This window comes from Monodelphis domestica, chromosome 8 (genome assembly GCF_027887165.1).
Source record: "Monodelphis domestica isolate mMonDom1 chromosome 8, mMonDom1.pri, whole genome shotgun sequence".
Classification (NCBI taxonomy): Eukaryota; Metazoa; Chordata; class Mammalia; order Didelphimorphia; family Didelphidae; genus Monodelphis; species Monodelphis domestica.
Window position 1 is genome coordinate 73,574,843 of NC_077234.1, and position 122,621 is coordinate 73,697,463.

The 122,621-nt window shown below is 41.0% G+C and overlaps 2 protein-coding genes and 1 long non-coding RNA gene across 5 annotated transcripts; 1 reads left to right on the forward strand and 2 right to left on the reverse strand.

Annotated features, from left to right (window-relative positions):
* Positions 1-2,356: 2,356 nt before the first annotated feature.
* Positions 2,357-7,640, reverse strand: RPL37A (ribosomal protein L37a). The gene is made up of 4 exons (XM_001367811.5): positions 7,518-7,640; positions 5,446-5,574; positions 4,715-4,797; positions 2,357-2,492 (listed from the first exon to the last, which is right to left on the reverse strand). Exons 1-4 carry the CDS (start codon positions 7,518-7,520, stop codon positions 2,429-2,431), a joined length of 279 nt encoding a protein of 92 aa, XP_001367848.2. The 5' UTR covers positions 7,521-7,640; the 3' UTR covers positions 2,357-2,428.
* On the forward strand, positions 7,630-39,858 carry LOC103105750 (uncharacterized). Its single transcript, XR_001624316.2, has 4 exons — positions 7,630-7,928; positions 12,009-12,188; positions 18,593-18,811; positions 39,121-39,858. It is a non-coding gene; the product is annotated as an uncharacterized LOC103105750 (long non-coding RNA).
* On the reverse strand, positions 21,218-96,473 carry SMARCAL1 (SWI/SNF related, matrix associated, actin dependent regulator of chromatin, subfamily a like 1). Of its 3 annotated transcripts, none has more exons than XM_007501766.3 (17): positions 96,317-96,473; positions 91,603-92,482; positions 91,072-91,122; positions 89,269-89,538; positions 87,745-87,795; positions 71,542-71,725; positions 66,349-66,499; positions 63,668-63,826; positions 58,721-58,786; positions 46,595-46,735; positions 39,857-40,075; positions 34,395-34,465; positions 31,654-31,756; positions 31,116-31,298; positions 29,319-29,419; positions 25,315-25,411; positions 21,218-21,560 (listed from the first exon to the last, which is right to left on the reverse strand). In XM_007501766.3, exons 2-17 carry the CDS (start codon positions 92,429-92,431, stop codon positions 21,339-21,341), a joined length of 2,898 nt encoding a protein of 965 aa, XP_007501828.2. In that variant the 5' UTR covers positions 92,432-92,482; positions 96,317-96,473; the 3' UTR covers positions 21,218-21,338. The 3 variants fall into 3 exon arrangements, with proteins under 3 accessions (XP_007501828.2, XP_007501830.2, XP_001367889.2); XM_007501768.3 differs by having other exon boundaries at positions 91,603-92,479; positions 96,376-96,472; XM_001367852.4 differs by having other exon boundaries at positions 91,603-92,479; positions 96,317-96,464.
* Between the last annotated feature and the right edge of the window lie 26,148 nt (positions 96,474-122,621).

Below are 122,621 nucleotides of genomic sequence, written 5' to 3' on the forward strand. Positions count from 1 at the left end.
GGTGTTTCCACTCCCATAGTTTATCCTTTGCTTATGAATGGTGTTTTTTTTCTCCTGGATCCCTGTAAGTTGTTCAGGGACATTACACCGCCACTAATGGAGACGTCCATTACATTTGATTATACCACAGTATATTAGTTTCTGTGTACAATGTTCTCCTGGTTCTGCTCCTCTCGCTCTGCATCACTTCCTGGAGGTTGTTCCAGTCTCCATGGAACTTCTCCACTTTATTATTCCTTTTAGCACAATAGTACTCCATCACCAACATATACCACAGTTTGGCCAGTACTCTTTTTAACAATTTTAAAAATAGAGCTGTTTATATTTTATTCTGGAGAAAACAAGAAGCACCCAAAACTAGTTGATGATTACAAGATCTGATACAGATTTAAGAAAAATCACTTCAGCAATAGCATATAAGATGGGCTAGAGTAGTGATTCCCAGGATTACTTACACTCAAGCCAGGTACTTTCCTTCCTCTTTGGGATGTTTATGCCTTTGGACTTTCTGACTGAGTGGTTTTTCCCAGAATCTCCATTTCAGAGTGGACGCCCAGGCCAGCCATGTCCCCATTTCCAGGGATACTCTGGACTCTCAGTGCCCCTGAGAAAGTAGCCTCCCCACCATTTATGTGTTGTCTTCAGTCACAAGAATGTAAACTCCTTGAGGGCAGGGCCTACATTTCTGCTTGTGTTGTATTCTCAAGAATTAGTAGCATCTAGGTACTTATACTTAAATATTGACAATTTGGCAAGAATCTCAAGGCAGAGAAACCAGCTAGGAGGCTATCAGAAAAATCCAGATGTGACCAGGGCCTGAATTAAGTGGAGAAAAGATTGGATTCAAGAGATGTCTTAGTAGAAATAACAAAAATTTGGCAATTTTTTGGCAACATGGCATGAGGGTGATTAAGTTCAGGATAAACCAAGGTTACAAACCGAGTCTGGAAAGATAATGGTGCTTTCAACAGTGGTAGATTAATTTGGAAGAGGATTTGAGGGAAAATAGAAATTGTTTTGTAACTTGTCAAACTAAAGATATCTCCAGGGCCTCCATAATATATAATTGTATGTTTGACTAGTCTCAGCACTGTAAAACAGATGTATATCAAAGTCATATTCAGGGAGAGAAAGTCAAACCCATGAGAACTGTTACCAAAAGTATACAGTCCTACAATAGGTGTGATTATGGGCAATGAGTGACAAAAGTGACTGAGGGGTAGTCAAGCAGCTAGGAGAAACAGAAGAAAGCATTTGCAAGATCATAGATTTTTCTATTTCAACCTCCTCAAGGAATTGAAGCCTAAGTGACTTGCCCAGGGTCACAAAGGCAGAAGCATCACCCAATTAACATTTAAACTGAGATCCTGACTCCAAATTCAGGATTCTATTAAACTGTTAGAAATCAAGTGGAATCAGGAAGATAGGGTGCAGGTAAAGGGGTGATGGCAGGGTTGACCCTAAAAGATGCAGAATTGAGAAGGCATTGAATTATCAGTTGCTAACCACAAAGAAAGCTGATTTATTCTTTGTTAGTTCCCAAATATTGATCTTGGATCTAAACTTTTGGTTTTTCTTACTCCAAGTGCTGTTTTCTTTCTGACTTTCCAGGAATAGCAATGATTATTATATTTATATAGAATCTATTATGCACCAGGCACTATGCTAAGTACTTTACCATTATTGTCTTACTTGATCCTTATAACCCCAGGACTTACGTGCCATTATAATCCTCATTTTGGAGATGAGGAAACTGAGGCAGATGGAAGTTAAGTGACTTGCCTAGTAGCTAGTAAATATTTAAACTCAAGTTTTCCTGACCCAGGCTATATACTGGATCACCAATATTCTACTAACCTGCTTCTCAAAAGTTACCTTCCATCTTAGAATACCATGTATTGGTTCCAAGGCAGAACAGTGTGGTAAGGGACAGTAGTAGTAGGCAATGGGGGTTAAGTGACTTGCCAAGGGTCACACTGCTAGGAAGTGTCTCAGGCCACACATGAATCTAGGACCCCCCCCCCCCATCTCCAGGCCTGGTTCTCTATCCCCTAAGCCATCGACCCCTAGATGAATGATTCCATGAACCAGACTCAGAACTGAAGCCTGAATCGTTAATAGCACGTTTACAGAGCTTAAGATCTGTTAAACACTTTACAAATATCATTTTAGTTTGTGTAGAACTCTGTGATGCACATTACATATTATGGTTTTCTGAATAGCTTAGTCCTTTCCCTCCAATCAAACCATGTTATCTTCACCATCTCAACCCCAGCTTTTAATTAAATACCTCCTCTGTACTAACCACCAAACCAATTGTGAATCCATTTAAAGAATTGACTATTAAGAACCAAAGTGATTTTTATTACATAAATTAACCCATTTATTGATGGACTTTTGGGCTACAGTAATTTGTTAAGTAAAAGCTTTACTGGTCTTTCAATTCCTTCAGTCTTCTGATGGCAGATTTGACTGTGACTGCAGAGGTGGTACTGGAAAGAAAAGTAACAAAGTCAGATTTTCCAACATAAAAACAGCTATATTAACACAAGAAAAGATGCTAGGAAATCTCAACTAGAAAACTAAGTAGCAAATAGAAAAAAAAAATCTGCCTTAGCAAGTCTCTCTTAATCTCTTCTAGGATCTCCTAGTGGGATAATGCAAATTACACCCAGAAATCATCCCTGAAACTTACTTCTATTCAACATAAAAAATTTTAACTATACCACATATGCTGTATTGCTTCTGATATTCCCCCCCCCCTTTTTTCTGATGGTTTTAAGATACCAGCAGACAACAAATGAGAAAACAGGTATAAGTTAAAAGTGAGACACTGTGGTACATATTGGTAATGAATACTATTGTGCTATATAAGAAATAAACTGGAGAATTTCAGAAAGCTGTAAAGATCTGCATGAACTGACGCAGTGGGAAATAAGCAGAACCAGGAGAAATGTGTACACAACAATAGCAATATTGTATGGTAATCAACTGTGAAAACTTGGCTACTCTCAGCAACAAGATGATTCAGGACAATTCTGATGGACTTATGATAGGGAATGCTCTCCAGTTCCAGAAAAAGAACTGAAGTTGGATGGATGTGGGTTAAAGCATATTCTTTCACATCAGTGTATTACGATTTTATTTTGGGGTTTTGGTTCTGTATGAGCATGTTCTTACAACAATGACCAATATGGAAGGGTTTTGCATAATAAAAATAAAAATTTTTAAATGAAACACTGACTGTCTGGGATTATACTGAAATAATGCTATGGAGGGAAAAAAAAAAGCCTGCTACTGTTGTTTTCATTTCAGCTCAATCACAGCACTTTATTTACATCTTGACTCCTCTATAGTGAACAGGGCAAAATTGTATTGCTGTGTTGAGTATATCTGAGTGCAAGGAAAAATGAACCAAATGAGACAGGCACATTCCCAAAAGAGCTTCAAAAAACTTTCTAGTGTTCACCAGTCTCATTTACATTTCAATGCTTCCTAATTTTGGCACAATTTAAAATTATCCCGGGCATCTGATTTATAAGACCAGAATACAGTTAAGTGGCAAATCAGAATAGAGCCTAAGAAAGGTAGGTCTGCATACAGAAGAGGAAGAAGCAGAATTGTTAGTGCATGACATTAGCAATCTTTTATTTAAAAGTCAAAAGAAGTCTACAATTAAGGAAGACATTTTTCATACACTATCAGTCTTTTATATATGTCATTAACTTTTAGTCCACAGCTTAGAAAGTTGTGGCACACAAAGTTGGCAAGAAACATGTGTTAAATGTTTCTGAAAATGTTTTATAAATTTACCTTTACAGTTACTGATTCATGCTCTGAGGACAATGGTCATATTGATCCCTAAGCTACCAAAACTTACATGTAATGGTAAACAAGCATTTCCAACAAAAAAGGGTCAGAATTATGTTTTTGCAATTTAAATGGCATGTCTTACATATCTAGGGATGCAATTCCATATAAATACCTTATTCCCATGGATGAGCTAACTAGTATCCCTAGTATGGGTTTCCCCATTGTGTAACCAGCAGAGGGAGCACCTGCCTCCCAAAAATCAATCATAAAATTATAGTCAATTCTAAATCTTTTAGGAGTTCAATTTAAAGGTTAATAGAACAACCAGCAAAATATATTCTGTATGTGGTAAACATTGATTCATTGGGGGTCTGATTTCAACTGAATTTTGAAGTTATTTTGGAGTCCTTTGGCCTTAAAATAGCCAAGACAATAACAGAATTGAGCTTCCCTGACCAACAAAGGGGACTTTAAAAGTTTATCTGGGGCGAATTGTTCACTGTCATGTTGCTAATGTGTCAAAGCCTAGAGATATGACAACAATTTTGAAATGAGTACTAGATTCTGAACCTTTGCCAACTCTTCTATAGCTTTCCCATCTAGGACACAGCACAATTACCTCTTCAATTCACAATGTTGGCACCCTTCTTAGGATATCAGGGTCTTTCTTTTTGAGGGCCCAGAGAGGAGTGTCAGTGTGTATGTATTTTTAGTGGTGAAAGAGAGCAATTTCAAAACTCCCAACTGATTGAACTATGGATTGGCCATGGAACTATGGTATAATGGTATAAATGATTTTTGTGGGTTATCAAAACTAGACTAACCTCACTAGCACATCAGCCCACTGCAGAATCATTTACTTACTATCTATCTATCCATCCCAGATGGGCAAATGACTTACTTGTAGGTCCATGCACCACCAGCTACTGTTTTCATACATGATCCACAATGCCAGATACCCACAGCACGTCTCTTCATTTTGGTCTGGAAAAAAGAAATTAATTTCTCACCAGAACTAACCAAAAGCCATGCTTTCTTCAACCTTTACACAACAAAAGCTTCTCTCCCTCTTCAAGATGATGGGTTTAACTATTTCAGCCCTCTAAAATTAAGTAACTCATCTATTTAACCTTCTAGTAAATAAGATTTTTTTTTAAAATTATGACTTCTGTGCAAAAGTTATTTCAGTCTTTATAGCCTCATTCCTAACAAATCTTAAAACAGTAACCTCTCCCATTTTACAGGATACAACCTAGGCTTAGAGTGTCTAAGTGACCTTGTCCAAGGCCAGAGCTGAAAAACCAGCATACTTTCTTGTACACTGCCTCCCTCTTTGTATCTGGTATCTAAAAGATCTCTCAGAGCACCAGGCCTGGAGTCAGGAGGACCCAGGTTCAAATATGGCTTCACTGATACTTCCTAGCTATGTGACCCCGGGCAAGTCACTTAATTCCAATTGTCCAACCCTCACTACTCTTCTATCTTGGAATCTCTACCTAGTATTGACTCTAAGATAGAATGCAAGGATTTTTTTTTTTTAAATAAGGTTTAGGAATTAAAAAGAAGGAGAGGGTTGAAAACAATACTTCGGGAATTTTAAGGATAAGACCATTCTTTCCCTATCTTACTCACCTTGCCACAGAAGGAGCAGGTATACTTGGCGTGCTGGCTAATTTCAATTTTCTTCACCATTTTTCTGAGGGATGCACCATAACGTGTTCCATATTTACCAACAATTCCGACCTTCTTGGTACGTTTTGCCTATGATGATCCAATTCCAAAAAAAAAAACATTTAAGGACTTAATTTGAAAGATGTGGGATATAAAAATGAAATTTCTCATTCTTAAGAAGACACAATAATCTCTTGTAATCTAGTGCTGAGAACCATGTGGTAAAAACTGAATACAGTAGGTTTCTAGGTGTCACACAGCAGAAGAAAGGTCAAACCTAGACTCCAGCACTTAACAGGTGTGTAACCCTGGACAAGTCACTTCATTTCAATCTGCTTCAATCTCATAAAATGGGAATAATATTTACAGTTCAGGTTGTTTTAAGGATCAAGTGAGGAATTTGTATTAGGCTTTATCAAACCATTTAGCACTGTAACAAAATGCTACTTTTTTATTTCAATAGCAACTAGCATAAAACACATAAATAAATACAAATAGTGGAAAGCTATAATGGAAAAGCAGCTAGATGGCACAGCAGGATAGAGCACGACTCATCTTCCTGAGTTCAAATCTGGCTTCATACAACTATTAGGTGACCTCAATTTCCTCATCTGTCAAATGAACTGGAGATGAAAATGGCAAAGCACCCCAGTATCTTTGCCATAAGAACCTCCCAAAGGGGGTTAGGAAGAACAGGGATACATCTGAAAACAACTCAAAGTAAAGGAAAAGGAGTCAGTCCTGGCTGATCATTACTGGGATGTGGCCCTGGGGGGCAAGTCATGTGACCTCTCAGGTTCCCCAAATAACTCTACTACAAAGTTGAAAAGAAGAGTTCCAGTAGCTAATCAATCAACATTTATTAATAGTCAAGTACTGATGAGGTTACAAAGACAGTCCCCTGCCCTAAAGGGGCTTACAATCACAAGTGAAATCAAAAGCCACTCACTTCCACAAGGGTTCTTGAGAGAATCCAATGTAATGTACTTTGCCCACCTTAAAGAATTAAGTAAATGTCACATGGGCATAATGAGTATGATTTTACTTGCTCTCAAGGAACCTGGAAAAAACGAAGTCTGCCACAATTCTAAGGAATCCAGCAAGATTATGTCTAAAGAGGTCCAACTGCTAATAATTCCTTTAAAAATTTATATAATCCCCCTTCTATTTATATTAGTGTATACAATTTATAGAAGCTTCTAATCATTTATATAATTCTTTCTGGTTTAACCAAGGCCCAAAGCAGTTCCAGTTAGTTATCTGCAGTTTATCCTGTATATGTTTGTAGTTGATAGCATGTTATACCCCTCCATTAGTCTGAGCTGCTTAAAAACTGGGATTTTTGTCTTGTTTTTGTATAACCCCAGCAGCTAGCTAGCCTCTGTACATCTCCATTTACCGATAATAGAACTCATTTGATCCTAACAACTCTAAGGGGCTTGTGTTATTGTCACCTCCATTTTAGCAATGAGGAAACTGAGGCAGAGAATGAAGGGCCTTGTAGAATTCCACTTGGGCCACCTAAACTCAGTAGACTCCAGAAAAATACTTCTGGATCGGCTTAACTTAGAGCACACGAGGAGTAGTTAGAGAGACCCACGCTCGTCCCCAAGGGTAGGCGGAGAAAAGGGTTCCTGGGTCGGGCTCTCCTCCTCAACACCCGCACCTTCCTCCCCAGGTCTCACAGGGCCCACGGCCTCCCCGAAAACTCCTATGGGATACCGGACGCCCTGCAAGCCCTTCAGGAGACCCAAACCCTCCGTGAATCCCTACGCTCCAGCGGGGGCGCAGGCACAGTCACAGGCCCCAGGTCTTTCCCAGCTCCATAGGCCCCGCGCGCCCTCCCCGGGAGCGGCCCCTGTACCGATCCCGGGGCAAAGGGCCCCGCTGCGGCGCAGGACCGAGTTGGAGTAAAAACAGTAAAACAGAAGCCGGAGAAAGAGAACGAAGGTACGCTGGGTCAGAAGTGGGCCAGGTTTGGGGTGGATGGCGGTGGATAGAGAATGGTCTAGGCCAGGAGGCGCACAGCTTACCATGTTGCCAGCTGCAGGTCCGGGACTCGGAGAGGAAAGAAGGTAGTGCGCGTGCGCGCTTTCAGGGCCAGAAACCGGAAGTGAATGTTGTGGAGGCGGAACTAGCTAGGAACAGAACTCTATGGTTGGGCGGTAAAGTCTAATGATGAGTTCTACTGGATGCTCGTACCAGAAACCAAGAGTGTTTGGAATACAGTCACAGAATGCTAGATCTGGACTAGAGATCATTGGAACATGGGATTTAAAAGTAGGAAGAAACTAAATAGTCACAGAATATTAGATCTGGAATAGATTTTAGAAGAACTTAGTAAACAGCTAGGTAGCTCAGTGGTTAAAAGAGTCCCAGGACTGGAGTAGAGAGGACAAGGGTTCAAATTTGACCCCAAACACTTCGCAGCTCCGTGACCCTGGGTGAGCCACTTAATTTCAGTTGTCTAGTCCTTAGCGATCTTTTGCCTTAAAAATGATACATTAGAGTAAGACATGGGGTAACAAAATATGAAATAATAATAATGAACATTTAGGTAGCTAAAATCCAGCTCTGGGGCTCCATTGAACTATAGAGAGTTTTTAGTCTCTCTCAAGTTTAATTGGACCTTGTTGAAACATCCCATCATTTTTAGTTCTACCTTCTGAAGCAAATAGTGAGTTACACATCTTTGGAGGACTCAAGCATAGTCTGGATGGATAATATTTACCAGGGATGTTGTAGAGAGTAATCTTTTTCACATATAGGCTGTGAAGTCCTTTTCAACTGAACTTCTGTAATTCTTTAATTCTACTCACAGAACACTCTCTGTGTTGGTTTCATTCACTCTTATATGTTCAATTTACTGTCTCTATATGTAGATGATTCACAAATCCAGCCTTATACCATATTCCCCAACTCTTCAAATATCACCAAATGCCCAATATTTCCAATTGGATATCTTGTTGGCATTTAAACTTAAAATGTCTAAAATGAAAGTGAAAGATTTTCCTCCTAAATTTGTCTCTCCTTGAAGCTTATCTTTTCAGTCACTTGGAACTGAAGCATCAACATAATTTTTGAATCTTCTTCTCCTGTCACTCCTTATATTCAATTCGTATGACTCTTATTCTGTAAGAGCTCCTACAATTCATCTTCTCCACTCACACCATCACTCTGCTTAGGTCAAACCCTCCTAATCTCTCAGTTTGGTTATCGTAATAGATTCTTTTTTTTATTTTTTTTTAATTTTTTTTTAGAACCCTTACCTTCCGTCTTGGAGTCAATACTGTGTATTGGCTCCAAGGCAGAAGAGTGGTAAGGGCTAGGCAATGGGGGTCAAGTGACTTGCCCAGGGTCACACAGCTAGGAAGTGGCTGAGGCCAGATTTGAACCTAGGACCTCCCATCTCTAGGCCTGGCTCTCAATCCACTGAGCTACCCAGCTGCCCCCGTAATAGATTCTAATTAGTGTCTGTAACTCTCTAATCCATCCTTCACACTACTGTCAAAATAACTTTTCAAATAATAATCATTAACACTTACATAGTACTTTAAAGTTTACAAATGCTTCCCATATGTTCATTCACTTGATAAACTGGTTGTATCCTTTTACCTCCTCCCAGAGCTGTAATGAATAAAATTTAGGGGAGAGGGGGAGACTGAGGCAGGTAGAAATTAGTTACTCTCTGCAAGGAGTACTAATTTTTTTAGAGGTTTATTAAAGGTTAAAGATTAAGAATATACAAGTAAGAAACATGTGCCTAGGCCAGAGGCCTAGACAAAATAACCTCACATCATGGAAGAGACGCCTCTGCTCCAAAACGGAAGTCCAAAAAAAAAGCCTTTGCTTAAATATCTTCTCGATCTCGGCCCAGGTGAGATTACAAGGCATTCTGGGGAAGTGGAGCAAAGGCTCATGGGGATTGTAGTCCTGTATTCGAGTCTATTTTTTACATCCCCCCGTGTGATCATTTGTGGAAAAATTAATTTTTCCCCAAAAGGATCATAAAAACATAATAAACTTAAAAGATTACAATAGTGTGAGGATAAGAGAAAAAAGAATAAAACCAATAATTTCTGAACACATTGACAAAAAGCCGTTAGGGGGCAGTCCCCTTTGGCATAAAAGTATACATACAAATAAATGTTCAATCAACCACACCCAAAGTTCAATTTTTTGCAACTTGTGGTCTGGAGGTTTCTTCATGGTGTCTTCTCCAACAGTTCAGTTCTGGATTCAGAGAGGTAGCATCTTCTTTACCTAAAATTCTTCTCAAAAGGAATTTAAACTTTGAAATTTAAATAATGATTTTTTTTTTTACATTCCCCCGTGTTGTGGGTGATTGAAAGATTCAGAATCAGTTAGGGATGCATGGCTGAGGTATATGAATCAATTGGCAAGAGATATTAAAAGGACATCAGAAAATACAAGGCTTTCTCACAAAAAATGAGATCCATTTCCTCTTTGTATCTGGCCATGATCACTGTGAGTAGAAGGCAAATGAATTGAACAAGGTTAACAATTTTTCATCTTTAAAAATACAGTAGTACAAATATGTAGATATCAAAATCCCCAAAATTCTCAATAGCCCAATTAATTACAATAGCAAACAAACACACTTTCATATTTCACATAAGTTGCTGTATGACATTTTTTAAAACCTATGAATTGATGGACATTTGTCACAATTTTTACAAACATCGCAATCTTTCAACCTTGGTAATAAACATATTTTTTTTTTTAAACAAAGTAAAACTCATCTAGGGTTAAGAACATAATCAAGAAATCTATATATCATTCTGGTAGAAGTAAAATAGTGAGCTGAAGAGCATAAATAAAGGGGTGCTCCTTTTGGAGGCTTTTCCCAAGGGTACAAATGCCCTGAAATTAACTGCCCAACTTCCATTCACATGTGGGAAGGTTGGGGGTTTATAAAATACATTTCACTTCAGCTACTAGAATGGGCCTTACCTCGTGGTAGGGGCAGGCAAAAATAACCAGATTGTTAAAATTCCAAAAATCACATTTAAAAACCCTTAAAATCAAATCATTTGAGGTATTTAGCACATTAAAATTCCAAAGGTTGTTAATACAATTATAACCAGTTCTGAAGTCCATCTATCCTCAGCAAAATAAAAAAAAGCTGTTTTTTCATATATGGGCTTATTCACAATAATATTTGTTCAACAGTTATAGGGGAAAAACAACAGAATTTCAAAACTCAGTACATTCAAAATAAATTCAATCAACCTTCAGATGACAGAATAATATTCAATCCAGTAATATATGAACTTAAAATCACAAAGTTAAACCTTAAACAAAAAAATGCAATAGAATACAGAGATTTTTTAATAAACCATTGGAGTCTGAAATGCCTTAGAATGTAGCCTTTAGTCTCTTCAAAGTTCCTTGGGTTTTTTTTTTTGTTTGTTTGTTTTTATTTATCCATTTAAATGTCTATTGTCCGAAGGTAGAGTAGTAAAGGCTAGGCTAAGGGGTTCAAGGGATCCGTCCAGGGCCCCATAGCTGGGAAGCATCGGAGGCCAGATTTTAGCTAGAGACCTCCCGTCTCTGGGCCTGGCTTCCAGTTCGCTGGGCCACCCATTTTCCTCCCCAAAGTTAAAGTTGAATCTTTGGGCTGAGTCTGCTCCCAGACAGGCAGGCAAAATCAATGAAATTGCCAGAAGAGTCAAAAATCCTTTTAAACAGCCCATTGCTTTTTAGGTTTCTGTTTGAAAAGTCTGTTTCTTCTCTCTAGTCTTTTCTCTCTTTCCCCTCTCTGATCCCGCAGTGGCCAATACCCCCAGCCACGTGGAGGCTTAGCCTAAGGGAAAATCTCCTTTCCCTCTGGTCTCTCCCCTCCGCCCACGTGGCCAATACTGTTACCAGCTGGTCGCAATGAGTCCTGAGCGATCTGCTCCAAGGATCTGGGTGATGAGCCGGCTGGGTCGGGCTCCTGGGTCTGGGGCACAGAAATAGGCAGGCAGCGGGCGGTGAGAGGCCAGGAGCAGGAGCGGCTGCAGGGGTGGGCAAGGCCAGGACCAGGTACCAGGTGAGGATGATCAGGGCTGCAGGCTGCAGGCAGGAAGCGGCGGGGCCGCTTTCTAGGTACTAGCTATTAAAACTGAATTTAAGATCAGAAAAGAAATCAGAAGACTGAAAGTTCTTTTTCCCGTAGTGGTTAGCCAAACTGTAATGAATAAAATTTAGGGGAGAGGGGGAGACTGAGGCAGGTAGAAATTAGTTACTCTCTGCAAGGAGTACTAATTTTTTTAGAGGTTTATTAAAGGTTAAAGATTAAGAATATACAAGTAAGAAACATGTGCCTAGGCCAGAGGCCTAGACAAAATAACCTCACATCATGGAAGAGACGCCTCTGCTCCAAAACGGAAGTCCAAAAAAAAAGCCTTTGCTTAAATATCTTCTCGATCTCGGCCCAGGTGAGATTACAAGGCATTCTGGGGAAGTGGAGCAAAGGCTCATGGGGATTGTAGTCCTGTATTCGAGTCTATTTTTTACAGAGCCTGGTCCTAGAGTCCAAGAGACCTAGGAATTACAGTGCCCCTCAGATCATCAGTCCTATTTCCAACCCACACCCTAAAACCAATATCAAGGCAAGAAAAGCAACCCTTGTAGAAAAGAAATCTACCTTTCCTGTCACCATCAACAGCAAATACTGACCAGCTGCAACCATTGTGCAGGTGAGCCTAAGAACTGCTATTGCAGTGTCACCTAGATTAGTAGTATCAAATTCAAATAGAAATAGGGGACACTAATTTGTATGTAAAGATCCTTGTGGGCTACATATTGTTATAACTTTAAATGTGGTATTGTCTATGTTTATCACATTTTAATTTATTTTGTTAACTATTTCCCATTAATTTTTTTTGACACTTACCTTCTGTCTTAGAATTGATATTATGTATAGTTTCCAAGGCAGAAGAGCTATAAGGGCTGGGTGATGGAGGGTTTAGTTACTTGCCCAGGGTCACTCAACTAAGAAGTGTCTGAAGCCAGATTGGAACTGATGAAGATGAGTCTTATTGACTCCAGACCTGGTACTTGTACTCCTCTGTGCCACAAAGCTGTACCTTGCACATAGTAAGTGTTTAATAAATATTTGTTAAATTCCAATACCCTTCCCCATACACACAGGACTAAGAACATAGAAGTGCTCAGAAGATACTTGTTGACAAACTAAAAATACCTGTTGGTTGACCATTGTAAGGAGCCATTCCAAGGCTCCTCAAAGATGCCCTCAATAGCTTCAGCTGTAGATTCAAACTTTCTTCTCTTGCTGTATATTTATCCAAAGGACAACAAAGAGCAGATCATTTGTACTCAGTCAAAAAACCTCTAGAAACATGAAGATAGTTGTTGATTTTCACGCCCCTTCCCCCCTTTCTCCTTAGCATTGAGCCTTTCTTTATTCCACTCTTCCTTTGGTAGAATTATCTTGGTTCCTCTATCAATCCATAAACATTTCCTGAGTGTTTCCTATGTGCCAGGTACTGTTCTGAATACTGAGGATACAGAGAAGAAGCAAGAACATTTCTTGTCAGGGCAAGTGACTCAGTGGATTGAGAGCCAGACCTAGAGAAGGGTTCAAATAGAGCCTCAAATACTTTCTAGTTGTGTGACCCTGGATAAGTCATTTGACTCCAATTGCCTACCCCTTAGTGTCCTGCCTTGGAACCAATATTTAGTATCAGTTCTAAGGCAGAAGGTAAGGTTTTAATAAAAAGAAAAGAGAACCATCTTTGTCTTTATGGAACTTATGGAGAAGATAACATATCCATAAATGACTACATACAAAAATAAAGTAGAATGGAAGGTACCTTTTGATGATAGGGAACAAGCTTCTAAGGGTGGAGGGGAAAAGGGAGCCTGGGAAAGGCTATTTATTTTTTTTATCTTAGAGGTAATAGGGAGCCATTAGAGTTTATATGGAGCAGTTAGGTGGCAGAGTGAATAGAGCACTAGGCTTGGAATTAGGAAAACACATATTGATTAGTTCAAATCCAGCTTCAGATACTAGCAGTGTCAACCTTGGCAAGTCATTTAACCCCATTTGCCTTGGTTTCTTCATCTAAAATGAACTGGAGGAGGAAATGGTAAAGTCCTCCGGTGTCTCTGCCAAGAAAACCCCAAAATGGAGTCACAAATGTCCACACAAGTAGACATGACTGAAATGACCAAAGAGCAATAATAGAGTTTGTACCACAGGAGGATGACAGCCAGACTTACACTTCAGGAAAATAGCCCAAATCAATAAATATCAGCGTCTCCCATTGTGGAATGGACCATAGAGAATGTAGAGAGGAGTAAAATGTAAGAAACCTGGCAAAAAAGGAAGGGCCTAGGAGAGTTTTAAATGTCAAACAGCGGAGTTTATCTCTGATCTTAGAAGTGAATATGGAGCCATTAGAGTTTTTACACTAGGAGCTGACACAGCCAGACATCCCCTTTAGGAAATATCCCAAGTAAAAAGATATCAGTGTCCCTTGTTGTTTGCCATTTGTTCCCAGGAAGGATATGTGAGATGAGACCTCTATTGTGGGTACTGCCTGCTTTGCACACCAGAAGATCTGGGAAGCTGCAGCCTAGGAGGGATTGGAGAAACAAAGGGGCAACAGGACGCTTGCTTCTTTGCAGGACCAAAAAGTCTGTTCCTTAGAGATTTCTTTGAGAATGAGGAATGATTCTTGGCTCAGTCCAATCCAGTGCAAGCAAAATTACAGGATCATAGATCTATAGCTGGAAGGGAACTCGGTGACCATTTAGTCTAATCAGCTCCTTTTAAAGGCTCAGAGAGGTTCTGACTTGACCAAGGTTAAACAAATAATAATCATTAGAGGCAGGATTTGAACCAGGTCCTCTGACTCCAAAATCAATTCTCTTTCTACTGTGGCATTCTCAAGAAACCAGTGAAAGCAGTACTGCCCATGGGTCAACAGAGAGATCATCACACCCTAGTTTTCTATCATTGGCTCATTCATTTATTTTTTTTTAAACCCTTACCTTCCTTCCATCTTGGAATCAATACTGTGTATTGGTTCCAAAGCAGAAGAGTGGTAAGGGTTAGGCAATGGGGGTCAAGTGACTTGCCCAGGGTCACACAGATGGGAAGTATCCGAGGCCATATTTGAACCCAGGACCTCCCATCTTGAGGCCTTGCTTTCAATCTACTGAGCTACTCAGCTGCCCCCTTGGTTCATTCATTTAGAATTGGAAGGAACTCCTCATCGCTATTTTATAGATGAGGAAACAGGACAAAAGGTGATCTGCCCCCAAGTAACACAAGCATTAGGTGATAGACCTAGGATTTTCACTAACTCCCTTATTCAGCTCTCTTTCCATTATACTACATTGCCTTTAAGTCAATACCCAGCTTTTGCTCAGGGGAGACTGATTGGAAGAAGGTAAAACAAATAAGAGAATAAAATTGAAGGGCAGACAGAGAGAGACAGAGATGGAGATAGAGATAGACAGAGACAGAAAGATGGAGAGAGAGAGACAGAAAGAGACAGAGAGACAGAGACAGAGAGAAAGAGACAGAGACAAAGATAGAGACAGACAGAAAGATGGAGAGAGAGAGAGAGAGAGAGAGAGAGAGAGAGAGAGAGAGAGAGAGAGAGAGAGAGAGAGAGAGAGAGATGAACAGAGAAACAGGCAGCTAGACACAGAAAGAGACAGACAGAGGCCAAGAGAAAAGTAGAGGAAAAGAGATATAGAGGATAGAGTAAAATAGAGAGACAGAGATTGAGAATCAGAAAATGAGAGAGCTCTTGAGCTCCAGCATTAGAATGACAGAAAATGAGGCACTTTATACACGAGACATATTTCACATATGAGTAATTTTGTCAAAGTTGAACAATCCCTTTAAACAGCAGACTGGAGGAAGTGGGAATGGCACTTTGATGAAATCAGCTCTAAGGGTCTTTAGAGAATTCTGCCTCTCATAAAATCTCAATTTATCTTCTCTACACACAGATAAATCTTGAATCCCATTAAAGAGCTGTCAGGTATACACTTTATCTATAATGCGTCCCCATAAAAACCTCTGTATAATCTCTGCTGAGTCACCTAGACTCTTCAAGAACACTCAAAATTCACTTTCCTTTTATAAAAATAAATAAATTAATTTTAAAACGGCCCACAGAGAGAAGTTCTTTTAGCTGTCGAGTCAAAGGAGTTCTCCAGCGGCAAACAGAACATTTTACCCTTGAAAGTATTCACAGCTGCCACCATCATCCCAAATTCACATCCTGCTTGGAGAGAGGAAACAGTTTATATCAGACAGTCATACAGAGCCTCAATAATCAGGTTCTCTCCACTGTGTCTTCTTCTCTTCTGGTTTGAAGAGCACTTGAGCTTCATTAAAACTCCAAGTAGCCCCCTGCTTCCATGAGACTGGCAGAAGAAAGGAAGCCAGAGATTTGAAACTCCAAAGCTCAATAGTTTAAAAAAAAATTTCAATAGCCAAGAAAAAAAGTCAAGTTCCACTAAAGATCATCCTTTCTTGTTTTCCCCAAGCTCTAGTGACTTATCTGAGAGTGTATATGGCTCAAAGGTAAACTACCCACAAGACTTCCCATTTAAAAACTGGCTGAAATTCCTGGCTTTATTGTACTTTATTACCTTTCTTGCTCTATTCACATTCTGGCCAAACTTGCCTCCTTCCCATGGCCTGAATGTGGCACTCCTGCCTCCGTTCCTGGAATTCATGCCTTCTTCATCTCTAGGGAATCCTTGGAATTTCTAGCTTTTTTCAAGGCTCAGGTCCTGATCAGGTCCTAAAGATAACCCCTTACCACTGAGTGTTTGAAAGGGCCCAAGATTTGTAGAGGGGCATAGTATCCTGCTAACTGACTAATGTAAGGGGGCAGATCTATTCTGCACTGATTATGCCAATTGTAGGTTGGCATAACCTCTAAGAGAAGACTGAGAAACCAAAGAAAGAGCGCCCCATGCCAACTTGGTTATTAATAGGTTTATGTTTATTAGGGTTAAGTATATTCTTTGGGGGAGTTTATTCACAAGAGGCCAATTCTTGGTGGTGGTAGGACAAAATAACATGATATGGTGGTGGCTAGGTGTCTCAATGGATAGAGACAGACCTAAAGATGGGAGATCTTGGGTTCAAATCTGGTCTCAGACACTTCTTAGCTGTGTGACCCTGGGCAAGTCACTTAAACCCCCTTTCCTAGCCCTTACCACTCTTCTGCCTTGGAACCAATACACAGTGTTGAATTTAAGATTGAACTGCAGGCAAGGGTTGGATCCTGCACCAAGCATATGCCAGGTCAGATATAGAAACTGATGAAAGAAGGAATGGTGCCAGAGATGACCCAGGATCATGTGCCAGTCTTCCTGTGGGATATTGGGAAATTCTTCTTCTGTTTACATTTACTCAAGGTAGTTTGCACTCTCTGTGGAATCACTGGCCACATTCTCCCTCTGGCTACCACCATGCTTCCCTCCTCATCAAGTTATTTTATGATGTCTATATTCTTCTATTTCCATGTTGAAGAAGCAGCTTGGAACAGAACACAGAGGGCTGGTTTTGAAGTCAGGACCTTGATTCAAATCCTGCCTCTGACACACACTGGCTTTATGGCCCTGGGACAGTCACTTAACATGTCAGTGCCCCTGACACCTCTCTCAGGCTATAAAATTGAAGAATGTGTGCAGACTTGAATGGGTAATGAGCTTTATCTAACTCTGCATTCCCTATATCAATGAAATCACTAATCTGGTTTAAAAAATGACACATTCATCACCTCCAGGATCATATATCTATTTTGTTTTAATTCCTTCACGCCTTGTCTCCTTCTTACCAATCCAGTCTTCTTTAAAAAGCATTTTTTTTTAACCAAAAAGTTGATGTTGAATTAAAAAAAAGTTTTAAATCCTTACCTTCTTCTTTAGTGTCAGTTCTAAGAAATGAGCGGTAAGGGCTAGGTAGTGAGGGTTAAGTGAATTGCTGAGGATCACAGAGCAAGGAAGTATCTGAGGCCAGATTTGAATCCAGGTTTTCCTGACTTCAATCCTGGCACTCTATGTTACATAGCTGCCCCTCCAATCCAGTTCTTTTTTTTTTTTTAATGTTTTAAATTGTAATTTTTTTGGGGGTTAATATATATGTATTATCATGCAAAACATATTTCCATCAATCCAGGCTTTTTTACAATTAATTTCTGTCCTGATACTCTATGATTCAATGATTCAATACTCAAAATTCAATTCGGGCTGTTTCTCCAACTGGCACTTTCTCTCTGGACTCCATGTATTTGCATCCACTGTCTCCTCAACCCCTGCCAACTTGGGTTTTTTTTAAGACTCAGCTCAAATCCCACTTTCTGCAGGTTCTCCTCACTTCCTACCCCCTGCCCCCAGAGCCTTCTCTTTGAGATTATCTTCCATTTACGCCATATTTATCTTCTGTGTAAAATTTGTCTCCCTCATTATATGACCTCCTCGCGGGCAAAGATTATGGTTTTTTACTTTCCTTGAATGTCCAGAACTTGACACATAAAAACCCTTTAAAAATGTTGACAGGGACAGCTATGTAGATTAGTGGATAGAATACTAGGTCTAAAATTAGGAGGTCCTAGGTTCACACCTGGCCTCAGACACTTCCTAGCTGCGTGACCCTGGGCAAGTCACTTAACCCTGTTTGCCTAGACTCTGCCCTTCTGCATTATAGTTGTTAATAGGACAGAAAGCAAGGATTTTATTTAAAAAATGAAAAAGATTGGCTAAAATGACAGCAAGGGAAAGTAAAAAATGTTGGAGAAGATGTGGTAAAATTGGGACATTCATGCATTGCTGGTGGAGTTGTGAATTGATCCATCCATTCTGGAAGGCAATTTGGAACTATGCCCAAAGGGCACTAAAAGACTATCTGCCCTTTGATCCAGCCATACCACTGATGGGTTTATACCCCAAAGAGATCATAGGGGAAAAGACTTTGTACAAAAATATTTATAACTGAGCTCTTTGTGGTGGCAAAAAATTGGAAAATGAGGGGATCTCCTTTGACTGGGGAATGGCTGAACACATTGTGGTATCTGATGGTGATGGAATAATATTGTGCTGAAAGGAATAATGAACTGGAGGAATTCCATGTGAACTGGAACGACCTCCAGGAACTGATGCAGAGTGAAAGGAGCAGAACCAGGAGAACATTGTACACAGAGACTGATACACTGGGGTACAATCGAATGTAATGGACTTCTCTACTAGCAGCAATGCAATGATCCACATCCAGAGAAAGAACTGTGGGAGTAGAAACACAGAAGAAAAACAACTGTTTGATCACGTGAGTCAATGGGGATATGATTGGGGATGTAGACTCTAAATGATCACCCTGGTGCAAATATTAATTATATGAAAATAGGTCTTGATCAATGACACAAGTAAAACCCAGTGGAATTGCTCATTGGCTACAGGAGAGGGGTGGGAGATGGGGAGGGAAAGAACATGATTCATGTGACCATGGTCAAATATTCTAAATTAATTAGTTAAATTGAAAATTTCAAATTAGTTATTAGCTCAGTTCCCACCAGTTCCCTCTTTTATTGGCGTCACCATCCAGTGAGCAGAATTTGGCCAACTGTGGTAAATACAAAGGATTCCTATTTCTTAGCTTGGGAATCCTAGTAAGAAGGAAGAGATGAGAAAGACAACTAAAGTATGGTGGCAAGATGACAGTTGGAATCAAGTTAGGGAGCTTTGATTCCCAGAGAGGCACTTCCTATCTCTTGGCCCCAGTTTCCTCCACTGAAAATTTGGAGGAAGTATATCCCATAATTTTAAAGTAAAAAATGGAATTGGGTTTATTATTATTATTTGCTCTATCATTTTGCAATTTGCTCCTTTGTTCTGAGGGAATACAAATTTTCACCAAGCAAAGATTTTAAAGAACTTGAAGGCTCTAATGCTTAGTTCACCAGGGCAGCCAGAGGTTTGGAAATTGGCTCTTGATGCTTAATGTTTGACTGTGACCTAGAAAAAGGCTCATATGGAGCCAAGAAGGAAGTAAAAGCAGCTACTCCAAGCACTATGAAATCAATTCTAATTGGATCACCTGTGGTCACCTAAAGGAGACCTTCTGAACCCAGTTCCAGAGGCAGGAGCTGGATAAGGTCACATTTGGAACAAGAAGGGATTTGGCTTTAGAGACCCCAGTCAGGAAAGGGGGCAGACCAGCTCCTGGAGTTTTAAGAGTTTTAACCTTTAGAAAGCTTAAGACCTAATAAAACAACAAAAGTGGTTTTTAGAAATCATAGTTCAAAGTTTCAGAGCCCCCATCCCCACTCCAGTTTTGCCAAGGGCCCTGAACTAAACAAGTTACAAAAGTTAAAATGGAAGCCATACTATGAACATGAAAACACAGGGGTGAGGGGGAATTGATAGGGAGCAGGGACAGAAATGATCTGTCAGTGATTAATACTCAGCTCCAGAAAAGGGAGAAGCAATTGATAAATTCCCCTGAGTGCTAATATTTTATTTTTCTCCCCCAAATTGGTTCTTTTAACTTCCACCTTTTTTCTTTTTCTTTCTTTGCTTGTTTCTTCTTTCCTTCCTTCCTTCCTTCCCTTCTCTCTCTCTCTTTCTTCCTTCCTTCCTTACCGCTCTCGCCTCCTTCTACTCCCCTTATTGGCTAACTCTCTTTTGGCTGAAAAAGGGTGTATTCCAGTTCATCTATTTTTTCTGTGGGATGCTGACATAAATACACTTTTGCTAATTGGTAGGGTTAGTAATTAGTAATTAAGATTTGGTAGGAGCAAGAATAAGGGTCAAAGTTACTCTCACATAACTGGAGTCCACTTTGGGTCAAGCAGAAGTCCCAGTAGGAAGACACCAGCAGCAGCAGCAGGCATAGGCAGAATCTCAGGAAAGGCAAAGGGGAGGGAATCACTGGCTCTCTGGGTCTACCCCAGAATAACCAGACAGAAAACCCTCTTGGCTCTCCTGACTATTAGGGAAAGCAACAACCTCTCACTCCTCCAGAGAAGACAACCAACTGCTCCCAGAAACTGTGTGTTCAGTTTCTCAGCTCCTGAGAGCTCTGGAATGTTGGCCCTGTCTTTGCCCTGTGGGATCTCCTGCTTTTAGCAAAGAGCTAATCCTTGCAACACCATTCCTACCTGGTCTTTTTTTTTTAGCCCCCTTTTAGATGTTGTCTTTCTGCTCTTCGGATATAAACTCCCTGTTTTGGGACTGAGATTTGTATTCCCACTTGGCTGCATATTTAATTTTATGAATGTTATTGTCCCCGAGGGGCAATGAACTGTGTAGCTGTCTGGTACCTTACTAGACTGTAAAATTCATGCAGATGGGGCCTGGGTCTCATCTAAACTTTCTCTCTGCCTCAGAGCTTGGTGCTGAACTCTGAACACATCAGGTGATTAATATGATTTAAGAGTCTAGAGGAGGACTTTATGAATCACATACTTGAATTTATTGATATTGGATTTCCTCAATGCTGGGTATGGATACAGATCAAAACCAATCTATTAATTTATTAGGTAAGCCTTAGGGGAGGAGTTGTCTGGGCCATAAAGAAGGCAAATAACTCATCTAGGGTCACACAGTAGTATATAAGAGGCAGAATTTGAACCTAGGGTCCATCAAGGCCAACATTTTATCTGCTTCTGGATGATGTCTAGTCAGAACGGCAAAAATAAAATCCAGAAACAGTCACAAAACAAGTGAAAACAGGTTGAAAAACAAAACAAAACAAAATAGAAGTTTGCTTTATTTTAATGAGGGTATTTTAAAAATCAGTGATTTTCTTTAAGATCTGTTTCCTTCCGAGAGCCAGATGACAAGCCTGGCAAGAGTCATTTCTGATCAAAAAAGTCAGTGATTCGCATCTTCTTAGGTGACGTTTCTTCCAAGGGGTCAGCTCCATCCTGGAAAACACTATCTGACATCTCTGAGGAGCATCCTCTCTCAGAGAATTCTGCTGCCTCCAGGAGTAATGCCTCATCTATATCCTCTCCATCTGCGTCTTCCTCAAAGGAAGTCCGGAAGAGGTCATAGATCTTCTTCTGTTTGGGATCCTTTGGCAAGAACAAAAGAAAGGGAAGGAAAGAAAGGTCAAAATGAGGTTCCTGTGCAACTGTCCTGGGTCCTAATACTTTACTGCATTCCTTAGCAGTTAGTGCCCTCTGTGCATTCCTGGCTATACAAAACACTAAGTCATTTATGGATTCTGACCTGACCCACTTTCTAGGTTTCTTTTTACTTTTCTGATCTTTCTTCTGTGATTTCTTTTCTTTCCATTCTCTAACCATAGATATTCCTTTAATATCAATGCCAACGCTTGATAATCGTTTGCTAGAGCTGTCCACTCCCAGGGCTTCTTTCCAACTGCCTGAAGAGCATCCCCCATGATGGTGACCCTCTCCAGCACTAGGTGCTCCTTCTTTCGAGCCCCTGGACACATTGGGACAGGAGGATCAGTAGACACATGCTCGTTCTCAATGCCATTTCTAAACCACCTCTTTGCTAAAATAGCTCAGCAGTCAATCAACTGGTCAACCAATACTTGCTAAGGCCAATAAAGACAAGTACAAAGAATGAAAATCAGTCCTTGTCCTGAGTGAGATCTCTGTCTCAGTCAGCTCCTGGCATCCAGGTTCCCCCATCTCAGCTTTTTTTTTCCTTTTTGGTAGAGAGTAGTAATTGGGTTTATTTATTTCATTAATTTCATTATCTTCATACTAAGTACATTTGGAAAATGAGTCAGTTTTATCTAAAATATATATCTTCTAATTTTGTCCCATTCTGCTCAGTAGGGTATCATTTGATTATTTCTCCAAGGATTTGACTTACATTTCATCAACTACACAACAAGTTAGTTTACATTTTAGAGGGAAGACCAACAAACAAGTCAAATGCAAAACTTCTAGTATCTGTTCAGTTTATATAGCAGATGTTGCTTTTAATTAAAAAAAAAAACTGACAGTATAACTCCTAATTATGGGAGGCACTGATTCTGATACTTATCTTCTTTAAAAAAATGAAATACCATTTATAGTGAACTTTGTCACTGATAAAGACAGACAAAATAAATATATCTGAGTACCAAATAATAGAAAGCTTTCCCATGAGATTAACTTTTTGGCCAAAACTATTGGCAGGAATATCTGACAAACTGAGCAAGAGTGATAGTTTTCAAAAGAGTCCATATCAATCTGACATAGATCAGAGGTCATTCTCTGAGCTTTCTTAAAGAGTTCCACTTCTGGTTTATAGTGTTCTTCTCTACCTCAGATGCTGTGATCTTCAGTATACATGCTCATGTCCCCTTGTACTCTCTGATCTCCAGGTCCATCAATTTCTCTCATGACTCACATTTTAATTCTCCCTCAGCCACCCAAAGGGACGGCCATATCATAATTCTAGTTAGAGGTTAGAGTTGGAAGGGACCTCCAAAGCCATCCTGCTCAAAAGAGTCCCTTCTACAATGTATCCACCCAATGGACGGATGTATCTTTGATCATCGCCTATCTCAATGCTACCTCTGTAATAAACTCTGAAACTTCCTTCTCTTATCACCCCTATTCCAACTTTCCTGACTCACTCCTCCTAATCTTACTCTCGCCTTCAATCTCTCATCTTCTGGATCCCTCCATACCGCCTCCAAACATCTCAGGGCCTCTCTCATCCTGAATAATCCTTCGCTTAGCCTTGTTGTCAAGTTGTGGTCCTGCATATGTTCTCCTTTTCACTGCCAAAATCCTAGAGAGAATTGTCAACACTGGTGTCTCTACTTCCTCACCTCCCACTCACTTCTCAAGTGCTTACAATCTGTCTTCTGACCCTACTACTTGACTGAAACTGCTCTCCAAGGTTACGAATGATTTCTTAACTACTAAATCATTTCTCAATTCTCATCGGTAGCTTCTGAAACTCTGGACCTCCCTCTTCTCAAAACACCCGACTTCCCTGTGTTTCTGTGACGATGCTCTCTCCTGCTTCTTCTGCCTGTTTTATAAGACCTTCTTGGGTTCTTTTGCTAGATGTCACACTGGCTGTTAATCAGCCTCGAGGTTCTGAGAACCCAGGCTTCTCTGTCCTGCGCTTGATCCTTTTCCCTCCACACACTTTGACCAGTGATCTCGTGGGCAGATATCTACAGATTCTATACATTTAGGCCCAGTGCTTTATCCACCAGACCTCCTAGCAGCCCTTTCTATTGAGGCTCTTAATCGACATTAATGGAACTAAAATGCCACCATAATGTTAAACTCATGTCTAGGCAAAACTAGTCACTTCTCCCTATCTAACTGGCTTCCCTTCCTAATGCCTTAATTTCTTTGAGTGGCATCACCATTCTACTGTACTACGTAGCTGATGTCAGTGATAACTCTCTTGGATTGTCTATGGTTGATACATAAGGTATCAACTTATGCTAGACCATTCATTTCATTCAAACCCTGTATTTTCTTCTTCTGGATAAATCAAAATTTTATTTTATTTAATTAATAAATACTGCCATTACTTATCTCACAAGACAGACATCACTATAAACTGTGCAGATTCCATGAGTTTTACCAATACCAGTCAAAAGAAAAGAAAACAGGATTCCAAATCAGTTTTTTTTTTTTAATTCAGTCTTATTTAGTAGGATTACTGTCTAAAGAAAATGGTTCCTTTTAAAAATCTGTCTTCCAAACAGAATAGGTTGCTTTCTGCCTATTAATATATATATTTTAATAACAAGGGATCTATTGGCTCAAGCTTACTTTAATTAAAAAATAAAATTAATGAAATGATTTATCTGTTGAAAGGCAGGCTACGATGCCTTTTTTAAAGAATCTCATGGTGAGGCTTTGATTCTTTCTATGGTAAAGCTTAATTAAGACTTAACTAGGAGAAAGGAAAACTACAAATTTATAAACTGCCTGAATTATGAACTAACTTTTAAAAGACAAATGAAGTCTTATTATTTGTTCAGACTGCCAATGCCTTCTTGGAAGGGTTCATCAAAATAAGCGTCGGATCGAACAGGACACCTTCCAAAGCAGGCTTGTGAAAAGACCCAGGGGATGGGCACTCGGCAAGAGAGAAACAGGGATCTATCATGAAGTAAGGGCTCCCATTTCTTACTTCCAGGCACCCACTTAGCAGGAAAACCATTCCTGATGTAACCCTCAAGTTTCTTGCCCTACTAGTTCCACAGAAGTGAATAAGCAGCATTTAGTTAATTGAAAAAAAAATTAAATTAAAAAAAATCCAAACAGTAAGAAGTACTTGTTCAAGTGTGTGCTTGAGTCTGGGTTAGACATCAAAGCAGAATGTTCCCTAGGCAGGGCTTAAACTTCTTCAGCCTTTTGAGTACTGCCCTCTCCCAGGAATGATGCTGACTAAAGAATGGTGAGAACCACCTTTTGGGAATGTCTACAGCAACTTGGCTCTCAGGAAGATAAGGAAACTGGGCCACACTCTGGGGGCCCCCGAGAGACTGCTGCTGGGATCCTCGTCTCGCCTTTCTCAATAGAGCTTGAGGAAGACTCCAGAGCTCCCAGGACCATATTTCTGTCAGCTTCTAATGGCTTGGATCTAGGCAGAGACTTTGTGACTCAGAGATATTCCTAAAATGGTTGGGAGTTAAATGCATCACATTTCCCAAAAGAGATGTACACACAGATTGAAATGAGCATTGTGTCAGGGCCATCTCTTTTTCTACTCCCAGGCCAGGAAGCCAGGAAGAGTGACTCATAATGTCCTATTGGTAACATAGTCGCCTCAAAGCAGCTCAATGCCTTCCTCTACCCTGGCATCTAGGGAGCTGTACCCCAGCATTACCTTGTGGAAATAATCACTGGCTTCGGTCAGTTCTGAAAAATTGGTCTCAGAAAGCCCAGCTTGGCCTAAGACTTTAATCTTCTCTTGAATCAGAGGCCTGCAGGGGGAAAATGAAAGGCAGTGAGTGATCATAACCTGAACAAAACTAGTGGCTATTTGAAATTGGAGCTGACAATCTTCCTCCCCAAAGTAGTTACTATATCCTTAATTTGTTTTGCAAATTTTGAGGCAGGACTGTAACCTTGAGCATAGTTTCCCCTCTCAATTTGAAGACTAATCCTCTGTGTACTTCTCATGAAATAATTAGGCTCAAATTCTTTCCAGCTGAGCTACCTACACTACAGAAAAGGAGGGGAAAAAAGGGGACAGATTTTTTTTTTTCCAGATAGAGCTGGGCCTTTAAAGTCCCTGGCTCTTATCCTTTATCCATTGTATATTCTCAGGCCTCTCTTATGCCCTGATGTGTCCTGCCTCAATGTCCAGAGGCTATGGATAGAAGACCTATTGAGAGCTGTCACATCTTTAGATGCCTAATATATAACCCCACAGTCAATGGAGGGAAATCCCTTGGCCAAGAGTGAAATCAACAAACTAAGCATCATTATCCTCATTACCTGGAGAAAGGAATAGTTCGACTGAAGACCTGAGAAATATGCTTGGATGGGAGAGCAGGCTAACACTATAAAGAAGGGCTTCTTAACCTTTTATTGTTAGATGCCCCTGTGGCAGTCCAGTGAAACCTACAGACCTCTTATCAAAATAATACTTTTCAAATTCACATAATACATAGGTTTATAGGAAATCAACTATATTGAAACATAGTTATCAAAATACATCTAAAGAAAACAAATTGATGGAATTGATGGAAGTTATGCTCTAAAGCAAAGGGGACTTTAGGGGAAAGGAGGAGAGAAGAACACATACAAGGATGAGAAGGCCAGGGTAGATTTATGACCTACCCTCGTAGAATTTTCTAGTTGGATGGGATCTCATTGCTTATCTAATTCAATCTATATACAAAAAAGAATTTTTACTGTTACATACTGAGAATGATGAGATCTGTAGGCCTATGTTAGGGTGAGTCACTTCCTTATGGATAATAATGCTAATTGATCTTTCTCATTAACATGCAAAGAAGTCACCTAGTATCATTTACTACTGAATACCTTATAATCTCAAAAATAAAGAATGATATTTGTTCAAATACAAGGCAAGCCATTCAATATCACGGTAATAAAAGTCTATGTCCCAACCACTTGGATGCTGAAGAGGTTAAAATTTTTCTATGAAATTCTATAAAGTTTTACAACGTCTAGAAATGACATCAAAAGAAGATGTTATATTTATCATCAGGGATTGGGATGCTAATGGAGGAAATCAAAAGATAATTGGAAAAATGGACAAGTTTGGCCTTGGAATACAGAAAGAAAAAGGGCAGTTACTAATAGTTTTTCATGGTGACTCTCTGGTCACGGCAAACGCTTTTTTCGCAACCCAAAAGGCGACTCTGCACATGCACATCACCAGATCGTCAATATCAAAATCAGATTGATTTTATATTTTGCAACTAGAGGTTGAGAAGCTCCATACAGTCAGTTAAAACAAGGCCTAGAACTGCCTATGGATAATGAGATTCTTATTGAAAAATTAAGATCTGATTTAGAAAAAGTAGGGGAAACCATCAGACTATATAGGTATGACCAAAATAGCATCTTTTATGAATATGAAGAGGAGTGATGACAAAATTTAAGAGATTAGATCTGGCAGATAGAGTACCTGGCAGAATGATGCTCAGAGGTTTGCAGTCTTGAACAGGAGGCAGCAACAAAAAACATTCCAAAGAAAAAGAGGAGCAAGAAAGCAAAATGGTGGTCTGATGAGGCTTTACAAATATATAGGAAAGAAAAAAAGCAAAAGATAAAGGAGAAAAGAAAAACTATATCCAACTGAACGCAGAATCCCAGAAAACAGCAAGGAGAAATAAGAGGGTTTTCTTAAATAATCAATGCAAAGAAGTGGAAGAAAACAATAGAATGAGAAAGATAAGATTTCTTCAAGAAAATCTGAGATATCAAAGGAATGTTTCATGTAAAAATGAGCATGATAAACAAAAACTAGTAAGGACTTCAAAGAATTAGAAGAGATGGCAAGAACATACAGAAGAATTATAGAAGAAAGATCTTAATATCACTGATAACCAGGATGGTGTGATTACTCATCTAGAACCAGACGTCCTAGTGAATGAAGTCAAGTGGGCCTTAAGAAGCTATGCTAATGATAAGGCTGGTGGAGGTGATGGAATTCCAGTCAAGCTATTTAAAACCCAAACTGATGATGCTGTTAAAGTGTTACACTCAATATGGCAACAAACTTGGAAAACTCAATGGAGAACATTGGATTAAAAATGGTCATTTTATATCCCAAAGTATTTGTACCTTCTAAAGAAGGGGAATGCCAAAGAATTTTCAAAATACCAAATAATTGCTCTTGTTTCAGCTTAAGATTTTGCAAGCTTTGTTTCAGTAATATGGAAACCAAGAATTACTATAAAAGCAGGCTGATTTTGAAGAGGCAGAGGAACTAGAGACCAAATTGCCAATATTCGTTGAATTATTGAGAAAGCAAGGTAGTTCCAGAAAAATATCTTTCTGTTTCACTGACTACACTAAAGCCTTTGACTATGTGGATCATAACAAAATATGACAAGTCCTCAAAAGAAGACAGGAGTGTCAGATCATGTCTCCAGGAAACCTGTATGTTAGCCAAGAAGCAATAGTTAGAACCTAACATGGAATAATTCATTGGTTTAAGATTGGAAAAGGAGAACAATGAAACTTGTTACAAATCACCTTATTTATTTAATTTGAAGACAGAAATGCCAGATTGGATGAATCCAAAACTGGAATTAAAGATGCAGGAGAAATATCCACTATCTCAGATCTATAAATGATACTACTCTGATGTCAGAAAGGGAAGAAATTAAGAAGCCTCTGGATTAAGAATGTAAAAGCTGGTTTGAAGCTTAACATAAAGAAAAAAAACCAAGATCTTGGCAACTGGTCTAATAATTTCCTAGCAAAGAGAGGAAGAAGAAATGAAAGTGTTAGATTTGTATTCTTGGGCTCAAAGATCACTGCCCTAACCCTAACCCTAACCCTAAAAAGCAGAGATCACCTTGCTCACAAAGGTCCATATAGTCAAAGTTATGTTGTTTGTTTGTTTTTTTCCAGTAGCAATGTATGACTATGAGAAATAGACTATACAGAAAGCCAACCATCACATAATTGACTCTTTCTAATTGTGCTGGAGAAGACTTTTTGAGAGTCCCTTGGACAGAGAAGAGATTAAATCAGTCAATACTTAAAGAAATTAATTCAGATTACTCACTGGAAATAATGAAGCTGAAACTTAAATACTTGGGCTACATAATGATAAGACAGAATTCATTAGAAAAGACCCTGATGTTGGGAAAGATTAAGGGCCCAAGGAAAAGGGTACGGCAGAGGATGAGATGGATGGATAGTGTCATGGAAGCAACGAATAAGAGTTTGACTTTGGCAGATAGTGAAGGACAGAAGGACCCAGTGTGCTATAATCCAGGAATTTAGTCAGACATGACTGAATGACTGAACAAACACCATCACTTTCTACTTTAGATACCATACTCAGAGATTTAAAAAAAAATGTAAAAATAAATTACAAACAAAACCCCAGGAACACAATTTTGTTAGATTAGATCCTTCTGGACTGTTAACTGCTTGAGGATAGGGACCACATTTTCTTTCATCCTCTAGTGCTTAGGTTAAGAGCCTTAATCCTGTAAACATCACTAAAATGATACCAATGCTGAAAAGAAGCAGCACTCATAAGTGGGCTCTTTATAATATGTCCCAGAGTCTTCCAATAAAGGAGAAAGCTCTTGGGGATTCAACAAAGTAAATCACCAGTGTAATCCCCTGCCCCAAACCAAACCTGCAAAGCACTGTGGGTTGATCAATCCCTACCATAGGTAATCATCTGCTGTGCCTCTTGCTACCAGGTAGTGAATGGTCACTGAGCTGGTCTGCCCAATTCGATGCACACGGTCTTCGGCTTGAATCAATACCTGGGTTTCCCAAAGAATGAAAGGACCCAAATCAATTGTAGCATGTCACAAATTAAAAAGAAAAGAACCTCTTACTTTTTGTCTTAGAATCAGTACTGTGGATGGGTTTCAAATGGTCAGGGCTGGGCAATGGGGGTTAAGTGAGTTGCTCAGGGTCATCCAGCCACGAAGGATCTGAGGCCAGATTTGAACCCTGGACCTCCTGTCTCCACACTTGGCTTTCTATCCATTGAGCCACCTAGATGCCCCTCACAAATATATATTTTTAGAAATTACTTCTCTGCTATACAAAAAGCATAATTTTCTTGACCAATATCACTATAGTGCGTTATATGAAAGTGCTTTGGAGTCATGGGCTATATCTCTCAAGCCTCACACTTTCTGGAGGTTACCAGAACTTGTATCATCATAAACATTTTAAGAGATAAAGGAACTCAAAGACATAAGAGATGTTAATCTTCTCAGAGTGAGGCTGAGAAAGGGTAAATGATTTGACCAAGGTCCCATGGCTAGCAAGCAGTGGAACTGGAAATGGAATCCAGATCTTTTGACTTCTCTTTCAGGTTTCTTTCCACTAAACAATCCTATCCTGGGTCTGTTATTTAATGGTTTTAATTGTCCTAGTCATGATGTGACTGGGAAAAAAGTAACCCCAGCTCCCTCTATCTTCTCTGTGATATACAAGGCAACTGAAGCTTTCTCTCTGGAGAGTAATGGCTAAGCACATGCCCAAGTAGAGAATTTAATGACTTTTGGGGGAGACTAATTTGCCAGTATAGTCATCTGTTTGTTTGTTTCTTTCCTTCTCTCTCTTTTTTTAAACAAATAACCTGGAATTTGGTGTTCTTTCACAAGTATAACTTAGAGTCACTTGTCACTGACATAAATGTCAATCTTAATTAAACGATTACAACTACATTTCATAAAAGTTCATGGGAATTCAGAGAAAAGATGTAAGTACTTTCTTAGTTCAGGAGGAAATTTAATGAGACTGAAAATATCCGCCATTGCAGAAGTGATATGATAGCTTTCAAAGCTAGGGATAAAACCAACAGGAGAAATAACAGATGTCAGAAAGAAAAACAAAACCAAACAATATAAAACAACCTGCATCCTTTATTGGCTAAAAGGATTACAGCAAGCCACAGTGGGGCCTAACAGCAAGAATATGGGGCTGAGTCAGATTCAAGGGTTAGTCCAAGCTTTGTCTCTTAACTAAGCAGATGGACAGTATAGCTAGCTGATCTTGGAAAAAACAATTTCCCTCAAGAAGACTTAGTTTCCTAAACATGTAAAATGTAACCTAAATCAGCCTAAGTATGTCATGCATCTATAAAATGAGAATTGGATTCAGTGGTTTCTAAAGTTCTTTGAAGCTCTTTAACTGTCTATGATTCTAAAATCTTTCAATTAGTTTTTTTTTAATTTTTCCCATTTGTAGAGTGGGAATAATAATTCCAATCTGCTTCATTGGGTTACTGTGAAAGTAAAATGAGGCAAGAGATATTAAAGTGCTTTTGGAGGTTAAAACTTAAAATCCCAACATAAATTCTTACAAGTTGACAATCTTTGGAGGAACATGTGCAATCAAGGTTCCAGAAAAGATCAAAGAAAGCCGTCTTCCCCTTCTCTAAGGGACTTCGTCCTTTGCCTGGACCACAATGAACAGAGAATGAGGGTCTTTGGCATGTCTTACCCCTGGGTTCCAGAAGAGCTCTGCAAACACCACCAGGTCGGTAGCGGAAAAGGTAAGGCCCATGTTGGCTGCAGTGATGGAGAGGACAGCCACAGCACACTTCTCAGACAGCTGGAACTGTTGGCAGAGGGTCTGGCGGTCTGATGAGGATGTGGCCCCATCAATTCGGATGTAGCCAATGTGCTAAAGAGACAAGGAAAGACAATGATCACTCAACAGTCTCTCTATCACCCTTCTCCCAGCAACAGCCTTCTTGCTGGAGCCGCCTGAAAAAAAAGCAAAGACTTTTGTTTCCACTTCAACTCAAATTCTTGCTTGAAATAGTGTGTGTCTTATAAGAGACTGAAGGGGATTTTCTCCTTACCTTTCAGCTCTGGACCTTGATCAAATCTCTCACCTTGCCTTGTGTAGCACTACCCAAGAGAGGAAGTAGTGTTTCTTTTTATCTGTCCCCTCTCTCTCGTAGACCTTTCAAGCTTTGGTTCCTCATCCCCAGCTAGAGGAGTAGGAATTGTGTCAGATTGCACTGCTCACTTACCTTTTTCTCCAGCTCATCGCTGAGGGCATCCAGGACTAGCTTGTGATGTGCAAATACTAGGAGCTTCTCTCTTCCACTTTCCAATAAATCCAGGATATAGTCCCTGCATTTACAACAACAAAATCCTCATCACAGAATTGTTCATCTGTTGAAGGGGGATCCCTGACGTGGCCAGAGTTGGGCTGTGGCCCTCACCTAGGGACTCTTAGTTCCCTCTGGCATCACAATCTCTAGTGATAATAATTTAGTCGTAACATCATGCCTAAGCTAGCAATATCTTCCAGTAGGCACCTTCTTGCTGAAAGCAGAAAACTGGATAGCAAGAAGTGATTTGATAACCTACAAGAAGAATGTAGGCTAAAAGGGCACATCAGGCAGTTTGCTTCCTTGAGGAGCTGAGTCAGTGATAGAGGCTTTCTGGAAGTTTTGGTCTTGGATACAGAAAGTCAAAACAATGAAGCCACATAAATGGTTCTAAGATCCAGGGGCCCCTGAGGTGATCACATAAATCTTTAGTAGAACAAAGATATAATTATCAGTAGATAATCCCTGATTCTTTGTATTCTCCTTTCCTTACCCCCAGTTCCAACTAAATTATAAGTTCTTTCAGAATTGATTCTGTGCCTCTAAATATCTGTAACTAGCACCTAACACCATGCCCTGTACACAATAGGTACTCAATAATATCTGTTGAACAAATGTCCCAGAGTAAAATTCAGTTGCAGCTGTTTGAGCTAGTGGCCAATTCATTCATTTGAGCATCGAGGATGAAACCTAGGGCAGGCCTGTCAACTTTGTGACCATAACTTTCTTCATCTATAGAATAAAGTGGTTTTAATTTCTAAGTTCCCTTCCCAGTTCTAAATCCTATGATGAGGATAGAAGAAAAGTCACAGGTCATCCAATCAGTTATAAAATTAAAGGCTTTTCCTTTCTCCTAATGATTTAAGTTGTACTTCTGAGAGTTTTTCTTTTTAAAAAGTCACAAAGCCCTCTAGTTCTCCTGGATTGCCAAAAAGTATGGACCCAAGCTACTCTTCCCTAGTTCATCTGCCTGTCTCCTCGATATCCTCAGCTTTCCAAGAAGGAGAGGCAGAAATAATGCCATTTCTTGAAGGTTCCCTGTCCAGTTTCCATTAGGTTGAGGATATTTAGGTTACACATATTTTTACCAGTTCATTTCTGAGGATTTTTGGTAACTATCTTACACGTGCCAAGTTATTTATGACTTGAGGCAAATGGCTGAATTAAAAACTTCCAAGGGAATGAGGTGGCTCTGGGCCCAGGGCCTGGGGAGGAAGCTACCGACATGACACCAGGGTTTGTAGGTCATTAGCTTCAGTAAGGAGAGAGCACACATCCTTACCATCTGTTGTTCAGTAGCCTATGAGAAATGGGACAGTGGGGGCAATTCAAATCAGTTTCTAGTGGATAAGTTCCCACGCTAATAAAAACCACATCTGGAGTTCATTAGTATCCTAACAGAGTCATAAATGAAAAGGGCATTGAACAGAGGGTGAAGGAGAACTGGCTAAAACTCCTTGGCTTCTTTATGGAGAACTACAGGTCCCAATGGCATGGAGAACTCTCTTCTCACCACCCTGACAAGATGGCAGGAGAGGTCACTTGGGGTTGGTGTGAGGGGCTGGGGCTCTTCCATTTACCCACAGACACCAGGCCTTCCAGCTGTCACTCTGGCACTACTTACCCACACTAAATTCACAATTTCATCATTTGAATCATTCTGGCACCAGAATTTTCTGTGGTTTCTAAACAATAAAACGCCAACTAAATTTAAATTGCATGTCGACAGAACACCTCCAAGTTTCACTCACACTGAGAATGAAAGAATGTAGGTTTCCTCCTCTCTTAAGAGCAGAAAATGGGGGAGGATTTAGAACAGAAAGCCAAAGACAGGTGAATAATCCCCAGATAAAATTTGCATTGCTTTTGGTTCATGAGGACAGCTGATTTCAATTGCCTGTGAGTAAGTGGCCATTTACTCTTTAAGTAAATGCTTTGTCTGTCTGGGGTGCTTTCTGAGTTTGACAAGGACACGCAAGAGAGTCCACCAGTCTTGCTCTTAGCTCCCTGGCAGGTTTTTTTGGGTGTCACTTTAAAAAAATCTCAGGTCCAAATTGGGCGTGTGGAGAAAGGAAAAGAAAGGTTGTGAGGCAGGTCACAGAGCAGAGATGGGGGCCATCTTTGACCTCTTTCTGTATCCCCAGGGCTTAGCAGAGTGCCTGGCACAGAGTAGGTGCTTAATATATGTTGATTTTTTTACTTGACTGATATGGCAAAAGAGAGCTAAGGACAAACATGTATTAGTAGAAAAAGAGCAGGGAAAGAGACCCATCCAGGCACAGGATGAGCTGTCCCAGGGTCCTGGGAAATGATGAGTGGTAAGGTAGTTGCATCCTGCTCCATACCATGCAGGTAGATTGTCCTGGCCACTTGGCACTCTGCTGGGGCCTGGTCAGACAGACGGCAGATAAGAGCCTCAGTGGCAGCAACCACCCTCTGACCTCATCTCAGATTTGGAATAAGACTTCCTGGAAGCAAGGGAGGATAGCCTGGCATCGCAGCCCCAAACCAGCCTGATGCTGGTCACATCTCTGGGACAGGAGGGCACGGTTATCCAACCCTCGCTTCCAAGCCAGCCATAATCTCTGGAAGACAGGCAGGAGCAAGAACTGGACAACACAGTCCTTAGAAGGCCCCGACGCTGGCCGAGCACTTACGTGGCAGGCTGGATTTTCGCTTCTGCTGTTCTGTGGAAGAAAAGGAGCAGGGCTTCCTTCTGCTGCCGCCTCTGTGGACAGGAAGATCCAGAGCTTAACTCTGACCAGATTCCTGATTTGGGGATAGACTGACCTAATCATCCCTGCTGTGGGTGCTCCTGGGGATCAAACAAGGCCCAGGGACATAGCCAGCACCCTCCCTGGAGCGGACCCTCATCACCCTGTGCCAATTTCCGCTGGTCGGGCTCCCCACCTCAAGGCCAGCCCTGCATTCAGCGGTCAGAATGCTCCCAGGCATGCTGGTAAGGAAAGTACCCATGATGGTGTACATTTTTAATCTGCCTTACTTCATAATGCATTTAATAATGCAGCTTCATCTGCATCATCAACATTTTTTCTCTGTCACTTTCATAAGTCTAGACAATCAACAAAGCAGTACATCAAGCCCTGATTTGTAGCAAAGGCCAGTTTCTGAGATGTAAGTGCTCACAATAGGCTCCGGCAAACCTCCGAGTAGAGCTATCTTAATCTCCCCGTCTGCTCCCTTCAATAGATGCCATTGGCTCCCTATCGCTTCTTCTCTTTTAATTTCCATCTTAGAATCAATGTTATGAATTGGTTCTGAGGCAGGAGAGTGGTAAGGGCTAGGTAATGGGGGTTAAGTGACTTGTCCAGGGTCACACAGCTGAGGCCACATTTGAACCCAAGACCTCCCATCTTCAGGCCTGGCTCTCTATCCCTGAGCCACCCCGTTGCTCTTTTCTGTCCTTCTTATAGCTCCCTCCAATCTGGGGTCCAGTGCCACTGGCCTTCTGGCTGTTCCTCCCAGCGCTCTCAGCGTCTTCAGCAGTCGTCCCCCATGCCAGGAATTTTCTCTCTCCACATCTGTTTTCTGGCTTCCCTGATTTCATTCATATTAATTGGTCCAAAAGCAATACCCACTATGTGGGGCAGCTAAGGAGCCTTAGTAGGGAGGAGTGTGGCTTCAATCTGACCTCAGACACTTCCTAGCTGGGTGACCCTGGACAAGTCACATAACCCCCACTGCCTAGCCCTTATCACTCTTCTGCCTTAGAACCCATACTTAGTACCAATTCTCAGAAGGGTTTAAAAACAAAAACCACCTACTATGTGCCAGGCACTGTGCCGGGTGCTGAGGACACCAAGGCAAAAGCCAGCCTCTGCGCTCAAAGACCTGAAAATCCAAAGTCCCTTCAGTCCTGATGGCCCTTCCCAATTCCCTTCCATCATTGCCTGTGATCTCTGCGGTGTTTCCTGTGTCTGTGTGCACATGGTGTCCCCCATCAGCCCAAGTGTCACTAAAGCAGGGGCTGCCTTCTATCCTCCTTTGAATGCCCGGGACTCAGCGGGTGCTTAATAGACGCTTGTGGGTTGGATGAGTCCTCGGTTCTGATGCTGGCTCTGAAAATGACCCGGTGGGAGTTACTTCTGGGCAGTCCTCTCTTCTGTGGATGGGGCTCCCGGCAGGGTGGAGTGAAAGACCACATGCAATGGCGACCACGGAGGCACTCTGAGGAGCAGAACGTGGAAGTGGTCCCTGTCACTAGATACCTTCCCCATCGGCTCTTCTCTAGGTCGTCTGTGCTCTGGGCATCTGTGGATCATACTGGCCCTGTGCTAAGTAATCTGCCTGGTGCCACAGAGCCCAGAACAGGGATCTCCAGTGTGGGCTGTGTCTTCCTCGACTGGGATGTCCATTTTCCAGTCATTTTTCAGACTAAAACATCCACTGTCTCCCCTCCGGATGTTGTCCTGGGTCTGTCCACTCCAGCTCGGTAGAATATAAGCTCCCTAGGGTCAAGGAAGGCCCTTGGCAGCTTGGCCCTTGGACTCCCACAACCCAGCAGAGCATTCCAAGCATTTTTCTTAGACTGATTTCATGATCCCATGATTTGGCTCCTGGTGTTTGGGGAGCTCCTGATGAGGAAACTTACATTCCTAACAGCCTCGCATGGGGCACTAAAAAGTGAAATACTTGTCCAGAGTCCTTTAGCCTGGATGTTGTGATATCGAGGCATGGCTTGGTTTTTTTTAAATGGCACCCCACATTTCCCAGTACTGCCTCTCTCTGGATAAAGGACAACATTCAGCCCATGACAAGCTGCCTCTTGCTAGGTACATGCCAGCGAGTGAATAAATGTTTGTTGAAATCAAATGTCCCATACCAGCAATGGCACTTAATCCCCTTATCCTAGAAGAATATGGGCAAGGGTAGGAGGAAATGTAGGCAGAGGCCACAGAATACCATTAGAGGAGGTAGCTATGGGGCTCAGTGGATACAGGGCCAGGCTTGGAGATAAGAAGTCCTAGGTTCAAATCTAGCCTCAGATACGTCCTAGGTGTGAGAAGTTGGGCTTAGCCTTAACTGAACTTAAACTTAACTGCAATTGCCTAGCCCTTGCAACTCTTTTGCCTTGGAACTAAAACTTAGCATTGATTCTAAAATGGAAGGTAAAGATTTTTTTTAAAAATGGTTAAAAAAAAGCCCTTAGAAACCCTTTACCCATTACATCTTGGAGAAAACTAATCTTCCAGCCTTATTCTATTTATTTTACTTCTGATCTACTTCTTCCTTACTCACTACTCCATCCCTTCCTTAATAGAGAGCTTTGGCTAACTTGTGTCCAGTTTTCCAGGTTTTTTTGTTTATTTTTTAAGATAATACTTTACTTGCCTTAGTATAGTGGTTTATGATTCTTAAAAAATATATACATGTGTATATATATATATACACACACACACACACACACACATTATCTCATTTGGTCTTTATAATAACTGTGAAATGGGCACAGCCTGTATTTATTATTCCCTGTTTTAAATTTACATTTACTTGGAGAAACCAGGTCTCAGGGAGAAGAAGGCACTTACAGGTGGTCCTAGGTCTTAAATCCTGGCCTTCTGATTCCAAATCCAGGGTTCCCTTCACTATACTTAATGCTTCTCCATTAGGAATTCATTAAGATCAATTCAAGACACAGAATTGTATTATTATTATTTAGAATAAATACTGACTATTGGTTCCAAGGCAGAAGAGTGGTAAAAGCTAGGCAATTGGGAGTGGGGGGGGGGGGTGGTAAGAGGTGTAAGTGACTAGCTCAGGGTCTGGTTCCCCATCCATTAACCCACCTACCTGCCCCAGAATTTTTTTTTTTAAATGCTAGAAATGTGAACTTTTTGTCCAATGGCTAAGGGGGTAAAATGTTACTGCCATGGAGGAGTCTGTGTGGCTGGGTTCCATTTTTCAGCCATTGGTCTTACTGATCAAAGAAATGGCTTTGGACAAAAGTTGATTATGTTCAGCTCTGCTCCAGCCTGTGAAGCGATACCTATTATTTCAGCCAAGATATAAAAAAGCCTTTCATTATACATGATATTTTATAAATTGGCTGCTTCACCTTGGCTTCTGGGATTTAGAGCTTTTTAAAAAAAATGTCTTCTTCCCAGATGGAAGAGCATGAGACAACAAAGAAAGAATGGATTCTTGACAGGTTTGCCTGGCTCTGCTGGAACAAATGTGATGAACAAAATTACAGGGAGATTTTGGACTTAAAAAGCAACTTTAAAATAGGAGAGACGGGGAGTGGGGAGAAACGGTCTTCCCTAGATTCATAATGGCTCCCATTTGGCCAAAAACAATGGGTGCCTTCGTTTTTAACCCTTTCAACCCAGGATCTCAAAGCCTTTTCTTAGTGCCGCGAAGAAGCAACGTTCCAGTTGTTCCTACTTTCTGGGGCCCGTGGCTGAGCACCCTGGAGAAAGACGGGACACAGTCCCTGCTCCCTCAGGTTCTGTCATCATTAAACTTTCATACAATCCATAGCAAGTGGGAAACACTCATTAACTACTAAACCTGGGAATGGTCAATTAATGATGAACATGGAGTAAATGTTAGATGGTGGATTGCAGTTATTCCTCTGCATAATATAAGCTTATATAGGTATATGTTGTCTCCTTACCCTGAAATATAAGTTCTTTGAAGGCAGTCCCTATTTCATTTTTGCCTTTGAGCCCCAAATGCCAGGCACAATGAAGGAGAAAGACGGCACTGCAGATAGAGTGCTCTGCCCAGAGTCAGGAAGATCTGAGTTCAAATCCAGCCTCAGACACTTCCTCACTGTCTAACTCTGAGGAAATAACATAATTTGTCTGCCTCAGTTTGTCCATCTGTAAAATGGGGATAATAATAGCATCTATCTCCCAGGGTTGTGAAGATCAAATGAGATAATAATTGTAAAGCATTTAGCACAGTTCCTGTTCTATAACAGATGTTTCATAAATGCTTGTTTTCTTCCTATTTAATAAATGCTGATTGATGGATGAATTCTTACTTAATTCTTGTATTTGGGGATTTTTTTATTGTCTATGTCCATATCTGCATTGTTGGTCTAAGATTACAAACTACATAGGGCAGAAACCTTGTTCATTTGGGGCTGCAGAGAAGAAAGCATTACCTTTGGAGCTTGAGGACCTGGATTCAAACCCAAGATCTGCTCCTTGCTACCTTGTGTGCCATTGGGCACATCACAGTGCCTCTGGCTCTGTTTCCTTATCGGTTAGAGGAGGGGGCTGGCCTGGATGGCTTCTAAGATCCCAACGATGGTCCCTGGGCCGGCATGCAGAACTCTTGGTAGCATGAATGAGATCAGACTTGGAGAGCCACTCGTGCACTTGCCATTTTCTGACCAGTCTATTTTGCCTGCAGGGACTCAAAAGAAGAATGATGCAAGGGACTTGGAGTTACTGTGTCCGGCCCATTTGTCCTGGGATCACCCCGAAGGCTCTGGCCCGCAGGGTCTCAGGGACTCCTGACACCGCGCTGAACACGGTGAACGGAGGACGGCCGAGTCAGGACGGTTAATTTACAGAAGTACTTTCCCATCATCCATTGCACCTGGAGAGTGGGCCGTTGGGCCTTCTCAAACACATGATCTTCATAGGCCAGACGGGCACATTCTTAAAGAGTCAGGCCACAGCCCGGGATCCCTTAATGTAAAAATAGCACGGAAGAGGATTTTACGTTTCTTTGATAATTCATAATCAGAAAACAGGATCCGAGAGTGAAAGCTTTAAGTGCATCCTCCGAATGATCATCAGCTTGTCCTGGTTCACGGAATCTCGGACAAGTAAGTACGTCTTGTAGAAGGAGGGGATGCTGGGAAACAAGGCCTGCTTTCTGGGAAAATACTGTAAATCAGATGGAAAGCTATTTCAAACCAAGTTCAGAAACACTTCATTTTTTTAAACTCTTATCTTCCATCTGGGAATCAATACTGTGTATTGTTTCCCAGGCAGAAAAGTGGGAAGGCCTAAGGACTTGCCCAGGGTCACCCATCGAGGCCCGTCTTCAGGCCAGCTCTTAGAGGGAAAAGGGAAGAAGAAAGAAAAGAGCCCCTAGAAACTGGTAGCGCTTGCACCATAGTCCTCCATCATAGACTCACGCTCGTCTTCTCTGTGGCCATTTCCTTTGCTGCGGCAGCCAGGCTGGCTCTGGTCTTGGCACTCATCTGCCCTAGGGCCACCACCACCATCTTGCGCTGCTTGGCTGGGAGCTGGGAGAGGACATCAGACTTGAGCCGTCGGAGCATAACAGACTCCTCAAGGAGAAGTTTCAGCTCCCCAAGATTGGAAGAGCCAGAATAATCCCATCCCCAAGGCAGCTGTGGAGAATCAAGGGAGAGAAATAGCAGAGGTTAGAAACAGAGATGCCAGAAGGCAGCTAGGTGGCATGGAAGATTGAGAGCTGGGCCTGGAGATGGGAGGTCCTGGGTTCAAATGTGGCCTCAGGCACTTCAGACCCCCCTTGCTCAGCCCTTACTGCTCTTCTGCCTTGGAAGCAATATTTAGTATCAATTCTTAGAAGGAAGGTAAGGGTTTTTTTTTTTTTTAATTAATTAAACTTTTAAAAACTTTTTAAAAGATCAAACTGTTCCTCTTATTCATTTTTAGATGAACAAAAATTCACTTTCTCTCCCTCTCACCACTCTGATAAAAAAGAAAGAAAAATAAAACTCTTGAAACAATTAAGAGCCTAGAGAAGGGCAGTCCTGGGTTCAAATATGGCCTCAGGCACTTCAGACCACCCATTGCCCAGCCTTTACTGCTCTTCTGTCTTGGAACCAATATTTAGTCATAAACTCTTAGAAAGAAGGTAAGTTTTTTTTTTTAATTATTTTTTTAAAGGAGGTCAAATTTCCTCATTTATTTTTTTAAATGAACAAAAATTCACTTTCTCTCCCTCTCACCACCCTGCTGAAAAAGAAAACAAAAACAAAACTCTTGAAACAAGTTCCCACACTAGCCATGTCCAAAAAAAATGTCTTGATGGAGAGCTAGAGTCTGTCACCTCCTTCTCCATCAGGAGTGGGCAGCATATTTCATCAGGGGTTCTGTGGAATCATGGATGGAGCAAACAAACTGAAGGGTCAGAAACACTCTCCTAAAAAGGAACTAGAGGTCCTCAGGGAGTCCCTTTGGACACCTCTTTGGCATCCTACCTTCTTTTTGACGTCTAGAAACAGACACATGCTATTGACCATAAAAGGAGCACTAGATTACTGAGGACAGGAGGAGATTTCGATAAAAATGGGAGAAAAGGCCCCAAATCATTCTCTGATGCTTCCCTTGGCTTGGAGCTGACTCGGTCCTTGAAAGCATTTTGGAGACAACCCCGTTAGTAGTCAGAACAACGAGAATAGCACACACACAAACTCACACACAAACCCCTCATCTTATTCCAACATGATTTTGATTTCTTCTCCTACTCTCTCTATTTTGGAAGTTTTTCATTCCACGTAGCTTAGAGATAATGAGTATTTAGTGGGACATTTATTTAAAGTGTTCTTAAATTTTTGTGGATCAAAGGTATCTATCCAGACAGGTTTCATCTATGAAAGTGGTCTGGTTTCAGCAGAATTATAGTTGACTCTTCAAGAATACTTTGAAGCCTGTATTTGTAGACAGGGGGGTGGCTTTGTCATCTGTTCAGTTTATAAAAAACAGTGAGCTTTGGATGCATAATTCTAGCCACCAGGTTGCATCTAACTAGGTTGTCAGAGGCTAAATTTTTGCAGGCTGCAGTGATATATCATTATACGGTTTCTCTGCTTAATCTGCAGTGATCTATTATTTCTAGATCCTTAAGAATAATCTATCTAATTTCTGATAGCAATGACCTGATTCTGAATTGCCAGCACAAATGCCTCCATTTTATAATTAAATCCAAATAATTAAGCCAGTTGTTCAATGTGTCTTTGTTGTCATTACTGTTTGGGGTGGTTTAGGCAGTTGCCACCCATGGCGGACCTTTTGATTCCATTCTTTTAATGCTAATATTAGTGTCATCATTATTATCATTGTTATTGTTTTTAATATTATTAATGTTTTGGTTTCACAATGTACACACTTGTACCCTTCCACACCTGGTCCTTCCTTCTTACTTCTTGGATCAACATAAGCTTAAGTTTTGCCTGAAAAATGAGAAATCTCAGATGTGTCCACAATAGCTCTTTTCTGAAGAGCGAAGAACCTGTCACGTGGAAGTGGAATTAGGTGTTCTCTGGGGCTCCAGAGGGCAAAACTAGGACCAATAGGGAGATGTTTTAAAGAAATAGATTTTATTTCAATATAAAGAACTTCCCCAACATTTGGGCTGAGAGAAGAATAAAATGATAGCAGCTCTGTTCAGGGTAGTCAAAAAGTAGAAACTAAGGAGGTGTCCTCTGATTGGAGAACAGATAAACAAATAGAACATGAATGTAATAGATTATTATTGCACCATCAGAAATGAACTGGACAATCTCAGAGGAAACTGGGAAGATTTCTAGAAACTGATGCCAAGTGAGAAGAGGATGAGTAAGAGAGCAATTTATATGCTGATAACAGTATAGAAAAAAATACCTTTGAAAGGCTTTGGAACACACATTGATGAACCCCAGGCCCAAAAGAATGAAAATGAAGCCAGCCACTAGTCTCCGGACAGGAGGTAATACCACTAAAGTGATAACATTTTACAGTGTTATGTAGACATAACATTTTCAGAAGGAGTTGATTTGTTGGACTAAGCAGCTATGCACGGAGGACTTGATTTTTCTTTTCTAAATTTGTTTAATGAGGAGGAGGGGAAAGAGCAGATTAATAATAATATTTAGTTACAAAAATAATAATAAACAAAAAGCTCCCCCTCCCAAAAAAAAACCCTCCTGATAGAAAGGGAGAAAATTGCATTTTGTCCTCTGCATGGCAAGGGACTACTGAAGAGGCCTTACTTGGCAGGCTGTCCTCAAAAGCTGACAGAAGGAAACAGAAACCTGCTCACTTGGTGTTTTTCACTAGATTCAAAAGCTTATTACCATCATTAGTAAAACCAGATATTCTCCTTGTTTCTACTGAGAGTGGAGAAAAGGTGAATAGATACTTTCTCTAACAGACAACACACCTGATGTCCATTAACATCCTCCCAAGGTCCCAACACAGAAAATTGTTCCTCTTGCCTAAAATGGTCTTAATGGCCCTGGGGAGGGAGGAAAGGCTTTCCGCTGTTGACAAAAATCTCCCAAGCTCAAGCCTTTTGATCCATTTTGGTAGACGAATGATTACTTTTTGCCAATGAGGACTTGAGTATTTACTGCCAGTAAGCCCGAAAAACAGTCCCCAAGTATCAAACTGAGGAAAAGGAATATATGAAATAGGGGAATAGCCATTTGGGGATGTTGAGGAAGCAAGAAATTGACCCACAAGCCAGGAAGTGCTTTATTTTGTGTGTGCTCTGACTACACTTGCCAAAGACACCTGGGTACTCTGCATTTGGAGTGGTATCAATCCTTCCAGGAGATAAGTAGCCAGAATTATGAATCAAAAATTTAGGGAATATTAATGCCCATTTCATACAGTGTCATGGCTGTGAGGAATAGGAAATATTGGAATGAATGATGGCAAAAGACTGAAAAATTTTCTGCCCTAGAGATATTTTTAAAAATCTCAACTTCTTGTCCTTGGTTGTATTTTTTAAAAAGCATTTTAGGGGGGCAGCTGGGTAGCTCAGTAGATTGAGAGCCAGGCCCAGAGATGGGAGGTCTTGGGTTCAAATCTGGATTCAGACACTTCCCAGCTGTGTGACCCTGGGCAAGTCACTTGATCCCCATTGTCTAGCCCTTATCGCTCTTCTGCCTTGGAGCCAATACACAGTATTGACTCCAAGACGGAAGGTATGGTTTTAAAAAAAAAAAAAAGCATTTTAGGTTTTTATATGGCATTTTCAGATATTATGCCCCCTGACCCCTTTGACCCCCATCAAATGAGCTTTCTTTTTTTAAACCTTTTTACAGTAAGCTTTATTTATTTGTTTGTTTCTTCATTTATTTTTGAAACACAAATTTGAGCATACTTTTAAGATCTAGTCCAACCTTTGTCTCCATTGTTTTCTCAACTATAAAATGGGAATAATAACAGCACCACTCTAGAAGGTTGATAGTGGACATTATCTAAATACAAGCTCTTATTATTATTATTATTTGTTTAAAGAGCTTTATCAATTTTAAAGAGCTATGTACTATTATTATTGATATACAGAAATATGTTTTGCATGATAAGCCATGTATAATCCAGATTGAATTGCTTGCCAGGTCCAGGAAGGAGACCACTTGGATCATATAACTTTGAAAAACTCATGTGGAAATGTGTTGTTACATGTAATTGGCAAAATACCTTTATAATAAATAAATACTATTATTTCTAATAATGATGTGTGCTGAAATGTCCCACCAACCCTGCCAAGTGCCAAGTAGCAGTAACAATCAAAAGTTGATTGTATGGGGCCACCTGTCAGATAAGACTTCTGGGGGGCTTAGATTTACAATTACAAGAAAACTCTTTATACCACATAACCTAAGTCCTTGGTTAAGGGGGTTCAGATTCCCAGGCACAGAGGATTAGCTTCAAACAAGGCTCAGTTTCCACAATCGCTGCTTTGTCTTTTTCTCCTAGTTTTATTTCACCCTGTATCAGTTCTTACAAGCCTTCCCAAGCTTCTGTGAATTGCTCCTATTTGTCATTTCTTCCAGTACAATAATATTCCATTATTTTCACATGCTGCAATTTGTTTAGCTAAACTGAAAGGCATCCACTTTGTTTCCAGACTTTTGTTGCCATAAAAAGGGCTGCTGGGAATATACTGAACATTCAAGGCCTCCATTTCTGTCTTTGACTTCCTGTGGGATCTCTTCCAGGGAATCCAGGAGAGAGATCCATGGGTCAAACAAAGCATCACACTGTTGTCACAAAAATTTTTTTTGAAGAATAATACCAAATCATTCTCCAGAATTGTTGGACTGATTTATAGCTAAGCTACCAGTATATTAATATGCTTAACTTCCCACAGCCTATGAACTACTTCTGTTCTCTATCCTCTTTGACAATTTAAAGTGAAACCTCAGCTGTTTAGAGAATTTTTGTTTAGTGACCTGGAACAAACTTCCAGATGGTGGCTGATAGTCTATAATTCTTTTCTAAAATTTTATTTGTATATTTTGATTATTAAACTATTGGAGAATGGCTTTGGGGTGTTATATATTTATGTTCCTTTCTTGAGTGTCTTGGAATGTCAGACTTTTATTAGAAATATTTGAAGCAAAGAATTTTCCCAAAGAACAGTCTCCTGGAGGAATGGTAATAGTAATAGTAGATGTTGTTGTTGTTGTTATTCTTGGGATTATCAAACACTGGGCTATTAAGTTTGAGTTCTGTAAACTATATATCTAATCTGTTTCATGGGGCTATTTTTCTATTTCTTAACTAACACTGTGCAGTTTTGGTGTTTATAACTTTATGCAGTGATTTGAGGTCTGAAATCACTATTTGCCAGGCATCTAGACATTCATTATTCCCTTGAGATTCTAGACCTTTTGTTCCTCCAAGTGAATTTTATTCTGTCTGATTCTCTAAACAAATAAAGTGATAGTCTGATCAATATAGCATTAAATCCATAAATTAATCTAGGTAGTATTGACATTTTTATTATACCGACATATCCAAAAGATGAGCAATGACAAGCCTTTATTTCTACAACAAGCATTTTATTACTATAATTTTAAAAATCTTGAATGCATCTTGGTAGGTTGACTATTAGAATTTTGTAATTATTTTGAATGGGATTTTATTTATATGTACTCTTGTTTTTTGTTATGGCCATATATAAATGCTATCATTTCTAATGCATTTGTTTTATATAAATACATTAATTCTGCTACTTTGCTGAAGTTACTAATTATATAGATATTTTGCTGATTTTCTAAGTCATTATGTTATCTACAAATAGGGATAACCTGATATCTCCTCTTTGCTCATGCTTATGCCTTTCGTTTATTTCTCAGTTTATTGCTACTATTAGCATTTCTAGAGAAGTCAGATAGTTAAAGACTGGGTTAATATTTAATCTATATTCATGTGAAGTAAGCTTCTTGTATTTCTCCACTGCAAATGATGCTAGCTTTTGGTTGCTAGATATGTATTTATTTTATCATATTAAAAAGGAACCCGTCTGTAACTGTCTTTTAGGGCTTTTAGCATGTTATATTTTGTTAAAGGCTCTATTGCTATAACCGTTTTTTGTTTTCTTTGTTTTTAATATGATTAATTATGCTAATTGTTTCACTGTGTATGGTGCTTTCAAGCATAATGAAATTTTCCTATTTATCTCTCCTGACTTTTTTCATTTTTGCCTTCTCTAAGAGCATAGGTAGTAAATTTTGTTTCAACCTTTCCTTTTTTATACTGTTTGTGTTTTTCTTTTTAGATGCATTTTTGGTATGCTGTTAAGTTTTCTTTTCAAATCTATTTTTTCCATTTTTTAAAATTTTGTTTAAGTTGTTGAATTAGCAAGCTTGCATTTTCCTCCATTTATTCATTTTGTACTGATTTGTACCTCTTCCTTCTTTTAAATAAGCACTTTGCTTATATTGATTATAGTAAATTCTCACAGACTCTACCCTCATACCCATTTCCCTGGCAGAGTTTTCTTTTTAATTTTACTCTTTGGCCAGCTCCCTCTCCACCCACTGCCCAGTTGGACACATCCTTCTGGTATATGACATAGTCTCTGTACTGGGGAACATTAAGGAAAGGTACAAGAATGGCCAGGAAAGTAGTATGCTACCTAAGAAAATGGGAGAAGGAAGAAGTACCTTTTTGGCATCACAGTAGCGTAACGCAAAATCATGGAACTGACGGAAGAAGAATGGCTTGACGGCAACTATCTGGGTGTAGAGTTCTGCTGGCCGCGACATGGCTGGGGTCCCAGACAGTAAGATCACTCTCTTGGCAGCCTAAAAAACATGGTACAAGGCTGGATAAGTATGTAATTGGGAGCCATTAAGACAGATGGGACTTAATTAAACAAATTAGAAAAAAAAAACAGCCTAAGAATTTCCACCTAGTGGATGCACCAATTTCTGACAGTCCTCAGGTTTTCATCTTAGACCACAGCTAGGGAGGCATCTTGGTTATCAAGCTAAAAACTTGCTCAGTTTAAGAATTCTGGTTAATTCAAAGATAAGGATTTGTCTGAGAAGCAAAGCGACTCGGGAAAAATGACAAAAGCGAAGGCAGTCTTACCTTACTCCCAACTCTAAGTGACAGCGGAGTCCCCCGACACTGTAAAAAGAAGTCTCTGTCACAGCTTCCCTTCCTTGCTAAGACGTGCCCAACATGGAAAGCATTTCCAAGGGATTTCAAACGAGTATTTTTATATGAATTTGTTATATGATGTCTAAAAATGGGAATGAAGGCACTATCCACAAAACTCAAGTGACAAAGCAGTAAAATTTGGCAAAATAGCAAAGTAAAAACAATTCAAGAATCCAGGGTTTGAAGGGAAAGAACTTCACTAGAGGAATCAACTTCCCCTTAGGATGGGCCAACAAGGAAATTGATCACCTGAAGATACTGAAAGATTATTTTCTCTTTCAGAAGAGGGATGCTAAACAGATCCAAATGTAAACAATCTCTCTTGTCCTTTCTGGGATAAAACTTCCTTAACTGGAGTCTACAATGCCAACAACTGTGAGGAGCAGCAAGGAATCCTCATGGCCTCAAAAACAGGACACAAAGGCCCTGGAGGTAGTAAGGATGGTCTCTTCTAGTTACAGCTTGGTCTGGTGGTGGCAAAGAATTGGAAATTAAAGGGATGTCCATCAATTGGGGAAGGGCTGAGCAAATTGTGGGACTTAGCTACTCTCAGTAGTACTATGATCTGGGATGGTTCTGAAAGACTCATGAAAAAGAATGCTATCTACCCCCAGAGAAAGAACTGTTAGAATCAGATGCAGATCAAAACATACTATCATCCATTAGTTTATTTATAGTTTTATTTTGGGGTTCTGGTCTTATATGAATATTCTCTTACAAGAGTCACCAATATGGAAGTATTTTTTCACGATAATACATGTAATCCAGACCAAATTATTTGCTATTTCTGAGAGGGAGGAGGAAAGGAGATGATATGGATTCTATAATTTCGGAAAAGCATGTAGAACATTGTTTTTGTGTGTAATTAGGAAAATAAAAATATCTTTGAATGAATAAACAAATTAATAAAGTGTACGGCAAGGGACAGCTAAGTGGCACAATAGATAAAGCACCAGGCCTGGAAACAGGAGGATCTGGGTTCAGATTTGGCCTCGGACACTTCTCAATTAATAAGTATTTATTTTTTTCTCTGTCCCACCTCACTATAAACTCACTCTCTCTTTCTCCCCCCCCCCCACTTTATCTTCTGATTGTCTAGTCTTTACTGCTCTTCTGCTTTAGAACTAATATTTAATATTGATTCTAAGACAGAAGATAAGGGTATTTTTTAAAAAGTAAGTTTATGGTGAGGTGGGGCAGAGAAAAAATATATGCTTATTAATTGAAAAAAAAATTAACTAAAAAATAAAAGCCAATCCTAAGTAACTCTCACAACCTGGGAAATCAAAATCATTTAAGGAACGAAGTACAAGATACTCCACCTGCTACCAAAATAGGAGAGCCAGACACAAAAAGGTGGAACTTTCTACCAAAGAATAATAGCTTCAGGAAAAAGACCTAACTGTAGATCTTGGTAACATTGGTGACAGTCAAGTACCAAAACCCTGAGTTAATATCAGTACCATAAGAAAATCACATGCAACATATCACCAGGAAGAAGGAAAAATGGAGCTTTTAAATGGAAAAGAGGCTTCATAAAATAAACAAACAAGCCTGTGATACAGAGAGAGGGAAGAGAAAAGGGATCTTTATAAATGTCTGATCTTTGGCCCTCTTGGGAACTGCTCAGACCTAATTCCATTATGACAGGAGAGCTATGAATTTCTCCAGCTATAATTTCCTATAGTTAAATTACCCAGGCCTGGTAATTTCCTGCATGGTTTAAGGCAGCCTTATTAGCATAACAATGAGTTTCTTGAATGACATCTGTAGTGGCTGCTTGCCTGGCTCCCACCTATTTCAATGAAAAGAGGGATAGAGAGGAAAGTCTATCAGCCAGAGAAAATCAGCCTAGCATCTGGTACCTATTCTGCAGGCTCCTAGGCTCTGGATATAAAGAGTTCCTGTGTCAGGTGATGGGAAATGATGCCAGGCTGGGCTCTCAGATATTTATAGGCTGGTGCTAAGACTGAGTCAGTTTTCCCTTTGGCTACTCAGACCTGAGTAGGACGGGATCATTACTGCTGGAAAGGTCAGAAAATGTTTTGGAGGAGTTCGAAAGCGGAGGCTGCATTACTCTAAAAGAAAACAAAATCTGCTATGGATAGCCTTAAAGAAAGCTTGAGCTTTTCAGTGTGCTGAGACCTCAGAATCTAGTTTACATCCCTGACAACATCACCTAGAAGATGTCACTGAGTTGCCATCTGTGTAGTGCTATACAAAATAGCTGGATATTGACCTCTGAAAGCTTCTAATTTAGAGCATACCAATGCTTATGTGACAAAGACACACAGCTTTATAATACAGACATGCATTTAGCGTGAGCAACTCTCAATGTGGGAAGTCTGTCTGCAGATGAGGATACCCACCCCTCGTACTTACTATAAGCACTGCAATGGGATGACTTAATGTCCCCAAAAAAGGATGCTTCTTGTTGCCTTTGGGTATCCATAAAACCAACCTTGCCAATGACTTTTTTCTCTTAATTGATTTTATTTCGAATTTAATGAACCCCAAATAAATGGGCATTTCTATAAAGAGAGAAAAAGGGGACAGGAAATTGCAGATTTCAGTTACATATAGTCTCCTGCCAAGTCTTTTATTCGTCTCTCTGAGAAGAGCATGTGAGCCATTCTTCCATTTAGTTGCAATTTCCTTCTGGCTTCTGGCTTTCCTTGTAGGGAGAAAATCCAGACAGAGACAATTCAGTTCTTCCATCAGTATAGGTAGATTCGCTTGCTGGTCACTGAACAAGGACCTCAATTTAGAGTATAAGCAGCTAAGTGCATGTTTAGAGATGATCTAAAGACTACGATTGCTATTTTCTTCCTTTCTCTTTTTTGGCTCTCTTGTCACCACCAGAGTAAAAGCAGAAGGTGGCTGCAAAGCTATGAGAGTCGCCATATTGCATTTTTTATTTGTTTGTTTCCAGGGTGGTCATTGCCAAAGACATTGGCACAAATGGCTAGCCTCTTATTGAAGTGTGCTTAATTAGGCTGATCCTCAAAAAGTGGCCACACTCTGTTTTTGAGACCAGATAGCCAAAGCCCTTCCAGCATTATAGAACCAGCTAGAGCTTACCCTCTAGTGATAGGACCTTCAAGAACCCAGGGTCACTCTGAAACCATTATGTGGCATCAGAAGAGGGCTCTGTGGGTACACAAATAGACATTAAATCAAACAATTAATTATAATATGGTCAACTGTTTGTTAATGGAAAGAAACAGTAGTACAAATAATTCATCATCACCACCATCCAAAAATAATTTATAGTTATTTTGCTTTGGAGTATATGATGCAAATTTAAAAATTCCATTTATTCTCTTCCTTATTTGGATTGAACTAATAAAATGGATATTTGCCAGGCATTATGGCACAAGTCTATAATCCCTGCTTTTGGGAGGTTTTGGTTAGTGGCTCTCTTGAGCTCAGGAGTTCTGGCTAAGCTGATCAGGTTGTTTGTATTAAGTTCAGCATCATTATAGTTAGCTCCTGGAGCGGGAAAAGTGGGGTACATGTATTAAGTTGCCCACGAAGGAGCCAATCAGCCCAGGTAAGAAATTGAAGGTTTTAAACTCACTAGGCAATTAATAATGGAATTGGGATCACTAGTACTTCCCGAATTTCTAGAATTGTAGAGATAGAAAAACTGTTTTTATTAAAAAACAAAAACACCGGGACATATATGTCAATTAAATGGCAGAGGAAGGTAGGGTGAATGGTAGGGAAGCAAGCTGAGTGATAAAAATAAGACGGCCTGATATTTGAAATTTGCCACGGATAACACACACACAGATAATCCATAGTGAATAATCTGCATTCATATAATTGGAAGTCAGATGTAGTTACATGATATAAAGTATTCCAAGTGAACATACTGTGATATAAAATATAATGGAAGAGATCCCATCTCTCCCAGAAATCAACTCTTTACCTCCCTATGTTCTGCTCTCCCAGAGATATTATCTTCAATAATGTCCTAACCAATATTCAAATATGAATTTTACTAGTCTATCTTATCTATGACCTCTCTGAGAATGTTTTTGTTTTTTGTTGTTAAATTATTTTTATTAATTTCATTAAATATTTCCCAATTACATGGAAGAAATTTTTAACAATCATTTTTTTCACAATGTTTGGCATTTACTCTAAGACACAGGATATTTTCAACTTCTAGGATGCTGACAATACCCCTATAATACTGGACCACTTTTTTGTATATATCTCTAGCTCTCTATCCCTGTTCTCATTTAGAAATCATTTTTAAAAACATTTTTGAGTTAGCCATGTTGCAAAAGAAAAGATAAACAAAATAAAATAAAAATAAAGAAGTAAAAAAAGGATTCAGAGTTTATCAGTTCTCTGAGAACCTTTAAATTGTACAAAAGCTAAACATTATAAGTTCAATTCAAAAGTGCTTGTCCAGTGGGAAAGAAAAAGATGAAAAGAACCTTAAGAGGGTACCTAAAATGACAGAAATCCTAACAGTTGAGGATTCTTGAGCAAATACAAATTAGTACTAAGTATAAGGAACATAATGGCATAAAGAAACAATATAACCCCTGAAAGAGGACCTTAAACTTGTGTTACAGAGGAATGAACCACAATGATGGAAGCTAGTAGAGAAGAGCTGATTTGAGAGATCAAGGAACCATCAATGATTGAAGATACACAAATAAAGCAAACCTAAAGTGCAGAAAAATTACAAACATGCATGCTAATAATGTAAGAGAAACTCACAGCCCTAGATGAGAGACAAAGATCCACTCTACAGAAATATTGGCAGAACTAGATGCAGGTGTATTCTAGAATATGGAACCAGGGAAATAACTGAGGGGAAAGACTGTGTAAGAATGGATGGAAAATCTCAGCATGGACATAAAGAGAGATGTAAAAAATCCTATTCCAGTATAGTTTTCAAAGAAAATCCATACTTTCCACCCCCATACCACTTACTTAGCAAGTTCATAAAGACAAATACAGATTATCAATTGTAAGAGAGAAGAGTGGCAAGGATTAGGAAATCAAGGTTAAGTGACTTGCCCAGAATCAGACAGTTAGGAAATGTTTGAGATCAGATTTGAACCCCAATCTTCCCAATACCAGGCCTGGTATTCAATCCACTGTGCTACTAAGCCAACCCCTCTTACGAGCATCTAGAAAAAGTAGAGAGTATTTGGAAATGCTAGGAGAAAAATGATTTTTGCTCAACCCGCCCCCCCCCCCCCCGATTTTTTTTTTAGTTTAATTAATTTGGAATATTTTTCCATGGTTACATGATTCATGTTCTTTCCCTCCCCTCCTCCCAACCCCCTCCCATAGCCAACAAGCAATTCCACTGGGTTTTACATATGTCCTTAATCAAGTCCTATTTCTATATTATTAATATCTACTCTAGGGTGATCATTTAGAGTTTACATCCCTAATCATATCCCCATCAAATCGTGTGATCAAGGAGTTGTTTTTTTTCCTGTGTTTCTGCTCCCATAGTTCTTTCTCTGAAAGTGGTTAGAGTTCTTTCTCGTAAATCCCTCCGAGTTGTTCAGGATCACTGCATTGCCACTAATGGAAAAGTCCATTACGTTCAATTGTACCACAGTGTATCAGTCTCTGTGTACAATGTTTTCCTGGTTCTGCTCCTCTCGCTCTGCATCACTTCCTGGAGGTCGTTCCAGTCTCCATGGAATTCCTCCACTTTATTATTCCTTTGAGCACAATAGTATTCCATCACCAACATATACCACAATTTGTTCAGCCATTCCCCAATTGAAGGGCATCCCTTCATTTTCCAATGTTTTGCCAACACAAAGAGCAAGGCTGTAAATATTTTTGTACAAGTCTTTTTCCTTATTATCTCTCTGGGGTATAAACCCAGCAGTGGTATGGCTGGATCAAAGGGCAGGTAGTCTTTTAAAGCCCTTTGGGTAAAGTTCCAAATTTTTTGGCAACATTCTAAGAATGTTTTTATCTTATTTTTCCCCAATTACATGTAAAAACAATTAACTTTCATATTTTACAATTTTTGAGTTCCAAATTCCCTCCCTCCTCTCTCCTTCGTTGAGAAGGCAAGCACTTTGATATAGATTATACATGTGTAGTCATGCAAACATATTTCCATGTTAGTCATGTTACAAAAGAGAAAAACACAGACTAAAAAAAAATAAAGAAAAGTAAAGAAAATTAAAAGAAAAGTATGCTTCAACCTGCATTCAGCCTCCATCAGTTCTTTCTGTGGAGATAGACAGCATTTTTCATCCTAAATCCTTTGTGATTGCCTTGAATCACTGTATTGTTGAGAACATCAAAGTCATTCACAGTTGATCATCGTAAAATATTGTTAAGTGGCTGAGGGGTTGGGTGATGAAATCGCACAAGCTAAGAGAAATGGGCCCATGACTAAGCAGAGTACCAGACCGAGCTTACATTTATTTTGGGCACCTTACAAAAGCCACCAGAAACCATGAACACCCATCTGATAACAACTGAGACTCAGAAGAAGCCAAGTGAGTCCAAGAGACGTACTGGTCCACACTATGCTGGAAGTAAAGTCAGAAACCAGAATCCTCACTTCTAAGAAGCTTCCATTGGGCTAGGGGTGAGATTTATAAATAGATCCAGAAAAGTTGTTGGTGGGGGAGGCAAGGACAACTGAGCTGAGCCTTGAAGAAAGGGAAGAATCAAGAGAGACAGAAGTGGGAGGGAGAAGACTAACGCCATATGGGATATCCTGCACAAAGGTGGAGATGAGTGCTGGAATATTAACTTTGGGAAACAGCGGTGGGCCAGCTTGGTGTATGCAGAGCACATGAAGGGGGACACCATGAAACTGATCTGGTGGGCAGATGGAAGTCAGGTTCTGGGGACTTTAAAGATGTGGGAGAGAAAGGAGTTTGTGTTAATTGGGCAGAAAATCAATTGAAAAATAAACTAGATCGAATGTTTCATAATCTAATGTTTATTCTAAGAACTGTGAATTAGTTGTAAGGCATATGTGGAATTTTATAATGGCAACAAACATCTGTTAAAGGTTTTGGGCTACCAAGATGTAATAATAAAAATAATGACCTGATCTCTAGAGCAGCTGATGGTCTCCGCTGGGCCATAAGGTTACAAGTACTGTATGTTCATCATCTCATTTCACAGAGGCAGGATGGTACCCTGTCCCTGGGATGAACTTGAAGCCAGAGGGCATGGACTTAAATTTATTTCTTCTTAAGGCCACAAGATCTTGGGCAAAGTTACTTAACTTCTCTAGGATTCACCATTCAAATGCCTTTATCTGAAAAATGAGGTTGGTCTCTAAGGTCCCTCCGGTTCTAAATCCATGATCCTCATGACAGAGGACTTTCCAAGGGTATTATCCCCATTTTACAAATGGTGAAACTGAAGCTCACACAGGCTAGTGTCAGACTAGAGTCACAAAGCATTTAAGCCCAGTTCTCCACTTAATGTAGGTATAATACTGACCAAAATGTAGGCAGGGGTAGGAAGGAGGTAACCTAAAAAGCAGATGATCACTTTGAAAAGGGATTTCAAGGTTTATTTATTTACTAAAAGTAGTGGGGGAAATGGTAATAATTATGTTGCAATAATGTTGATGTTAAAAAGTTAGAAAAAAAATGTACATTAGATTATGATACCTTCCAATCTAGTTTATTTTTAAATTAATTTTTTTTCAAGTAACAAAAACTCTTTTTCCTCTCTCTCTCTCCTACCATCTCCTAGCCCTAATTGGGGGAGGGGGGGGGGAGAAAAAAAATTCTTGTAACAAATATGCACAGCCAAGTGAAACAAATTCCCACATTGGCTGTATCCAAAAAATATATGCTTCAATCTGTACCCTGAGTCCTTCCAAACTAGCTTAAAAGGAACTATAAAATGGAAAGTTCACACTAGAAATCACATAAATGAAGAGAGAAAGCAAAGAACAGAAAACAATTAAGGGCAGAAAAATATAGCCATGGGAGATTACACAAATGTATCAATAACATTTATTTTAAACGATCTAACTTCCCCTAATAAAAAGAAGGGTCACTGACGATTAAGAAATAAAACTCAGTAATTGCCCATAAAAAACAAACAGCCTAAAAGTTAAAGGATGGTCTACGCTGTACCAGGCCAATGCAAATATCAGAGCATCAGATAAATCAGATTTCAAAGCAAAACCATTAAGAGATGTAAACAAGAGTCCTCCAGAATGGCGAAAACAACAAAAACATGAAAATACTGGATGTGTATTTCCCAAATTACATGGGAAAAAATACAGTGGGATAGAGATTCAAGGTAGATGGAAATATAATTTAATCTGAAGTCTCCACGATAGCCAAAAGCAAACATTTACATATCCCTTTAAAGCTAGGAAAGTGTTTTACATATATTATCTACTTTAATCTCCTCAAGTATCCATCAAGGTAGATGCTATTATTATTCCCATTTTACACATGAGGAAATGAAGATAATAATAGTACCTAATTCTCAGGGTTGTTTTGAGGTTCAAATTACCAGGAGATTCTAATAAATTAAATGAAGAATTAATAAAGAAACTATGTGGATGGGAATGGCTAAACAAGTCATGGTTCAGGAATATGATGAAATACTATTTAGCTGTCTGCTTTATGAAATGAAGGGGATGTGTATGAACTGATGCTAAGGGAAGTAAGTAGAACAAGGAGAACAATTTATATTACAACAAGAATATTGCAAAGACCAATAATTTTGAAAGGCTTGGACACTCTGAGCAAGCAACACAATGACAAACCATGATCCCAGAGGTCTTCTGAAGAAGGCATGTAGGAGTAGGTGGGTAGTATCCACTTCTGATTGATTCAAGAATGCAAGAACAAGATTTTTTGACTAGGCCAATGTAAGAATTTATTTTGCTTGACTATAGATTGTATAATAAGAACTTTTTTTTTTTTAAATATAGGGGGTGGAGAGTAAAGAAGGAGAGAGTAGTTAATTTTATTGATTGAAAAAATAAAATTTAATTTAAAAAAATCACAGAGACGAACAAAACTTTAGCATAGACTAGCACATTTTATAGCCTGATCAAGATAGCATATGAGATGACCATAGTTAATCTAATTCAAGAGAAAAGGATTCTAGGCAATGAGATGTTCTACTTTTCTATTGTTCACAGGTTCTATCTTTTAAGAGGCTGCCATTTTTTTTATGGAGATGGTCAGCATTCAAGGACCAGACCTAATCTCTCTTGGGAGTGACTTCATTTACCTTCCTCATCTGGTAGCAGTTGACCTGGTGTGATAAGATACTGGTTTTCAATATCCAGGACTAGGACACAAAGAATCAAATGGCTAATCCCATTAGTATTAGGATCAAATCAAAAAGCTGTATTTGATTAGGGTTTCTTTCTACCTGCCTTCTCAATCCAAGACTATTCAGATGACTCTCTAGAGAATAAAAGACCGAAATAAGGACAAAAGATGAGTCTGACCAACAGGAGAAACACAATTCTGACTATAGCCCAGAGAACAGTGCATTGAAAGCAAAGGTGAAGATACAGGAGAGATTGATTTCAAGAAACCCTCATAAATGGCAGCAACATAATTCACGGACATATTCGCAGGGACTATTTAAAAGTACTCATATATCAGTGTCCTATATCCAAACCAGAACCATATATATGAATTAGCAGTTAACAGATTAGTTGTAACAGTGTTGCTCTGAAAAACATTCAACTACTACAAGATATTAAAAATTCAAACACTACTTTAAAGGGTAGAGATCGCAATCGTATATTCTGGAGAAAGCAATATGCAGCACTGTTTAGGCTAACAAGGAGATGCCAACATTAATAAGGCTGATGCTAAGAAGGTTTCGTATTATAACATTTAATGATGTAATTTATCTATTGTGCCATTTCTTTTGTCTAAACAATCAAGCTAGGCAAATTTAATTTTAGTTATAGCTGTAATATTAGAACCACAATCTCTGCTCCAGCAAGGTTTTTCTAAAAAGGCATATTAAGTGCTCTCCAAAGAAGGATTGTCACCCTGGGAAAAAAAAAATGCTTCATTTAAACATGCCCATAATGATTATGGACACATAAATATTTATAAGAAGTAAGAAGTGGGAATCAAGGTTTTCAATGAAGAATTTTTTTATTTTTATTTTTAATCTACAACACCCAAAATAATTTAGCCTTGCAAGATAGATATTACTTGCTATTCCAAAGGACATCTTTAAAAAGCACTTAAAGAAGAAACATTTTCATCAGTTTTCAGCTTCTAAGTTTGACCAATATTTAGGGTGTCATCCGGCTTCCTAATTTTGTTTAACACAAAATTTAAGTCTTTTCTTAAGTAGCAAAAACTGAGTTTTACAAAAAAAAATATATATATGGTTGTAAAATGAAATCTGCTTTAACAAAATGGAAATCAAAATCAGAAAAGGATACACACAACCTGACATGGGAGAAAAAAAATTTCTCTCATAATAGAAGTGACATTTAAGAAAATCACCCCTAAAAGATTCGAGGACCTTCTGTCCATTATGGGGAAAGCAAATCAATATAATTTCTTAGGGCATTCCATCATATTAATAAAAATAGCAGAGGCTATTCCCCTTATTTTCTGAAAGCATGAGTGGCCCTATAGACAAGCCACTTAAGGCTAGAATGGAAGGAAATATGGATGATGGAGCCTTATCTACAACCCCCAGGCCTGGGGTGTGCTTCGGTAAAGCAAAGGGCCAGCTGGGGGATTCATCAGTCTCTTCTAATAATGAGCATAATCCATTCAATCTAACCCCTTCCCTTGAGAGTAGAAAAAGCAGAGCTTGATTCTAATTTGGACGAACTTGCTTACCTGAGAAATGAGACACGCATGTAAAATACCTTCCAAAATTAAAAAGGGTTATGTTAAAACTAGCTATTATCATGACTGTTGTTGCTGTCGTGTAATCGTGACAACAATGATAATAATCATTATAATTATCCTGACCACAACAATATAAAAAGAATAATAATGACTAGAGCTTCTGGAGAAGTACTATGCCACAGTGGATAAAGTGCTGAATTCAGTCAGAAATCTGGACTTTGACAATCACTGACTATGACCTCAGGCAAGTAAGTCCTTGAGCTTCTCTAAGCCTCAATAACTTCACCCATAAAATGGGAATACTGTCTGGGATAAGGAGCTCAGAGGGTCCTTGTGAGGCTTAGCAGAGGAACTACTTTGTCAATATCAATGTCAGTTATTATTTTACTTATTCCTCTATGGGAGAGATATGATCAGAGATGGGTTATTAATGAGGCAGCGAAGGAAGAGGAAACTGCTCCTCCTCACTGGCTTACAATCTCCTGAATTCCTCTTGCTCCAAGTCTCCTCTGCCTGTCACCCCAGATCTTGCCTCCTTTGACACGTCCCCCTGAGCTGGTCCTTAGGCTTCTGGGGTCCCAGTTCTAACACAGAGATGAAAGCAATGGCACCACTCCCCTCATTTACAGAAGGTAAGGAGGGAAGAAAAGGAGACTCGGTGGGGCTGAATAAACACAAGGCCCCTTGGTCTGGGAAAATAAAGCTAAGTCAGACTGGATTTCTCTGCCCGAATCTCTGCTGAATCACCTCCACTGTCCCAGCTGGCTTTGGGGAGCACGTACGCACCTTGAGAAGGGGCATCGCCGCACGACAGCGGGCCGTCTTTATATTCTTCAGGAAATGGGATTCGTCCTGAAAAGAGACAAGCAGAACTCTCAGTTCCCACGGCCAGTCCCCCAAATGTCGCCTTCCTGAACAGAATCTCGAAGCTGCCCTGAAAGAGGAGGAAGGGGGCAGCACTATCACTTAACATCCCGCCTGGCAAAACCTGAGGAAAATGAGGCTCCTCGAGGTCTCCCTTCAGGACAGTGGCAGAGCCGGGACTCAGTAAAAGGGTCCAGATTCACTCCAGACCCAGGGCTCTTTCCAATGACAGCTCAGAGAGCCAGCATGGATAGAGTGCTTGAAAGTTTACAAAACACTTCCTATATTTTCCCTCTTTGGATGCTCCCAACAACCCTGGGAGGCGAGGGGCTGTTCATGATTACATCCCTTTCACAGAGGAGGAAGCGGAAGCAGACAGAGGTGAAGTGACTTGTCCAAGGGACATGGGAATTAAGTATCAGAGGCAGGTCTCTGGCTCTAGGGCCAGCGTTCTCTCCATAGTCCTCCCCTGCCTCCTCCTAGTAACAACCTGTAATTACGGCTCTCAGGGCCATTCTCTTCACAGCATCCTGATTAGTGGACATGACTTGAGCACTTAGCTGTTAGCCGGCTTCTCTTTATAATGCTGCTGCTACTAACACTGTGCCTGGCACACAGTGGGCACTTCATAAACACATCGATTGGCTGATTGTTACTCGCTCCATTGTAACAGCAACAGCTAATAAAGTTTATTGACTAGCTGACTATACTGTTGGAACTCTCCTCTGGAACCACCTCAAGTCCACAGTCTGGCCTTTCCATCATCTTTCATGATGGCGGCTCTTTACAACCTTTGAGAATGAATTTAATTTTTGATAATGATCACGACAAGCCATTCAAAGTCAAGGATCATGATTAAGGGGGATGAAGAGATCAGGTTAAGTAGAATTCCAGATTTAAAAAAGGGGGGATACAAAGTCCCCCGTAAAATTAATAAAGAAACTGCCTTTATGGTGGAGCTGTTCAACTGGTGCCAAAGGCCATTCCTTAACAGCTCCAAGAAAGGAATGCGCAATCTCTGCCCATCTCTGGAATAAGTACATAATCTTCCAAGGTGACCACTTTGAAGCCAAACACAAAATTCTAGTATAATTGTTTTTTGAAAAGGGGGTCATTCTGTTAGTCATATGGTCTTGTTTTTTTAAAATGTCTTACCTCCTCAAGCAGGCAGGAGACTCCTTGAGGGTAAGGACCTAGGACTCTTTAATGTATCATTTACAGTGCTAGACACTCAATAAAAACTCGATTAATTCAGGAGCGGGGTAGCCCAGAGGAGGTTTTACTCATATCATTCTGGACAAATTAAGTACAATTGTCAAGGCCAGGGAAGGAAACAACATTCATCACACTTCTAATGAACTGGGAAACTAATCCTCAGATGAAAGTTTGTAAATCATCACTTGCAAAAGGCTGGTAATCAGAAACTAAGGCAAGCGGTAAAGAATCATTTCAGTTATTTGACTCGCCACATCTAGAGTTACCTGAGAGGTGGGGGGAAGGGGGGGAGGATGGGCTGGTAAACTTGGGGACATTCAGGGAGGTTGTTTTGGGCATGTATCAGGCAACAGAAAGGTCAGAGCTGGGCTCAGAGGAAGGTGTATGGGCTCTCTGAAGTCTAATTCTTCCCTTTTCTATTATGTTCCACTGTTAACCTAATTCAAGATCTGATTCTATTTGAGGTTACCCATCTTTCTCCTCTCCCTGTTTAGGGCCAGCCCTGGAGAAAGAGCAGAAATCAGCAGAAATGTCTTAAAAAGACAAGCCAGCCAGGTGCAGGTTACATCCTTGGAATATGGTTATCCTGGGGCTACATAATTTGAGCACACACAAAAAAATAGCTTTCCTTTAAAGGAAGGAAAACAAGCAGATCCCAAGACCAAAACAAACAAGAAAACAAAGACCAGACACAGCTGCCACCTCCTCCTGTGAATGAGCTGATTAAAGAAGAGAGGAGGAGAAAAAAAAAGTCCTGACAGTTTAGGGAGGAGGTGGCTGTCTCGATGATGGTTCCCACCAGGTGAATCCTGCTTGTGGACCTAAGAGGTCCCTGTAGACAGAGATGCCTATTTCAGTTAGGGAAGTAGTTGATAGAATGAAGAAGCAGGAAGAACATGGTAGCTGGTGTTGGGAGGACTGGTGTTCAAATCCCACCTCTGCTATTACCTTGGCTAGGCTCTGACTTTCTGCTCTCTCATTTTAAAGATGAGTATAACTTTAGGCTAGTCAATTCACCTTAGTTTCTTCCTTCTCCTCCTCTACAACATGCAGGAACTAAGGGGCTAGCACAGTGGATACAGTGCCAGGCTTGGAGTTGGCAGGTCCTAGGTTCAAATCTGGCCTCAGACACTTCCTCCCTGTGTGTCCCTGGACAAGAAACTTACCCTCCATTGCCTAGCCTTTACTGCGCTTCTGTCATGGAACTGATGGTATCAATTCTAAGACAGATGGTATCAATTCTAAGACAGAAGGTAAGGGAGTTTGTTTGTTTGTTTGTTTTTAAACCCTTACCTTCCATCTTGGAGTCAATACTGTGTATTGGCTCCAAGGCAGAAGAGTGGTAAGGGCTAGCTAGGCAATGGGGGTCAAGTGACTTGCCCAGGGTCACACAGCTAGGAAGTGGCTGAGGCCACATTTGAACCTAGGACCTCCCATCTCTAGGCCTGGTTCTCAATCCACTGAGCTACCCAGCTTCCCCCTAAGGGTTTTTTTTAAAGAAGAAGAAAAATACATTAAAAATATTTGATAGGCTAGAATATTGTGTTGGATTTTTAAAAATAATTATATTAATAAATAAAAGAAGAAAAAAGAAAATGATGGAGGCATGCTAGATAATCTCTCAGGACCTATCCCATTTTAGATTCCAGGATGCTGATGCTCATTTATCTAACCACAATGAGAATCTGATCACAAAAATGAAAAATCCTTTCTTAAAAAAACAAACAAAACAAACCCCTTAACATGCCATATGAGCATCACCTTATTCTTGGATGCAATATTTTGGTGAAGTCAGAAGAAGACAGAAGTGGCTGTCTCAATGAACATCATGGAAGCTGGGATAAAGATAAAGCCAGAGGCCTGCCTGAAATCACAGCTGCAAATCAGTGGCTGAATCCCAAATGATTGAAAGGAGGAAGGGCCTTTCAATTCCAATCTAGAACTGTCTCCACCATGATGTAGACTTATTTCCATATTAGAATCAATACTGCAAGGATTTCCCAAAAATTATTTTTTAACTTTTTAATGGAAAATGTAAAAAAAAATCAAAATCAGGAATTAATATGTTCTACATCAAGAACTAAACATTACTTGTCTGGCCTTGGAAAATTATAACAATCTAATGCCTATTTTTGCAAAGATAGGGAGAGGCTATATGCGATCTGGTATTTGTGTACAAAACAAAATATTAGATTAAAGGAGACCTTCTATTCTCTTTTGTAACCCTCCAGGATGTTTGGCACAATTATCAAAGGGCAGAAGCAATAGTCAATGTGAATTGTGCAAATGTACGGAAGGCTACATTTTATCAACATCCCCCAAATAAAAGTTGGAAAAAATCTCCAATCTCCCCATCCTTTGCTGAGCCTTATCTAAGATATATCAACTAATATTTGCTGTGCCAATTAAGGGGCTGGTGTCATTACGGGATGGCATGGTTGAGAAGAAATGGCTTCTTTGAATTTTACAACTTCTCTTAGGGGAGAGCAGGACCTAAAATAGGTGATGTTTGTTCATGAAATGAAGTAACTGAACCCACTAAGGAATAGTTCAACAAATCGTGGCATTTCAATGGGATGGTATATTGTGCCCCAAGAAAGGACAGCTCCAGAGGAAACTGGGAAGATCTCTATGAGCTGGCAGAGTGAACTGACAGAGCTGAAGTAGGAGAATAATTTATAAAATGACATTAAAAAGGAAAATTACTTTGAAAGACTTTAGATCTCCAATTAATGCCATGATGAACCATGAGTCCAGTGGACTAAAGATGAAACATATTATTCATCTCTTGCTAGAGAGGTGAAGTTAAACTATAGAATGAGACAGATAATTTGGACATGGCCAATGTTTTGCTGGGTCATGCATATTTATTATAAGGTTTTGTTCTCTCTTTCTCTCTCTCTCTCTCTTCCTCCCTCCCTCCCTCCCTCCCTCCACATCTTACTTCAGAAGAGTGGAAAGGGCTAGACAATTGGGGTTAAGTGGCTTTCCTACCATCATACAGCTAGAAAGTGTCTGGGTCCAGATTTGAATCCAGTTCCTCCTGTCTACAGGTCTAGCACTCTCTCCCCTGAGCCACTGAGCTGCCCCTTTTTAAATTTGTTTTTTATTGCTCAGTATTTTTCCATGGTTACATGATTTTGGGCTCACGGTTAAAGCATTCCTATTAAGACTAGATAGAACGTGGGCAGTGCTGGCTGGGCAGGGAGAGCCCAGGGAGTCAGAGAAGGGGAACCACATCGAGACATGCTTTCATCACACACCGATCCATCCGGGGTGGCTCTTTGGAAATTAGCACTAGAATGGGAACGCTCCTCGAGGATAAAGTGTTCATGGTGATCTTGGGAAATTACACAGATAACACCTAACAGAAATCAGGGATAGCTGGAGCAGACACCAGACTCACACACACCGTGAACAGCTCTGGGGAGGCCATCGGAGGCTTGTCTACTCCGGGGTCCCTTCCTCGGTGGCTCCCACTCGTGACCTCTCCTGAAGGGAGCAGACAGGGAAAGGAAAGGAGGCCCCACTGAGACTGCAGAGAGATGAGCTGCCTACTGTCCAGACACACAAAACGACTCCTGACTCTCTCAGGGACTCCTAGGAGGCTCCAGGAGCTGGGAACAGGCTTTCAGGGATAGAGCGGCCACTTACAATAATGATGACTTGGAAGGAAGTCTGTAATTTTTTGTTCATCTTGCTGAGGAGGTCAAAACTAACGATGTTGATCAAGCCAGCTGTCAAACTGTCCTTCCCAGTCACCACCACGTTGGTGCTATCTGGGCTGAGGGAAGGCAGCCACCGGTGGAATGCCTGAAGAGGAGAGAAGACAACTCAGCGGAGACAGTCTAGGCTAGGAGGTACCCTGCCCTGCAAGGGTAACTGGTCATCTCCTCCCCCTTTTACACCCCTCACTCCCCACTCCTAGTCAACACCGACTCCTCCCCATCCATCGCTTCTCTATAGGCTCCCCCTTATCCTGCTTACAAGTCCAAAAGCCCCACAAAAACTCCCCTGAAACTGGCACGCCATTTTTGCCTTCTCAAAGCGAGCACCCTTACTTGTTACTTGTATTTGTGTTCTCTCTGGTGCCTGGAAAGCAACTGTGAGCTCCTCAAGGGATGTGACCTCTTAAACACATCTCAGAGTGCCTAGCGCAGCCCCTTTGATATATATTTTAAAAAAGACGCGTCATAAATACTGAATGGAGATCATATGAGAGTAAACATTCTTTGTAAAGCCATCTGCTAACTGCAGAAAGCCTCCCGTGTTTGCCTCACCTGCCAAACCATCATGTGGGACCAAAGGAGAGCCATCTGGGGTTCCTTCAGGGGTGAGGAGGGCAGGAGTTTGTGTGTTCCCCCAGGGTTACTGTGTTTTTGTTTCCCCTCCTTCCTTCCTTCTGTTCCCTCCTCTGCTTCCCTGTCCTTCCCCAAGCCTTTCTGGGCTCCTTAAAGCAAGGGTTCACACAGATTTCAGGGGAGTCTATGAACTTGAATAGGAAAAAGTTATTTCAGTATCATTTATTTCTTTTAAAATCCTAGATACCATAAACATTTAAAAATATTACTCTGAGGGGGCAACTGGGTGGCTCGGTGGATGGAGAGCCAGGACTAGAGACAGGAGGTCCTGGGTTCAAATCTAGCCTCAGATACTTCCTAGCTGTGTGACCCTGGGCAAGTCACCTAACCCCCACTGCCTAGCCCTTACCACTCTTCTGCCTTGGAACCAATACACAGTATTGATTCCAAGACAGAAGGTAAGGGATTTTTAAAAAATCAAACAAAAAATAAAAATATTACTCTGAGAAGCACTGTACTGGCTTCAGTGGAAGCCCAAGGGCCTGGGCCAAAGGTGGTAAAGGATCCCCAGGACCAAGATCATTGGTGGGACTTCTCTGAAGTCTGTAAATTACTTGCCCTTAGCAGATCTTAATGCTGGAAAAATGGCCGTAAGTACTTTGTTAAAACATCAATTGTTCTTTGTTTTGTATTTACTTGTTTGACATCAGATTTTATTTTAGTTTTTGGCAGATGGACAAGATCATGGGTAGATTTTTATTTTAGATCAGTTCTACACAAGAAGACAGATTGAGGGAAATAATGTGAAACTTCACTCATTGTTATAGTTTCCCTAGGCTGTTCATGAACTTTATTCTGATGTGTAGAATAATAAATCACAGAGGACAGCTGAGTGACTCAGTGGATTGAGTCAGGAGGTTCTGGGTTCAAATCTGGCCTCAGACACTTCCCAGCTGTGTGACCCTGGGCAAGTCACTTGACCCCCATTGCCTAGCCCTTACCACTCTTCTGCCTTGGAGCCAATACATAGTATTAATTCCAAGACAGACAATAAGGGTTTGAAAAAAAAAGAAGAAATCCACGTTCAAGTTCGAGAGTCTGTTGATGACATTAAAGCTATGCTCTTCTAAAAAAAAAAAGGTATGAGCCTCGAGACATTTCCAAGCTCTCCGAGGAGCACCCTGCCCCCGGAGACAAAAGGAACTGGAGAGGGTGAGGATCTGGCCCACAGGGAGAGGGACAGAAGGCCTGGCTCTGGAGGGCGAGACTAGAACGCTCTGCTTTTCCTTCGCAGGGAAGAAGGTCCTATCTGGGAGCTCATGTAGACATCAGCCCAGAATGGACCGTGTTGTGGCCTCTCTCCTCACACTGGCCGGGGAGGATTTGGGAAGCCAAAATAATGATCAAAGTGCCGAGTGACCTTCTGTCTGAACTCTTTCTGACACTGAAGCAATGCCTGGCCGGTCAGTGAAGGCTCCGGCAGAAGGCTTCCGTGGGAATTTCCCCAATGTTCTTTCTGGGGTGCTGGCTGGGTGCCCCATGGCCTCAGACACTTCCCAGCTGTGTGACCCTGGGCAAGTCACTTGACCCCCAAGGTCCTGATGAACACTCCCGAGGAGCACAGGCCAGTCGACGTGTGTCTCTGTAGGCCAGGTCCTCGCACAGTGCCCGGAACCTCGTAAACGGCTGAGGACCGAAGGATGGATGGCCCCATTTCCCAGACTCTTACAGGCCTACTGCCGAATGATGTCCATAAAAGAGACGTTGTGTGTCCTGTGTACCATACGATAGAGATTATAAATAGAAAGGACCCTGTCCTACGACCTCAAGGCAGAAGGTGAGGGCCAGGGGTGCTAAGACTCCCTCAGCTAGGGAGTGTCTGAGGCCAGAGTCGCACCCAGGACCTCCTGTCTCCAGGTCTGGCCCCCCCGACAGGGCCCCCCCACCCCCATTTTGTATCGCGCACCACCGTCCCCCGCACCCCCCAGCCGGAGCATCTCCTCACAAACACACATCCACACAGGAAGACTTCACCTGTTCCCAGGTGTAGCGCACGGTCGAAGGCGTGACGACCAACAAAGGCCACTCTGTCCGGTAATACGCAGCAATACAGATGGCCTGGATTGTTTTCCCCAAACCCATGTCATCTGCGAGAAGCAAACGTCCTCCCTTGGAGATAGCGAAACTGAAAAGAGAGAAAAGCTCGATGAGGATGGCCTCCCTCAGCCAAGGACTCTCCTATGGGAGTTAATCACCAAAAAGAATTTAATAAGAACCGCCGGGCATAATAACATGAAGGAGGCCCAGCATTTACTTGGGGTTTTGTAAACCTTAAAATTTCTTAGACTTATAAATGTTGGAAATTTCACCATTGGGAAATTTCATACTTGAAAAATTTCCTACTCATAGTCTATTGGAATGTGAACCCCCTTGGCATGGGAGGGTCTTTCTCCTCCTTACTTAAGATTACTTTAGGACAGAAACCTTCTGCTGAACAATGGAAAGGGCTTTGACCTATGCTTAAGCATAGAACAGGGAGTTCTTTGAGTCATGATTGATTTTAGAATTGATACAATAGAGATACTTGGAATGACAGAACCAGGTCTTAGGAACTTCCAATCTCCACCCTGCTCAGGGTAACAGGATTTAGGAAGGGCTGCAGCAAAGGATCAAGATTTAATTACTTGAGAATATGACCTTCAACAGACATGTGCAAAGCCACAGACCTCTGGGCGGTCCTGGGTTAAGCTAGAGCCACCATTGGCACAGGGAAGACATGGACAGTGATTGGTCGATGTGAGAACTGAGGGGAGGGAACTTGGATGGTTTCCTTAAAGATAGAGGGGTCTGAGGACTGGGAGGTTGGAGAGGTTTTGCTCTGAGAGGTTGTGCTCTGAGAAGCTGCCTCTGAAGGAGGCTGGAGGTGGAGGCCCCTGAGACTGTTTCTCCATTTTGGTCACGTGAGTGATAGGGACTGATCTCTTTTCTTTGCCTCAGCTATCTAAGGGCTTGGGCCTTTTGGCCCAGCCTAAACAGAGGGGGTATATAAGCCCTATTCTCTTCTCTCTCTCTCTCTCTCTCTTCTCTCTCTCTCTCTCTCTCTCTCTCTCTCTCTCTCTCTCTCTCTCTCTCTCTCTCTCATACCTTTCTTCCTCCTGTTTGTAATTAAACTCCATAAAAGGTTAACTGCTGACTTGAGTTTTCATTAAGGAATTACATAGCTGAATTCCTTGGCGACCTTAAATTAATATATATCAGTCTTTTAAGTGATTTCCTTGTCACAGTTTCCAGAGGGCCTGAATGACATGTTAGATGGCTTACCTCTACCAGCTCAGGGACTGGGGAGGGGAAGAAAGGATGGAGAGAATTTGGAACCCACATTTTTTTTTAAGCCCCACTTTTTGTCTTAGAAGGGATACTAATACTAAGTCTTGATTTCAAGGCAGAAGAACAGTAAGGGTTAGACAATGAGGATTAAGTGACTTGTACAGGATCACATGGCTAGGAAGTGTCTGGGGTCAGATTTGAACTCAGGAAGATGAGTCTTCCTGACTGCAAGCCCTGCTCTCTATGCAGTAAGTCACCTAGCTGTATCATATATTCTAAATACACTTCTATGTACATAAGCACATTGTTTCCCCCTCTAGAATAGAAGTTCCCAGGGGGACACGAAACCATTACAAAAGCTTGCTAACTGTAACTGATGAATACTTAAAGAAACTGATCACTGAAAGTCAATGTGGATAACTTCACTGAGTACAAGTCATGCCAGATTAACCTTATTTCCTTTTGTGAAAGGGTTATTGAGCTAGTAGAACAGGGGAATGCTCTACATCTAGTTTACCTACATTTTAGTAAAGCCTTTCTTGGAGGAAATATGGAGCGATTTGGACTAGATAATAATAGAAATAGGAGGAATGGGGGCCAATTGAATGGCTAGATCCAAAAAGGAATCATTAGCTTGGTATTATCTCAGAGGATAGGCTTAATTCAATTTAATTCAATAAACATTAATCGAGCATTTACTATGCACAAGGAAGTGAGACAAAGTATCACAAAGGACACAGAAAGTCCAGATAAGTAAAATCTATTTAAAAATTCCTTCATTTCTTTTCTGTTATAAAAATGCTTACCTTCTGCCTTAGAATTGATACTAAATATTGGTTCCAAGGCAGAAGAGTAAGGCCTAAGCAATTGGGGTTAAACAACTTGCCAGGGTCACACAGCTAGGACCTGTCTGAGGCCCTATTTTTATTTTTAAACCCTTACCTTCCATCTTAGAATCAATACTGTGTATTGGTTCCAAGGCAGAAGAGTGGTAAGGGCTAGGCAATGGGGGTTAAGTGACTAACCTAGGGTCACACAGCTGGGAGGTGTCTGAGGCCAGATTTGAACCTAGGACCTCCTGTCTTTAGGCCTGGCTCTCCACTGAGATACCCAGCTGCCCCCTGAGGCCAGATTTGAACCTAGTCCTTTTGATTCCAGGTCTAGTGCTCTATCCACTTAGCCACCTCACTAACCCTACAAATTCCATCATTTCGACCATATTTCCTTCCTGCTTCCTCAGTTTAACCATTGACAATCAGCACTATTCTCTAGTTTGGGCTACACAATCATGTCTGTATTAAGAGGCCAGGGCTCTAGTTCTGGCTCTGACTGGTATCGCTACATGGACCCGGGAAGACTCTTCACTTTGGGGCTCAGTTTCTTCATATGAAAAATGAAGGATCATGGGATAACAGTTCTCACACTGGCTCATGCCATCTAGTCCACTCTCCTTCCCTTTCAAGATAAGGAGGCTAATACCCAGGTAGGTATGGTGACTTGCCCAGGGTCCCCAGGTAGTAAGTGCCCAAAGTACAATGTGAATCTGATTTGGTCTTCTAACTAGAACCAATAATCTCTCCACTGTCCTATATGTGCTGGGTTGAGCTTCATGATCTGAAGTCCTTCTGAGACAGGGTTCTAATTGCTTTCCTTTGCTCTGACTAATCCAGGATGCAGGCACTTGTGGGGAGTAGAGACATTATGAGAGAGGAAGAAGAGAAGAAGCCAGGATAATCCACAAATTGGATGACGGTCTCCTAAGTAACTATTGATCATGAGCACTTCTAGCATGGGGAAATGAATAGCATTGAGGGGATAAGTGGGGAGGGAGGACTCCTCTCCTGATTTCTGCCCTTGAGTTGGGATTAGAATCAGAAACTGAGGAAGAAAGGCCACGACCACAATTAGTCACTTCAGCACCTGCCTTTTAAAATAGAGGACAAAAGCTCAAGAGAGTTACGAGGATTCTAGTTTGCCACACCAACCCAGGAGCCCAGTGCAGTGTCCCCAGGCACCTTTGGAAATTGGTTTAATGCAAATGGAGACAAGGTTAATAGACAGCCCTGGTTTGAAGAGCTCCAATGGAACTGATGAAGAGCTGATATTCTAAGAAGAGAGCTTGGCACAGTAGGGGATGGGTAATCTCTATCGGCCTTAATGAAAAAACCATAGGAAGAAAGATTAAAGGAATGAACCGCACAGAAAGAAATTGGTTAAAACAAGGCCCAAAGGGGGTCTTAAATAGATAAAAGATAGAAATGCCAAGGAGAGAGAAGAATTGTTTCAAAGTAGTTGGGGTTTTATTTGGGGGGCTAGTGGTGGAACTGGGGGAAGGAAGAGAGGATATGAAAAGAACAATGGCAGACACAGCTGGAAGCAAAGGGATATAATGGGAAAGGGGTTTTGTCTAAGGTACATATTCAGAAGAGAATCTGACAGCTATTTATCCAAATTAAGATACATTTCCTTAATGGATATGGGCTCAAAGTATTTAAATCTTGTTAGGAGCTGGTAGCCTATTTCTAAATAGTCAAAGATTCAGGTGTCTTCCCATCTCTGAACTGCACAGAAATACCTTTTTTTTTCCCCTAAAAAATTTGGTTTTTTATTTTGAATTCCAAATTCTATCCCTCTTTCCAGTCTCTACTGCGCAACGAAAAAGCAAGCAATGATACTCATTATACATGTGAGATCATGTAAAACATTTCCATATTAGCCATGTTGCAAAAATGAAAAAGTAAAATTATGCTTCAATCTGCCTTCAGAGTTCAATCCGTTCTCTCTCCAGAAATATCTTTCCAACTATACTGTATAACAAAGGCAACTTTCTTATACTGGGGCCGATTACTCAAGCTCTCCTGTGTTCTAGTCTTGCCTTCCTTTAGGTCATTTTGTAGATTATTAGCATCTTAACTGGAAGACAGGTTGGAAGGATGATCCAACTCAAAGTAACCAATTTTGTTTTTTGTAAGCCAATATTCCAGGAGGGACAAAGCACTAGCACCATCTCCCAGTACTTCCCATCAGACCCTGGTGGAGGCAGCGGGGGGCCCTGAGCCCAAGAAACCTCTTCCCAGGCCATTCACCCACTTCCAAACTTCTCTCGGAGCTTACCTTCCATTTACACTGTCTGTACCTTGCATATGCAGAGTGGTTTGCATAGTGTCTCCCTGCTGGAGGTGAGCCCCTTGACAGGAGGGCCTGATTTTGCCTCTCTTTGTACCCCTAATATATAGCACAGTGCCTGGCAGACAGTATGTGGGGAGCATAAATGTTGCTGGCTTGACTAGCCCCTGAAACCCTTACTCGGAGGAGCATCTCTTGACCTGCTCCGGCAATGCTTTTGAAGGTCCCCCATCCTAATGGCCTCAGCAGAGTTGGCTTCTGAAGTTCTATGAGAAAGCTCTCCCCAGCCCAGACCTGGGCACAGCCACATGGCTCAGTGTCTGAATGGCTAGGACATAAAATATGGAATCCCATCAGTCTTGCCACTCTACTCTAAGAATCACTGGGCCTTTCCAGTTGCCCTGCATCTGAACCCTCCTATATGTGTTGTATCTTCTATTAAAAAGTGATCTCCTTCATAGCAGAAACTACCTTGATTTTTTTTTTAATCTACAGCCCAGGCCCTTAATGTTTGTTAAATCCTTCAAGCAGGGGGAAAGGTCCTGTAACGGAGGTTAAAATTAATGGCTAAAATGAGACTTGAGCATTATCTCTAGGTTATGGGCTCACACTAAGACCACAGATAAGCACAATAATCAATAACCAAGTGTTTCCAAAAGAAGCTGACAGGAGGAGATAAGCCCTTATCATAGGAGGAGGTGACTGGATACAGCACTTGCCTTACAGACTGATAGAATGTTAGAAATCTGCATGTCCTAAGACAGAGGCACCTACTTGACTCCAATTCTCTGAAAGGGCATCAAACTAGACACGAGTTTTGGATCCACTGCGGAGAGGTCAGCCTCTGGGATTTCCTCTGAGTGAGAAGATGTCTTTGCAAGGTAGCCAGCAAAAGCCTGGACCACTGCCTTAGGCAGAGGTTCCAGGTGGATGCCTGGGAGTCGGTGAATCTCTTCCACTACAGAAAGGAAAAAGGGCATATCAGATAGAGAATATGCAAGTTAAAGGGTGAGGGGGAATGACAAATGTCTCAAAGGTTAAAGGGAAAAGGGAAAAAGTCCAAAAAAAATACAAGGATGTCAAAATGGGATTTTAAACAATAAGTTATCTGCTAGTTTGTTTAAAGTTATAGTTTAGCTTCTCAAAATGGTTAGAAAGTCCTTAAAGGGGCTGAAGGCCTATAGACAGTTCTCACTTTACATACATTTGTATTACACAAACTCAATTTCATATATAGAATTCTGAAAGAAATCCACATTCCAAAAGGAACAGAAAATGTTAACTTTACTGTACAGTACTATGCATTCTCTCTCTCTCTCTCTCTCTCTCTCTCTCTCTCTCTCTCTCTCTCTCTCTCTCTCTCTCTCTCTCTCTCTCTCTCTCTCTCTCTCCTCTCCTCTCCCCACCCCACCCCCAGGGAATCTAAGGTTCCCACCCCACCCCTTCTACCCCACCAAAACAAACAACTTAAAAAAAACCTTGGGGTCAGCTACGTAGCTCAATGGATTGAGAGCCAAGTCCAAAAAATGGGGCCCCACTTTCAAAGCTGGCCTCAGATATGTCCTGTGTGACCCTGGATAAGTCACTTAAGCCACATTGCCCAGTCCTTATTACTCTTCCACCTTGGAACCAAGACTCAGTATTCTAAGACAGAAGGTAAGGGATTTAAAAAAAAACTCTCCAAGTGAAAGCAGAAGAGTGAATGTGCAGAGAGACCTCCACCACCACCTGAGAGGGTGTTCGGCTTGAGACTTCTGGTGCTGAGAAGAAACCTTTGCTCTGTTCTGCCCATTTGCCTACACGTCTGCCCCAAATGTCCGTCTGTCTCCAGTGTAAACCTTAAAATTTCTTAGACTTGTGAATGTTGGAAATTTCACCATAGGAAGGTTTCATGCTTGTAAGGAATTTCATACTGATAGTGGGAACTCTATTGGAATGTGAACCCCATTGGCAAGGAAGGTTCCTCCTCCTCCCTTCTTAAGATTACTTTAGGACAGAAACCTTTTGCTGAACAATGGAAAGGGCTGCAGCATAGATCAAAATTTAATTATTCCAATCTCCACCCTACTCAGGGTAACAGGATTTAGGAAGGGCTGCAGCAAAGGATCAAGATTTAATTATTTGAGAATATGACCTTCAACAGACATGTGCAAAGCCACAGACCTCTGGGCGGTCCTGGGTTAAGCTAGAGCCACCATTGGCACACCAGCCCCCATGGGTCCCCTCCTGTCTGTCTGGCCCCCGGGCGTCCTCCCTCTGTGCATCCTTCTTAGTTCAGAGCCCACAGCCACGTGGCTGGCCCTGGCTCATCCTGTTCTTGTTTTACACTGTCCTTCCACCTGCATGGAGCCCACTCCCCACTTCCTGGGCAAATTCTCTTTAGGTAGAAACTCCTGCAAGTAGAGGTCTATGGAGCTGTCTGCTTCTATGAACCAAGAACGCTCTGTCTCTCCACTCACCGAGCTCCTCCTAAGGTCCTTGGCATCCCCAGAACCAGGGCCTTGAGGTTTGAAGAAGCCAGGCATTTCAGAACTTCGGCTCTGATGGCCCCCGGGCTTGGCCAATGACTCCCCAGATAGCCCACTCTTCAGGCTGAGTGCAGACACATCTCAAATCACACCCAATCCCCAGTCATCTTCTGGACAGCCTAGACACTGAGGGTGCACCTTCCCACCCAGTTCTGTTCTGGAATCACGTTCAAATCGCCTCTACATTGTTCCCTGAAGAGAGTCAGTCCTCTGCGGAGTCACTCAGCCTCCCAGGAAACTGGTGGGCCAAAGTGCCCCTCTCAGGCTGTCACTCTCCTGCAGGGTCCTCTCCTCCATTAGGATGGAAGCTCCTTGAGAGCAGGGAATATCTGTGCTGCTGCTGTGCTTTTATCCTCAGTACTCAGCAGGGGGACACACAGGGAAAAGCACTTCATAAAATGCTTTTTCTCATCCCTTCTCCACCCTTCCGTTTCCTGAATATAGATTATGAACTAAAAGGCTATGAAGACCACAGATACTTCTCTTTTTGTGTCATAGGAGGGGAAATACAGTCTAGAAAGACAGAGCCCCATCCTTGAGGAGCTTACAGAGCAAGAGATAACTACGATGGAGCAGGTGCCCACATGCCGAGCACCAAAAAGAATATCAGGAGGAAGGAAAAACTAAGTAAGAAGCACGTCTTTAAACATTTGAATGAGCTGCTCCATTTGCTTGAGTTTTGAAGGGTTAGACTAGTTCAGTTGCAGATAAGTAAGACACATTTATTTGGTTTGGTAGGATTAGAATTAGAAAGGAGGGAACCAACTGGGTGCAGCAGAAGAGTAGTTTAAAATGTGTTTGTGTTTGTGTTGTCCCCAAAGCCTTAAGCTTTAATAAGCATAGAGACCTATTTGTTTATGTCTGTGTGTATATATATATATATATAACATATATATATATATACACATATATATGTGTATATATGTATATATGTATATATGTACATGGAGAGAGAGGGAAAGAGGGGAAGAAGAGGAGGGCTGAGAGAGAGAGAGAGAAAGAGAGAAAGAGAGAGAGAGAGAGAGAGAGAGAGAGAGAGAGAGAGAGAGAGAGAGAGAGAGAGAGAGAGAGAGAGAGAGAGAGAGAGTTGAGGCAGATAGATGTCAAAAATCCTAGCTGACTCTAGAAGGCTACCTTCATATCTTCACTTAAAAAAAAGAATGTCACTGCTGTTCCCTTCCAGTTATCATCACTATGGTTAAGAGGCTTGAAAATAAACACATTTGGAGTCTGGAAGAAAATGCATGATTAGTTCATCACCTAAAGCTATTATTAGAAGAACCATCATTTTCCTTCCTGCCTTACCAATGAATCACTCAGAATTTTGGCTTTTGATTATGTCCTAAATCCCTATGCAGGGAGTGGGAAGAGGGTGAGAGTTACTGACCTATAGCAAGGAAAAAAAATCTACTGAGGTATACATGGAAATGAAAATATTATTGAGGTTTTATTCCAATTTTTGGGAGGCTACTGTTCCAAGATTCTCTTATTAAAAAGGAACATACCATTTTATTCAACAAACTCACTTAAAAAACTACTTCAATATCATATTATGAAGAGAAAGAAGAAGAAAGAGGAAGGAAAAGAGACAATAGAAGGGGAAAGAGAAGGCCCAACCAATGGTAAAGAGACAAGGGAAGGGGAAGGGAGGAGCATAAAAGAGAAAGAGGCTTGGGATGGTCTAAGTCCTGGTAAGCTCTCTAGAATTGCAGAATTTCAGAGCTCAAAGAGCCAAGGGAATACAAGGGAGGCAGTGTGGCTTCCTGGATTAAGAACCAGCCTTGGGATGAATCTAGAAAAATATGGAAAGATTCTGTGAGCTGATGCAAGGGGAAGTGAGCAGAACCAGGAGAACAATGGATACGGTAACAGAAATACTATGCGATGATTCGCTGGGAAGGACTAAATCATTATCAGCAAAGCAAGTCTCCAAGACAACCACAACAGACTAACGATGAAAATACTAACCACAGTCAAAGAAGGAATTGTTGGAGCTGGAGTGCAGATCAAAGTATGCCATCTTCCACCGCACTTCCTTCATGAGATTTCTATTGTATAAGTGATATATGATTTCTATCATGATATGAGCAATATGGAAATATGTATTACATGAAAATACAGGTATAACCCACATCAGTTGGTTCCAAGGCAGAAAGCAAGGGCTTAAAAATAATAATAATAAAGAAGAACCAATCTTGAAACCTGGAAAACCTAGGTTTAAGTCCTTCACTTGATACATACTGGCTGTGACCCTCAGTAAATCACTTAATTTCTCTTTTAAAAAAAAAAATATTTTAACCCTTGCCTTTTGTCTTAGAATCAATGTCTAGGTTCCAAGGCAGAAGAGCTATAAGGGCTAGGCAATGGGGGTTAAGTGATTTGCTCAGGGTCACAGAGCTAAGAAATATCTGAGGCCAGATTTGAACCAAGAACTACCATCTCTGGGCCTGGCTCCCAGTCTGCTGAACCACCCAGCAGACCCCAATCACTTAACTTCTCAGGGCTCTAAGCACCTTTCAGAGGCTATAAATTAAAGGGAAGAGGCTAACTGCAATGGTAGAAGGAGTTTTCTCACCAGGGAGCTAAGTATTTGTAGTAGTGAAATCACAAGTTCCATTCCAGTTTCTATCTCTAATACATACGTGTGTGTGTGCCCTCATCCAGCTTTTCCACTTGGGGTAAGAAGTTCTTCCTTCTACCAAATAAAAATGTACCTAATGTGCCCCCTTTGCAACTTCCAATCACTGTTTCCAGACTTGTCTTCTGGGACCATCTTTCTCCTATGTTGGTCTTTAGAGAACATGAAAACAGCCATCCCACCCCTATCCTCACCCCCTTTAACTGCTGTTTCCATGCTGTGACTTTCCTTGACCCAACCCCACTCTGTATTTTCTCCAGAACATCTGCAACATCCTTTTAAAAATGCAACACTTCAGTAGCCTCACGGGCTGAGATGGACCATTTCACCTTATTCCTGGTACTTACCTCTCTGAATACAATCCCAGGTTGTATGAGTTTTTTTCTTGCTACCAGATCACACTGTTGACTTATATTGAATTTTCAGTCCCTTAAAACTTCCAGATTTTTTTCAGACTAACTACTGCTTAGCCATGCCTCCCCCATATGGTACTTAGTAAATCCATTTTTTCAGCCCACACATAAGTCATTACATTGTTCCCCACTGAATTCCATCATATTAAATTTGGCTCCATCTTCTAGCCCATCAAGATCTATTTAGATCCTGGCCATATCATCCAAGGTACCTTGCTGTCCTTTGCAGCTTGGTGTCATTTGCAAATCTGTTAAGCATGCCACCATGTCATCAATCCCAATGTTAAGAGAGTACAAAGCTAACAGCCATTTCCATAAAGATAAGTGGTCAAATGACAGGGACAAATAGTTTTCAAAGGAAGAATTATGAAGTATTCAAAACCACCTGAAAGAATGCTCTGAATCATTAATAAGAGAATTGCAAATCAAAATAACCCTGAGGCTTCACTTCATTCCAAACTGGCAAAGATGACAAAAATGACAATAGTCATTGTTGGAAGGGTGGTGGGATAATGGGGACATTTATTTACTACACTGTTGGTGGAGCTGTAAAGTGGTGCAACCATTTTGGAAATCAATTTGGAATTATGCCAATAAAGTGACTAAAATGTCCATGCCATTTATACCAGAAATTCCATTACTGGGCTTATAAGACAAGGAAGCCATTCATAAGAAAGGAGTCCCTATGTAGAGCAAACTACTTAAAGCAATGCTTGTAGTGACAGCAAAAAATCATAAATCAAGTAGATGCTCATTAAGTGGGAAATGGCTAAATAAAGTGTGGCATGTGAATATAATGGAATATTATAGAGCTGTAAGAAATGATGAATTTGATAATATAGAGAAGCATGGGACGATCTAGATGAATTGATACAGAGTGAAGAAAGCAGAATAAAGAAAATATAAACAATGACTACCATAATGTAAATTAAAAGAATAACCATATACATAAAAATCAAAGTGAATGCAGCAAAATTATAAAGATCAAGCATGACTTGAAGATGAGATATGAGAAGACACCCCCAATTCACCCCTTCTTTAAAGGTGGGAGAACTACAAGTATTACACATTATATATATATATATACACACACACACACATACATACACATATATTTTCAGACTTTTTCAATAAATTGATCAGTTGTTCTCATTTTCTTTCCTTTCTTTATTTTGAATCTTAAAAATACTATTTGGTCAAGGATATAAATAGGTAGTTTTCAATATAAAAATCAAAACCATCAATATGAAAAATATTCTAAATCCCTCCTGATTAGAGAAATACAAATCAAAACAATTCTGAGGTACCACCTTATACCTGGCAGATTGGCCAATATGACAGTAAAGAAAAATAATAAATGATGGAAGGGATGTGGCAAAATTGGGACACTAATGCATTGCTGGTGTGAATTGATCAAATCATTCTGGAAGGCAATTTGGAATTATGCTCAAAGGGCTTTAAAAGACCGCATGTCCTTTGATCTACCAATATTGCCATTAGGGTTTTACCCCAAAGAGATTTTTTAAAAAAGGGAGAGGATCTATTTATACATAAATATTTATAGCTGAGCTTTTTGAGGTGGCAAAAAAATTGGAAAATGAGGAGATGTCCCTTGATTGGGGAATGGCTAAACAAACTGTGGTATATGCTGGTGATGGAATACTACTGTGCTATCAGGAATGATGAACTGTTTGATTTCTAAAAGAATGGGAAAGATCTCCATGAATTGATACAGAGTGAAATGAGCAGAACCAGGGGAACATTGTAAACAATGTAAAAATTTTTTACATTGTAAAAAAATGTAACTGAAACATTGTGGGATGAGCAACTGTGATTGACTTTGCTACTAATAGCAATGCAATGACCCAGGACAATTCTGAGGGACTTATGAGAAAGAATGCTATCCACATCCAGAGAAAGAACTGTGGGAGTAGAAACACAGAAGACAACATATGAGTTATCACTTGTTTATATGGGTATATGATTTGGGGCTTTGGTTTTAAAAGAATATTATAAAAATGAATAATATGGAAATGAGTTTTGAATGAAAATACATGAATAACCCAGTGGAATTGCTTGTTAGTTCCAGGACTAGGGAGAGAAGATGGGAGGGAGACAATAAGACTCACGTAACCAAAGGAAAAAATTAAAAATTAAACTAAAAAAATACTATTGTCATATGGGATGTCACCCTGGGAAGGGAAAACCATAATCATGTAAAAAAGATTATCAATAAAAACTAATTAAAAAAAATAACAGGGCAAGGCCAGGCACAAACTCCTTGGGCATTGCACTGGAATTCCCCACTCAAGATGATACTGAACCATTGGTGAAGACTCTATGGTTCTGTCCATTCAACAATGATTTCAATCCAAGTACTTGTACCATCATCCAGCTCTCTGTGCTCTGTCTTTTCCACAAAAATGGAATGACAAAATTTGGCAAATGTTTAACAAAAATACAAGTTAAAATAAAAACACAGCATTTCCCTGATCTAAGAGTTGAGTATACTTTCAAAGAAAGAAATAACTTCAGTGTGCCATTACACATCTTTGAAGAATGCCAGCTTTATGTTGGCATCATTCTATTTCCCGTTCCTAGACATTCACTAGCCATTCTTTAAGAATGTATTCCAGAGGCAGCTGGCTGGCTTAGTGGATTGAGAGCCAGGCCTACAGAAAGGAGGTCCTGGGTTCAATTCTGACCTCAAGCCACTTTCTAGCTTTGTGACCCTGGGCAAGTTAGGGTCACAACCCCCATTGCCTGGCCCTTACTGCTCTTCTACCTTGGAACCAATATTTAGTATTGATTCTAAGGTGCAAGATAAAAGGTTAAAAAAAGAGGACTATATTTCGTTTGCCAGAAATTGAAGCTAATTTCATTGGCCTAGAATCTGCAGAATCCATTCACTTTCATCTTTGAAAATCATGAAATCTGTGGGCAGTTGGGTAGCTCAGTGAATTGAGAGCCAGGCCCAGAGACAGGAGGTCCTGGGATCAAATCTGGTCTCAGACACTTCCTAGCTGTGTGACCCTGGGCAAGTCACTTAACCCCCAGTGTCTTACCACTCTTCTGCCTTGGAACCAATACATAGTATTGATTCTAAGGCAAAAGGTAAGGTGTTTTTGTTTTGTTTTGTTTTGTTTTAAATCATGAAATCTGCCCTTTTATAGTCCTGTGGCACCTCCTCTTCTCCACTGTCTTCCAAGTATCACTGATATTGGTTCAGCAATTACATGTCCTAGTTCCTTCAGATCCTTAAACTCATTAAGGGGAGTTCAGCACTCTTATGATCTACAATGAGAAGGGTAGGTTGGACTTGCATTTTTTTCTCATTTATTCCCCTTTTTATTTTTCGTTATAAGAGATGGCTCATAATAAAGAATTAAAGTGAAGAGAGAGGTAAATATTAAAAGCATAAAGTTGATATAGAAAATGAAAAGATAGCAATATTTTTAAAACAATAGAATAGCATTTCCCTTAGTTGGTTCATCCAACTTTTGGAAGGTGAAATTTTGATGAAGGTAAGGCAAGAAATAATCAGCTGCTCTGCTTTAGAAGAGAAAAATTTCCATGAAAGGTTCAGATAATTGAAGGCTCACATGACAGTTGTATCATACCTCATTGCTAGGCTTGTGATTTCTTTCCTGAACTCCTCATCTAGTTCCTATTTCTGTTCGGGTGGTCTGTGGTACATGCCTAAGACAAAAATCACCTCTGTTAAGATCACCTCTGCTTCTTCCTCCATTCAGCATTATCCCAAGGCTTTTCTCTGGTTCTCTGACCTTGTCACCGATTTTCTAAATCTCTGCTACCCCTGCATACTCGCTCCTTCCTTTCACCCTTGCCATATCCATACTCAGATCCATACATCCATCTATGTCTATCGACCTACCTCTACCTTTCTCTCACTTTCTCTCTCTGTCTGTCTCTCTTTCCCTCTATCTATCTCCAACCATTAGAGACAAACTCCGATGATGGGGTTCATTCTACCAAATCTCAGAGATAACTAAAGGCTTCCTTGTGATAGACTCTCAAGGTCAAGGCTCCTTACCTGGGAAGTCATGAACTTATTTTTCCCCTACTTTGATTACTACGCTTCAATGGAATTAGTTTCTTCTGTAATTCTAGGAATTTCACTTTATGCCTTTAAGAACATGATTCTGAGGAGGGGTCTTGGAGCTTCAAGGGATCTACAGCATACCAAAAAGCTTCAGAAGCCCTGCTCTGGTTCATCTTCTTGAGGATCACAAAGTTAGAGTTAGAAAAGGGCTCAGAGGCCATTGGGTCTAACTCCCTCATTTTATAATTGGGGAAACTGAGGCTCGGAGAAGTGACATGCACTTAGTAGCACAGTGCTGGGCACACAGTGGGTACTAAATAAATGTGTATCTCTTCCTTCCTTGTCCACGGTCACACATGAAGTGAGAAAAGCAAGACTTGATCAGTATTTTTTCCCCTCTACCATGCTTGTTACTTATATATTATGCCCCAAAACTGTTGGCACAGTTTAAAGCTCTATAGTGATGTCATAGTACCCAGAGGGCTGGGCCTGGAGTCACAAAGTCCCAAGTTCAAATATGACCTCAGACACATCCTATAGCTGTGTGACCCTGGGCAAGTCACTTAAATTTATTTGTCTCATTTTCCTCAACAGTAAAATGGGGATAATGATAGCTAATTCCTAGGGTGGTTTTTCCTGCTAGTGGCTGGAAATCCTTCCCTCCAACACTTACTAATTGAAGAGACTAATTGAAAAGAAACCTAAGAAAAGGCATTTTGGATCTCTGTCAAATTTTACCTCAGTTCCTGTTGCCCTGGGTCTGAACTGTGGCCAAGGGGCCAAACCAAGGGTCAGTCAACCTGACTATCTCTCAGGGGGATCAGGCTGCCAAAGCCTGAGTTCCCTCCAAACTCGAGGAGGGAGGAAAAATGTGGATAACCCTCAGGAGAAAGTCTTAACCAGACCTCTCTCTTCAGCTTCTCAAAACAGAGACCAACAGCACTTCAGAAGGAACCTTCTGGCTTCTTAAGATTCCGGCCTCCTGGGGCCCCTCCCCTGACAAGGAGAAAGATCCAGCCTGGCACTTTTCTTAAGTGCCAGCCTCTGTCACACTCCCTAGTGGCTTAAAACCACATGAAGACTTTTGGGGCAACCTCTGCTTCCCATGTGTAGACAGGCACTTGTGGCCGGGGGTGTCCATCAGTTACTCTCCTTTCTACATCATAGGGACTGCCCAGACACCCGCTTTCTTCCTCCCTGCTTTTCAGCTTGAAGCCCTTTTGAGGAGATATGGAAGCCTCCATGCAAATATATTCTTAGCAGTCCTTGGTCAAGGACGTCCTATTGCTTCCCAGGAGCCTGGCATTCCTCTATTTTAAGCTGTATTTGAGAAATCCGGATCCTATTTTCTGATGCCACCTTCTTAAATAATGGTTCCTTCCCCACGTTTGCTCTTTCCTCGGGAATCCTTTGCCCCTGTTGGGCGGCAGGCACAGAAAACCTAGCAGCCCTGGGGTCCTGAGCTTCTTGCCGAGGATTCTGTCATCTTTACTGCTGCTGTGTGGCTTCCTTTTGGCAAGATCAGATGGGAGCACATGAATCAGCAGAAGGGAGTCTGAGCACTGGCTGGCCTGGGGAAGTTCTCTGTCATGTCTAGGATACATGCTCCAGGAAAACAGCATTGTTCTTATCGAAGCAATCCTGCTGCCCTTTGGCAGGGAGCTGCCCATCACCCCTGGCTCCTTCCTCTTCTTCCTCTGACACTAGCCCCATCATCTCTCCCAAGAAGCAATCACAGGTCTTCTTTTTTCCTTTTTTAAGCCCTTACCATGTTAGAATCAATAGTATGCGTTGGTTCCAAGGCAGAAGAGTGAATAAGGACTAGGCAATGGCGGTTAAGTGACTTGCCAAGGGTCACAAAGCTAGGAAGTGTCTAAGGCCAGTGTTGAACGCAGGACCTCTCATCCATGGGCCTGGTCCTCCATCCAATGAGCCACCAGCTGACTCTAACAGGTCTTCTTTATCATTCCTCAGAGTATGAGTACCTGCTTTCTCCTCAAAGAACCAAATTCTCTCCTCTCCAGAATGAATTTCAAATTTGTTTTTTAGCTTAAATGCCTCCTCTGTGTGACATTCATCTACTCTCAGGCTTCTTGAGAGGGGTCAAGATTCCTCTCTGCCATTTCAGATTCCCTTGTGTTTACCTTTCCCTCCTGAATTCCCACCTCCAGCTCATCTCCCTTGAGCTGTGTGAGTCTCAGAAATCATCACTGATCAGTTCCATCTTTGAATGCAGCTAATCAGCTGGTTAATTGCTGTTCACAACTCTTAGACTGTTATTTATTCTTAAAAATCTTCAGGATTTCCTAAATATTGCCTGAAAGAAGGCAGGGTGGGACAGAGGGGTCAAGATTATTCCCTGGATTGCAACTGATAATATTACCTAAAAAGTACAGAGTATTGGAAAAAGTGTTGAACTTAGAGGCAAAAGATAGCTTGGTTCAAATCCCACCATTGCCACTTAAAAGCTGTGTGACTACCATTTAATCTCTCTGAAACTCAGTTTCCTCATTTGCAAAATACAATACTATTTATATATAATACCTACTCCACAGGGTTTCTGTCAGGATCAAATGAGAGTATATAAATATTAGAACAGGAAGATTCAATGAAAAGAATGTTGGATTTGGTATCTGAGGACCTGGGTTCCAATCCCAGCACTGTCATTTACTAACTTTGGAAAAGTTATTTCTCCACATTAGGTCTCAGTTTCCTCATCTGTAAAATAGGGGGGATTCAACTAAAGCAGTAGTGTCAAACTCAAATAGCTCTGTAGGCTGCACATTGGCCCAGGAAATCATGGAGTAACATTATCCATGTTGTATTGTATTTTTATTAATTTTGTTTAAAATTTCCCATTTATGTTTTAATCAGGTTCAGCAGCTTTGAACCTCTAAGGGTCCTTCCTCTAGATCAGGATCTGGCAAATCAAGACTACTTAAGAGTATATAAACCACTTTGCTTTCTTATATAAACATATTATCATTATCATCATCATCATTATTAAATCAAAGCAGAAAAATCAGATGTTCCTTATACAATGTAACATCTTAAATTTGCTGTTTTGAATTCTCTAGGCTAGTTTTCTCTTCTCTTCTCTACAATCCTCTTTTCTTTCACTCTTCTAGAACAAGTCAGACAAAAAGAAAAATTCCTTCATATCAAACACCAAATAGACCCCCTTTCTGAGTATTAAAGCGAATATGGAGGGCTGACCATCTATTGCCATCTTAAATTGGTTTGCATTTCCAACTTACTTAAGCTCTTTTATAAAGAAATCAACACATATTTCTGTTCTCAATGAAACAACAAGCTCCAGTTACTCCTGGAAGCAGAACCCATACACCAAATTCACTGTGATGTGAAATGGGCAAAGCTGAAGGCATTTATGTAAGAGTCCATCCATCTTGATGTAGAAATGCACTTTACACCTCCAAATTAAATCGGAGCATGCTGGTTTCTATATACTTCAAGAGACCGGGCACTCCATGTGCCTTCAGAAACAATTTTCATTTTAAGCCTGGTGATCTCCAGCACTCAAATAGCAGGTGAAAATCAAAGGCCGGATTGATGGTCTGTCCAGCTTGAAAGGCAGCGTTTCATAAGCATCAGTTTTTGGCATCCTTTTCGGAAGACCTTTCAGAACACTCCTGCCACCCAGCTCTCTTCAGGCATCCTCTCCCCAAGTCCCGAGGCACCCTCTTTCCTAGCCTGTTGACTCCTCTCTGGTGTCCTTTCCCTGGTGCTGGGACATGGGGAGGGTGAGCGCTCTGGCAAATGGGAATCATTCAAGGATCATTACTGTGAAAGAGCTCCATGCCAGAGCAGGACACGTAGCCCAGGGCCGATTCCCTCAGAAGTCAGAGAAGAGGCACACGTCCTCCCAAGGCAATCTGGCGTAGAGAGCATCAGTATCGGCCTCAGCAGGAGGAAATCCTATCCTGTCATGGTTTTAGGGTCTTTATTTTCATGTACTGGCATATACCTGCCTTGGCTGGCAGAGTTTAATGTCTTTTTGCTATTATTCAAAGGACTGTGACTCAAGAGCAGAAGATAGCAAATGATGGCCTGGGGGCTAAGTATGGTCTGCTACTTGTTTCTGTATGGCCAGCAAGTTAAGTAGAGTCATTTATAATTTTTATAATAAAAAAAACAAACTCTTACCTTCTGTCTTAGAATTGATACAAGTACAGGTTCCAAAGCAGAAGAGTGGTAGGGGCTAGGGTCACCTGGGGAGGATGTATCTGAGACCAGAATTGAACTCAGGACCCTCCATCTCTAGACCTGGCTCCCTCTATTCACTGAACCACCTAGTTGCCCCTTTCTTACCTTTGTTTTTAACACAGTAAAACTTTATTTTATAATGTTAAAGGGGAGCAGCTAGCGAGTTCCATTAAACCCCCATTGCCTAGCCCTTACCGCTCTTCTGCCTTAAGTGCCAATACAAAGTATTGATTCTAAGCATTATAAAAACCAAAACCAGAAATATAAAAGCCATTTTAGCTTATGGGCCATACAAAAACGGGCCTCTAAACAATGTTGTTTTGCCAATTCTGATCTAGAGGAGAGACCCTTAGACATCTTGTTCAGAACTGCTGGGTCTGATTAAAGCATAATGGGAAATTTTAAACAAAATAAATAAAAATCCAACACATATAATATTAATCTCTGATTTTCTAGGCCAAAATACAGCATACAGGGATCCATTTCTATTTGAGTTTGACACTATACTCAGTTGAATTTCCCTGCTGTACAGAGCAGGAAACTGAGGCCTAAAGATGTGAAACAACTTTCCCAAAGTCATGGAGATAGTCAATGCCAGTGTTGGAACTGGAACCCAGGTCCTCGGCCATCGAATCCAGCATTCTTTTCATTGTATCCTCCTGCTCTAATGAATTGTTGTGTGCAAGGACTTACTAGTAGGGAGTCAGTACCCCAAGCAGTCCTCGCACACAATGATTCCCAGAGAGGGAGGTGCAGGAGTAGGACAGAAGGACTCAAGGCTTCTACATGGCAGGAGCCCAGGAGGTCGCCTGGAACTTTCTCTGGGCACCGCCAAAGTCCATTTCCGGCCTCCCTGCACTCCACCTTCTTTCACAAGTGCCAGAGGAGACCCCCAGGCCTGGGGAGGGAGAGGGTCTAGCACGGGCTCTGCCTCTAACCCGCCTCCTCAGGAAGGATCAGTCGTCTTCTGTCTGCTGGGGGGATGGCCAAGATCCCTTTAAGAAAACATTTCCCCTTCTTTAAAGGCAGAAAGGGCCAAGAGGGCAGAACTCCTCGGCTCTTTCCAGTCCAAGAGAAACCATTCCTCTTCCACTCCAATTGCCCTTGGCGAAGACCTCCACAGACGTCCCAGCAGCTGCGGCGGGGCAGTGACCGTTCTACAGAGAGCAGGTCTGCTTCTGGGCCCTCAATATTTTAGATCCTGTTCCTTTGAGGGGTCTCAGGGGCGTTTCTCTGACCTCCCTGGGAGGTATGGGGCAGAGGAGGGGAGGCTCAGAGGACTCCCTGAAGAGTGCTCTGAGAGAAGCCCCATTTTCAGCATCTTCTCTCTCAAGCTCCGGATCCCCCGTGGGAGTCATGCCCACTGACCAGCCGGATGCTAACAAAGGACTTCCTCCAGGCATCATTGGGGCTGTGGGTGGAATCTTAAGTACCAGGGACGGGCGGAAGGTTAAAGTGATGACTGGTGACAATTATAAGGTGACTCACATTCAGGAACTTGCTGGGTTACAAAACACTTTTATGTGTATCATCCCAACTGAGAGGTAGCTGGAACAAGGATTAATATTCCCATTTTATAGCTGAAAAGCAGGAGGGCTAGCGGGGTTCAAGAACATGCTCAAGGTCCCAGAGCTAAGTTAGGGGTGGAGAGGATTCCTTTTTTTGATGAAATGGGAAATGGCAAGTTTTGGGACTGGATGCTCAGGGAAAGGAACAGGTTTGACCAAGCTCCCTTCTTAGAGACAAAATCAGCCCTGGTTCCTATAGCCACATGGGGCAAATACCAAAATAAGGGCAGTGTAAATGACTAACTCTCCTGGGAGTTAGTGCCCTTTGCATCAGGAGCACCAATATTCTATCGTCCCTGGCCTGGTTGACTCCATATATGTCCACCAAGATGGCCAGGGTCCCTGGGTGCAAATAATCCATCTGGTTCCCTTTTCAGCATATTGTAAGCAATCTAAGAACCTAAAATCTGGGAGCGTCTCCAAAAGCTCACTTGGGAAAATCCTTCACAGAAGGAGATGCCACAACCTTTCTTGGCCAACTGATAATAATAACAACAGTTTAATAGAATTATCACTAGATTCAGAGCGAGAAGGGGTCTTAAGAGAGAGTCCAAACCCCTCATCTGACAAATGAAGAAACTGAGGCCCAGGGAACTTAAGGGACTTGCTCAAGGTCACACATAGAGGAATAGTGACTGAAATTTGAGCTTTGAAGACTTACATGTTTCTTATAAAAACCAAAGAGGTGGTGCAAATATTTTTAATTTCATTTTACAGATAAGGAAACTGAGGTTCAGAGGGAGAAGGACGCTTGCTTATGGTCCCATAGCTTGAAAGGAATAGAGCTGGTAACCCACTCGGGTTCTCTAACATCAAACACAAAGCCTTTCCCACCAACATCATAGCCTTACTGTTGCAGCATAAGGCAGATAGGCCCAAGCCCAGCCACTGGTGCACAGAGTGAAAGTGTTTAAACTTCTTTGACAGCCAAGAGGACTGCCCAGCTTGCCTTGATAATCTTACAACTGCCCATGATCCCTACAGAGGAAAAGACCTCTCTTTCCTTTTGTTTTGTTGTTATTCAGTCATTAAAGTCATGTCTGACTCTCCATGACCCCAGAGGGGTTTTCTTGCCAAAGATACCCGAGTGGGTTTGCCATTCCCTTCTCCAGTTCATTTTACAAAGGAGGAAACTGAGGCAAACAGGGTTTGGTGACTTGCCCAGCATCACACAGCTAGTGAATGTGTGAAGCTGGATTTGAACTTGGGGAGATGAGTCTTCCTGACTTCAGGGCCTATACTCTATCCTAGTCACGACTATAAATAAGGTCTAGGATGAAGTCCACAGTATGGCTACTCTCTCCCTGATGACCTTGATGTCTCTCAGTCTGTTTGGAGTAGAGGACCTCTGAGGTCCCTTCCCACTTTAAATTCATGATCAAAGAAGAAAGCTGCCCCAGCTTCACCACACTCCATGCCTCCACCCTCAGTACCCAGTGTCCTCCGCTAAGAAAGTCACGGTGTGAGGGTAAAGACAGACAAATTAAACAAACAAACCCAACTATGGCACAGCAATGTTAAGTAAGCCACACGGGCATCTTACTTAGTCTTTTGTGATCTTTCAAATGGAAATTCCACTTTCTGGTCTTCATATCTGCAAAGGAAAAAGGAGAAGCAAATGTCAAGGCTTCCCTGCCTCCAAGCTCTCCCAACCCAATCCAGATGCCCCCAAAGGCTAACGATGGTCCCCAAATGTTAGGGGGGATGGAGGTCCCAGGGGTTGATTATCTCAAAGAACCTCATGAGGCCCCCAAGGAATCTCAGGCTCCACAAGCAGAGCCATCTGAGCTACAACTAATTGATCTTGGTCCTGGACCTGACTGGTCCTTAACGGTAAAACAAAGGTCGGTCATTAGAAGATCAAAAGAAAAACCTCCTCAAAACAAAACAGTGGCTGTGGATTGCTGCAGTGAATGGCAAGAAGGAAAGGAATGGCACATTGAATGAATGCCCACTGTTAGGTGCAAAAGTCCAAAGTCCAAAAAATAGTCTTTGTAAATATGAAATACAGGGAGGACTGTTAATTTCACCAAAGATCTATTGAGTACCTATTATATTCAAAGAACGGCACAAGGTGCCACACTGTCTATTTTCAGCAATTCTAAGGCACACAAAAAATAGCAATCAGTGTAAATAGCATAATTTCAAACACAAAGACAATGATATGGGAAGATGATTCATATTTACCTTTCAATGATAAACAAAAAATAAAACCAAACCCACAACTGAGCTGGGACCATTGAATTAAAAATAAACTCGTCAGAGCCATCAGAAAAGAATGAAGGCTTTTTATCAGAGATGCCCTCAAACCCTCATTTGAGCTACTTTGTGAAAGCTGTTCACAAATGCAAGCAATCTTCCTATTTCTATGGAATTCTTCACTCATTCATTCAAACCAATGATAAAAGACTGGGTTAGATCTGTTAGGTCTCCAACACCCTTGCTGCTTTTGTGGTTCATCTGTTCACTGAAGAAGGGGCGCTAACCCCTCTTTTCACAAACAGGGAAGGAAACAAAGGCCTAGAAAAGCGGAGAGATTTTTCAAAGCCAGGGGGTCCAAGCTGAGATGTCAGTCTAGCAGCTCAGGATTCTGTTGTCCTGTTTTTCTTCTTACAGGACTAAAAGCTGGCTGTGGAAATCAAATACAAAATGATATTATTTAACCTATGGAACAAGCTGCAGGAAAAATTAATTATCTTCAAGTCTCTGAAGGATGAGAGGAGGATTGTAACCAGCTGTTCCCCATTCCGTTGGGACCAGACCAGAGGAGGCTAGATTAAGTGGAAAGCTAGGGGGGACTTAGGTGAGATCTCGGCAATGAGGCTTGGGAGATGTGGCTCAGAGAGGTTCTAGGGTTTTCTTTATGGGAGTTCCAGGAATACTCCACACTGCCCTGTACATTCTCTGGGTGGAATGAGATCAGCAAACCTTCCAGAAGTAAAAGAAGGAGATTAAGAAGGCTACAGCAGCCTGACACTTCTAGGCCCTTTCATTTGGGGGGGGGGGGGGGGGGAGCCAAACCCAGCAGAGGGGTCCCAATGCCACCCAATTGGAGCTGCAAACTTGCCATAGTTCCTGGAACCCATCTGTTTAAATAGCGCAATCACATCTTCCGAAAAGCCAATGTCTGCCTCAAAGCGGGTTCGGGAGATGAGCACGCATCGGCCTTTGAGGCTGGCGAGGCCCTTGCTCTGGGGCCTGAGCTGCTGCGGAGAAGGGTGCTCAAGAGCCACTTCACTGCTGGGTCTTGACTCCGAAGACTTCAAGGCAGAGGCAGTGCCGTCAGGTCCTTCCAAGGGCTGCAACGTGATGGTGTGAAGGTGCTGGAGGGCTTTCACTGCAAGAGAAGAAATATCACTGGAGCCAGCTTTCGAATGGTAGGAGGAGGCTCTTAGCACTCCTAGACTAAGTAGCTCTTCCTGCCATGAGACAGTCCGAGATGGTTCTGGACTGGTAAGGTCCGGGGGGATCAAAAGGGAGTTAAGGGACTGCAGCTTGTGAGGCTGGAGAACAGAAGGAAGGCTCCAGGGGATCCGCACAGAAACGGACCAGTCTTGAGAAATACCATTTAGTTGCCACTGCACTTGACTCTACCATAGAAATAGTAGAATTTTAGAACTTGGGAGACCTTTCATTTTACAGATGTGGAGACTAAGGCACAGAGAATGAATGGCTTTTCTGAGTTCACACAGATAAATAAGTGGCAGGACCAGTACTTAAACCTGGATCTTTCGATTCCAAACACAATGCTCTTTTTACACCAATCACCCAAATCTTTATCCTATGGGATCCAGATGATTTAACACTGCTAACTAGTTCTGTATCCAGCGTATACTCAGGGTGCCGCCATATTGAATTCATAGAACCACAGCATTTTACAATCAGAATGACAGAAACCTAGGCTCAGAGTTGGAAGGAACTCCAAAGGTCATATAATCCAGAGGTGTCAAACTCATGGACCCAGTGGCTTGAACCACATTAAAATGGAATTGGGAAATGTTTAACAAAATAAATAAAAGTATACTATAACATAAATGGTGTTAATTGGTGCTTTTTGTTTTTGTTTTTAATAAACCCTTACCTTCTAACTTGGAATCAATACTGTGTATTGGTTCCAAGGCAAAAGAGCAGTAAGGGTTAGGCAATGAGGGTCAAGTGACTTGCCCAGGGTCACACAGCTGGGAAGTGTCTGAGGTCAGATTTGAACCCAGGACCTCCCATCTCTAAATCTGTCTCTCAATCCACTGAGCCACCCAGCTGCCCCCAATGGGTGAGTTTTTTTTTAAGTCAACAGGCTTGAGTTCAAATAAAATCCAATGCCCTCCTTTTAATGATCAAGATGTCTCAAAAAGAATAAGTGATTTACCCAGTCACACAGGCAATAAATATAATAACTGACAATCCAAACCCAGGTCCTCTGACTTAAAGGCAGGGCACACTAACCACTTTCCCAGACTGCCTCTAGAAGAGAAGAAGTCCAAGGAAAGTGAGGCTCAGAGAGGTTAATAACTGGTAAGTGACAAAGCCAGGTCTAGAACTCAGAATCCATGTTTATTCATTACACCCACACTAACTGTTTTGTTATTATTCTGCACTGAACCAACCCCTCACCTTCTACACCCAGGTTGAATCCAAGGGGCCCTACATTACTGATCACAAAGATTTTATATGGGGTTGCCAAACAAAGGAGGGCAGGCCAACAAGCAATCATGGCTTCTGGACAGCACCTGAGGCCTCTGCTCAGGAGAAAGAATGAATGATGATGCCACACAAGCCACCACACTCAGAAATGGCAATGCCAGGGTACATCTGACAACTCCCAACACCAGTGTCATCTCCGACAACCAAGGACAATGGCTGGTTTACTTACTTAGAGGCTTGTAGTCTTTTAGGCTGAAATCCCACATTTTGGTGGCAGGATCTGAAATGAAGCATAAACCATTTAATGGGGCCATGATGAGGATAATTACTATCATTACAATCATTTGTACTTACAAATAGCCTTTCAGCCAGAGTTCAAAATGCTTTACCCACGAGTATGACTCACACAATACTGTTGGAAAGTGAACAGCAAGTATATAGAGGGACAATTCTTGATTCCATATTTAGGATGAAGAAATAGGACTGGGAAGATGGCAAGATTTGTCTTGGATGGAGAAGGTGGATCTAGAACCCAGACATTCCAATTCCTAGGGCAGGGTCACCTCCAGAAGGCCATTTTTGTAGACAACAAATCTGGAAGCTTATTAAGGGAATAGCCCAGGAAATTCATGCCAAGGAGGTTAACAGTAGGATGCAGAGAAGTTACAAGGATTATCCCTCAAGAGATGCAAGGAGTATCCAAAATGGCAGACAACCAAAAGGAAACCCATCTGTGAAACAGGACAGGTAATACATTTACCATACTTTCTGCTCGGCAGACTCTTAAACACAGCAAGAAGCTCTGAATTATAACCAATCTCCACCTGGAAACGGCCTCCCTCCTTCTTTATGCATCTCCCTTCCTGAGAGCCAAATGCCTTCCGAGGAGAGGTCTGAAGAACTTGCTGAAGCTTCCCACTCTTCCCCTTGGGCTGATTTCCGGAGTCAGAAAGGTTCTTATGGATGGAACTGGAGTGTCCGGCTGCATCCTGCAGTTTGGGATGAGGGGCGGCACTGAGTGACTGTCTAGCAGGTTGACCCAGTAGTCCAGATGCAGCAGCCTGCAGATCCTGAGACTGCCCTGGCTCCCCCAGAGGCCCATGGACAGAGCTGGTCCAGGCTGCGGGCTCGGACTGAGGAGAGATGCATGTATGAGCCTGACCTGGCTTGCCAGAATTCTGCTGGCTGGGATGCTTGAGAGAGTTCGGTGCTCTAGGATGAGAGATCATACTGAAAGCCATAGGACTGGCTGACGTGATCTCTTGACTCCTTCCCTTGGCTGCGGGTGGCACCTGCCCGTCAGGATGAGAACTTCCGGAAACCCGAGGTGCCGGGTCTTCAGCAGGCGAGACGCGGGGAGTCTGCTGACTGGTCTTAGCATTGTGGCAGAGCTTAGGAGACTCTCCTGGCAAGTCCTGCGGGCCACCTGGATGCCTGTGATTGGACTGGTAGGCTGTCCGAGGGAGAGAGGGAGCTCCTGATCCTGCGCTTTTACTTTGCTGGGCTAATTTCTCAGCTCTTCGGGCCAGAGCCTTTAGCCTATTCTCTTCTATCTTTTTCTTCTGTTCTTCCGTGAGGGTTAAGGACATCTTAACAGGAGAGAGGGCATTGGGCTTGGGCTGAAAATGGAGGACAACCTGCTGGAGGAAAAAGGGTTCAGAAATAAGCATGAACTCTGTCCATCTGCCAGTCGCCTAGGCTCTGTCTGAGGAACTTTGAAAGGACTGATACACATTTCTTTTGGGACTCTAATGATGACTATGACATAGGGTCACATATTTTAGTGTATATATACTCTAGATCATAGAAGGGGAAAGGAAATAAGTATTTATTAAGCATCTACTCTGTGCCAGGCACTAGGTTAAGTGTTTTATAAATATAATTCCATTTTATCCTCACATCAACCCTAGGGGGGGTAGGTACTATTATTATCCCCATTTTACAGTTGAGGAAACTGAGGCAGGGACAAACAGCTAGTAAGTATCTGAGGCGCTATTGGAACTCATGCCGTCCTGATTCCAGGCCCACTGCTCTATCCAGTAGCTGCTTCATACAATTGGAGGAAATAGTAAAATGCCCCCAGACGGTTGCACAGCCTAAAGTTCTCCATCTTTGTAGAATTCTGCCATATATTATTTCCCTCCTTATATACATTTCTAGCCAAACTAGACAGCTTTCCCCTTACCATCACCCCAAGAAAGCAACACACTCAGACCCAGGAGCCTCCTCCAGGAAGTCCCTGATGCCCTTCCCAAACTTTCCTTTGGACCCTTCACAATTTGTTTTGCATCTCTGTAGGGAAATATTATGTGTTCTGATCATCTGTTTGTCTTCCTTCCTGCCCTCAGTAGGCTGTAAGCTCCCTGAAGACAAGGAAGGAGTCAGATCTAAACATGCCCCTTTCCCTAGTCTTTAGCATTAAGCTCTATTTATAATGTTTGCTGAATCAAAGACCAAAAGGATTGTTGAGAGGTTCCAATGAGATAATTTATGTAAAATCCTTTGCAAACTTTAAAAGCTCTACGTAAATGTCAGCTAATGAAATTCTTCCAAAGTGAGTACTCTGGCGCCCATTCATCTTGGCAGTTCAATTGCCAATTATTCTACTTCAGACATTCTCAGCTCTGTAAAATGGGCCTGCGAGCTGTTCTCCATATGGGGGTCACATGGCATTGCATTTCCTGTTTCCCATCTCTGTGGGCCTGCCATGTTTGGAGCTCCCTTATCCTTTCTGGTGAAAGTCTTCCAAAAACAGGCCAAGCACCAGCTCCTACAGAGGCTGGAATGGTCATCGATCAATAGAACCACTGTCCAATGGCTTCAGTGATTTCCCCAGAGATCCCACCACCCCTGGGACACAAGGTCTCTGAAGACAAACACTATGGTTATAACTGGCACAAAGGGTTAAAATGCATCTTTTCTCATTCATTTACGAATTCACTCAGGTCTCCCAAAAGCAAGGAAGGTCGGGGGTCAGTTAAAGCATATACCGCTTCATTTGGGCTTTTTCTAGCCAATGCCTGGCAGAGAGAGAAAGATGCTTAATAAAGACTAGCTTAATTGCATTCACTTAATCCACTGCACAGAGGAAGTTGGGCTACATAACAGGGAATCACCACATGTAAGGAGAAAGAAGGAACTGAAAGCTGAAAAGGAGAAGAGATTAGTCTGAAATAGCTGAAAAGACAACACACCCCGGTGTAACATCTGCTAAACAGGCCTGTTTCCAACCTAGAGGAGCCAAAAATAAATGAGCATCTAGATAAATTACAGACAAAATTAACACATCCTCATTCAATCCTTTCAACATCAGGCAGCACTAAATCAATCAGTTCTGCCTATGGTACTGGGCTGGTCAATACAAAGAGCCCAGGCAGTGTCCCACAGCTGCAAGGCATGATTGAAGAAGGGAACCTTCCCCCACAGAGGCTCCCCAAGAGCCTTGGGTACAAGCACCAATGACCCAGTTCACCCTCACAGCAACAAAGCTCTGAAGGCATCTGGAGAATCAAGCCACACACTAGCCCTCATTTCCCCTCCCCTCCAGGGAGCCAGCTTCTCACCACTCAGTACCAGTAGCCAAATAAAGAAACTACCTGGAGCTGAGAAGTCTTAACCCTTTTGTCCAACATGGCTCCCTAGGGCCAACTGTGCACATCCATATGTAAAGAGGGAAATGAGGAGTTTTACAAACCCAGACTAGCCATCTTCTACCTCTAGAGAGCGAGGGGAAGGAGTGGAAAGCAGGTCTCTCATATGCAAAGCAAGCTACCTTTGTTTCATAGCAGTCACCAAAGGGAAGCTCTTTCCAGCATCTGGATTCTACCCTTCTCCACCTCCCCCCCCCCCCCCCACTTCATTATTTGGCTTTAATCCCTCATATGGTCTGCCTGGTTTCAGGAGTCTGGAGACCTGGATCTGCAAGTCCTGCTTCTACCACTTAGGCTCACAGATTTAGAGGAGGGAACTTTATCTGTATCACCTTGGACAAGTCATTTTCCCTGTAAATTCTTCAAGGACAGGTACTATGTCTTGGGAAAATTCTATAATCACTTTCTGGGCAAGTCTCACTTTATCTCTGGGTCTCTGCTTTCTTATTTGTAAAATGAGAAGGCTGAAATATGTGACTCCAAGATCCTTTCCAGCTCTAAGTCTTCTAAGTCGTTGGGGTCCTATGACTTGCCTATTATTAGCTGTGTGTCCCTGTCACATCCTTTTGTGCATCTCAGTTTTCCCATATGTAAAATGGGAAGGAGGGTTCTGGAAGTATTGGATAGGCATTATAGTATAGGGATAAGGGAATGGGATTAGAGTCAAAGGACCTTGGCTCAAACTCAGTTTCCATATCTGTAAAATCAGCATGTTTGTGTGATGAAGCAGATGGCTGCAAAGCTTTAAATCTATAACACTAACAACTCTAAAACCTCTTCTTGCTCTGATATTGTTATTGATTCAGTGGCTCTTTGGCTGGGTTATCAGTCTCTACTTCTAGTTGTAAGAGGCAGCTCAATGACTCACTGGAGCCTGGCTGGGCCTGGAGTCAGGAAGACCTGAGTTAAAATCTGACTGTAGACATTTCCTAGCTGTATGACCCTGGACCAGTCACTTAAATTTTAATTGCCTGAAGAACAGATCCACTGGAGAAGGAAATTGCAAGCCACTCCAATATTCTTGCCAAGAAAACTCTATGGATTGTTAAGATGCATGGAGACAAAAAGTTGGACACAAATGAATGACAACACTTTTAGTTGTGAGAAGCCAAGGTACAAGCTAACAAAAAGTTCAAGGGGAACACAGTCCCATCAGTTTGGAAGTAGGAGTCCTGCTCCTTCATTTTAGAGATTAAAAAACGGTGGCTGACTTGTCCAAGGTCACAGAGCAATTAAGTGGTAAACCTGTGATTTGAACCCTGATCCTGTGCTACTCCTATTTCCAACCATCCTAGCACAAAATAGTGAAGTGGTCCATAGCAATCTTATAAAAAAAAAAAAAAACAGTCCCTTAGAGGGGAATGCTTAGAGACCAGAACCCCCTACTCCTCTTCTATGCTCTCTTTCCTCAGCTAAGATGACCTCTTTCCCCATCTAGGAGGCCCTCCTTCCCTAGCTAGGATGCCCTGTTTTCCCCCTTAGGAGGCCCTCCTTCCCCAGCTAAGATACCTTTTTTCCCCATCTAGAATGCTCTCCTTCCCAAGCTAGGATGCCCTCCTTGCCCAGGATGCCCTCCTTGCCCAGGGCTAGGATTCCTTCAGGACCACGCTCCCCCCTCGACCCCCGCCCCAACCCTCTGTGGATTCAACCAGTCTCGGCTCTCCCCTCCCAGGCAGTTGGTCTAGTCCACCCTGCACTTCCCGCTCCCCCCTCTCTCGGATGGGTATAATATCCGGTGCCTGACTTTGCGTCTGGCTCGTTGCCTGGGGGTCCCCCGTCACCGCTCAGCCCCCAGGCTAGACCTGGCCTTCAAACACCTGATACCTGATGCTCAGCTTCGCTGCTCCATTACTGCGGCTGCCCAACGTACCCCGCTTACGCACCCTGACCGGGTCCGGAGCTCCAAACCGATCAGACTACCGGCTTTGGGCGGTGATTGCCCGAGGAACTACAACTCCCAAGAGCCAGTGCGGCCCCGCCTCATAGGCTAACTGTGGAAGCGAGCTGCCGCGAGATCCGGAGGTTCCGGGCAAGGACTTCTGGGATTTGTAGTTCTGGTGCGGCTAGGCTGGAGATAGGCATAGCGTCCTAGACGAGGGCTGGGAACGGATGGGGGTGCAATGTTGCATATTGGGAGTTGTAGTTTATACAATTCACCACTAGGAAGCAAGCAGCGTGGGAATTCGGTCTTCCTAGGTTTCGCTATGCAAGGCCAGGAAGAACTTTAAGATGGAAACCTAGACTTTGTCACAATCTTCGGCCTAGGATAAATCTACTATATCAAATCAGATTCTTTGAAGAGTGTACTGGATTTAGAATTAGAAGACCTTTTTTCAGTTCAAACTGCGTGGAGTGAGAAATTAGTGTATTCTCAAATTATTAATAGTTATTGATATCTAAAAGTTAGTGTCACACTCCCCCCTCCCAATTTCCTTACAAAAGCTTTACAGCTTTAAGCGAGTCTACTTAGGAATTGCCCAAACTGCCCCAAAAAGGCAGGAGTCCTATGCTGATGGCAGATCCTGAAGTACTGGTGGTCAAATCTTAAGTACCAATCTTGAGCATCCTTTTGCTTTAGAAAACTCTCCTATTTGTATTTTGTATTGGGATTACTGAAGCTTCCAGGAGGTCTAGCCCAATGACTTGATTGATCCTTTCCCTAACTACTCCCCTCCTTGTATTTGTCTCCAACTTCCTGGTCATTTCCTTAAAATATTGATTTGCTTGGATGTATCCAATTTTTTGAAGTTGTTAATTAGCTTGAATGTATTTGTTGTAAAGCCACTATTCAACATTCTGTCTCCAACTATGCCTTCTAGGAGACTTGATTGCATCAAGATTCTCCAATAAGTAAGGAATTTTTCTGTGATTTTTTGAGCAGTTGTCCGGGTTCAACAACTTGGGGCAGTTCCCTGCATATTCTCTGTAATCCCTTGGGGGCATTTCTCTTGGGTCCCTGGCTTGACCCTCCCCCAACTCCCTCTCAATAAATCATTACATTTTAAATGATTAATTTCCCCGGTCATATATTTTTAATAAGTGGTAAAAGAGGGTGAACTTTGAAATTTCCAAGGTCCCCTCAATTTCCACTCCACACACTACTATATGGATTCCTTGCTGTGAGTCCCTGGACAACTCACTTAAACTCTCAGGTCCTGTTTCCTCATCAGCAAAGTGAGGAGGCTGGACTAGATGACCTTTGAGGTTTTAATCTATGATCTTCTCTGAAAGATAGACTTCTAAAGACCATAAGATCATAAATTTGGAGTTGAAATGGACCCTAGAACTCATCTAGTCATAACTCTTCATTTTACAAATGTAGAGAGTGATTAGCTCAAGGTTGTTCAAGTATAAGTGGAAAAGCCAACTTGGGAACAAAAGTCCTGTTTCCAGATCCATTGAACCACATTACCTCTTCATTAAAGGTCTCCAAGGTCTAGAGATGGGAAGTCCTAGGTTCAAATGTGACTTCAGACACTTCCTATCTATGTGACCCTAGGCAAGCCTAGCCCTTACTGCTCTTCTGCCTTGGAATCAATAAACAGGATTGGTTCTAAGATTTTTTAAAAAAGGTCTCCAAAAGAGGGCGTGCATAATGGCTGACTTGGTCACCTATTCCTTAGTCCCTCATCTGCTGCTGTCTCTTCATGAATCTGGGGGAGTCTATAGTTGAAGAGGCTTTTTCCCCCCATTTTTAATATATTATGGAACTTTCCACTGGAGCTTGTGACATCTGGATAGGAGCCCACTTCAATTAATGCTAACAAGTAAAAGTCTGATATACAACTTTTTTTGTTAAAAACCCTTATCTTCTGTCTTGGAATCAATATCATGTATTGGCTCCAAGGCAGAAGAGTGGTAAGGGCTAGGCAATGGGGATCAAGTGACTTGCTCAGGATCACACAAGTGGGAAATATCTGAGGCCAGATTTGAACCTAGGACCTCCTGTCTCTAGGCCTGGCTCTCAATCCACTGAGCCACCCAGCTTCCCCCTGACATAGAACTTCTAAGAAGACTCCTTCCTAATAATTATTCAATCATGACTTATTAGTGGAACAATGACTTACTGCTTCTGATTACTGTTTTTTGATAAGTAACTGATCACTAATTCTATAGAATCACATTAAATGAGATAATATCTGGTTTATTATTTTATCCTGTCTGTTATTTTATCTATCTAAATTAGCTAGATAAACAACTAATCAGGGATAAAACTATTGATTTAAGATGGTCAGGCATCAACTAAAATAGGTGAGCGGTCAACTTATTTCTCACACTATTATATCTCAACTCAATCATCAATAGTTTAACATCCAATTGAGAAATAAAGGAAATGTACCCAGCATTTGGACAGAGTCTTGGAGCAGGAAGGGGCCTTTGAGATAAGTTAGTTCCTATTTTATGGATGAGGAAGTCAAGAAATGAGCACCTTATCCAAGGTCGGACAGCTAATTAGTGTCACAGTAAGGACTGAGACCCAGACTGTCTTAACTCCCAGAACAATGTCCTTCCTTTTGTTTGAGAACTGAGAGTTCACTGTGAAACTACAAAGAAAGTGTGTCTTTGATGTATAATTGATGTTTCATTATTCCATTCCTCTCTAATTTAACCCTAAATCTAATTAAAGTTGACAAACATTCATTAAGCTCCAATAATGTGCAAGACACAATGCCAAGTGGCATGTCAGGTGCTAAGGGCACAAAGATTTTTTTTGTAATGTCCTGACCTCAAGGAGTTTCCATTAATCAGTGGCCCTACACCATCACATCTGAGCTGGCTCCCCAGGAGGATGTAAGACAAAAATGAAAGAGACCCTGCCCCCAAGGAGCATACATTCTTCTGGAAGCATGAAACATGTCCATAGATAGGTAAGCACAGCTTGTTATATTCTTCAGTTGTTTCAGTCGTGTCTGACTCTTTGTGACGCCATTTGGGTTTTCTCGGGAGAGATACTGGACTGGTTTGCCATTTCTTTCTCCAGCTCATTTTACAGATGAGGAAACTGAGGTAAACAGGGTTCAGTGACTTGCCCAGGGTCACACAGCTAGCAAGTACCTGAGTTCAGATTTGAATTCAGGAAGATTGAGTCTTTTTGACTCCAGGTCCAGCATTCTATGTATGTACTATGGCACCATCTAATACAGGCTACATACAAAATAAATACACTGCATGGACTGGGACAGTGACAACCTGGAGTATCAGCAAAAATTCATGAAGAAGGTGGCATTTAAGTAGAACCTTAAAGGAACCTGGAGACAGAAGTAAGAAAGGAGAACTTTCCAGTATGGAAGGAAACTGCAAAGATAAGGAGTCTAGAAATGGACAAGGAACAACAGTAGGCCAATTTGGTTAGATCTTAGGGTACCTGAGGGAGGGAATGTATAATCAGCCTTAAAAGAGATGTTGGAGCTGGATTGGGCACAGCTTTAAATGCCAAACAGAGGCATTTGTGGCTTATCCTAAAAACAATACAACAGGGAGTCACCAAGGCTTTTAGAAAAGGGTAGCAACTCCATGCTACGGAATATCAATTTTGTAGCTGTATGTAGAGGAATTGGAGAGGACAGAAAGACCACAGGCAGGAAGATCAATTAGGAAGCTTGTATGATAATCCAGGTTAGAGATGATCAGGATTTGAATGAGAGAGGTTGTAATGTGAGAAGAGAAAAGAGGAGAGACATAAAAGATGTTGAAGCAGAATCAATAAGACTTGGCAATTGATTAGCTATAGAGGGAGGGAGTGTGAGTGAGAGTGAAGAATAGAAGATAAATCCTAAGTTATGAACATGAAAACTAGAAATAGAAAAGGGGGAGGTAGTTCCCCCCTCAGAGAAAGAACTGAGAGAGACAAGACATAGTTTTACATACATATATATATATATACATGTATGTATATGTCAAATGATGACTTCTCTAGTGTAAAGGGAAAGGGAGGGAGGAAAGAAGATACCCAGAAATTTTAATTTAACAAACAAGTAAAATTTAAAATAAAAAATACAATTTAAAAATTAAAAGGTAAGAAGAGTGGGACATTCAGAGGGAAAGATAACCAGTTCAATTTGGGGCAGTAAATTTGAGATGCCGCTGGGCTTTTTGAGCAGAGAAGGCAAGCATACAGTTGGAGAAAAGGAATCAGAACCCAGGAGAGATGAGAGCTGGACACAGAGATTTGGAAATCATTTTCGTGGAGATGAGAATTGAATCCATGGGAGCTAATAATGAGATCACCAGGAGAGATTAGAGAGAGAAGAGGAGGTAAGGGATATACATCCTACCAAAGAGATGGAGTAGGATCAGTCAGATGAGCAGGAAGAGAGCCATGATACAGGAGTATTGAAACAACACACTCAGTGAAGAGAAGAGAACCTGCAAACTCTAGATCAGTGAGTCTGACTTTGACTCGTGAGAAAATTCTAGAATTTGTCATTAATGAAATGGTTAGCAAGCCTTCCTTTCTATGAAGAGAAGTAGTCATGACATAGAGCCAGGATGGCTTCATCTAGAACAGGTCATGTCAAACTGACCTCATTTCCTTTTTTGACAGGATGGTTAAATGAATACATGAAGGGAATTGTAGACATTACTTATTCAGATTTTAGCAGAGCTTTTGATAAAGTGTCTGGTACAATTCTGAGTGAGAAATATGGATTAGACAGTCAAATAGATAGATTCAAAACTGACTAGATGGTTGAATTCAAAGATCAGTTGTGAATGGATGGAGGAAAAGATAGGAAAAAAACATTTATTAAGCACTTATTATGGGCATAGCACTGTGCTAAGCTCTGGGGCTATAGATAGAAAAACTAAGACAGACTCTGCTCTGGAGGTGTCCCCATTTGAATGGAGGAGACAACCCATATGAAAGGTTTCAGTTGTAAGTCACATGGAAAGGTCCCAGGGTCCTTAGGGTGCTGAAAGAAAGCCGATTGTAAGGACCTTTTCTTTCATGACATTTCCACTGACAAAATCACATGTTTCTGGTGTTGAACCCACCTGATGACTTTGGTAGCAAGGACTTTCTTTTTTGGATCTTCAGTAGCTATGGTAATAGCAGCAGCAGTTGCCAGAATGCATCTCCATAGTGGCTGCTTCCTAGGATGATGTCTGAGGACCCTGGGATGGAAGCATTGCTGCTCCTAAGGCTCTTGGGTCCAGGGTCCAGGGCTATTTTCATTAGGATCTGAGAAGATGGTGGTGGTGATTTGTCTTATGTGCTATTTTTTTATGTCCTTCCGGGGGCCTCCCTGCTTCAGATAGGTTCAGATAGGCTCACCTCCCTGTTCTGTGGGTGCCAGTTTGTGGGGATGACTAACCCCTTTTCTACAAAAGTAGCTTCTCCAGAGGGTTTTTTTTTTTATTCTTATCTTTCATCTCAGCATCAATACTTCCTATTGATTCCAAGGCAGCAGAGCAGTAAGTACTAGACAATGGGGACTAAGTGATTTGCCTAGGGTCACACAGCTAGGAAGTGTCTGAATCCAAATTTGAACCCAGGACCCCCATTTCTAGACCTGGATCTGGCTCTCAAATCCACTTATATGCCCTCCAGATAATGGTTTGAAGACCTGGGCTGGAAGCAAGACCAATGTTTTGAGAGGCAGTGCTAGTTCCAAGGCTTTTGGGTTCAATCTCCTGGGCCATCTCTAGTAGAGAATTTCTACAGTGTGTACTTGACCCTCTGCTATTTCCCCTTTATATTAATGGCACAGATAAAGCTATAGATCATATTTGAAGAGGACCTAAAATTAGAAAGGAAAACTAACACATTGGATAAGTCAGGATCCAAAAGGGGCTTGATAAAAGGGGCAGAATCTATTAAGATGAAATTGAGAAGGAATAAATGTAAAGTCATACTTGGGTACAAAAACATCAGCCTCACAAGATGGGGGAAGTGTCGTTAGAGAGCAGTTGTTCTAAAAAAGATCTAGGAGTCTTGGTAGACTGCAAGCTCAGCAGTAGGAAGTGGCAAGTGGAAAAGTCAATGCAGTCTTGGGCTGTGACCCAAAGGAATAACTTCTAAGAACAGGGAGTATGGCACCCTGCTCTCATCAGACCTCATCTGGAGAATTGTGTTCATTCTTTGTGCTACCATTTCAGAAAGACATTGATAGACTGAGAAGTAACCAGAGAAGGGCAACTAAGATGGCAGAGAGATTTGAATATATGTCAACATGAGGACTGGCTGGCAGAACTAGAAATATTTATCTCAGAAAAGACTCAGGGGCTGCATAATAACTTTCTTTGTGTATTTGAAGGGCTCTCATGTGAAGGAAAGATTAAACTTGCTTTGTTTGACTCCAGAGAGCAGAACCAGGAACAGTGGGTAAAAGAAATAGAGGCCAGTTTAGTCTTGATGTTGGGAAAAAACATTCCTAAAAAATAGAGCTCTCCAATAGTAGAACAGGCTGCTTTGAGAGGTGCTATGTTCCGCCTCCTTGGAGGTCTTCAAGCAGACTGGATGACCACTTGTCAGGTACAGAGGAGCCTCTTTTCATGTGTGGATTATATTAGATGGTCACTAAGGTCCCTTCTAATGCTCAAATCCTGTGATTCTGCCATCCTTTGATTCTACTGCCTGCAAAGACATTTAAATATCCAAGGCACAGAGGTTGATAAACCAAGAAATCCACCTTCCATAGTGGTTGTTCTCTTACAATCGACCTAATTGCCTAGAATCAAACACTTCTGTCTCTCACTATCACTTCTATCCCCTCTCCCCAAAGAAATCATAAAAGGACAGAATCTCTTGTGTTTCTGCTGTGCACCTTTTGATTCTCGTGAGCTTTCTCTGATCATTTTACCATCCCTGCCTCCTGCCTCCTGCCTCCTGCCTCCTCCCTCCTCTTGCCTTTGGTCACTTTATTAGTTTCTTTCCTAAAGCAGAGAAAAGAAATGGTAAATATTTTTTAAAAAACCTATTCTCCAGCTAGCCTATTTCCAAAAACCACCCCCAACAACCCTTCATATTCTCACCTATGCTACCATCTCAATTATGAGATGTTATTGGATCCAACCATATTTTCCAAAATTTTCTACCCAAATCCCCCACCATCATGAGCTCTTATTAATACTCCTCTTACTAGGCAGGGGGAAACATCATTGTTTGTTTCCAACAAATATACTCAGAGTACTAGTTCCCTCATTTTCTGCTTTCCCCTCCCTGGCCCACCCCCAGCCACAAAAGTGGATTAGGAAAGAGATGGGGACTATGTCAAGCTTCCACCCTGATGGATGGTCCTGAGTTCCTTAGAACTTTTGTACCAGATGTGCAGTCTAATCTAACGAGTATTTATTGAGCTGTGTTCAAGACACTGCACTAGATGCTAGGGATACAAAGTTGAAACAAAAGTGGTTAAGGAGTTTACATTCTGAGTATGGGGATTGCAAATGTAGAAGGAGTAGAGCCACTGGGTTTGGGGTCAAAGCATTGGTAGAACAAAGAGAAGGAGTCACAGAGAGAACAGCTGAAGCATACAGTTCAAATGGACCTCAGTGGCCATCTAATTGCACTTGAACCCCAACAAGGGGTCTCCTCCACAACAGCCACACTTGGTTATCTAGCCTTTGCTTGAAGGCACTCAGCAATGAGGGACACGTGACCTGCCCATGTCAACGCTGGAGAAGATCTGTACTGGTTAGGAATGTTTCCCTTGCACCACTCCTAAATCTGCCTCTATGTATTTATGCACTCTTAACCAGTTATTCCTCATGCCCAGCAGAAAAAGCTCATATCACAACCCTGCAAGGACACAAAGATAGCTACCGTGGTTTCCATGGATCTTCTCCAGGCAAAATAACCCTTGTTACTGTAACCAGTATGGTCCTGAGGTACTTCACCATCACTGGCATCAATGGCAGCTAGGTAGCATGGTGGATAGAGCATCCAGTGTGAAGTCAGGAAGACCTGGATTCAAATCCAACTTCAGACACTTAATAGCTATAGACAAGTCACTTAACCTCTGTTGGCTGTTAGGATGGAGGCAGTGAGGTTTGGAATTTTGAGATGGGCACTAAAAGAATTTGAGGGGAAAAAAAAAGAAACTTTCAGTCTGTTCTCAGAGTTCATTAGTTATCTCTCTGGAGGTGGACAGTATTTTTCATCATGAGTCCTTTGGATTTGTCTTGGATCAAATTATTATTTTGATCAGTTTGATCTCATTTAAATCTAGATTATAGGGAAGTACCAAGAAATAGAATTCCTATAGTTGCAAAAACACAACTAAAGATTTTTTTTCCTAATTAAAAAACCAAACCCTTACCTTCTGTCTTAGAATTGATACAAGTATTGGTTCTAAGTCAGAAGAGTGATAAGGGTTAGACATTGGGGTTAAGGACTTGCCCAGGGTCATATAGAACAAGTGCCTGAAATCAGATTTGAACCCAGGTCCTCTCAACTCTATTGATTGAATCACCTAGCTACCCCATAACTCAAGATTTTAAAATCTTTTTGCAATATTCTGTTCTCCAAAGATAAAACATCATATTCCAAGAGCTTTTATCTCTGAGTCTCTTTGACTTACTTTGTGCAATGCCACTTTTCCCCTTCTATCTCTCTCTCTCTAGTATCTCTGAGTGCATCTCTCTCTTTGTAGCTCTTCCCCCCCCCCCATCTCATTCTTTGTTTCTCTTTTTATAGTGGAAAGGCTACATGATACAATAAGGGGGAGGACTTATTTTGGAGTCAGGGGATCTTAGTTCAAATTCTGTTGTATATGTATAACTATCTACCTGTGTAACTTAAATCAAGTTGCTTAACATTTCTGAGTGTTTTCTTAGCTGTAAAGTGAAGGCATTGACATTGGTTACCTTTATGACCCCTTCAAGTTCTAAATCTATGATTTGTCCATTTTTACATTCTAGACCTCTCCATTTTTCATTCCCATCTCTATTAAAGACCTCAGTCACGAGACAGAATAAAGCTTGGTTTTGACTATGTAGTGTATTCATTGAATTGATCCTGAAGCATCCTGTTCTTAATTTTAAAAGGGAATGGTTAAAACATATTAAATTCTTATTTTAAAAAGTAGCCATTTGGCTTTTTACTTATATGACTATCTATTCATGTTTTACCCACATAGGTCCAAGTCCCTTGAACAATGTCTCACTTCTGTTCTAGAAAAAGAAAAAAACAAAAAGTTTAATTGTGGGATTCAACAACTAGAAGGATAACTAATAGGTCATCTAGTCCATTCCCCTATCTCCATATATTCAGAAATTCTTACAAAACTTCAAGGAAAGGGATTCAATACCTATAATATAGTCCAATATCTTATATCCTTCAGGAACAGGATGTTCTTCTCTTTGCTTTACCCCTGGGCCCTTCTCACAAGCATATTCTATCTATAGGATCTCTCTCATTCTGGTCAGGCTTATGATGGGAGCCCTGAGATCATCTGCTCTGATGGAGGCAGACAGTGACCATCATTACATTGGTAAGATATCAGGCAGATGTCACCAGCAGGCTAACTCAGGAGGAAGGAACTGTCCCATTCATCATGAGGGTAAATTATCCTAATAGAGCAATTAAGAGGATGCTTTTTAGGTAATTTACAGTAAGGGACTTCCTAATCATTGGCAAAATAATACACAACTGTGAGTTGAGCTTTCAATCAGATCATTTTGCAAAAGAGAATTGGCCTCCAAGCCACATTTCTTCTTGGTCCTCAGAGTTTGTCTCCAGGAAGTCAGTTCCCTCCTCATGACAGTTGGTTGAATCATGCTTGCATTTGCATTTTTTATTTTTCTGTTATAAGCTCTCTAAAGGGTAGGGACGATATCTCAATTTGATTTGTGTAGCAAACAGCACAGCATCAACATACTTAAATCTTCTAGGCTTAAGGCACAAACATCTGGTCTTTCAATTTTCATAGCAAATTCCTTCTACCCCTGCTGGATCCTCCATATAAGATGGAGATCCCTGGACTCCCCTTCCCTCTCTCCTCCCGGTCCCCAATCTCACAAACTTCATCCTCTGTTTCAAAAGAAATATAAACATCATCAATTTCCTTAATGAATTCAAATGCTTTTTGGATGTTTATTCACTTGTGATACTGACTTTTCTTGTCTGTGAGGGCTGTTGTGGACTTTAGACTGTAAACTCCCAGTAGGCAAGGACCTTTCCTGTGTAACCTATGTCAACATGGCACAGGGCTATTGAAACAGGATGGCACTGGTCATGTTAGGAGTAATCAGAGAGTCTGAAATGTCAAGGATGTTTTGATTAATTAAATGAAAGAAGGTTTATGTAAAGAGCAGGATTTTTAAAATTTGGTTTGGTGCAGAAGTATAAATTTGACAGGAACACGTGTTTTCTGGCATGAAATGCTCTTTGGGATGCTTCGGATAAGTCTTAATGAATAAATGAGGTCTAGAAATCCCTCAGTGTGGAAGTGTGACGTGAGTTTTCATTGAATCTGACTCAGAGAGCTCAAATCCAGTTGCAATTAAAGAAGGAAAGAGTAGCAACAATAACACAAACATGTACAAGCCTAAACCCTATACGTTTAGCTAAGGATTTGTTGACAGCATCATCTAATTGCATTGGGGAGCTATGAAACATACCTAAATGTGGTAATTGCTGTGTGAAGCCAATTTGAGTCACTGGAACTTTGGAGATGTTAATTGTGTAGGGGAGACAAATGGCTGGTGGAACATGATCATTTAGCTCTGGCTGTAGGGGCCATAATCATCTGGCTAAAAGACAATATGAAATTAATATGTGTGTGGAGTTGTTTTTATTATAAATAATATCAATAACAAAAATAATAATAGCTGGCGTTTATTTGGGGCTTTAAGATTTATGAAACACTGGCTCCCAGCCTTGCCATATATCAATTCTTGCAAATCAAAACCAGTGAGTAATCCTTCTCATGAGTCCCTATGTTTAGATACAGCCTTCTGGAAGCCTTCATGATAGATGAAATGTCATCCCTTTTGTTTCCAAGAACTAATAAGGCCAAAGGCTAAACCAGTCTTCAAGGCAGGTCCCAAAGACAATCCAGTACCCTAAGTCTGAAGTGAATTTTTAAATTAATTAATCAATCGGCAAATATTTAGTAAATATTGTCTATGAGAGGCACTGAGCTAGGCATTGGGAAATGAAGTGAAAAGAAAAGTCCTCACTTTTGAGTAGTTTACATTCTGTATATTTCATCAAGAGATGGCCCTTCTCCTTGCCAATGCAATATCCTTTCCATAGAGTAGGGTGTTTTTTAAACATCAGTGGCTCTTAGTTCTAATCCCTTCACTTTGTATCAGTTCATATAAGACTTCCCAGGTTTTTCTGAAACTGTCCTGCTCATCGTTTTTATTACACAATAGTATAATAACATATATACACATATAACATACCACAACTCATTTACTAATTCCCCAGTTGATGGGCATCCCCTCAGTTTCCAATTCTTTGACACCATGAAAAGTGCCCTGTGAATATTTTGGCATAGATGAAGTTTTTCTATTTTTGATCCTTGGGAGATAGGTTATTATTCTTATTTGATAGGTAAGGAAACTGAGGCAAATAGAACAAAGGACTTCTCTAGGATATGCATGCAACATATATGTAACATATGTTTAAATATGAAGCATGTAGGTATATGCATAGCATGTGCTTTGCTATGCATATACTTACATGCTTCATATTTGTGTTTATATGCAAGTGTGTGTATATATACATGCATGTGTGTTTATATATATATATATACAGTAGTGGGATCATGGGATCACAGGGTCCAAAATTGTAAATATTCTTGTCATTTTCACAAATAATTCCAAATCATTTTCAAGAACAGTTGGACCAATTCATAGCACCACCTACAATGTATTAGTGCATCTGTCATCCCTCAGGAGCTACAGAGCTTTTGTAGAGACCCAAGATCCATATGTACATCCATAAATAAGTAAATATACTTTCCATATACTGATTAAGTAATGTCTCACACATTTATGTATCACTGCTTTTCAAATGTATGTAGATGATCTTGTGACTAATCAAATGCAAATTCATTTAAAAGCTTTACTGAATTCCAGTTAATTTTTTGCCATCCCATGTTGTCTTAGGCAAGGGGTCCTAATAACACAAGTATTATCATATGTAGGTCTGTACAATTTTGCATGTTAAAAAATCCTCAAACAGGTTCAGAACCATTGCCTCGAGTCCTTAATATCAGATAAGGTTCTTCCGAATTAAAGAGGGAGGGGAGGAAGGGAGGGGGACCTAGGCCCAAAGATGGGGCCCTTCCTCAAATCCATAAACCTTGACCCATCTGGCATCCTTTTGTTTCCCTCCATTCCTACCCTGCATCCCCACCCTCACAGCCCTAGATTTCCCTCAGCATCTCCTCTTCTTCCCAACTAGTGATCTCTGTTTTTCTGATCAGCAAGTCATTTAGGGAAAAGCCTTTTTAATTAAGAGGAGAGCAACAAATTATTGAATCCAAGTCATTTATAACCCCACCATCTGGTCACTGATCCTTCCAGCTCAACTCCCTCTGTAAGTCAGCGTAAGATTAAAAAGTGGTAAAGAACAGGGGGAGAGGGGAGACTCATAGTTCTCTGATCTGAGGAAAAGGTTGGCACAGGAAGTGGACCAGAAGATCACCTGTCAAGCCTGTAGCCCATATTTGTGGGGGTTGGAAATTTCATTGCTAGAGAGAGGAAACAAAGATTTAGAGTTGTTCCTTCACTCATCCTGACCTTAGAGCTTGTTCCTATGATCACAAGATCATAGATTTAGGGCTGAAAGAGTTTATAGAAACCACTGAGTCCAACTTCCTCATTTTACAGATAAGGAAACTGAGATATAGAAAGGTTATGTGACCTGCCCAAGGTCACATAGATAATAAGTATCTGAGTCAGGATTTGAACCCAGGCATTTCTGACTCCAGCAAATCCAGTTTCCTATCCACTATAACATGCTAACTCTCCCATGATGCAACCCAGGATGACCCAGAATAGTGTTATTTCTGTCAAGTTCTGTTTTTTTAGAAAACTCTTACATTCTGTCTTGGTAACAACTCTAAGATATAAGGGCAAAGGCTAGGCACATGAGGGCAAGTGACTTGCCCAGGGTCACCCAACTAGGAAGTGTCTGAAGCCAAATTTGAACCTAGGTCCTGCTGACCCCAGACTGGCATTTTATCCACTGTGTCATCTAGCTGCCTCTGTGACTTCTTTTCTATAATAGTAAAGACACTCACAAAAGTCACCATACCCCACTACTACTTTCTTTTTTCCCAAATTTAGCATTGGTTTAGGATATTTTTCAATCAATCAATTAACAAATATTTATTAGACATCTATTAGCTACTAGTACTGTCCTAGGTGTTAGGGATGAAAATGCAAAAAATGAAAAAGGCCCTACTAGAAAGGAGCTTTTAATGAAAAGTCCAAACTGAAAATATTGTGCTCCACTTGGGGATGTGGGGAACTTTGGATCAATCAATCAATCAAAAATTTTTTAAAAATTCAAGCACTTCTTGATTGATTGCTAATCTATCAATAAGCATTTATTAAGTACCTACTATGTGCCAAGCACTGTGCTATGGGCAAGGAGGAGTAGGAAGGTACCCTGTCCCAGGGGAAGGCTGGATTTTTGCAAAGAAGTCTAGAGCAGTATAGCTGATGGGAAATGAAGAGAAAAACAATGTCAAGCCCCCTCTTTAAGTGGCTACCCTGGGGATAACTTCCTAGAACCTCAATTTCCTCATTTGTAAGATGGGGACTTGAATCAGATCTCTTCTGACAAGGCTCTTGTGAGAAATCTCTTTGTAAACAATAAAGTGCCGTATACATCTGAACTATAATTAGTATGGGTTGTTATGGAGAGGCGCCATGTTTAAGGGTGTCCTTGATGAAGATATGAGAAGTGAGCAGTCAGATTTTTGCAGATGATTTTCTGTAGTAGACCATAAATATAGGCATAAACTAAACTGAGAGATATAAAGAATATAAGAATTCATTATTTGCTGATAGGGGCAGCTAGATGGCTTAAGAGATAGAGAGCCAGAGAGATGGCTTTGTTCAATGACCCTCTGGTTATAAATATTGAGTAGAATATAAAACAGAGATATGTTTGCTAAAAGTATCCACCACAGTTACAATGAGTCTGAGGGAGAATCTCAATGGAAAGGGGATTCCAAGTAGGGAGTAAAATCTGCCCAGTGCTCTTGGTGGTGGATGAAATTGTACTTCTTGCATGAAGCCCTAGAAAGCTGTCCCACATCTCCTGTGGGAGCCATGACGACTCAAGAGACAACCCACAGAGGAAAAACCAAGCGGATGAAAGTCCAGATTGGATGAAGAGTGTATCCATCATGCAGTCAGATGACTAACTCATTGAATTAGTCTTAACAGAATATATATGTTAGGTTAGCAAAGACATGAAAACATAGAGAGAGCTAAGTGGTGTGATGGACAGAGCACTATAGTCTAGAATCAGGAAAACCCGAGTCCAAATCCAGCCTCAAACACTTTCCAGCTTTGTGACTTTGAGCAAGTCACTTATCCCTGTTGCCTCAGTTTTCTCATCTGTAAAATGAACTGGAGAAGGAAAAGGCAAACTGCTCCAAGTATCTTTCCCTAGAAAACCCCAAATGGGGTCACAGAGTTACACACACTGAAATGCCTGAACAACAACCAGAGTACAACATATGAACAATGTCCTGGGCTCAGAACTGGAGAGGAAGAAAAAGAGAAGGCTGCATTTCATTTGGGAAATGGCTGTTCACTCACACATCTTTTAAATAACAATATCCATCCAGAGATGCTACATGGCTGTAATTCATGGAATACTATAATTTTCAAAGAATTTAAATTGTCCCAAAGGGCAACATAAAGTTATATGGAGAGCATAAGTCAATTGGAGCATATTGGCGGTAATAACATTTCCCCTTTTAATTTCTTTTTTTTTATTAATGCATTGCCACAAGTTAACACTGCTCTTTTCTTTTTTAATTAATGCTTTTCAATGAACAAAAATTGATTTACTTTTCACCCATCACTGAGAAAAGAAAACTCTTATTACCAAAACACAGTCAATAAAAAAAATACTATAAATCCAAGTCCAAAAAAAATGTCTCTTTCAGTACGCTGAGTCCATTACCTCTCTGTCCAAAGATGGGACATCTTTGGTTTTCTGTTGTCATGGTTTTGCCCTTAAAAGTAGCATGAAATGTAACTCCAGGAAATGTAAGCTCAGAAGAGGAGATAGCAGGGCATGTAATGAGAGAGAGACATAACAAATAGGCAGTCTAAATACTTTGTGTACCCAAGGAATGTTAAAGGACTTCAAGGAAGGTGTCTAGAACATCAATTCATTATCTTCTAAAGGATTTAATGGAAGGGCATGGAATTGCCCAGAATGAGAAGGCATACATAGATTGCATTCTGTATCACTAAAGAAAGTCCTCACATCAGTAAAATAATAGCTTCATGAAAGCATTGTCAAAGAGCAAAGAACTTCTATGATTTGGCCCAGAGAAAAGGCTTGGAAACACCAGAGGGGAGGGAGCAGCAGAGAATGATGATTTTCAGATCTTTAAAGGATTATTTATTACACCTGGAAATACAACAGATGTTGTTGATGTTGTTCTTAACTGTGTTTTCATAGTTGTTGGCACCACACTGTAGTGAACATTGTAAATGTACTTTATTACCTCTTTAGAATGTAGCTACTGAAAGCATGAACCATTCTATTTGAATTTCTATGTATTTCTTTCTTTAAAAAACAAATAAACAAACCAACAAATCTTACCCTCTGTCTTAGACTCAATACTGAGTATTGGTTCCAAGGAAGGAGAGCATCAAGGGCTAGGCAATGGGGGTTATGTGACTTGCCCAAGGTCCTACAGCGAGGAAGTGTCTGAGACTGCTAGTAGGTTCTTAACAAATGTTTGAATGAGGCCCCGTGGCATATTTATAGAGATTGGAGTCAGGTAAGCTATTCTTACCAGAGAGCTGTCAACCTAAGGTCATTTCCAACGAACAGTGAGCATTCTTCTTGATCTCGGTAGTGCTGTTAAGCAGAAGATGAGTTATAGGGAAGATGATGAAGAGTGAAAGCCAACACCACAGGCAGAGAGCCACTCCCCACTTTGTCTATGTATCCTATTCTGTTCCAAGATTTCCTTTCCAGGTCCCAGGTGAATTTAAAGGAGAGAGCTGGGAGAGTCTAAGGTTTCAACAAGAATATTTTAATCAGCTGTTGATGATTGATAAAGACATTAAAGCCAGCAGGATATTATTTTGACATAGTTCTTAGAAGGAGGAAGAAAGAGATGCCCACTCAAAGTGATGTCCATCACAGTTACCTTTAAACCAAGAGGTGCCCAGGTAAAGGGGTCCCTATGGGCGGAAAGTTGACTTAGTTTTAAAATGTTATCCTTGCTTCATGGTATTTTTATTTAGTTTTCTATTTTCCCAAATACGTTTTAATCTGGTCCTGGGCTCACTCAGGAGTGTTGTGGGCTAAATGTTGGACACCTTGGCTCTCAATAAGCTACTTCTTTGAGTCTGACTCCAGCTCACATAAATGATGCCCTCCATTGTTTGATGGTAATTCTCAGAAACTAAGCTGCTGCTGTTAGACAAAGATTGAACCACCCTGCAAAAACGACAAACGGTTCTTCTGATGAAAAGAGTGAAATGAATATTTCCAGCTACTTATCACTGCATCTGCCAACACAGACAACATAAAAACAGAAAGGTTGAGTCATTTTCTTTCCAGGGATCATAGTTTTGGTTTTCTTCTTCTTTTTTTTAAACAGACATTTTAAGAAGAACGTTGTAGAGAATTGTAATGGAAAAGAACAATGAATCTGGGAGATGAGTTCTAGTTCCAGATCTATGGGGGACCTTTGTCAAGTCATTCCCTTTCCTGTGCCTCAGCTGCCTCCTCTGTAAAATGAAGAAATTAAACTGTATTCTATTTAAAGGTGTCATCTAGCTGTAACAGTCTATATACTATGAAAAGCAAAATCCCAGTTGTTGAATAAACATAATCAATATAAATAGGTGAAGAAGAAAAGCTGTCAATTTGGGAAAATGTTTTTGCAACAAATATCTTTTTCTTTTTAAACCCTTACCTTCTGTCTTGGAGTCAATACTGTGTATTATTTCTAAGGCAGAAGAGTGGTAAGGGCTAGGCAATGGGGGTCAAGTGACTTGTCCAGGGTCACACAGCTGGGAAGTATCAACCTAGGACCTCCTGTCTCAAGGCCTGGCTCTCAATCCACTGCGCTACCCAGCTGCCCACACAATAAATATCTTTAATAAGATTGTGATAATACATGAGACCAAGATAAATATTATTCAGCAAAAAAATAGTCAAAGGATATGAAAAATTTATTTTATTAACTCTTACTTTGAGTCGTAGGAACACCTCAAAAACAGAAGGGCCAAGGCTAGGCAATTGGGGTTAAGTGACTTGTCCTGGCTCCCACAACTAGGAAGTGCCTGAGGTCAAATTAGAATCCAGGTCCTCCCAACTCCAGACCTGGTACTCAACTCATGGAGTCTTCTAGCTGTTCCTACAATCTTCTTTTCAAAAATATAATTTTAACGATATCTTTTATTTTTACTATCACCTGCATTTACCAAATTAACCTTCTCTTCCTCACAGAGAAAATGCAGGCATAAAAAAAAATTGAAAAATCAATTAAATTTACTCTAAAAATGGAGAACTTCCTTGCATTTGATTATTTATTAAAAGGAATTCAAAATGGGGTAGAGGGGGAACAGTTCAACAAAACTAGACACCTTGAAAATGTCTGACATTATCTTCCTTTATCTTCAGTGTTCCTTACCTCTAGCCCTTCATCTCAGCAAAGAAGGGAGGGAAGTACCTTCTCATGTCTCTTCTTTGGGGCCAAGCTTGGTCATTATCATTGAACAGCACTTGGTTTCATTTGTTTTGTTGTTGCTCTTACTGTTTGCATTGTTGTAATTATTGGGTATAGTTTCTCTGCTTCCTCTTACTTCACCTTGCATCAGTTCAGATGTCTTTCTTGTGTTTCTCTGTATTCATCGTTTTTATAGTTATTATAGTACAATAATATTTCATTTCCTTCATGTACTGGGGACTTGTTTGGCCATCCCTCAACCAATGGGCTTGTATTTGGTTTCCAGTTCTTTGCTACCACAAAAAGTACTGCTTTAACCATTTTGGTCCATGTGGAGCCTTCATTTTTTTATCATTGACATTTTCGGAGTATCTGCCTTGCGGTATGTCTCTAGAACAAAGGGGACAGACACTTAGTCACTTTCAAACAATGTTTTCGGAAGAACTGAAAACTATAACTAGCCTTGAAAGATTACCCCAAATCATTAACGATAAGGGAAATGCACATTAGAACAACTGTGATTTTACCTCATCAAACTGGCAAAGATGACAAAAGATAGAAATGGCTTTTGGAAGGATTTCAGAAAGATACACGTTTGTTCTTCTTTAGAGCTGCGAAGTAGTCCAACCATTCTATTGAGCATTTTGGAGTTACTCTTCTACAAAATGACTAAAGTGCCCATAATTTTTGACACAGGGATTCCACTGATAGGTATATGCTCCAAGAAAATCAAAGACAGAGGCAAAGGTAAAAGAAAAGGAAGCAGAGTAAGTGCTTACTGATTAGGAAATAGCTAAACAAATGAATCTAATAGAATATTACCACATGGGGGGAGGGAAGATGAGTATGAAGACTCAGAGAAGCATAAGAAAACTTAAACTGGTACGGAATGAAGTAAGCAGGACCATAAAAACAAAAATAATTAAAGCAATGTTTAAAAAAATAAACAATAAAATAAAACTGAATGCTAGAAGCACCTAGGTGACTTAGTAGATTGAGAGCCAGGACTGAAGCAGGGAGGTCTTAGGTTCAAATTTAACCTCTGAAACATCCTAACTATGTGTCCCTGAGCTAGTCACTTACCCTCAAATGCCAAGTCCTTACCATCATTCTTCTGCTTGGAACTGATAATACTGATTCTAAGACAGAAGGTAAAAAAAAAAAACCCAACAGCAAGAACTTAGTCATCCAGCCTAAGAAAGGAGTATAGGTACTAAGAAAGCAGATATGAATAGCTGGTATAAAATATCTCTCCAAATGTCTGTGACATCTTCTGAAAATACTTACTGACTCCAGTGGGTTCAAGCATAAAGAACATATGTAGCTCCTAGTTCCTGGAAATTCATTTCTCCCAATTAGGGAATGTTCAAGAAGTTCCCTTAAAGCATAATGAATCTGAAGCTCACCAGTCCTTGACTCCTGGTGCAAACTTTTCCTGCAGGTAATGCTATCTTGGAGAGATACTGCTAGGATGCTTATAGGCAGATGGGAATTCTAAAATTTCTCTAGACCATTCAAAACATGCAAGTTCCTCCACTGGCCAAAGCAGAAGGAGGAAAGAGATCCAAGGACAAAGCCAAAGCCTTTCCTTGTCCCCCAGTGGTTCCTTCTCAAGGGTTTTAGCTAGAATGCTATGCTCATTCCACTTTCTAAAAGTCCCCAATCTTAACTAAGTTGATGCTTTAATAGAGGACCCGGAAGGTATGATGAATCTCACCATTTTTTAACAGTTTTACTGTCTAACATAATTTTACTTTATCTTATAGCTTTTAAAGACTCTTCACACAGTCTCTATGATTGGTTGAAATGAATTCTTACCCATTTAGGGTATTAAGGCTAAAATGGGATGGCATGGTTGTGCTCTATACTTGCATATGTAATAATATTTAATAGCCAAGGTTGACCCCAAAGAAGAGGTGAAAAAATGTGCCTTCCTCGATTTATTGGAGAGTTAATGGACTACAGGGGTGGAATATTATATATACTGTTAATAAATATTTGATGTGTCACCTGGTTTTTCTTTTTTATATTATTTTTAAGGGAAGACAGAATAATGGACTGGGGGTGGAAAAGGATATATTTGGAAATAAATTTGATGCAAAAATACAAGGCATCAATAAAATAAAAAAGAAAGAAAAAATCTGATCCAACTCAATTCTGGGCCAGACACTTAGAGAATTCATACCCTCAGAAACTCAATCAGCCAGGAAACTGAACCCTTTTGATGAGAATTCACACCTCCAGGAGACAAGAAGTGAATACCACAGATACTGCCCCCATGGGCAGTGCTGGACAATTTGGAAGACTGGCCCTTGTGAAGAGGGGAAAAGACATGAAGTCACTATAAAAGGCCCTGAATTTATAGGGCTTCAAGAGGAGTTTGACTTCAAGAAGGAAGTCAGCTTCAAGAACAAAGTTGGCTCAAGGAAGAAAGTCGGCCTCAGGAGTCACCTTCAGTTTGAGTCATCATCTTGACCTACCTCTTGGAGGGAAATTGGGTGCGTAGATAGCTGGCTTTCCCTTCCTGTCTTCTGGAGAGAGTTTAATTCCAGTTAAAGGTCAACAAGTCCTGGCTGAGTCCAGAGCAATATTAGTTAGATAGGCTAGTGTCTTCTCTATCCTTTTGTATTTCTCTACTTTTACTCTTTCCACCTCTTTTGTAAATAAAAGCTATTAAAGTCATTTCGACTTTGAGCAATAATACTTTGAATCAGTGATCACCATTATTATTTATAATTGTCATATATTTTAGACAAACCATTAAATTTAATCCCAACAGTATAGTGGTTGTCATATAGTAGGTACTCAATACATACTTTCAAAGTCCTCAAAACCTAACATACATGGAACTGAACCAGAAAGCAGATCAACTTACTTCTTCCAGAATGGTTGCCTAATTTCTTTTAAAACCCATTGTTGGGTCTCCTCCAGATTCTGGGCATGTGGGTGAGCGATGGTGGAAAAGCAAATGTGGGTATGAGGCAGGTATAATTACAAAGTGGGCCCAAACTCATGTTCTCCATGTGTTTTATGTCAAGTAGCTTATCTGTGTTAAAAGAAGAGGATTAGCAGATGTCCTTTTCACTTTATAGATAGCATATACTTCTGAATGGTGGCCTTCTAGAGACAATGCCCCCACCATTGTTATCTAAATCCTTAGTGACTATAAAATGGTGGAAATTTCAGGTCAGATAAGTGGGGAGGGTGGCCCCAGCAGGCTGGTGGGAAAGATATTTTTAGTCAGACGAAGCTGTGCAGAGCCCATCAAATCACAGGTGTCCGCCTACTCCACCTGTGTGGCAGATTTAAATTTGGATTGAGCTTTTGGTGGCACAAAAGATTCTGAGCTGCCTGCCACTGGGAGGGCCCAGCTCTCCCACTCTGCTCTCTCTGGATCCATCTCCCCTCCAAGCTCCAGCTGGCTCTGGCAACAACCTCCCTGAGAGCAGGCGGCCAGTACAACCTTATCAGTCTGGCCATCTGTCCTAGTTGAGGGTGGTTGTCCTGCCAATCCCATGGCTTTCCTGATTCTGCTGACATAGCTGTTTCAGGAAGGAGATGTTTTAAAGAAGATCCTATCCTCACCAGCAGCAACTGGTAGATGTAGATGTTTGTGGAGTTGAAAACCCACAAAACCCCCCAATTCCTAAATGTATATATATATATAAAACCCTTATCTTCCATATTAGAATCAATACTGTTTATTGGTTCCAAAGAAGAGAAATATATTCTGGGCAATGGGGGTTAAGTGACTTGTGCAGGGTCAGGCAGCTAGGACCAGTTCCTAATTCTTGAAACAGCAGATTTTCCTAGATGAAAACCCTGATTTCTACATCAATCACTTGAGAAACTAGGTCCTACTCTCAGAAGACTAGCTGACTAATGCTTACTGAGAAAGGTAGTATAAAATAGTAACAAGAAGGGTCAGAAGGGTCTTGGCCTTGAATTAAGGTCTTAATTCCAGCTCTTATATTTATTAGCTAAGTGATCTTTGTTAAATGGGGGGGAAAAAACACAGAACTATTAAATAGTCAGAAAAACCAAGTCTTTAATCAGGAAAGGGATAGTTCCAATGTTTGGCCACAACCAGAGCTCAGTTCCAAAAACTTTTACAGGATCTACACCTGGGACTCTGGGGACAATATCCCTAGGAGAAATCACCATATGATATGATAGTTCCAAGGAACCACGAAACCTGGGAAACTCACAAAACTCCTGGAGAACTGAGTACAAGAGAGTATAATTGACTAGATTTATAATGGCTACAAGGAAAGGAGGAGTTTTAGAGAGGATTATCAGGAAGAGGCTGATTGCTTTACAATGAACACTAAAGAGAAAGATCCAGTCTAAAGGCAGGGCTGAGAAAGGACTTTGACACAATGGGAGAATCCACTAGGACAAAAGGATATTTAACATACAAATGAGTCTGCTATCTCCACCCAAAGTACTTTAAGATCTATTGTTAGTCTGAAACTCATGAAGATGGCTACCCTGGGTAGCCATTGGTCTTGTCAACCCCTGGTGAACCAGGGCTTTGCTCACCCAGCATGTGAAGACTGCTTCGTCGTGGAAGAAACCAATAAGAAGGTTCAACGGCTGAGATGGCGATGCAGCAAAGCACTGTGGAGTGCTTAGGGTGTGTTGGAGCACAAAGGACAACACGGCCATCCGATGCAGCTGAGGAAGTCTCCAGGTGTAATGACTTTTCGTGCCAATGGACCCAGGCTTCCAAAGCCGAGAGAGTGGGACTGTCTCTGTGCATCGACTTTTCCACTTAAATCTCTTTCATGCACAAGTATCTTTGTGCACACTCATCTATCATAGATGAAAATGCACAAAGACAATCATCATCCTCGGTTACCGAGAGACTATGACTACATGAAGATGGAATTTCCCTCCAGAAGGAATTCTCATGTGGCAAGGTCAAATTTGGAATCTTCAGTTTTATAGCTCACTAAATGTGGGGGTTTCTAGATTTCAAGTTGACACCTTGTAAAAGTGACAATCTCTCTGAGAGATTTTCTTCTTTCTTTCTTTCTTTCTTTCTTTCTTTCTTTCTTTCTTTCTTTCTTTCTTTCTTTCTTTCTTTCTTTCTTTCTTTCTTTCTTTCTTTCTTTCTTTCTTTCTTTCTTTCTTTCTTTCTTTCTTTCTTTCTTTCTTTCTTTCTTTCTTTCTTTCTTTCTTTCTTTCTTTCTTTCTTTCTTTCTTTTCTTCCTTATTGTTCTAAGGCAGAAACACAATAAGGGCTAGGCAACAGGCTTTAGGGGACTTGCTTTAGGGTTGCACAGCTAGAAAGTGTCTGAGACAAGTTCTGAACATAGGACCTCCTCTCTCCAAGCCTGCTTCTCGATCCACTAAACAACTTAGCTGCCCCTGCCTTAGTTTCTTAATCAGTAAACAAAGATCATAATACTTATGGTATTGTCAACTTAGAAAAATACTGGACCACTAAAGTAGTCATAAAACCAAATATTTAATCAGGATAAGAGACAAGTCCTTAATAATTAGCTGCCACACAGAGCCAAGTGCTAAATACCACACAGAGTCAAAACTCTGTGGTTCTGAGGGAGAGTGTCGCTGAGAGAATCACCACCAAAGATGATTCTCCAAAGAACAATAGAACATTGGGGTCTTGTATTCCTTTTTGGGAACTAAAGACAGGGAAGTATGATTGATTGGTTTAACAATGGCTACAAGGAAATGAGAAGTCCAAGACAGGATTATCAGGGAGAGCCTGATGTTTTAAGATACTAAAGAAAGAGTCTAGTCAAGTCTAGTCAAGGGCTAGGCTACCTGGGAAAGACCTTTGATACAATGGGAGACAAAAAGGGTGCTTAAGATTTTATTAATCTACTAGTCCCACTTAAACTAAGATCATTAAGTATTTTAAAGTTTATTATTTAGCCAGGAGGTCAGTCTGGGACAATCATCAAGGCAAGTTCCCAAGGATAGGTATAAACTTATGGTTCCTAAAACCCAAATGACACTATCAACCTCAAGGAGAAAGGGACTTGAAAAAACCCTATAGTGATGAAAGACCACTGAAGTGGGACCCAAAAAACCTAAATTTGAATTCTTGTTCTACCTCCAATTAGCTGAGTGACTTAGGTAAGAAATTGTAACTTCTCCAGGTATCAAGTTTACTCATATTAAGATTAGGCCTTCGACCAAATGGTTTCTAAGTTTCCCTCTGATTTACACGTTTCATAATCAAACGTTATGTGGTATATTCAGGAAATGTCTTCATAGGCATATGAAACACTGAAATAATTCTCTAGATAATTCAAGACTCTGAAAGCACTCTCCCTTAACTTTGTGGATCTTTTAAGCAGAAAGATTTTAAAACAATTTTTATTTCACTCTTTTGTTTTTGTCACCTAAATCCACCCCCCCCCTTTGCCTATTCACTTTAATCCCCTCCCAGAAAGTCATCCTAAATAACAAAGGATTTTTTTTTAAGAAAAAGGAAGAAGAAAAAATTATTGAAACCAGTCAACATACAGAAAAATAAAAACAACAAAAAAACTCTGACAACACATTCCACACTTGTAGACTCCCCCACCTCTGCTAAAGAGTAGAGGGGAGATGTCTTCTCATACCTCTTCTTTGGGGCCACACTTGCCATTTGTTGTTTACAACATTCATTTCCAGTTGTTCTATGGTTTTTCTTTTTAAATTGTTATAGCCACTATGTACAGTTTTCTTGCTTCTTCTGCCTACTCTACTTTGCATCAGTTCATGGAAATCATTCCGTGCTTCTTTGCATTTCTTACCTTCATAGTTTCTTTTTTCTAACCCATACCTTTTGCCTTAGAATTCCAAAACACATGAGTGGCAGGGGTTGGGCAACGGATATTAAATGAACTTGCCCAGGGGTCACACAGATAGGAAATATTTGAGACCAGATTTGCATCCAGGTCTTCCCAATTCCAGGTCTGGCATTCTACCCACTGTGCTAACCTAGCTGCTCCACCTTCATAGCTTCTTACAGGATATTCATGTACCACAATTTGGTTAGCTGATCTTTAAATGATAGACATCTATTTTGTTTCCAGTTCATTGTCACCACAAAAGGTATTGCTATAAATAATGTGGTATATGTGGAGGTTTTGTCCTTTTCAGTGACTTCCATGGGGTACATACCTAACAGAATTGGGTATTTTGTTTTGTTTTTGCAACCCAAAGTGAGGCATTCTTGAATTAGCCCTAAAACTGCTTCTGTTCTCCATTTTACATCTAGCCCTAAAATGTTGCTCTGGAGAACTGGATGAGCTAGAGACTTTGCTAACCCCAATTCCCTTTTTATCTATTTGGTATCAGACTTCCTGAGATTGGATTTTGCACCAACTCTTTCCCATTTAAAATGGCAGAAGCTAAGACCTTTCAACTACACTCCTTTAGTAGCAGTAGCAACCACAGGAGCACTCAAGGTAGCTCCTATGGCTTCTAGTACTCATGTGTACCTTTATACCTCTCACATTTTCCACCTACAGGGAACATTCCTTTTGGCCTCTTATAACATTCCTGCTTCTTGTCTGAGGGACACCCCTGGCTCTTTGTGCCAAGATGACTGGGAGCTCCTGAGTCTACTAATAAGAGCTCAGTCTTTTCCCCAGTTCCATAATTGGATCTCAAGACTTTCCCAGATTCTCTCTTTTACTTACTTATTTTGAGTTCATAGATTTAGACCTAGAAGGGACTTTAAAAGTCAACTACCAGCATAGTACTTGTCATAGAGCAAGTACTTAATAAACTCATTAATCAATTGAATACAATCCCCTCATTTTACAGATGAGGAAACTGAAGCCCAGAGCAATTACGTGATTTGGTAAGGTCACAGAGAAAGAAGCTAGCAGAGTTGGGCTTGGATCCCAGGCACAGATGTGTTAAAGGCAACATGTATGGGCTCTAAATTTTCAATGTGAGCAAATATCTCAGAAATTATCAAACTACGAATCAGAGCTAGTTGTTTGGCTGATTGTCTAGACTTCATGAAAGTGATGTAAAAATTTTTAACAAGGGTGAGGCAGCTAGATGGCATAGTGGATAGAGATCCAGGCTATTGGGAGGTCCTGGGTTTAAATAGGACCTCAGATACTTCTTGGCTATATGACCCTGAGCAAGTTATTCAACCCCAATTGCCTAGCCCTTTGGTCTTAGAGTTGTTAAGAAGGAAGGAAGAAATGCTAACGAGGCAGGTTAAACTTAAAAATATGTCCTCCACCCAATACCCCCCCCAACACACACACACACACACACACACACACACACACACACACACACACACACAC

Coding starts and splice junctions, on each gene's coding strand:
- SMARCAL1 (XM_007501766.3), bottom strand. CDS start 92,431: ATGTCCTTAACCCTCACGGAAGAACAGAAGAAAAAGATAGAAGAGAAT. Junction 89,539..91,071: donor AAAAGACTACAAGCCTCTAA/GTAAGTAAACCA, acceptor CTTCTCTTGCAG/TGAAAGCCCTCCAGCACCTT. Junction 46,736..58,720: donor CGGCGATGCCCCTTCTCAAG/GTGCGTACGTGC, acceptor CATGTTTTTTAG/GCTGCCAAGAGAGTGATCTT.
- RPL37A (XM_001367811.5), bottom strand. Junction 4,798..5,445: donor CCTGCTCCTTCTGTGGCAAG/GTGAGTAAGATA, acceptor TCTTTTTTCCAG/ACCAAAATGAAGAGACGTGC. Junction 2,493..4,714: donor GGTGGTGCATGGACCTACAA/GTAAGTCATTTG, acceptor TTTTCTTTCCAG/TACCACCTCTGCAGTCACAG.